Below are 127,573 nucleotides of genomic sequence, written 5' to 3' on the forward strand. Positions count from 1 at the left end.
TGTTTCTGATAGGAAGAAAAGGAAAATAAATAGACTGCTAAGTATTTGCTATTTACTTTGATGATATTCAGCCTTTTTTAAAATACTTTGTTATTATGTTTATACTAGATAAAGTAATCTCCAAGTTTCAGCATAGGATTTTGCTATTCATACTCTGTTGTGCTAGGACCTGCCCAGTACCTTTCTCAAAGTTCACAGTCTCAATTGTCAAAACAAATAGATTTTAAAGGATGCATTGAAATCTGTGGAAGAAGCAGACAAGAAAATGTTTCTTTTTCTTACTGAAAGGCAATTGTAATAATCTTCAGAGGAGATGAGCAAGGAAGACTTTGCTTTAATACTCTTCGCTGAATTTCCAATATTTGAAAGCATCTTAGTGTTGGAAATAAGAAATTGCACTAATGTTACAATTGATTTATTCCATATGTTACTATAAAATAAAATTAACTTCTCAACATAAAACTATGTGTTTCTATTGAATACCATTTTCCTCTGCAATGAAATATTTTCAATCACTGTAATTTACATGTTTCAAGAATACATACTGAACCTACACTGAACACCATAGTTAATGGGTGCTCATAAGTTTTCCTGTAAAGTGTGTTAAGCATTGTCATCAGCAATAAATAGCTCTCGATAAAAGTTTTAAATCCATTACATCGATCTTTATTGTTTTGTGCAATTACAATACTATGGCATATTCAGATATCATCAGATGACTTAAAAAAATAGCAAGAGATTTTTTCCAGCACCAGATGCCCTCCAAAGCTTATCTCCTGCTACTCAAATGTATCAGACAACCTTATGTTAATTCCTTATTGCTGTGGCTACCTATGTAATTGCTCACATGTGGTTACTAAAACCTCAGCTAGCTGTAGGTTCAGCCATCTAGCTGACCTAACCCTGATGGTGGACATCCACCCAAGCTGTGACTGTACCTTCTCGTGCAGTGGACATGCCCATGTAGATGCACGCTCAGCTGGGCAACAGAATCAAGGCTGAAATGAGGATGATGACAGTAACTTCTGCCTCCTTGCCTCCTTACACTAGCAATGGCCTAAGAACGACCCTGTACTCTGGAGCTGCCTGCTCTGATGGCACATCATGCACAGGGCTCAATGCTACATCCAGGTTTGGTACACTTTTCAATACAGATCTTATTGCAGACATTGCTTTTGAAATGTGTGGAAGGATAACATAGGCAATGACATTTGAGGTCCATTGTAGTTATGAAGTCATGATCTAGACCTCATAGTTTCATAAATAGATGAAATAAGATTGATGTTCACTTTCTTAGATGTTCTAATTTAGGGCAGTAGCATAGATGTTATATTTGTGTGCACATACACGCACACCCCTCTGCCATGATAAACAGCCTGCTTAATGAGCAGGTAAGCACCAGGTAAGACTATCTGGATGTTTCTATTAGATGAAAACAAAACATGATTATATAGCCTGTGGATTGTATCATGAATACTTCCTTTATAGGTAGCTTCTCTTTGTTAAATTCATTGATTTAACTGCACTTTAATAACACAATTTCAAAAATCTGTATGTTGGAAGGCAAGAAACAATAGAAAAACATTATATGTGACAATACAGTGCCTCACACCTGCATCATTTCAGATCAATTTGTAGTGTTGCTTTCAAAAATCTGTCATGATGATAAAGATGAGTGTGTATTAGCTTATAATTTCTTCCATATCCATATGGATATTTCTTCTATACCCATATGGATATAGAAGTTGTTCTCTTGGCTCCTTCTTCCCCTCTTTCTCCTGCTCCTCTTGGAAGGCAAGGGCTAGCATTTCAACACATGATAATACAGCTGCTTTGTAGGACATGGTGGAAATATTTGGAAAGGAATTTGTGATGAACCTGTAAGAAATTCTGTACTATTGCAATGTGGGAATAAACTTGACCACTAAGAGGTACTTGTTAAAGGACTACCTGGGCTTTCATCAGCATGCTAGCCCACTCAAAGTTGAGAGGTAAAACTGAAAGATGTACATTCAGTGCTGTTACTGCACCTTTCAGCAGTGATAACAATTAGTGCTGCACATTTGACCACCTTACACATTTTTTTACATGAATCAAAAAGAGCTGTGCCAGCTCCCCACAGGGTGCGAGTGGCTCCAAAAGAAGGCAGAGCAGAGTGTATTTCTGACAGGCTCTTTTTTGTGTCTCCAGTGTACAACAGGCCTGGGGAGAAACAGAAGAGGCAATGAAAAATGGTCTTTCTGCAACACTGTTTTTAAATGAGCAGAACTTGAAAATGAGAGGCAGGCAGATAACTAGCTTGTAGGCTGTTTTTGTTGTTGTTTTCCCAAAGAGGTAACAAAACAAATATAGCTGTTTCTTATCTTATTTTCCCCATTTTTCACAGTAGATCTGTGACTGAACTGAACTCAAAAAAAAATATCCTGCCTGGGGTGACTGCTTATACACAAAGACAGCTGCAAGTAAAGGAGTTTGGTATTATTAGGCTGTTATTATTTCTTTGACATGACACATTCAGGGAAAAATGATTTATTGTTACCATGTGCATAATAAGCAAGCAGTTGCACTTTGGACTTTGGTAACTGCAAACACAGACCCAACAGACAGAAGTTATCCAAACGCCCCCACTACTTCTACCTCACTCTGTTCCCCATTTGCAGATGCTGCAAGTGAGTGCACTTCACACCTATGACCCTTGAAGAAGCAGCTTACAATAACAGCAATTTAATTTAGTCTTGAGGTAGGATTCAACTGATAGGAAGTGGGTGGCTTGTTTTTATACTTGCAAAGGGAAAGATGTACTTTTAGGGTGAAATATGTGTTATTTTACAAGACGCCACCAACACAGGCCAGATGAATGCTGCTCCTGTGTCTGCTCTCCATTTTAAAAGAGGACCCAAAATGAGTAGCTCAGATACAGACATCAGCTGTGTGGCTAAGTTTAGGTGAGATAAATATCACCTTAAATTTCACTAAGTTTTTTTTTTTAATCTACTTAAATAAACCAAACAAGCCCACCCAGGGCTCTTCATATGCATGCTCCCTTGTTACCTGTTGCTCTCCTGTTGCTCACTCTGTGAGAAAGAACAAAACACCTTCTGCAGAGCCCAGCACGGTATCCTGCCTCTCACTGACCTGGTGAATGGGTCACGGCTTGATCACACACTCCTGTGACCAAGGTACACTCAAGTGACCATTTCAGAAACAACAGGAACTGGTAAAGATGCTGCCATGTCCTAGTACGTTGTTTCTTCAGCAGTAGGCTGATCTTTGCTGGCTTCCCAATCAGTTACGGAGGTAGTAACCTCAGATACACCTAGGAGTGAAAACTAGCCATCCTGCAGCTGTCCAAACCTGTCCAAACACTATTGTTTTCTGCTACAGTTGTCCAAGATCTGGTCCTGTACATAAGCCCTTATACATGAACTAGTATGCTTGTGAATATGGATCTGGTGTAGTCTGGAAAATATGCATTGCATCTTCATCACCACTTTTTATGAGAATATGTCCAAAATCTCTTTTATTGTTCACATTGTCTGAGAAACATAACCCCACAAACTATCAGAAAATGAACTCAATTTAAGTGTGCACCCAATCAGATAGGAAAACAAACAAACAAACAAACAAACAAACAAAACACTAACTAAGGTCAAGGTGATGAAAGAGAGAAAAATAAGGCTATTTAATCATAATTTATTGAAAAATAATATTAAAAGCAGATTAAAAAGTCTGTTGTTATATGCAGCAACAGTCAACTTGTTCTTTCAGCTGATCTCTCCTTCCCTGTATATTTGTTTGGTAAGTAATCTGTCAACTTTGATCAGAGAGGGGATTTGTTAGTGCTAAGGTAATGAGCAGCCATGCAGCTAACAGCCCCATGGGGAGAGCAGTGGCAAGCTGCCAGAGCCTAGTACTCTCTGGCCAGGCTCTTTCAGACAGCCCATGCAAGGTGGGCTTAATATTTTAATACCTAATTCGCTTACTTGAAGGTAATTGATGTTACATGGGATTGTGATGTAGCAAAGAGATTCAGCAATGTACTGAGATCACAACACAAGCACAATATAGCAATAGCAATATGGCTGAATGACAGTACAGATGTGAGTCTCTATATGCTTGCTGTCAGGATGCTGGGCATCCCTAATGCCAGGACAGAGTATGTGGCTTGAAGCCAGCACAAGCGCATTGCTCTCTTCCCTGTCAGTTTTGTTGATTGCTCAGTGTTTGCACTCAGTGTTGGGCTGAGCCACTTAGACACTTACCCCGTGCTGGCCTGGCTAGCTGAGGAAGACATTCATGCTCTTCTGGTGAACTCAAGTCAGACCATTTATGCAACCCATGACCCACTCAACTCACACAGATATTTATTTACTGAAAAAGCCCCCTTCCAGTTCCCCTGGTTTTGAGATAAGTTCTTCTGCCTTTACAACAGCTATGTTCACTCTATTCTTCCTTGGGCTTCAGGAACACATCGTCCTTGCTCATCTCCTCTGAAGATTATTACATTGTAGGGATATGTTGGCCAGTCAACATTTGCAGAAAAACATTTCAGGTGCAGATGTTCTGAGTTTTTCACTTGACAGATAACAATGTTAGGAAATCATGAAATACTCTTTATCTATCATCTGAAGTTAGCACTGAACATAGTTTATGGTACAAACACCGAGAACAGCCATGCAGTCCTATCAGGCTACATGAAAAAATAAGAAGGAAACAAGCAATCAAAAAAAAAAAATCTATAAAATAGTATGTCCTTAATAATAAATCATGTAATGTTCATAGAATCATAGAGTGGCTTGGGTTGGAAGGGACCTTCAAGATCATCTAATTCCAACCTCCCTGCCACAGTCAGCCCAGGTTGCATGTTGCTCAAAGCCCCATCCAGCCTGGCCTTGAACACTTCCAGGATGGGGCATCTACAGCTTCTCGGGGCAACCTGTGCCAGCGCCTCACCACTCTCACAGCAAAGAATTTCTTTCATGTAACTAATCTAAATCTACCCTAATATCTAACCCAAACCTACCATCTTTTAGTTTAAAGCCATTACCCCTTGTCCTATCGCTACACTCCCTGACACAGAGTCCCTCCCCAGCTTTCCTGTAGGCCCCCTTTAGGCACTGGAAGGCCGCTATAAGGTCTCCCCAGAGTCTTCTCTTCTCCAGGCTGAACAACCCCAGTTCCCTCAGCCTTTCTTCATAGGAGAGGTGCTCCAGCACTCTGATCACCTTTGTGGCCCTCCTCTGGACTTGTTCTAATAGGGTAATAGGCCACGCCCCAGCACCCTGAGCTGATCACAGTGCTCCTGATGGGGTCTCATTAAAGCAGAGGGGTAGAATCACCTCCCTCAACCTGCTGATCATACTCATTTTTATCGCATATTCTCACTTTTAGGGAGCAGCAAGTACCAATGAGGAGAGCTTCTGGTCATGTCTTTATTGACAGCAGTTCATCTTTAGTACTATGGCAGCAAATTGATAAGAAGCAACGTTTTTATAGGCATTTGCTTGCTCTTTTATACAGTGGGACACATTGAGGACTCTGTTCTTTTTACCAAGATGTATTTAACTGACAAACAGAAGCTGGGGTTAAGAAACCTGAAAGACTTAGCTGTCACAAGACCCAACACAACATCAACACAAAATACAAGCGTTACTTGACTTTGATGTTTGTTCCCCACCCCCACCATGGTGCTGTGCGGTTTTGTAGGAGAACATCGAAGGGGAGGAAACAAAACTTCGCGCAGGCCCTGTGCTGGTGGGTTTGGTGTGACCCCAAGGGGACTGCAGGGAATGCACAGGAGAGCAGGCCAACGCTCTGCTGCTGGCACCTGCACAGCCCTCGGGCAGCCAGCCTGGGGTGGTGGCTTCAGGACGTGCTGCTCACCTAATTTCTTCCTCCATGCCTTAGGTCTCTGGGAGCAAGGCACGGGGCTTTCTGAGACAGGCCTCCCTCAGCCACTGGAACCATACCTGGCCTTCCTCATTGCCTTTGGGACTCAGAGATGTGAATACAGGGACTGTCACTGCTGTGACAAGAAGGGACAAGTACTAGTCACACAACTTGCTGTGGCAACAGTGGAAGGCCCAGCTTTATCGAGATTCCTGCACACTTCCCAAATGCAGATTTTTCAGTATAACTACTGACAGAAGGATGTACTCACATTCACAAATTTTGAAGTTTCTCAACACAAGCGGAAGACACATTAGTATAACTTGAGAAACCTAGAAAGCTAAAAACTGAATGAGGTTCAGTTTGTAATAAATAAATAATAATAAAAATCTAATTTAGGCCATCCAAATCATAGAATCATAGATTCATTTAGGTTGGAAAAGTCCTCTAAGCCAATTAAGTCTCACCTCTAACCTGGCACTGCCAAGTCTGCCATTAAACCACGTTCCTAAGCACCACATCTACACATCTTTTAAATACCTTCAAGGATGATGACTGGAGGGTCATAAATAAGTGGGTAAGGATCTATTTCTGGCTGTAGTCTCAGATAACTAATGTGCATTATCGACATTGCATCTCTCTACTGATTTCAGGTTGAGAGGAAAACGTTCTTCTTTCTTCTCAAATTTCCCCCTCTTCCATGTGAGATAGTTTTTTTGTTTGTTTGTTTGTTTTAACGGCGAAGGAAAAGGCCAACCTCTGCTAATAGAAAGTAAAGCACAAAGTCCCTTTCTTAAAAAGAAAAAAAAAAAATCTTAGCAAGATATAATATTAAAGGCATGATTATGTCCAAATCCCAGGAGATCTGGGCACATCAGGATGTGTGAAGGCCTAGAGTGCCCTACATTGGCCCCTGCCACCCCTGCACCCTGCAGAACCCCCTCTGCCCAGCACTGCTTCATCCCTTGGTCTGAGAAGATCACCGATGAATTCAGACATCCACCTATCTACTCCCAGAGTTAGGGAAAACAGTGACAAAGAGATCATTCAAATTAACGTACATGAAGTGTTCAGCATGTTATTTCCTGTTACAATTGTAAAGCTGGGATTTTTCTTTTCATATTCCTTTAGAAGTACACACGCTGAAAATATTTTATTGTTTTGTATTGTCATATAAAACATTCCAGGTAAATTAGGGTGAGAAAACTTCCTCCCATTACTATTGAATGGAGACATGTAAAAAAATCCTCAATAAGCAGAGTATTAAGCACTTATCTTTTTTTCCTTGACCATTGCCTTCCAATAATAGCAACTGCTCAAATACAATTTTGATGTAAATAACTACACAAAGGAAACAAGATATACTCTTTCTCTTATATTCTAACTCTTCTCTGATGTTAATATGGAATATAGTGAATAAAAATAGCAGCTGGCTGTGGTTTCTCATGTTTTGTCACTAAAATCGATATGCCAAGACATGCTTACTAAAACAGGTGCAGGTAAAGGATTCTCTTTATTTGAGCTAGGATATACACACTTGGTTGTAGTGGGTCTAAAGTATTGTCTTCTAGTCAGGCATAGAACAAAAGGCAAAAGTCACCTGTAAAGTCTCTATCAGATGTTCAGATGTCTGTAATAGCAATATATTGCATTTGAGTGAGCAGTTTCCAAAGGGGTAGTTCGGATGGGCTGCTCTCCAGTCTGAGAGCTGATGAGGATGATGAGATAATTCGGTGCCCAAGGCAGTGCTGGAGACTCAGTCCCTAATAAAACAGCCACAGTAGTGACCACTTCCCAAAATAAATTAATATGATCATTAATCCTATCTAGATTACACATGTGCCTACTTTTGTCACACAGCAAAACTTCAGTGTGGGATCAGCACTCTGCAGGAGGCTGGTGAAATGGTCACTGGCACAGGCAGGTGAAAAATTAGATGTGATATACTTCTCAAGAGTGGCAGGACTTGATAAAGATTTGAATATCTGCAGGATTTAGAAAAATCTGGATAAGAAAATAATGTTATACAGGAGACAGTAAATTATTTCCTCTGGGTAAGGCATAGGTCTCCAAACTGTCAAGACAGAGAATTTCTTTCAAAGTGGTTTCTCTTGTAGAACAAATTTGATGTCAGCAGAATTTCTGAGTCAGAAAAAGAGCAGTGTGGTTATCTTTCACTTCCAGTTTTAAGGAACAGCTTTGAAAACTACAGGGAAACATTTACACACACTGCATTCATTGCTGTAATAAACCTGCTTTCATTTTCAGACCAGGCAATACCATTCGGAAATTTCACACACACACTGATTTTTATAGCTCATGAAAACATTTATATTTCCTTCCTTGTTGGAAAGATAACTCATGTAGCAATCAGAATATACTTTAGTAATTTAGCCATATTTAGTGTAACATCCTGCTATTACTCTGTTGTCATTGTTATTATGACTTTCCTCAGTTTTATATCCTACGCTCTCCTGAACTGCCGCATCTCCCGAAGTGCATTTCTATTGCCGTGCAATATCAGCAGTTCAGAGATGCCACATCCCGCAGCCTGATGGAGACAAGGCCACAGGAGGTCCATCACCCAGGTCTGACCAGCAGCAGGGCTGAACACATATTCACAGCACACATATGCCCACATGTGTGTGCAATGTGGGCATGTGTGCCCACATGTATGCATATGTATACATATGTATGCCCGTATGCATGCATATGTATAGACGAGCACACACATCCACAGAGATACACTCAGCATTTAAACACAACCAGCACCAGTGTTCTCTTTCCTTTTCCCTCTCCAGCTGTCTGGGATGAAGGCCTGTCACTGGGAGCACACATGCACACGTCCAACGTGGATCCCCCACAACCAGACTCAGACAGGAGATATCTCCAGGGGCTGCCCTGACCCCTCGCCCTGCCCAGCTGCTGGCACCTGGCCCACCACAGTAGCTGCATACCCTCATATTTTCAATCAATGTCTTCTCAGTCTCCTTGCTGGAGATATACTGTATCTGCCCTGCCTGATATTCCTGAAGGACTGACTGCATGAGGCTTGGGCCCTAATAAACTGATTCTCCCTAACCCAACTAGTGAGAACTAGCCTCTGACAGCCTTGTAAAGGCTGTACTATGGAATCTCTCGACCCTTTTGTTTGATTCACATCTCTTCTGCAGTGATTTAATTGTACCACACATTGCACCATACAGCATTAACAAGTTTTCTCTAGGCATGTAAGAAAAATTCCAGGGCAGCAGGTTCCTGGAGGGAGAAAGCTGATGCACTGGGCTTGGGTTTAACAGGTCTAAAATTTCCCAGTGTAGGCATGCAGGATACAACCATCCACCAAGATGTGCTTTTCTCTGACCTTCTTGCACGCAGGGTCTTTCATAGTCTGTGCTACCACAGGCATGACAGAGCCAGTTTGTGATGGGAGTGATGGTGCTACTGTGAAGTTGCATGAGAAAAATAATAAAGCACAAGACCACAACCACACACACACAAAAATAGTGGGAGTAGAGGAGCAGGAAGGAAAAATCCTATTCTGCAAGGCCCTTTTCTCAACTGGATCATACCCTATGCAATGGTGGGCACAGTATCAATGCAGTAAACCAATTCCCTTTGGCTCCCAGTGAGGGAAAATGCATTTTAAGAGTGCCCCCGGACATAGCCCTTCTGAGATTAGCAATCCAGGTGACTGCAGGATTCTGAGAATTGCTGTTGATCCAGGCAGATCAAAAAGACAAGCAGGGAAGAAGAAAGAAAAAAAAAAAAAAAAAAAAAAAAAAAAAAAAAAAAAAAAAAGGAAGAGCAAACTGAGGGATTTAGTAGCCACCTAGGAAAAAAACAGTCAAAAAAAGCAGCAATACAGCTAAGCCAATCTGCTTGTCTACAGGCTTTAATTGGGAGTGGGGAACCACACAGAAATTCTAGATGAACAGCAGCTAATGCACCAGGCTACAAGCTGCATCAGGCATTACCCCTGCTGAAATAATGTCTCAGCATAACATTTCCATGATGAAGAGCATTCTTCATGACAAGTCCTATACACATGCAGCTGTTAAGCACTCAAATGCAGAGTTAGCAGATAAAGGTCACAGAAGTTCATAGCAAATCTAGTCCGATTCTTTCACTTCTCAGCATGTGCTTCAATCATGCTGCTAGAGACAGTGACACTCACAAGGCGACCATGTGCACCAGGAAGTGTTATAGACTTCAAAGGTGAAATTTTGGAAAAATTTTTGCTATCCAAAAGCATATGAGATCAGTCAAGAAACAATCAAATACTTGGGGATGCTGCTTAGTCAAAGCAGGGTATGTTTTATCTTGGAGTAAAACTAGAATGTAACCAGGAAAACATGATGGGTCATTTCTGTGAAGATTGCATCATACTCAGTAAGTCTGATATTGCTACACTTTAAAACAAACATAAAAAAAGGATTTTGTTATTACTCCCTTGAAAAATCTGATTGATGTTTGTCTGTTTTAATACTGTAATTAACACATGCACTACTAAATGAGAATATTTTGCAGGCCTATTACATAGCATTCCATTTAATCACAATGCTAAAGCCATCACGTGTATTTAAACTGAACTCTCCCTTCCTCTAGGGTGGGGAGGTGGAAGGAAGTATTTGTTCCTGGTGTTTTCCCCAAAGGCCAATGATCTTTCCTGGCACAGTAGTATATGCCTGCCCACCATGAAGGTGCACAGCCCCACACTTTTCCCAAAACTTTTTCAAAAAGACATGAAGCTTTCAAAAATCTGTACTGTGTGTGTTTCATTCAAAGGGCTTTCATCTTTGTTTCTAAAAGCAGTAATATACTTTTTTTTGTTTATTTTGTTTTTAAACAAACCTTTCAACAGAACCTCTAACTTTGACAAGGTCTTTATGTTGTGGAAACAATGGATAACTACTCCGTCAAAATCTGAGCTGAACCTGTGAAATTATCAATTATGTTTTAAGTCCTCACTAACTGAAAATAAATTATCTGCAGAGTGGAGTTCTGATGCATCTCTTTTCTCTTCATTTTTTTTAATCAAAAACACTACAGTTTCCAAGAAAGAATGTTTTGTAAAATAAGTGTCACTGCTGCCAGAAGAGGCTTTTACTGGTCTGACCCAGTGTTTACTGTCAAACTAAAACAATCATAAAATCCTCAATCTAAAAATCATCATAGGCCCTTCTCTAACAACTTTGCAGGGTTTCTACAAAACTTCAGGTAACCTATTTAACAATTTGAGTCCAGCTATTAGATGAAATTGGTTATCTACATTTCCTCCTTCCAAAAAGTGTATTTGCAATCAGACAGCACACAATTAAGAAAATACAGTACTTACCCAGCACCATGGAGCCCCTTGAACAATTAGCAGTGTTTCATTCCTGGAATACTTACCAGCTCACAACAGAAATCTTCGTAAAGACCACAGGTTTAAGACACAATGCAATTAACCAAGCAATTTGTATGAGTAAAACAAATTGTGTAATATAATTATGTCACGCAGATCCTCTTTGGAATTCACAGGGGAATAGTGGCCACTTTCAAGTTGTTGTTAGATTTTTGTATTTTGGTTTTGCATGTTCTCCATTAGTATAGCATGTTTTAAAGCTACCTTAACATTTAAAAAAAACTTTTTTCCCCCTAAAAATAATAAATAAATCTTTCAATTTCAGTGATTTCTGAAGTAAAAGAATCAAATGCTTGATTAAAATATAAACCTGTTCTTTTTATAGAAAATAATTCAAATTTTGCAAAAGGAATGCAGAACTAAATTATTACGTTTGCTGACGAAAAGTCAAAACCAAAATTGCAGTAGGTTTGTTAGACCAGAATGTTTAATGACTGCAATTGTATATTAACAAAAAATACAGCTGTAATACACCTACAGAGCTTTCAAGTTTTTTCTTACAATGAACTGATAAAATTAAGACAATTAAGAAAACATATCCATAAAGAGAAATTGTCTGCATAATGATTTATGCTTTTCGAATTCTCCACCCTGGCCCAAAGTAGTGACTTTCTATAGAGGTTATAGCAGAAGACAGACTTTTGTAATCAGATACGCAGTATTGTCTAGAATAAGCAGGAACGACTGACTGCAATCACAAATACAAAAAGATGTTCATCTGCTATAGCATAAAGCTATTTCTTTAATAACAAATTTTCCATTCAAAAATAAGAAATTGTGATGAACTCTGCTTCTTCACACACCGAACATCCTATGTCCTGTTTCTACACTAGAAGATGCACAGAATACCTACCCATTATCGCAGTGGGACTCACACCCTGAGCACCTTCACAGGAACAAGATTTGGACCCCGTTTGAATACCCAGAAATTGCCTAATGAGACTTATGAGACTTATGTTGACCACCAAAAAAAAAAAAAAATAAATCCCCAAAGTCACTGAAATAAGTTTGCTATAGCAGTAGGCTCAAGTAGACTAGAAACAATCCGATTATGAAAGCAGAAGGGTTGTATTTTTAAATGTTTCCTACTACATACAAGAACAAATGCAGAATGTGATGTTTGCTTAGTTTTATTAATTTATTTTGCAGGAATCTGCAACTCGGAGTATGCACTTTCTGGAGGTACCATGCATGCATAGCCTCTGAATGCCTTTATACAATTTCATCTCTTAGTAGTAAGTTCATTCACAGCATACACAAATCTAGAATGTAGACACCATATATACAGGATTAAACAAGATCGTGTCTTCTTGTTTTAATGAAAAAAATTTAACAGGGTTTCACACAGCAGGAAATACGGATTAGATACATTGGTGCCACCATAAATAAATAAATTTCAAGAACACAGTTTTTTAAAATCTTTTTCAAAGGTACTGAAAATCCAGGATTATAATATTGCATTAACTCCATTGACTTCTGATTATTCAAAACCAAGAAAAATAGTCGCATTAATATTTATGGACATAAACAACAATGAAAGCCCCAAACTGAAGAAATCTGGCAAAACTCAGTCATGGCCAGCTTCAAAGTAATGCTGACATTTCAAAATGAAACAAACGTAGCAGCACATAGAGACAGTACTGACTATGGGATGTGTTATTGTGCATGTCTTCTTTCTTTACGGGATGGAGAGTCACTGTAGTATAGAGTACACAAGTTCTGTTGTGCCAAAGAAGCTGATGAATTGTTTATGTCCAACTGTCCACTTCTTGCCAGGATAGTCATTTTCACATTCTAGGGTATATCACTGAATTTTAAAATATAATCCTGATGACATGTTGGTTTTTAGCATATTTAATCTTCTCACATTCTTTTTAAAACATTCTTTTGTTTTCATTTTGACTTGTCCCCATTCCAACTCAAGTATTTTTATTTCAGTTTCAAGGGGGTTTACAATCAATATTAAATGTGAAAGTATTTAAAAATTGAAATGAGATGTATAACAGGGAGAGAGAAAGTAACTGAAAGAGAGGGTATTTTTAAAAATGTGATTTAGAAGCATATCATAATCAGAAAGTACTGAGACCAGCTCTTTTAAGAATTATAACACCTTTTCACCACACCTCCCAATTTTCAAGGGAAACACACATACCACAGACATACAGATACACAATTCAATCTGATCTAAGACTACATTTTACAAAGTAATTCCTTTTGCTTGATTTCCCATCCCTTTCCTCTTCACCCAAACAAGACTAATAATTACATCAAATTAAAAGGAGATTCAAAGTTCAGGATTTCTTTTGGTTTACTGTACTCTGAATCATCTTCCGCAAGCCCCACTCTAAATAAACTTTTGAAGAACTACAGAAGTATTCTATAATTAAAGGGAATTTATCTTAATAGCACAGCAGATATAAAATAAGCTTTATAAAATTTCAATGAACAGTGAAATAATTTTGAGTATTTGAATGTCCAAGTCAGTTACAAATTCTACCAATCTAGTAGCATGGTTGAGGGAGAGCTCAATCATTAAGGAAAAAAGAAAACACAAGTAGTGCATTGACTCAACACAATGGCATCAGCATCCCACCATTCACACATACACACACAAAAGTTTTATACAATACAGTGCATTTTTATATGCCAGCTGACATTAGGGTTTTATGTGCATTCAATAAATATTACAGAAACCAATTTTTTTTGGCATAATTACAATTCAGTTGGGGTGTGAACAGCATCACCTGCTTTCAGAAGGAAAATGAATCATCATTCAAAATACAATTTACATTCTAAGAAACTAAAAATATTCAAGCACCATGTAAAGTTTTTACTATTAATGTCTGTGCATAAGCATTTACAAATAAAGGAACAAAATGGAAGGTTTTTCTGTGGCATTGTTGTTGCTTTGTTTTTTGTACAAACAACAAATGAGAGTAAGTGAGAAACTGGGCTAAAATTATTGGTACAAATTAATTCATTTGCAATTTAATGGCACTCACTCGGTCTTTCAAAAAGTATCTTGGTGTCAAGGCAGCCTTCTTTTTCTTCCTCTGGTGAAGCTATAACTAAGACTAGCAGGTCTCCATAACCCCAGAAACCATATACTTGTGGTTATTACAGCTCAGGGAATGATTAGACTGCATGCATTTTTATTTTTATTCAAAAGGAGCATCTATTCTGTCAGAAAGTGACACAACAGTAATGACACACAACACACCTACTCTCATTTGCTGAGCGCCATGATCGTTTCTATCATTTTGGAATTCCAGCAAAAACAAATGCTTCTTTCCAGAAAGTCTATGGAAGTACAAATGAATAGAAAACTGAAATACTACAAAGGCAAAGGCATCATGATACAGAAGTCATCAAGTTACTTGTTTTGAGTAATTCATTATAGAGCCAGTAAAAGCCATGGTACTGCTTATCCTAGGTAGAATGCTTCTGCTTATCTGTTTTCTAGTTATCGCAGTTTTGTTGATGTGTCCACTTAAGCAAAATTATTATTTTATCTTATTCAGACAGTGATTTTTCCCCCCTCTCCATATGTGATGAGCTCTTCACATAGTGTGGAAGCGAGAAAAACTACCTCTGATGCCTTTGACTTTGTTTTGCTCATTTGTGGTATACACTGATTGCTGGAGATCTCTTAGCTTATTTAAAATTATGCTGAAGATTTAATTAGTGCAAGAACATATTGAAAAATGCCAGATCAAATACTGGTTCCTTATCTAAGATCACAGTTTATTTTTTTTTACTGTTATCTTTATAAACTGCAGGGAGAGAAGACACCAGATTCAGCAATGTAGTCAAGATAAGTTTTTCCTCCACCCAACCCTTAAAAATGCTGCTTGATTTTAAACAAGGATTCAGACACATGATTGTTCTACCACAGCTCAACAAGTTATCACACATCAAGTGAATTGTGGTAATTGACCATATGGAAGGGGTTGCCATGAGCTAAGAACAACTTACAATGAAATAGTTTGAATCTCTCCTGCTAAGGTTTAGGTAGCACGTTTTGCCTCACAGTTGTAAAGTCAATTACCACAACTCAGCTGACGTGCTTGGTTGCATCTGACTCCTGACAAAGTTGCACCATAAAAACTCAAATGCACTGTATCAGCTTCTGACCAGTACACAAAGTATCCTATTCAGTTGCAGTTTAGTAACACAATCATTCAGCTGCCCAAACCCAAGTTCAATTTCACAAATGAGTGCTTTATTACAGCAACCTGAAGCATTCAAATTGAACATCACCTTTATAATACAGTATATCATATGCATAAAAGTACCAGTATAATTTCAGTTGCAAGTCTTGTGTTCTTCAACCTACGGCAAATATTTCCTGACCAAAATAAAAAGAATGCAGTGTATATTTTTTCAAGATCTGCCATCTGCTATTTTATACAGGCTGGTTTATTAACAATGTGCAAATAAACCTTTACTGAAGAGCTAACTGATTAATTATTTTTCAGCTAACTTTGAACTGGGGCACAAAGTACCTTCTGTGCTGTAAACATCATGAATTCTCCACAAATTGGAAGCTGAAAAGGCCTAAGGAACTGGGTACAAACACTTCTCATATATAATCATGGCTGAACTCAAGTCTTCCAAACTGAATTTGTAGTAGTCTGCATTTGGCATGTCACTGTGCTGCTACAGCACAGTCTTAGAAAATTCTTGCATATAAAAGCATACTTTTAGCTTTAAAACACAATGGCCTAATGAAAGCATGCAGTAGTATTTTCATCCATAATATGGTAGAATTCATTCTTAGTTTATTACCAGTGTTGACACAGCCAGGTGAGCACTGTACAAGCAAAAGGGATTGTAAAAAATTACCTCTGATTAAACTCTCTGTAACACTCATACAGTATCTCGTTTAGTCACCTTAGGTCACTATTTCAAACAGCAATTTTTTGTAGACATAAATTACCCTGAAAAAAGCAGCAATTACAAATACCTTTTTTTTTTTTGTTTTGTACACTTTGCAAATTTATGGTTGCATTTACCTGTCTTCCTTTTCAGTAGCTTACAATCTAGAAGCACAGGGAGCCTTTGTTTTCCAGCTAGCTGTGGCCAGGTTAAATCAGCTCTGGCTCTTCAGTTTTCGGGTTAAGTGTAACATTTCACACCATTACTAAAAGTCCTATAACTTCAAAAAAAATTTTTTTTTTTTAAAGAGCCACTAAGCAGTAACTATAACCACAGGACTAAACACCAGTAGTTATTTGCTTTCCTGCATACATTCTTCCTGAAATTAATCCTTTTACATTTTCAGCTTTTGTTTTCTGCTTTGTTCACTGTAATAGGATAAGAAAGAATTTCACCCTTATTTCTTTTTACTGTGGTACAAGCAGAAACATCTTAACACATTTCTCCCACCCCTTGCGTTATGAAGATTGTAGACTGGCAAAGGCCGGGCAGATGGACTGAAAGGTTCCCCATGTTTCCTTCTCCTACAGCTGTCGGCTTGAGAGCCTGTTTTCAACCCAATGCAGCCCCTTCCTGATTTTCAGGTGTATCGTGGCATTTCACACTGCTCACAGCGATTTAGTGCTGGGTGATTTAGAAAGGTGCAGCTATCACAATTCCATGGAGCCCCTTCAAAGTCTTCATCTCTTGGCTGAGTCCGTGAAGCCTGCTTGGAATTGTTTGGATGCTCTAAAAAAAAAAAAAAAAAAAAAAAAGTTTCTTATATATAAAAGGTAGAAACATTTCTACATAGATAACACAAGTTGTTTTTTTTTCCTACAGCACTTCTAATTCAGTTTGTGAAATGTAATTATTTAAAGGATTTAAAGGGTTTCATTTCTGTAAAGAGTCACTTAACCATACTGCTTTCAAAACAAGGAGTCACCACTGTTAGGCCACTAATATTGCTAAAGGTTTAAATATCTTGAAACAAAGTTTGTTAAGAAACACTGCTGTTAAGAATGACCTGATAAATTTATATACAGCAGTCTCTTACCCTATTTTAAATTCCAATAACCCTACTTTCATCTGAAGTGAAAGACAACTTCTAAATCAGTTTCTTCAATATTTTCTCCATCTTTGCTACGCATCCAGGCAGAAGAAAATATCAAATCAAATGATAGGCCTGCTTCAAAACCAGGATGATTGTTTTTCTCCACAGTCACAACATGGTTGGAACTGGAAGGGACCTCTAGAGATCATCTGGTCCAACCCCCCTGCTCAAGTAGGGCTACCTACAGTGGGTTGCCCAGGATCATGTCCTGGTAGCTCTTGAAAATCTCCGAAGGGGGAAACTCCGCAACCCCTGTGCAATCTATGCCAGTTCCTGGTCACCCTCACAGTGTTTCCTAATGTTGAGACAAAACACTGCCTCTTGTCCTGGTACTGGGCACCACCGAACCTGGCTCCATCTTCTTTGCATCCTCCCTTCAGGTATTTATCAACATCTATAAGACATCCCTCTGAGCCTTGTTTTCCAGACCAACCAGTCTGAGCTCTCTCAATCTTTCCTCATAAGGGGAGATGCTCCAATCCCTTGATCATCTTGGTGACCCTATGCCAGACTCCTTCTAGCATGTCTAGATCTTTCTTGTACTGGAGAGCCCAGAACTGGACACAGCACTCTAGATGCAGCCTCTCCAATGCTGAGTAAAGAAGAATCACTTTTCCTGATCTGCTGGTGATACTTCGCCTAACACAATCAGAAGTACTGTTAGCTGTCTTATAGGCACAGGCACATTGCTGACTCATGTTCATCTTTGTGTCCCTACCAGGACTCCTAGGTCCTTTTATGCAAAGCTGCTTTCCTGCTGGATGGCCCCTAGCACGTACACCTGCATGGGATTGCTTCCTACCTGTCCTTGCTTCCACCCCTCTGTAGACTTCCTTTTTGTGTTCGAGCGTGACCATGAGCTCCTTGTTTCATGTCCATGTCCATGCAGGCCTCCTTGCAATTTTACATGACTTTGTTGGGAGGCATTGCTCTTGAGCATGGAAAGGTGGTCCTTGAATACAATTCAGCATTCTTGGGCTGCTCTTCCAGGGTCTTATCCCACTGGATTCTACCACGTGGGTCTTTGGAAAAGGCCAAATGATTTTCTCATGGCTTTGCAGCAGGGATGTGTTAAGTAGTACTTAAGTTTTAATTCATAAAATCAGTATGTATGTATGAATATACATTAGGTATTAACCCACATAAAGAACCAAAAAAGGTTTTCTGATGTCTCCAACACTTCAAGACCTCAGACTATCTATTAAAAGTGAAAAACAGACATCTTTAAAGCAGCTTAAAATAAAACTTATGTTGTAAAAAAAGACTGCAAATTGCAATTCAGAAGTTCACTTATTACTTTGCTGAGTATCATCTACTCAGAAATCTAACAGGAGGCTGATGACAAAGTTAGTACAAATAGTACCTACATTTGTCTTCAAAGACATATGTAAAGACTGGAAAAAAAATGGCCTCCTTGCTTAGATGTAAACCCTCTCCAGTGAAGATGCTGCATAATCACATTAGCAGTGTGTAGCCTGAACAGATTTTTGCTAAGCAAGCAAGCCTTGTGAGCACAAAGACCTCATTCATGTTCACTAGCCAGATTGAAGCAAAGAGCAGGTATGTCTGCCCATACCTGCCTTTCTGCCCACATCGTCAAAAACTGAATATTAAGGATCTTGAATATTAATAAATAAAATTGAATATTAATTTAATTTTCCAAGAAAAAATGAACTAGATGGATCCATGTTAAAAGCCAAGCTCAACATACAATATACCAATCCTAACACAGGTTGCTATTAAGTTGTCAGACGAAACCCAGAAGCTAGTCTTAAGTCATCCGAGTCCTCATAAGACACTTTCCTATTACCAGTAAAATCATTTATTTCATACATCTTGCACTCTATTTTGCTTTGAAATAATAAATTGACTTGTATAATCAAAAGAGTGTCTTAAAGAATCACTAAGTACCTTGAATCAACCAAATGACCACTGCAATTTAACATGAATCCAGGTAGCTGCTTTTGTGCCACTGCCCACCTGATGATACTGTCTTTACCACGCAGTAGCACTTGTGCAGGGAACACTTTTTTTTAAGCTGGTATATGGATGAGCAGTAGTTCTGGACCTTTACTTTTTAAATTTCCACATGCCTGGCATTTTAGAACACTGAAGGGAAAAAATTTGGTTCAGAAGAAGGTGGGAAAAGATTTCCTTATATAAATTCAAAATTAAACCGCAAAAGCCTTTGAGAAGTGCTTACTAACAAATAGATTTTATTTTTATTTTAAATAAAATTTGGATTTTCAAGCAAATTATATAGTTAATTTTCTGATACAGTAGCAATTTCAGTACATACTATTTACGGTGAGAGGAGACAGTATTATGCATCTTATCACATAAGATTTTCAGAGAAAAGATCACTGTTTTCTCTTATCGGAGCACAGGATCCCAGACTGACTATTTTAGAGGAAAGGTATTAAGCATTTAAGAACATTCACTGGCATTTGAAAGTGATTCTTCTAACAGATTTCTAGAGCTAATTGTTAAAAAAAATACTTGGGCAAAAAATACCCAAGACAAGAGGCAGGGTTCTACTCCAAAATGACCCCTGTGTGTACTGAAGTCTAGAGTGCTACTGAGCTATGCAACCACTAGGTGTCTACTTCGGGTGAGCAGGGATTCACTCTGGAATGTAGTGATTGAATCTCCGCTGAACAACAAGACTAAATACGTAGCTCCTGTGTGCACATATATCTTAAGTCCTAAGCTGGATAGGAATGCTAGATACTATACAATTAGCAGAGAAAATTTCAGAAATCAGGAATGAACTTCTAACAGGTGGGAACCTGGAATAACTGCAGTCCCCTGTGAGAAAACATACTCCATCACAGTCCTTCAGATGTCTGAGGCTCTTGCTACACTAGAACAAACTTCAGGGTTGCTACTGTGAAACTCCTATTCTGCACACAAAATGAAAGCATGACCAGGCAAGTTAAATTAAAAATATAAATGCAAATTTTAAAAAGCTGATCTTGACAATTAAATTTACATAAAAGATCTCAAACTATAAAATCCCAACAATGTATTAGAAGACAGCTAAAAAAAATCCTGATAAGAGTTAAAAATCCTTTTAACTCTTCGGTTAAAAGCATTTCAAAAAAAAAAAAACGTAATTAGGAAGCTTTAAAGTGTTAAGAGCTTGTATACTTTAAACTCTTCTTCTAATAGTGGGTAACAGTATTTGCAAATAAGACACTACCAGAACACTTGTTGGAAACAACCTGTCTGAGGAAAACAAGCTGCAGCCAGGATTACTGCAGTTACATAAGCATGTTATGGTTTGGCTTATACAAAGAAAAAAAAGAAAACATTCTCAGTACAGTTAAAGCAAGTTGAGGCTTGCTTTTTAACTTACCTTTTTTATATGGCTTTGGTGGCACAACAGGACCAGGCTCTATGTTATCGTAGAAGTTACATGTGGCTTTCGGATCAAAGTTCCCTGTCAAAAGAGAGAAATAAGAAAGCATAATTCAAATGTTATTTACAAGCCTATACCAGTGACATGAACATCTAGAAACTTCAGATTTTATACATGTTATTACTATTACACTCTATTTTAGCTTTTTCCTGACAGTCTTTTTAAAAGTATTTTCAGTTTTATATTGATTCTAGTAATTTTTAGCAGTCTAATCTCATACTGAACAATTAACTCCAGTTCAATGTTCTGTATTGCTTTGAAAATACAGGAAAATTCAAATCATTCTGTAGGACATGGTCTTGGTTAAAAAGAATGAAAAAAGAGAGACTATGAATTTTTACACCTGTTTGACTGTATTTATGTCAGGTTTCTGTCACAGAAAGGATTTTAAGTATCTAGACAAATTTATATTTGCCAACTTCTTGGCTGCAATCAGTCTTTCTGGTTTGTATCACTTTATCAGAGGTAAATTAAAAATTTGAGAACCTTCACTAGGAAGTACTATTTTTAGATTTACTTAAAGTTAGTTTTAAGTAACTATTTAGTCAATATTGTAATTTAACTTGGCCAAGTCAAATTTAACAAGTTGCTATTGAAAAATACATTTTTAGTTAAAAAAAAGAGATTGATAAAGTTCAATTTTTAATTAAAGAGTCCAAGAAGAATATGCACCCTTAAGCATACTCTATATTTAAATTACGTTTTTTTGTTTGTTTGTTTTGTTCGTTTTTTTTTCAAAACCAAAAAACAGTTCTATACCTCTAGACTGAAGGAGGTCAACTTCTTTCAGTGTACAGTCAACATTTATCTGGAGCTGTCTGTTGAGGCTTCTTAATTTGGTCATTTCCTCAGGCTAGGGAGAAACAACCCAAGATAGCAATTGTAGGAGAGACAGCATCTTATCCGACATATAAATAACATTGTTTATCTATGTTAACAGCTTTATTAGAAACTAAGTATAGCCAAGGCACTGAATAGAACATCCAAGATTTCACTGCCTCACCCTCCCTGCCACCCAATTTTTCCTCAAAAAACGTTTTTCTATTGTCATTTGAAGAGGTTTAAGGAAAAAAAAAAAAAAGAAAAATATTAGAATTCATTTGTAAAAGGGCATAGTTCTTCACAACCTTATAAAATCACACGCCTTATAAAAATCTGTATGAACTGACAACTTGATACATTAGTTTACATCATGATGATCAGAAAAGAAAATAGGAGCTGCAGTTCATATAAGCTTCTGATATTATTTGATTATAATCAAATAATAGTCAATTTACATCACCCAAAAGAGCTTCAGCATGCCAAACCTTCTAACCCAGTACATTTAAATAATTCAGTACTGCATAACAATAATTATTCATAATAGAAGAATGAATAGAGTCAAGTCTATATGCATACAATAAAGAAACCCCACTTAAGTTACAGAAATGCAAAGTGCTCCTAATGTTAGCAGCAACGATTAACAACACAGATGCAGAAGTAACCCTAGGCATCCTATCTTACGGTACACTTCAGCATTACAAAGTTGTTGAGGTTGGAACCTCTGGAGGTCATCTGCTCCAACCCCTGCTCAAGCAGGGACACCGAGAGCAGGTTGCCCAGGACCATGCCCAGGCAGCTTACAGAGATCTCCCAAGGAGAGAATCTCCACCTCTCTGGGCATCTTGTTCTCACCACCTGCAGAGTAACAGTGTGTTTCCCAATGTTCAGATAGAACTTATGGGCAACAGCATCGAAGGCCATACTGAAGTCTAGGGAGACAACATCCATGGCTCTCCCCTTGTCCACCAGGCTGGTCACTTCATTGTAGAAGCATATCAGGTTGGACAGGCATGACTTCCTCTCAGCGAAGCCATGCTGACTTTCACAGGCCTGAAAATGGTCTCTGACATTAGCTGTTCCACCATCTTCCCAGGGAATGAGGTAAGGCTGGACAGCTTGTGGTTCCCTGGGTCCTCCTTCTTGCCCTCCCTGAGGACAGCAGTGACATTTGCTTTCCTCCAGTCTTTAGGCACTTCTTCCAGTTGCCATGACTGACCAAAGATCATAGAGTAGCCTCCCAATCACATCTGCCAGCTCCCTCAGCACTCATGGGTACCTCCTGTCAGGGTCCACAGACTTATCAGTGTCCAGTTTGCTTAAGTATTCCCTGACCTGGTCCTCTTCCTCCAAGGGTAGGTATTCCTTGTTCTAGCCCTTCCCCCTGGTCTCTAGGGCCTGGGATCCTAGAAGGCTGCTCTTGCTGGTAAACACTGAGGCAAAGAAGGCATTCAGTACCTCAGCCTTGTCCCTTCCCTGTAGAGCCAAGTCCCTCACATGGTTCAGCAATGGGCCCATGTTTTCCATACTTTTCCTTCTGTCATCAATGTGCTTACAGAAGACCTTGCTGTGTTTGATATCTCTGGCCAGATTCAAATCCAGTTGGGTTTTGGCTTTCATAACCTCATCCCTGGATGCTCATACATGCCAAATACCTCAGACAGATAAGGCATACAGCAGATGTACTTACTACTTCAGCAGATAACAGCATATACATGTATGCTGTTACTAAAGCACAGTATGCTTTCCTGCCTACATCTGACTGTATTGTCTATGTAAGCATAGTGAACAAGACTGAACTGATTTGGCTAACAACTGCACAAACTGAAAGCTATTTTTCAGTCAGATGAGTTCTCTTATCAGAGCCATACAGATGTCTGGGCTAGAGTCACTAGTGGTTAGAAGTCAGAGATAGGAAGAAGTAACAGGGACACGAGGAGAGAGAGGTGCCAGCTATTTGAGCCAACACTGCCAGTGAAAAGTAACTTGGCACATTGTGCACATACCAAATGGGAAGTGGAATGTCTAAGAGATGCAATTACTCATTGTATCAAGGTATTTTGGTGTTTAAAATACCTTTTTAAAAAACTTGAAGCTGAGCTGTATCAACAACTGTGCTGGATATGGATCAGACACTACAGACAGACTTGGACACATGCTTCTACAGGTTGTTACGAAAGCAATTGTCTATTCAGTTCTGTGGCCCAGAGAAACACACATATGCAAGTCTCACTAGGTCTGTTGTGAATCCTAAGAAAACCAGACATACACACTCCTTAAATGTTAAGAACTGGCTTACTACAAGCCAAGAACTTAGAGAAAAATCATTTCCAAATACTGAAGATTTTAAAAAGTATAATATACCCCCAAATATTTTGCCTTATTTCATGAAAGCGTAAGAAATAAATTTGTATCTTGAATTAAAATACTAACAAATTGCTTACTGTTGGAATTGCAGTTGTACAGCTAACTCTTCGAAGCCGCCTCTGCATTAGATCGTGCTCCATGCCATTGACTTCAGCTTTCAGGCGTTCAAGTTCTTCTTTCTCAAGCTTCAGTTCCTTTGCTAATCTCTCCATCCTTGCTCGTTGATGTAAAAGCAAGGCTAATATTTCACATGGAAGAAATAGTTACTAACATAAAAAAAAAAGCTGGAAAACTGAATTCTTAGCTTATATGTAAGATTCATGAGTGACCTTTCTGGAAAAGAATGTGATCATAAACATGCAGCCAAATACCAGCGTGAAGATGCTATTTAGGACAAAGTTCTTCCAGAATAAATTAAAAAAAATAGTAACTTGAAGTTGATACTACCATTTTGGTCAGGTTTTTTTTTTTTTTTTTTTTGCATTTGGTCTTTCTCATCTCAAAAAATACAAAAGGCACCTGTACAAGCAGACAGCTTCTCAGGATAGAACAGCAACCTAATTATGTTAATACTGTACTGACAAAAAAGTAAATACCAGAGGTAAGATCAGAAGATAACACTTCATAGCTACTGTTCCAACAGTGTCTGACACGCTAGCCCTTAGACTGCTAAGTTGTTTATTCAGTGCTATTCCAGAGTATGCAGTATAGGAAGGAATATTTAAGTATTTAAGTATTCCTTGCTTTTCACAGAACCATAAAATGTCTCAGGATGGAAAGGACCTTCAGAATCATCCAGTTGTAACCACGTTGCCACGGGCAGAGATGACAGTCACTGGATCAGGTTGGCCAGGGCCTCATCCAGGCTGTCCTTGAGCACCTCCAGGGATGAGGGATCTTCAACTTCACTGGGCAACCTGTTCCAATGCCTCACCATGCTCACAGTGAAGAATTTCCTTCTGGTATCTAATCTAAGTCTCTCCTCTTTTAGTTTACAACCATTCCTCCTAGTCCTTTCAATGTCTGCCTGAGTAAAAAGTCACTCTCCATCTCTTTTATAACCCCCTTTAAGTACTAAAAAGCCACAATGAGGTCTCCCCGGAGCTCTCTGCCTTTCTTCATAGGTGAGAGTTGCTCCAGCCCTCTGATCATCTTCGTGGCCTCCTCTGATCTCCTCTAACAGTCCTACATCTGGATGCAGTACTCCAAGCAGAGAGGGGGACAACCATCTTTTCAGGGAGTACTTTAATTATCAATACTACAAATTCAGCATTGCTCAAAGGCAGAACTACAGAACTTCAATAAAATAGCCTAGACATGAGAATCCTGAGGGGGGGGGGGGGGGGGGAACGACAGAGCTGGCGGTGGAGAGGGAAGATCAGGTTTTTCATAGTCATTAATTCTACAATAGAACTAATTTGCTGCCCTCTCACCTCTCCCTGCTGTTAATCAATCGTTTTCTCATACTTCTGTCATGACAGTGAAACTTATGACTCCCAGTTGCAAGCTGATGTTGGGCTCTCTGAGCAGCCACTCAGCTATAGAAATTCGCCTAGCTACAAAATACTAGTTTTTGCAGGAAGAGAGTCCTGAGTATTTCATCATGATGCAAAATTGGCCAAGTTTGTTAGTGTGATGCTTAACACTTTCTGACCTAGCTGTTTTACCTGATTAAAGTCTACCAGGAAAGAGAAAAATAGGAGAAATTTGTTGCTAGTATTCAGACAAGCATGCTACCCATGTAACAATCTTTCAGCAAACTGAATACATGAAGATGCTGTAGAAAACTTAGAAAAAAAATGACATTTCATACAAAGCACCTGCCACCAACAACCCCTTTTCTTCATCTCTATCTAATATAGGCAAAGAGAAAAAATAAAGTCTCACACATACTTGCATTCTTGCTGGAAAAAAAAAGTTAGAAAAAGTAAGCAACAACGTGATGTAGCTTACCGGGGGAAGATAAAAATGCAGTGGCATAAAATGACTTTTTAACATGTGTCAGTATTCTGTGCAAAACAACAGCACTATACTTTGGTTTTTGCATGGAACCACCAATTCTTGGTCAAAGAATAAACACTAAATCCTATCCAAAGAATAACATGAGATGTTTTTACAATATAGGTTCCAATATTACTGATCAAAACCGTTCTCTACTTTTTGAGGTAAATGCAAGTCACTCGAGTACATTTGAGGGGATCACAGAATTAATTTAAAAAAAAGAAAGTACTGGTACTAGGGTGTATGATTTACCACCATTACAGTCAAATCCTGTCTTCACATGACTCCTCCAACTTAGCATGGGATATGGCTTCACTAAATAGCTTAGTATTATACCTCAGGTACAACTGATCAAATTTGACTTAAGCTACAAAACCTTAGAAGTACATACACCAGAATGGATTTTTGGTTAACAGTTTTCACAATGGTTCATATTCAGAAGAAAATTAAGCTGTTAAGTATACTCCTCTTCAGGCCTCCGCAGTGGTAGCAGAGTATAACATTTATTCTTCCACAATTTATTTCCGTTAAGAGTTCACAGTGCAGCAACACCAAAGGCTAACAAAGCCCCAGATGTGGTATTACCACAAAAGCAGACAGCCCAAACGGCACATACTAGCTGGTTTTATTGTTTTCCAAACATGGAAATCTAGACACAGATTCAGAAGTCAAAAACAGCTTTCTACATTTCAGAACATATGTGAAACATAAATGACTACCTTTTGTGAAGTTGGAAAACAAACATTACCAAAGAAATCATATGACCTGAGTTACAGATCTACTAGCATTCTCTCAAAATAACGTTTCTAATTGGGTTTACCAGGTACAAAACAGCTCTGTCGATGAGTTAAAATAGCTCAATAAACAGAAAGCAAAATAAATCAAGAACAGATTTATAACCATTATTTCAGCTGTCTCAAGTGAAAGGAAACCAATGCAGGAATTGCAATGCAGGAGCAATGCAGGAATAGAGACTCTTCTTTCCAAACACAAATTTAGAAACAAAGTACATTCTTTAAATATCTGCTGTTGATTATCATTCTGTCATTACCCCAACTGATTAGTTTGAATGCTTACAGAGTGATTCATTTATTCCATTTCAAACATTTCAAATCTAGAAAGCCGGTTACCCTCAGAAAAGCAGTCTTCATCTAAAGTTTAGTTTTCACCACTTTGTGTTTATCTTTCTTGAGTAAATTATTTAACTCTACACATGGCATTAAGACCAACTATAATCTGTCCCCATGCAGCAGAACACAAATCCTAAAATCTGTCTACCAAGTTTTTCCTCCTCTGTGAAAACTTTAAGTGCAACAAGTGAGCTTTTGATCAAGTTCTTCAAAATAATTATTTTAATACCCTTCAAAACAAAACAATTTATAGTGACATGAGAAGCAATTTTAGCTGCAATCCTCTCTCCTCTTTTACTTCATACTCTTCAAGCTAAAACAAATAATAAAATTCCTTGCAGAAGTTAGTGCTTCAAGTTCCATAAAGCACCTAGTACTGAACAACTAAATGTACTGCAAAGTTCTTCAAACAGAAAGTAATAAAGTCCACATGTAAATTTACGACATGGTTCACAATTTACAAACCAGATACATGGCATACACTCATTCATTTTAGTGTTCTCTTAAGAAATGCCCTTTCTTTTGTCAAAAGCACAGTAATTTTATGAGCCTCAGAAATTCTTAATGTATTCAACTAAACTTTGGTACAATTTTAAAAAACAGAACAAACTGATTAGATGATCTTTGGCATGATTTGTCTTCTTCTCTGTACAGGTTCGATATTTCCCACTTTAACAAGTAGCAAAATCAAGCTAAAAATGCCTTTTACAATAATATAATTTGCAAGGGTAAAGCATTTACCTTGAGTGTAAGCATAGTCATCTGATCCAGAACTAGAACTTCTCTGATATTTATGGCTTCCTTTTTCTCCTCCAGATCCTGGGATTACAGAAATAGGCTGAATAGGTTCTGGTGCTGCAGTACGCTCTTCTTGGTCCACTAAATTTAAAAGATTCTCAGTCGGTGCTCGACCTACTGTGATTTTAAAAATAGTTGGGTTTGGCTGAGATACCATTACCCGAGGAGACTGTGTTGGTGCACCTGTAGGTCCAGTTGGTTGAGTGTACGTAATATATACTGGATTAACACTAAATGGAGGTTTGGGTTGACCCGACATACCTCTTGATGGAGAGCTTGTAGGAGGAGTAGTGGCTGCATACAGCGGGTGCTGGTTTCGTTGAGATGGTTGATTACTTATTGGTGAAGGACTTCTGTTCATTGCAGTCCCAGGCCTTTGCGGTGGCTCAACTGTAATTTCTATTTTGTTCATGGAACCTTTGGATAAACTAGGTCCAGCAAAAGGAGGAAGATACGACACGGAGTGACCGCTTTGTTTTTGAAAAGTCTGGGATGCTTGCTGATATGGATGAGGTGGGACAGTTGAAGGACTAGGAGGCATGAAGACATGTGAACTCTGATGACCCAGCTGAGGAGGCTGAACTTGGTGCTGAGGAGAGCCAAAAGGAGAGGGACACTGGGATGCCGGTGGTGATCGAAAAGCTGTCTGAGGGATCTGGGGTTGTTTAGGAGAATACTGAGAAGGTTGGTAGTTCTGTTGATGTGGATACACAGGTAGAGGACGGGGAGTATAATGTGGAACTGGGCCCTGTGGTGACGAATGCCACTGTGTATTCTGAGGAGTCTGTCGTCCTGAAGAACTTTGAGATGTTTGTCTAATATAAATAGAGCCAGGAGTCCCATAAAGATTGCTTGGAATCTGTGGAAGAATTTGTAGAGCTCTGGGTACACTCTGTCCAGATGGGAGGTTTTGTGATACTGTAACAGTAATGGGATTTGTACTGTACCGAGGTATGTGCATATACGTGGGAGGGCCTTGCATAGCAGACGTGTTCATTCCTGGTTGTATGGAAGATGGCTGTGGAGGTGGCTGTGGAGGAGGAGTAGCTGCATTTCTATTCTGGTCATTCATGAAAAATGGATTGTAATTAGGAGAAGCTGCCACAACAGCGGGAGCAGAATGTGGTTCTTGAACTAAGCATATCAGTTGTTTACCTGCTGTGCGTTGTGGATCAATATGTCCATCACTTGAACTATGTACCAGTGTACGACCACCATTAAGTTGAGCTCCATCCCCTGCATGATAGCTGGTATGAGGATGAATACCCAGATTAATGTGCAAAAGGCTATTTCTATTCATTCTGGTGTCATCAGGACTATGGTACTCCATATATAAGTATTTGTTGCTCTCCTGTGCGAGGGCTCGACAACAGGCATCTAGATTGTTGTTGTTCTAGGAAGAAGAAGGGACACCTGTGTTCTTAAATGGCAAAAGAAAAAGCCACTGCTAAGAGTTCAACAAGCATTCAACTGAAGCTGCAATCAAGCCTCAATAGGCAGACCTCATAGCAGTTGACACAGATATGAATTTTGAAATAAAGATCTTACCTACCAGGTCATAGCAAGTAGTACATAGCTCACATTGCATCTAGCAAAATACAATGGTAATGCTAGCTACAGTATAAGAATCAAGTCTGGATTTGGTGAAATTAAAAGTTCTAACTCTATGCATCTTCTGCAAAGAACAGGAATGCACAATTAATTATTTCTAATAACATAAATAAAATTAAACTAGATCAAAATTGCACACTCTGAAGAGTCCAAGCAGAGATGCAGGTATCAATTTACTGTTTACCCATGTGTTTATTGTTTTACCTTTATTTTACAGTTTAGCTGAGTACTTTTCTACCTAAAGGCCCCTTATAATTATGACATAGTTTTAACTGTCTTAAAGATTTCCAGGCTCAAAGCTTAAAAAAAAAAAAAAAGGCTTATTCACACATCAGGGGAAAGACCAAATAACCCCTGTAAGAGCTTGATTTGTTCTGTGATGCCAGCAGTTGAATATACAAACATTAAATTATGAATCAATCAGTTTAAAATAGGGAACTCCCTTTTCCCTTCTTCATCCATTTTAGCTTCATATCTTAATACTAAAGTGAAGACTTAGTCAAAACTTCACCAAATTTCACTACCAGGCTAACACGGACATTCAGCATCCTTTCAGATGAAGACAATTGAACATGACAGAAAAAGAGAATAGTCCAGCACTTAACTTTATATGACTCTCACTCTGTGGATACTTCTACCTGCTTACTTCCCCCTCCTGTCAAGCTCCCCTGCTAGACTCCAATGGTCAGTGGGAATATCCAGATGTATCACACAAATCTAACAGAACACCTGGGAGACAGACCTTATAATAATAACCAGAACCACAGTCCCAAGACATCAGCCACTTGCCTTCATACGAAAAAACTTCATCAGGTCAGTCCTCAGCATCCATGCCACAAAGATTGAAAAACTTTAAGTTTTTAGGTAAAGCCAGTTCCTTATTTTGGAGGAAGGAGTTGTATTAAAACCTCCTCCAGCATACTTATGTTCTTGATGCTTCTTGATGAAGCCATCATTAATAACCACCCTGTTAGCCACTCTCCTTAATCCTGTGTCCATACAGTCACACATGCAAGGATGAATAACCAGCAAGAAAAACAAAAAACAACAATAAAACACAAATGCAAGTGGAGGAATGGTAACATTTTGTATGTACAAGACAGAATAAAAAAGCAAGTAACAGAGTCTTCTACTCCTTCAAAATAAAACCAGAAGAATGAGAATTTATGTTCCAAGTAGACTACTAAGAAGTTTTCATGCTACAACAACAGAAGTACATAGGCACCTTTAAACTCTTCACCATACCTGAAGCATGCACTGAGATACCACCCCTTCAGGTATCTCAGGGAAACGTTGTCGGAGATCATGGAGTACCTGCACATCGAGTTGTTGACTGCCCTGCGCCATGCCAGACTGATGATGTTCCAGATTATCAAAAAACAGAAGTCAACAGGCCTTCCAATGATTATGATCTTCTGAGGCTTCTGGCATTTTCTGTAATAAGAAGAAGCCAATTATTTTTAAGCTATCACAGCCATTCTTTTTCCTTTCCCCAACTGCAATGACAAGTACATTTTTAGATCCAGATATAAAGAGACGATGGCTTAAGCATGAGAGTGGGAATCATCATTTCTCAAATTCTAATCCAAAAACAGTTAACATAGCACAGGTGTATCTACACAATATTTTACTGGAATGTGCTAGCTCAGTTCTTTACTTAGTCCCATTGTGGTACCATATATGCATGGCTTTAATTAACCTGGCTTGTATAAAACAGAACTGTAATAGATTACTTACATAGTATTCCCAGCGAGAATCTGAATAGTTTGTGGAAACGTCTGAGGTCATGGAGCACACGTATCTTTATTATTCACATTGCACCAGAAATAATGGGCTAGAAGTAGCGCAAATATTTTAAAATAATTTTCTAGTAATGGGGCATAAACTCCTTACATTGCTGTAAATTCAAAGAGTTGGAAGGAATTTTTGTGAAACTAAACTATGTTTAAATCCTGTTGTGTAAGTCCTTTTTAGGCCTATGATAATAATCTATTTCAGATCATTGTAAAGCACCTATTAATTATCAGCATAATTAATTACAAAAAACATTTCAGGATTCTTGCATTCAACAGCAAAAATACAGGATTTGAACTACAATACCAAAGAAATGCTAGACAACAAATACAATCTGAGTCAATAAATGCTTTCCTCACTTGTTGCTCATGATCAGAGGAGTAATCATCCAAGAGCTAAGTCTCAGCAAAAATTCACGTGAACACTGCATGGAGATGGTACATGAAATAGCCTCTGTCTTTCCAACAGTAATATTCAGCTGAATTTTTAACTGGGGAGAATGTAAAGGCGTTTTCAAAAATGAAAATGAAAGATACCAGCAGAGTGGGTGTTCAAGTTAGGGTGTTCATCATTAGCTAGATTAAGGCCAAAGTTTTCTCTCCATTTAAAACATTCACATTTCTGCCTTGGTGGAATTTTTGAATGGTACATAATGTACATACTCCAGAGTTGTCTTTTCAGTAGTTAGCTCAGCTCGTAACAGAAAACTAGTAAAGTACAACAAATCAGCCTAGACATCCGCACACCTTCACACCTTCATGTGATAATCATCTCCTACAGCTTCCTGTATCTTTCCTAAGAAAGTCTCTTAGTTTGACTAAGTAAGAAAATAAAACATGTTTTCAAAGAAATAAAACATGTCAGGTTTAGGGTAAAAGAAAAAAAGGTTTGGTGGAGAATGGGGGAGGGATTTGTATTGTTTTAAATGTTCAATACTCAGGCCTTTGTTTTTATTACCTCTTCCTAAATATTACTTCCTTTCACTGAAAAGTGGCAGAACAGCAACAACACAAAACAGAAGTCTGCTTCACTATCTGGCTGCTACATATGTGGACAGCCCTCAAGTAACATTATCAATCATGAAATGACATGTGCTCGCAGGAAGGGTTGCTCTGTTTTATCTGATGCATTCTAGTATCCAATACTACACCTGTCACATCATACTCTTCCAAAATAAATGAGAAAAATTAAAAAAAATAAAAACAGCGAGATCTTAATTATCCTGCCATGATTTCAGATATACTGCAAGAAATATAACTTGTATAATCATAGTGCATCATTTCTCTCTTCAAACATCAATTCAAATGTAACACAAGAAAGCAGACTGGGAATTTGCATCATTTCATAGAATGCTTTTCTATGCTTTAATACTAGTCTAAATCCAACATTCCCTTTGACATTTTTTCCAACAACTCCTGAATACTTAGGGTGAGCAGATGTGTAACCCTCAGTTATTGGCAGCTATTAGCCAAATAGGAATTTAATCAGAGTTCTCTAACCACAAATAACGGATAAGAGAAACTTCCATTCTCATTTTAGAGTCAAATCCTCTAGTCTTGAAAAGTCTACAAGAAACCTGAAATAATTCTCGTGAGAACAAACACACAAACACTCAGAACTCCATGGGTTCTATGGCTGCACAACTGTGGATTTATTTACTTACACATTTATTTTACAGTCAACCCCACAAAGTCCTCTTCAGCCATATGTTGGAGCACACATCTGCCTACTCTATCTGACCTGCCTACACCTGAATCAGCATTTTCCAGGCTAAGTGGCCCAAACCAGTGGGAACAAAAGACTCACATCCCAGGTCACTGCATGGCACCAGGCAAGCAGAGCAGTGAGACAAGAGCAGACCTCACAGTGTAGACAAGGGAGCTGCAACAGACAGGAGCAGACAGGACAGGAGCTCCTGCTGAGGTGCAAGAGCCTAGGACAGCAACTATCTGAGGCTCCCTCTTTCATGGCATGCGTGTGCTGAGGGACACGCTGAGGTGCGCTACATTTAAGGTGCCTTATTATTACTGAAAGTTCACAGCACAGTTCACATCAAAAAATAACCCACAATTGCAATGAAAGCAAAAGTCACTTCATTTGCAACTTTCAAAAGCGCACAGAGGTTACCTAGATCCTAGCCGAAAAGTAATTCACAAGGATGAAATAAATTAACACTGCTATGTACATTGAAGTTGTAGTAACAAAAGCATTAAAGGATATTGTTGCAGAATTGGTCCTGCTGTGATAAGACACAGAAATGGCCTTGGCAGCCACTAGTGAAACTTGGACCTTATGCAAAGCATCACTCTGGTCCTAAACAATTCCACCAGTATTTTTTCCACACCTTTTACATGACTAAATTGTATGGGTGGGAAAACAGTACCTGTATCTTCTTCTCTAAAGTCACTTGTGAATTTTATAAGTTAATAAAATAAACCAGGGTCCACACTTCCACTAAACAACTAATTTCTCTCTTCAAGAAGGATGAATAAAAACCAGAATTACTATAATCTTGTTACTCCCCCACACTGTGTTCAGAAGAAAATCTATTTTATTACCGTTATTTTTAAACACTAAGTCACCTAAAATAAAGATAAATGAATCATCAAAAAGATCTAATTGAAAAACAAATGAGGTAAATACATACGATGTGAAAGTTTATAAATTATGTAACGGCGTGTGCTTACAATGCAATTGCACCATGCAATTACAACATATGCAACAACTGAAATGATTCCTAAGTGAGTTCCCAGAAAAAGGCTATCTGGGAGACAGCTTCTCACAAAGCCTCATCAACTTAAAATGAATTATGAGTTGTATAACCGTAGTTGTGCCTTGAAGGATAAGAGGAAAACCCCACCCAAACCACACCACACCAGTAAGCAAATCGGTTTATAGAAAAATCAACTCTTCAAAGACACCGTGCTATTGTACCTTTTAAGCAAATTCCTTCATCTTAAAAGATTGTTTAAATCTTTAGATTAGAAAGATGAGAAAACAGATGGATTAAGTACAGACAGGTAAAGAGCCTCAATTTTTCCTCAGCATACTACACAAACGTAGTTCTTACACTTTGGTGTCCTAACTTCTAATCTAATGCATGCTGACACTTATAGACAAGAAGCAGATTTACTGAATGGCGTTTAGATGAACTCAACCCAATCTTTGTAAATTAATGTTTTCTCTTTTGTTCACTTTTTCACCATTACTGTTCAAGGTGTTGAGGAAAAATTTCAGATTCATGCATGCAGCATGTGTGTGAGAGAGACTTTTTTTTTCCCCCTACTTCAGTGCTCACTAGGTGCTTCCTTCAAACACCTGCACCAGATTGTCTGTCTGAACACCTCTGGAACTTCAGTGTGGATGTACCATGAAATTTCGCCGGACAAAACAGTAAACTACCACCAACTTCTTACTTATAGAAACTTCAGAATAAAAACAAATATTAGATACACATCAGCGAATGAAGTGAGCATACATAACATCTTCACCAAGCAAAAGCGACTTGTATTGTAGTGACATTTAAACTCATTTCCAGTGAATGCAAAATAGCAAATCCAATAAACAGTTATACAATCCAAATTCTCGACAGAAATTCCTAATTGTGATCTACAATAAATATAATTTGCCATCAAAATATAATTTGCCAATACCAACAACTCATACCTCTTCATATTCGCTTCTGGCATTTAGGTATGAGACTTCTAAGTAACAGTGATGACAGCGTTTTATGACCTTTATTCCTGCTCTGGCCTACACAGAAGAGCAAAAACAGTCTGAGTACTCTTCCCCAAATAGGAATTTTACTTGTTCCTCATGTAGTGGATAGAGGGAGAACTGAGGAGCGAAGGCAGGAATGGATGTAGCAGAAAAATGTGAAATTCTAAAACACAATTTCATTAATCTGGGTAAGTACATAAATATATTTTCACCAAAAAATGGCAATGTAAATAAAAATGAGATCATGTTGAAAAGAAAAATATAGTTTGTTTGTTTGTTTTTTAAACAAAAGAACAAAAGTTTAACACTCAAGACCTCTGTGAGATGAATCCAGCAGTTGCCCCATGTCAGATAAGGACCAGTTTCAGCTGGCTCCAAAGGGACCCACTACTGCCCAGAGCTGAGCCAATGAGCAAAGTTTGTGCCTCTGTGAGAGCAGATTTAAGATGGGAAAAACTGCTGTGTGACAGTGGCTGGAAGAGAGGAGTAAGAAAATGTGAGAGAAGCAGCCCTGTAGACCCCAGGTCAGTGCAGCAGGAGGGCAGGAGGTGCTCCAGACAGGCAGCAGCAGTTCCCCTGAGGCCTGCGGAGAGGCCCCTGGTGGAGCAGGCTGTACCCCTGCAGCCCATGGGTCCCACATGGAGCAGATCTCCATGCTGCAGCCCATGGAGGAGCCCATGTGGTGCAGGTGGATGTGGCCTGGAAGAGGCTGCAGACCATGGAGTGCTACCACAGGAGCTGGCCCCGGGCCAGAGCTGCAGCCTGTGGAGAGTAGCCCATGCAGCAGCAGCTGCCGCCCACCCATGGGGGACCCATGCTGGAGCAGTTTGCTCCTGGGGGATGGATGGACCTCATGGGATGGAGTCATGTTTGAAGGGCTGCTGCCTGTGGGCAGCCCCCCGCAGGCTCAGTTCGGGAAGGACGGCATCCAGTGGGAGGGACCCCACATAGAGCAGGGGCAGAATGACTGAGAAGGAGTAGCCATTTGATGCCCACTTCATCTTAGCCCAAGATGAAGTGACAGGGACTGACCACAGCCCCCATTGCCCCTTCCCCTGCACTGCTTGGGGGGAGGACGTAGAAGCAGGTGACTGGGAGGGGAAGGGGTTTTCAGGTTTTTTTGTTTGTTTGTTTTGGTTTTAAGTTTGCACTGCTCACTATTGTTATTATGAAATAAGTAACTAAAATAAATTAATCTTCCCCAAGCCAAGTCTGTTTTGCCCATGCCAGTAATTGTTGAGTGACCTCCCTGTCCTTACCTCAACCTGTGAGTTGCTTCGTTGTATTTTCAGCCCCTCTCCAGCTGAGGAAAGGGAATGAGAACACAGCATGGTGGGCACCTGCCATCTTGGCAAACTCAAACCCCAAAATTTATTAAATGGAAAGAAGTTGATAATATGTGCTATGAATCATATTTTTTCTGAGAGATAATTACAAACTGTGTTTCTCTGGTCATGATACCTGAAGAAAAAGTTCTTCAAATTACCTTTGTTATTGCATTTCTCCTACTTACTTTTACTTATTTTGTTGAAGTTAAAGGGAGTAACTTATTTTTGAGATTAACTTTAAAAAAGACTTCTAATCTGAAAAGCTCTTTAGAAGAACACAGTACACGGAGTGCTTAGGAACTAAAAAACATTGTATAAAAGAAATGCCTTTATCTATATAATTGAAAACCATAGCTGCTTATTAAAAGCATCTACGTTCATGTTTCATGACTACTTCCTTCCAGATTTCTAAATTCAAGACATCAGATAGTATGGAAATAATCCTACAAAAAAAGTCATCCACATTCTGAACTGTGGTGTTCCCCTTCCACAGGGGAAGCACGTAACACATTTTCCAAAGTAATCTATTATCTTCCCAACAGCAGAAGCGATTTCATTGTGCTACGTTAGCATAAACAAAGGTATTTAAGGTGCATTAAAGAGATTAGCCTACTTAGTAGAAGTTTCTTTATTAAAAGCTATGGCAAAATAAAAGACAGAGAGAAACTACCCACTTCTCCCAATGGTAAAACATCACCTGTTCCATCTTCAGCACTCAAATACAACTCCAAAACATTTATTAATATTAGAGAACTAAAAGTTAGGCAAGTTAGGTCCCTGGAAACTATGTTACTGGTAAAGGACTGGGAACACATTCGTTACAGTTTCTTGAAACAAGTTACTCTCTCTGCAAGGAGTGCTTAGGGGTAATGCCAGGTGAGCTCCTAGAACAGCAGTGAGCAAACCAGCTACTCCCAAGTCCTCCAGAGTTTTGGCTACAGTCCCCCAGGGATGCTAAACTTCACTGCATATGAGGCAGCATAAAAAAAGCAGTGAGATGAGTTCCATCGTAGCGAGTTACAAGCCACCCACAACAGCTTTCTGTCCACAGCCTTGTGTGTCCAGCACAAAGCTGTGGCAATGTGAGACAGGTGATGGGCAGCTGAGCACAGGAGAGGCACCATCAGCAAGAGGCCAGAACTGAAGAAACTTCAAGCTCCACGTCATCTGCCCACAGTCCACACAATATTACTCTCTGAAAACCACAACAGAGCGACTGAATATCGGCATCCCCATCTGTACTACTGCCATGATTACACTCAGACTTTATTATCTGTTACCACACTAGTTACATACTTCCAAAGGCCAGAATACTCCTGATACACTGCATGCCAGTAGTAAAACAGGAGAAAACAAGAAAGGAATTAGCTCAGCCAACAGATTTAGAAAGCACTGACTTTGAAGTAGACAAGGTATTTGACTAACATTGTGGTATTAACAAATAAACGTGGTTTGGGCCAGGGAGGCCTGCAATGCTAATGTGATCACATCCCAGTTCCACTTCTGTATTTCAATACTCAAGATGTTGAGGTGTGTAATTACTGTGGTGCTTCCAACAATGGCTGCAAACAAACCACAGTTAAGGTGTCAAAAAGCACTTGCTTAAAGTAACATTTTGCATAAGTAAAGACCTTAAAATTTTAAGATGATTCAAACTGAGTTTCTCTGCACCAAGGATCAACTGAGCAAAAACTTATTTTTTTTACCATCCCATCCCACACATACCTACTGTTTAATAGGCATCTGCACCCAATTATAGCCTTGTAAACATGCCTGGCATGTGACCTGGCTGCAGATGCAATCACATAATCACACCTCTAATCCTTGAGTAGCCTCTGGAACCACTGTTGGCTTCAATTCAAAGATGCCTGCAGAAGAATATTCAACTGGCTGTAAATGGTTTAAAGTCACACTATAATGATACTAGGAACAATGAAATAAACAGTTTTGTACATTAAGCTTCCCTTGATTGAACCATTCAAATAAATAAAACCAAACAACCAATCCGTCCCATGGGTGTCAGAACACGCCCCAATCCAACTTTGGATTGCTCTTGTAGCAGAGGAAAGCAAACGCTTTTTACTGCCATGTAACAACTTTATAAAGATTTTTAGCTGGAACATCGTTAAAGAAATCAAATACAAGAAGCTAAGCTATTACAGCATTTCCAATACAATTTTCTCACACTTGTTTTTAGGCCCACAGTCATGCTATTTAAACATGTTCTATCACAAAAAAAAAAAAAAAAAAAAAAAAACAGGAATTATTTTTCTCTGCAATAGGTAATTTTTAAGATTATTTATAGCTAAAAACTTCTCCCACACCACATATATCACAATGATCATTTGTTACAGAAGCCTTTTTATTTACTGGGTGACACATCCCATAGCTTTTGGAGTACACTGCTTCACAGCCTGGAAACAGCTAGAAAGCAATATAACATTTAGCCACTGAGCTTATCTAGTCATTTCATACAGACATAGTAAGTTCCACAAAGAGAAAAAAGAAAAGCAGTCAATGTTTAAAGCTGAGCTCAGCTTGCTGTTGTCACTTGCTCTGAAGTAAATGACCGGCTAAGTCACTAAAAACCACAGCTGAGTGGTTTGGCAAGCTGTTTTATGATGAGCATTCATTCATTTGTATGAAAGAAGGCCAACAGCTTCAAAAAGCTCCTGGATGGCAGGAAGGCAAAGGGAAACATAGTAAAGAAGTATATGGCAACATAAAACTAAAAATAAAACTGACAAATTGCTGACCAATTGGTCTCTTAAATTAGGGTAAAGTTACACAATCTCACTTGCCAATTCTTGATTCAATTTCACTGTGCATATGGCATACAACAACTTCGCAGGTGTGTCACCTGATGGCCTAGAACAGCTCAGAGTACCGAAATGGAGCGTAACTCATCAAAGCGGGCACGACAATAATACCATTAGCTCACACTGATGAAACAGGAGTGTCAAACAATCAAGATATTCCTTCTCTTCTTTTTATTCATTTATGCAATGATCAATTTTGTCCATGTTTGAAAACTATTTTGACAAATTCAATAAATGAGGAATATGGAAATACAATGTGATTTGTCTTCATCACACAAAAGGCAACATACAATCCCAAGGCAAGAAAAACCTGGAAGAAGGAAATCCATTTTTCACACAACAGGGATACTGCCTGGGGATGGGACTAAAGCATAATTAGGTTTCTTCTGTGGTCTGTGGGCAAGCATTTCAGTGACAGCTGTTGCTAGGAAAAAAATCAGAAGTTATAATCAATCACTGTTCCCTCTTAGGAACCTATTTTGTGTTGCTTTGTGTGCTTTAGTATTTGCTTTGCTTTTCTCCCTTTCATTATGGTCTGTCACCCTTGTAAGCTGTCAGCATCTAAATGGACGAGTGTTATCTATCTACTATTCCTCCTCTTCCATCTATGATAAAAGACACCAAAAATGTCACAGTGTTGACACCAATTAAACAAAAACATCAGGCACTGAGACAGCATGTTACCAGGTGGAAAGGGATTTATTATGTAGAGTACAAAGATCTTGTTTCCCAAACAAGTCATACATTATTCTGTGGCCTTGGTCATGATTAGAAACAAAAGAAAAGGAGTCAAAATCATCTTAACCCTAAATACAAGTCAAATCTTCATAAAATACAGAGTACTTTTAATTACTTCACAGTAAGAACCAAAGGATAATGAGAAGACTACTTAACTGGAAAAATAATAATCTTTTTAGCAAGTGGCTAAGAAGTACTTGCCTAGTAATTCCACTACCAAGAAGATACTAGTAACCTTCCCGTGTTTATAATGAAATACTTCATTAGATATGTATGGTTCTCTCACTCCCCCAAGCAACTAGAAGCAGCTCTTGCTACACAACAGTTACAACCCTGTAGGTTTACAAGGCACTGAGACAGTTCTGGAATAATGCTACTAAACAGCAAATAATAGTTTCCACAACAGTTCTGCAGAGTACCAGGTCAAACAAAATTGTGAGAACAACTGAGTTTGTATGTCACAGAGATAATCATGAGATTTTATCACAAGTATCACGTTTGTACCAAAATTTATAAGGATGATGAATCGTCCTCCTTGCCAGGACGTACAACTACTGACTGAATAGCTGTGAACTACAGGCTGTGGCTGGAAAAAATCCTGCAGTAAATCAGCTCGCTGTCAGATTTCCCGATTCACAAACTCCAAATGTTGGCCCTACTAAATGCAGTGTAAAAATTATATGGGGGAGGAGTGGCTGCCACATCCTATTTTAGGAGTCAAAGTGAGCCAGAAAGGATATATATTCCCTTCCAAGAATATATAAAATTAAACATGTACTAACAGTATCAGAAAACGTCTACTTCAAATCCATGGTACAGCCCATCCGTATTTCCATGTTTAACAGTTACTAAAAGCCAATGTCCAACAAACTGCAAAGCCACTAGAACATTGTTTAATACGTAACTGCTTCAGAAAGTGAGCTTCCTTCTCAAAAGTGACATTAAATTTCCTCATAGAATACATGTCTTCGAGCTTTGCTATGGAGGCAGAGGTGTCTGCAGGTCACCAGCGTGAGTCCCTACCAGGAATTTAATGCTGTCCCGGACAAGGAGACGTCTGACAGCTCCTACACAAGGTAAATGATCCTCAGCATCAGCTCTTGCTCCCAGATCACAAATTAACTGCCACACTTAGCATTCACTTGTAAGATATTCAGAGCAGGCTTTGTCGTAAGATGCATTTACACTGGTCAAAATACAGTGAGTACTCCGACAAGAGACTTCTACAAATTGAAACACTGAACTCCTGCAGAAGTAAGTATGGACTCGTTACTATTTCCTCAAGCCAGAGGTTTCAGGAAGACTGAAGACAACAGTCATGATCTAAGAATAAGAATGTGTCACTTGGCTTGTCATATAAAAGTAATAAAATTTTAGAGTAAACTACACTCGCAAATCCACTGTTACACATGCATATTGCTACTCACATAATTAGCTTCAACATCTCCCTCACTTCTGTTCACCTTCACCCTTTGATTCAGGCTTCTCCCTGTTAAAATGTTTGCTCTAAATAAACGGGTTGCTAGCAATAAAACTGAAAGAAACTATTGTCCGTCTGCAGAGCAGAAGCAGCATAATCAGGTTAGTCATCTGAGACGGCTGATATTTCTGTACAGGCACACAGCTGCACTTCATGCATTCAGTGGTATACCATCCCAATTTTGAACCAGCTATTTGATTTACTTGGGTGGCTCAGGGCAAACAATTTCACTGTGAAATAAGAGTTTGGCCATCTCTCTGAGTCAGCTAAAGCTACAACAACTACAAGATGGAAATTCACTCTTCCGACTTAACCATGCTATGAGTAAGCAATAGGATGGGCAATTAATGGCAACAGAAACTTTCCAAAATAAAGTTTCATTGTTAAATAAGCCTGAATTAAAGTAGATAAAAAGAAGAGAAAGAGTTCTAAGCCAACCATTTCAAATAAATGATTGGGTTTCCTGCTTCTGAAATAGCCATCATAAAATTGTCAGAGGTAACAGCAATAATGTCATAAATGAAAATTAAAAATAACAAGACGAGTAGGATTCCTCTGACATGCATCCCGTGAGTTTTTATATGACAAACCTTGAAAATACTCTGTGTTAAGAACACTAGCTGAACCCAAAGATTTCTATTTTGTTGAAAACTGCATATGTAGAAGAGCACTACAGGATGAGATGCAGACAATTTCTGTAACAGCACTTGTCTCAAACTTTCAAATTTTGCTGCACCACAAAGAAAGCAATTGCAAAACATATTTCTACTTGTCAAGAAGCATTCCTTCTAATGCAGAGAGAAAAGAAGAAACTAACCAGAATTAGTTTCAATTTAAATGATTTATGTAAATTTATTAGCAGCCCATGTAACTGACAACGGTGCCAAAAGCAACATCTATTGTAAAGGCTGCCCCTGCACTGCATGCACTGGAACTCTTACACCCAAAACAACAAGCTGAGAGATTACAAAGCAGAAAGAATAATGGGGTCCTGGGAAGCACAGGCACCTACACAACTGTTTCTGGCCTGACCACTACCAGCCTACCCTCACTCTGGAGACCTTAAACTAGAAGAAATACACTAGACTAGAAACACAAGGAGCTGAGCGAGAAGACGAGAAAACCTGCTTTCAGGATCCACAGCAAACACACACTAATGGAGGATATGACTCTACACAGAGGAAACAGAGGAGGGAAGTGGAGAGGCACATAAACAGGAACAAAAAAATATGACAGAAATAGGGAGGGGGCCAACACAGAAAAAACACGGAAGAGACAGGAGTCAATACAGAGCAGCACAAAGATTACACTAACTGCCTACATTTCTCTGATGTGACTAAGTGCTATAAAATATGGTGGGCAAGTGACGCAGCACGCCCATCTTTTGTATCACGCCAGAAGAATTTATTACCAAACTGTAACATGGACTTTGCCTACTCTGTGATACATTCCAACAACTCTTTGCATGAATAACCATAAGACTGTCACAATGACAGACCACAAGAGGTGACATACAGCATTAATTGTATTATCTATATATGTTTACTTTCATACGATAATATTTTAAGATATATAAATAATGTGTATATATTATTTATACACATTATGTATGTATATATAGATAGATAGATAGATAGATAGATAGGAACATCGATGCTTAAGGGCATGTTGCATATGAGGAATTCCTGTACCCAATTTCCTAGTGAAACACAACAGATACTTTAAAATAAGGTTAATCTGCCACCATATATATGTCTATATAGATATAACCAGATATCATATACGTATGTGATATAAACTCTAGATCAAACTTTGTTTTGCTTTAGGCAAGGGGAGGAAGAATACCTTAAAATTAGATCTTTGTTTATGCAATGCAATTTTTGTTCTGCTAAGGCCACATTCATCTTCATTCTCTACAAAGAATACTAACAAGATACAAGTCTGTCTGGTGGGAGGAAAGCTTTGAGATTTCCTAAGCATCTTCCATAATCAAGTTCTATGCTACAGGTGTTGGAGAGAGAAACCTGGGTGGTGTAGGGTAATGGTTAAATAATCAATACTCAGATAAAGCTGTAGCTGCCCTGTCTGTTGCATTGCTTCAGTGGCAAATCTCCATGAGGAAGTCTAGATATTTCAGACCCACTTGTTCCATAACCTTAGGCCAGAAATAGGACAGCCAAAATAGATAATGGAAAGACCAGAATACGAATACAATTGTTCATCCTAAGATGCACTGATGCATTCCTGCCAAAATTCTTGTACAGCTTCAGAGGACTTGAACAGTAACCAGCAGCTTTACTTGATATAAGCTTCAGTGTCCTCTTCCTTACAGAGAATCTGGCACTAAGTCAGATATTTTAATACCAAAGCAAGCATGCTGAGAGACCACAGATAGCAGCAGTAAAAGTGCAGCTACCAACACTGAGCTTTTCCACAACAATATTGACTTCCACTTCACACTGCAAGTAACTTTTGTGCTTTTCCATGAGCCCTGGACAGATGACAGGACCAAAAACTGCTTTTTTTGACATTTTAATAATCTCTAAATTAGAAGCTTTATGCATTTCAATCACTTTGCTATATACCAGCATGAAATGATGCTACAGACCATGCTTTACCTGCCTTTAAAGACCTTTAAGTCATGACTTCAGTAGGTTAAGGAAAACTGTACTTACAGTCCTGACACCTTGATTACTCCCTAATATTGTATGTATGCAAAGGCAAGTTATCAGTAGTCAAGTCACATTTGTTTATTTTTGTTGGTCTGGTACCAGGCTAGAAAGTTTCAGAGCCAGATGATGAGATTAACACAATTTGTGGTAGAAGCGTGCATCACAAATCTTAGCAGGAACATGTTAAACAACTCTGTGGCTGCATAAAACTGGGCTTACAGTAGAAAAAAAAATAAAGGTAAAGAGACTCTTTGCTAATAGCTAGTCTTTCCACAGTTGACTTTGCTTGTAACTTCTTAGCGTCATACAGCCATGCAAGCTTCACTTCCATCAGGTCCAGTTATAGGGAAAAAAAAAAAAAAGGTATAAATCTGACCACATTGCAAATGAACAAAGCACATTTTCTGAAACTTCCAAGAATAGGTATGACTTTAAGGCATTTCATCCAAAACTGTCTAAAATCACAATGTTAGCTTTTAAAATGTTATTTTTATGCTGTATCAAGCATATCCTTGAAACGCAAGTTAAACATGCATGTTAAATGCTTAAAGCAATCAGTATCTCTCTAAAGCCAGATCATTTCCACACTGATCTGCCCTGGTGTACTCCATTAAGGCTGGTAGGATAAACTGCTCTGATTTCATTTCCCTTTTAGGAAGCTACCCACATAATCCTGCTTTAGAGGAAAAAAATAAAAAGGCTCAAAGACAGCCCAAACTTAAAATAGTTACAAACTCACTCTACTCTTCAAGACATTTGGATTATTTCACGTGCCTAAAACAAGATGCTGTCCACAAGCTCAAGGTAGATGCATCCCCCACAAGCGCAGCCCTTTTTAGCAGACTTCTCCATTGCCTTATGTGGGGTCCCGTGGATAACTTGGTAGAACAGTAGCAAACGAACTGCCCGAAATGTTCTTTACACTACTCTAAAATTACCCTTGTATTTGTGCTGTGCTCAACGCTATTCACCTTCACAAGAATGAAAGAGCATAACAGATATCCCATGATCTGAGTGGCTGCAGATGCAAGCTACAAGAGCTTTTGTCTTTCACCTAGTAAGAGTACCACTTTTTTTTTTTTTCTTAGATGCTGCAGCAAAGAAGCATAATACGCATAATAGTCTTTAGCTAGTTCTTTAATGAATCTCCAATTTCTTTACTGTTCAGCTTTGGCAGTATGCATATGGTTTGTAGAGCAAAACAATATGGAATACATCCAGCTCTCCACTTAGACACAACTAATTTGAATCTGAAACACAGGTCTCTTGGTCTAACTCCCAGGAGTCTTAGAAGAACATCATCTGCTGAGAACACAGAAGGAAAAAAACAAAGGTCATACCTTTCCACAAATCAAATGTAGTCCTGTATACAAGAGGTTACACAGCAGAAAAATCTAAGATTTAAAATGAATTGCAGTCACCCCCCACCAGCTGAACACACTGCCACCTGGGTATTCCCCTGCAGCCTATGACAGACAACATCTGCCCTACACACATGAAGGGCACGAAGCAGCATGAATCACCGAACAGTTTGGGTTGAAAGACTACCTGGTTTCAACCCCCCTGTCATGGGCAGGGATGCCACCCAATAAACCAGGTTGCCAAGGGCCTCGTCCAACCTGGCCTCGAACACCTCCAGGGATGGGGCATCTGCAGCTTCTCTGGGCAACCCATTCCAGTGCCTCACTGCCCTCACAGTAAAGAATGTCCTCCTAGCATCTCATCTTAAATCTCCCCTCTGTAAGTTCAGCCATTCATTACCCCTTGTCCTATCACTTACAGATTTGTAGATTTCAGAAGCCCAAGTACATTAAAATAACATTGTAACCTGATGCTTTGAATCTGCAGTCACAGTGTGAGTAGTCACACCCACTGCTTAGCCAAACAGCCCCAGTGACTTCTTCAGACTCTTTAGCAGACCTTGGGCACTCAGGGCCAACTAATTCTCCACTGCTGTGTGAACAGCTTAACCTATGGGGTTACTCGTAATTCATCTATCTTCTCACTACTGATTTTGTCTGATTTTCAAGTTAATTAAAAACAAAATTCACATAAATTTGAACACTTTTAAGTGTTCTTGTAAGAAAATGTATACTGAGCTCTTGATACACCTATGTTCCAATACCAATTACTTTGCTTGATAATTTGTCATGTTTCCACACCCAGCCATTCACTTTGATCAGAAGAGCAGCTTTCTACATACTTGAAAAGTGAGTTAACTGGAGACACAGATAAAATACCCTAATGAGTCACTGCCTTAATCAACAAATTTCCAAGTATGCAGAAGAATAAAGACATTCTTTATGTAGTTATACATGCTCAGATTAACTGAACAGGTTCCAGAAAACAGACTGCACATGAAGAAAAGCAGGCTGCAAGTTCAAACACTGTAGTATCGACTACACAGCAAAGTATTTAGTACATACATCGCAGCTGCCAATAACTGAACATCATCATGAAAGAACTGTAACATGCATGTTTAAACTGTATGCAGGGTGAGAATTTGTAATCATGTATTACAACAAACAGCTTATGAAGTTCACATGATTACCTTTTACTCTCAAATGAGAGCCAAAGAATTAAAGGAAATCTCACTACAAGAATTCTAAATGATGCATCCCAATCTATAGAATTGCTCAGATAGCCGCTCTTAGATTTGAAAATTCAATTTTATTACTTTATATTTTGAGTTATTTTATCAATTAGTGGTGTTAACAAATATGCCTCTATAGAGAAGGTTATATAACAGAATAGACATAACCTGGACTAATTTGGGAGTCATTAGAAAGACTTAACTTGCTAGCAGTACCTATAATATTAGAACTTACAACTACGAATGATATTTCCAGAAAGAAAGGGAAAAAAAAACTGCTCAAATGCCAGAAGTGCAAAATAATTAACAGCAGGGAAACAAAAAATATTAAACCTGACTATACTCAAATAGCAAGCTTCTGAGAAAACTTTCTTGAACAGGGAACTTAAGATCACCCCTGCTTATTTGAGGGCTGCAGTCTACTTCCCTTACATGAAGAGAGAGAGAAATAGGCAGTTATAAGGTAAAAGGAATACTGAACATCCAAATGCTATAATTTTCTCTGCAGCATAGGGTGTCAGTCACAGCTGAGAACACTGAAACAAACAATAAAAACCACAACAGAACAATCCCCAAAAAGGAGATGGGCTTTTCCTGTTGTTGAACTCTGAAAAACATTAAAAATTGAAACAAGTGAGCATTAGCTACAAAACAACCTCTAACTTGAGGAATTAAGTTTTGGAGGAACAAAAAAACCTTTGTCCTAGGACATATTTGTCAACATAAAATGATACAGCACAAACCATCAGCTGTACTGGGTGCTTCCACAAGAGCAAACTATCACATAGGCAGTCTGGTCTGACTGTTTCATAATCACTTTAATCCAGCAAAAATACAGCAATTTGCTTCTCCTTTCCCTAGTCTGTTTGCTCCTCCCAAGGGCACTTGAACAAATGCTTAGGGACCAAATAGCGAATGGATTATTAAAGCTGAACTCTTATTTACAACCACCAAACACTAGCTCAACCCTGATCACTTCTCTGATTTACCTCAAAACCACATGAAGCCTTGTGCCAGGACAAATGAAAGATGCTGGGGCAGAAGCAGTTAGCCAGGGGGGAGAGCAGTGTCAGACCAAAATGATCACAAGATCTCACTAGGAATATCTCTGGAGCAGACTTTTCCTTTAAGTAAAGGCAAAAAGTGCTACAAATCTGACTGTTCTGATATTAGGTCAGTCCAAGCCATACACCTGTGAGCTCTTTTTAGCATCTTTCTGCCTGTCTGGGTTAGTACAGCCACCTCATAGCTGCAGCCTTTCAAGAGACCAATGTATCTGGAAGTCTCAAATGCTCAGTATGACCACTGGAGAAAATGAGAAACTAGAAATCTTGTTTACATTGTTAAGTGAATCAGTACAGTACCCTGTAACATCCAAATGATCTACATTAAAGCAAGACAGGAACCCAAGCCTTGGAGAGGGGGGTGGCTGTTTCAGCATCCCTGAAATCCCTCCTGAGTCATCTTTTTTTGTTTGTTTGTTTGTTTGTTTGCAAGAATCAGGAAAACTTCTTAGCCAGGACCACAGGAAAAAAAAAAAAAAGGCTATCCTATACATCCAGATGAGCTGTGGAGGAATTTTAGCAAGCAAGAAACAGTGAAAACTTACACAGAGGGCAAGCTATGCATACCTGTATGATGCTGGAAAAAAAATGTCAGTATTTCAATGGGATACATGGCAGTGATATGATGTTAACCTGGTGTCATGAAAGAATTAAATCAAACACCTAAGCCCAAGTTTGCAAGCCTCACAGATCCTTCCTGAAAAGTTAATCACTAGAAAACTGTAAAGTTATATGGGTAGTTCCTGAATATTTTAATCATCTTGGGTTTGTACCTTATTTAATAAAACTAACAGACTTAATGTACTCTAATGTATCTTTAATAACAACTTATAATTCACTTTTGAGGTTTGTACCTTGGTAAACTCATGTAATGCTTAAACATTATTTTTTTCATAGCTAGCAATTTAAGTAACTGTTAATGGAACCCCAGCTAAATACTGTCTAATACAATTGCCATACAACTATTTTACTGCTTTTCAGGAAGACACTGCTGAAATCACCACCACCGCTCCAACAAATGTAATGTGGAGTGCCTGCCTACAGGGCAACCTTCTCATGGCATTGTGTTGTGCTGTACTCACCGCCGGGTAACCAGCAGCTATGATCTTCATGCTACACAACACAGGACCACTGCTACTTGTGAACAAATAAGCAAAACCATCATGTTTCTCTGACTGCTTTCAATTTCTTTAGTTTAATAAAAATTAAGATTATGTGAATTATGTAAACGTCATATAAATGTAAATATTCTACTGTACTCAGAAATAACTTGCCTTAAACATTTAAGCATACCCCATACTTGCTCGGAAAAAGAAAAAAATCAGTAAAAAAAAAAACAACAAAATGAACAGGAAAACAGACAAAAAAGGTCTTAGCAAGTCTAAGTGCATTCCCCCTAAGCATGTGGAGTTTTCATTTTCTGAACAGACTAAATAGCCTGTGCCATAAATAGTTTCAGTTAAAAATGAGTGCAGCTTATGTAAGCATGTGGCAGTCGTCATAAGCATTTTTTACTGACAGCAATACAACAAACGGTGGCAAATGAAGTATATAAACATGCTCTATTCAGAAAGTAGCATTTAGAAACTTTTCAAAATACCAGTAAGGTTTACTATAAACTACTACTACCAAATCTTAACACCAAATGTTCATTCTGTGAATGAGCAAGAGAATAGAGTGATCACCAAAGAATGTACCAATGTTTGGGCTCAAGCAAATTCATTCAGAGTAGCCCCAAAGAAATTTGTGACAGTCATGAGAGCACAGCCTTTACTATAAGACACGTCTGTACTCTCTCAAATCTGTATTCCATCACATAAGGAAAAAAACAAGAAAAAAAAATAAAATACTAATTTAATAACATTTTTCCCTTCTTAATCAAAGACCATCATAAAAGCTTAAGCCTTTTTCTTCCCCTTGCCCTTCTTCTAGCACTCTGTATGTTCTTAAAAAAGCTTTACCTTTCAGACCTTTCAAAAACCATGAGATATTAGGACAATTCTTCAGACTTCTCTACAGAAAGAGGGACTAAAAGTATCATGTAGATCTTAACAGAAATCAATAGAAGGGAAAAAAATAAGAGAACTTTGGTGGGGTTTTTTGTTTATTTCATTTTAAATTGAATTCATGCAAGAATAGCTACAACTTCTTTTGGTCCTTTTCTGCCAGTGCCTTAACACTACCTCTCCCCCCCCATCCAGTTCTTGCAATTCTTGCAAAGTCCATAGAGAGTAATTTCCACAGGGATTGGTTCAATGCATCCAAGACTGGCAATAAAAAGAAGGCTTTCTCCCTCTACCTTAAAAAGTATGCAGAATGTTCTCTTTGAGAATATATGGATTCCTTAAAATATGAGAGAAGCAGAAGCTCTTCTGTCGTCTTTTCCATTGTTTCCAAGAGGAGAATCCTCCACCAGATATCAGACACCTGCTCAATAAAGCTTTCCTTTGACCTGCAGGCAGACATACATGAGAACAAACTGCACAAGGGCTTCTGCAAATGAAAAGCCCAGGAGCTGTGTAGATACAAACGGAACAATGTAAGCTGCTGCCTCCCTGCCCCGATCACATCTTGGGTAACATATGCTCTTCGGAGACCCGTCATGCATTTTTGTTACAACTTTTACAGAAAGCTGTCTCAGTTAGGGAAAAGCAGCTTTCAAGTGACTGTGTGTTCCTCCAGAAATAGAAGTACTGCTTGTCACAGTACTAGCAGTGTCTGTGTTGTTGGTTCTGCTGCCTTGCTGCCTAACAACAGCAAAGATCAGTGAAGTTCCCTCAATGTCCGTGTCAGTACAGGGAGATGCCATCCACTTAAAACTAAAGACACCAAGGCTTGCTCTAAAGAGTTGCTGGAAGAGCAAGTTTCTTTCCTGTATTTGGAAAACTTGACCAAGTTGTTCTTTACAGAAGCTGCTCATTCATCTCCCTCTCACAGACCCCTTCCTCCTAGATGAGGAAACTGTTTCAACACTAAACTTTGCTGACCCTTTATTTTCTTTCCTCTCTCTTTAAAATACAATAGACGGTCTTTTCTAAAGACAGATAAAGAACCTGATCTGAGTCAGGTCTCTTAGGCCTAATGCTCCCTTCAGCCTTGTGTACCTCAGCTCCCAAGCCTTAAAAGGGCTAGCAGGTAGAACACTTAGTTGACTTGGAATTTCTCTGAAGCAGAAGTAGCATTTACTGTATCCAGCAAGGGCTTCAAAAGCAAAGAGGTAGACTGCAGTTAAGTCTGTATTCTGACATCTCAAACTTCATTGCACTGCAACAGATATGACAGAGACAGTTACACCCTATTCCTTTAAAATGGATATTCCAAGAAAAAAAAAAAAAAAAACAAACAGGTTTGTTACAAAAAAAAAAAACAACAACACTCAAACATAAAAGGAAGCTGGACATGAACAGAGACATCTCACCACTGCTACCTGCTAGTGGCACAGGCACACACTGAAGACTAATGTCTTCAACACAGAAGCAAGAAAAAGTACAAACCACGTACATCACCCTGACGAGTTACTCAGAAGCTCACAACACACGACCCATTTGCAGCCTGACAGTGAGATCTGTTTTGAAATACCTGCACAGAACACTGCTGCTCATACAGAAGGAATAGTAAGCAAACTTCTACAACTACATTTTTCACAATCCTGCTCTAGCAGCAGGAAACAAAACAGAGCTCCAGACTACAGTAACTGTTGCCCTACACTGTCCATTTGAAATTTACTAGTGAATTGCAATGCCGACCTACAACAGCATTAAAAGGTCCCGTTTTAAAAAACTATGTCTCATACAAGAGTTCTGAGTTCAGTTACAATACTTACTCAGCAATCTCAGGGTTAGTAAAGTCACATCTGTACACTATCAGACCACATAGGAGCAAAAACTTGATTTTGTACAATTGGCACTCTTGTAGAATTACCCAGAAAATGAAGTGGTTTTTTTTTTTTTTTTTCCTTTTTACCACCTTCAAGTCAGCAGGGGGAAGAGAAGGATAATATTTGACAGAGAAGTGCTCGTTAGTATAAATTCATCCTATTAATATACTGTTTTGAGCAAGTATGAAGGAATAGAGTAAAACTGTACCAAATGAACACTTTGCCTTATCTGGATATGTCACTTTTGACCTGATGTTAGCAGCGTTACAGCGAGAGTCACTACTCCATCAACACAATCTTAGCAGTTTCAGAAAAGTGAAGCAGGCACATTTCAACAGCAACGCTCCACAAGTGACCTAGCACGCAGCCCACTGATTCTGCAAGCTGATCTTCAAGGACATCAACAGGAAAGGCAAATTTTAAGTTCCCTTCAGAATTTGCACAAAGTCTGGGTAAATACAGAACCCCTTACACCTTTCCTAACTACTACTGATGGCATGCCCAACACGAAAACCCAAGGCAGAACATAAATCCCTGACTCCTTCAAGTGTTAGCAGTAAGTGTCCGTGGCTTGAGTTAAGCCACAGTGTACAAGCTCCCCACAAAACAGAAAGAATTATACTTGAGGATTTATACACTGTGTGACAAATGCAATCACATCCAAAGAATAAAAGAAGCCTTTCACCAGCTATTTTCAATAGTCTGTAACATTGTAAACCAGCAAAAATTTCTCGGACAGATGAGACTTTGGGCCAAAAAACTTTGAATACAGCCAAGGAAGGGAAAAAGGAAACCTTAAAGCCACAACCAGATTAAAATAGTAGCACTACCACGGATCTCATGATCAAACTTGAGCAGTCAACACTGAAAACATTTTAGAAAAGTATCCATACTTTTTTCTGCCACATCTGAGACAAATGTTGGTAGTATTTGACTTTTTTTCCTAAAAGCATCCCTAACTCTACCATGATTTCACAGAAACTGATCCACTTTTCCAATTAGCATACTTTACAGTGGACATACAATTTCATTGGAATGTGAGCATTCTATTAAAGCACATCAAGTGCGGAACGTGACTAACTGCACGCAACCTGCTGAAAAGTGCTTTTAAGAAAACATTCTTAACTATCCATCAGCAAGCCCACACATAAGGAGCAAAACATCTATCCTTAAGCTGTGATAGGCTACTGAACACTGCTATAGCACAACGACCTTTAACTCTAGTCTGTAGCTTCACTGTTTGCTTACAAAGCCATCCTGCTGTACACAACCTCTGAAAAGAGAAAAAGGAGAAGTAACTTTCCCTATGATAGAGATAGGTTAGGGCAGAACCCAGTAATGCATTGAAGATGTCTTTAGAACACCATAGCTTTAAATTCAGGCCCTGAGGAAAAACAAAAAGCCTACCCGGAATCCAAGAACTATGGCTTCTTAAGAACACAAAGTTGTATATAACCTTAACGGAGATGAAACTCTTCACTTTTGTACTATATTGCTGTGCTGGCTGTAACGAAGCAGCACTTGGAGGAGGACAGACATTTGTAGTAGTAATCAATGGGATGCACGGACACTGAAGTATTAAATCTGCTCTGACATGAAACTGAGCAACTACATCTGATCTATCCTGTATAATTCAGCTTTTAAAGGAGAAAAAGAACAAGAAAAAAAAGTGTCTTTCTATCTTGATCTATATGGTTTATTAGCAACACTGTAATTTGCCTCACCATCTTATTGCATGCTGGATTATGACAGATGTTTTCAGCTTCTCATGCCAATAAAAAGGCTTCAATGATTCCTTTCCTGGTGGATGTGCAGATGAGTCTCCCGGATACTAGTCCTACAGTGCCACCTTCAAAGCACCAACTGACATGGCACAGAAGTTGACAACAAGCCCTCCACCTCATACAGAGTAGGAGGCCATAAAATATACTCGGTACTATAGAACCTTCTGCAAGAACAGTATCAGGTCTAACATCTTTTGTCTTAAGCTGGAGACAAATTTGTGACATATTAACATATACAGTTTGAAAGCCTTTCACAAGGATAACCAAGGGATACTTTAAGGTTTGGCAGTCTACAGGAACCTATTCCAGAAATGTTTTGAACCAACACCTTTGATATCTGCATTGAAGAAACTAAACAAGTATTTCTGAACTCTTATCTTCCCATGTGGAAGAATGCTTACATGTGCAAACTGCCACCATGACATCACCACACGCTCAAACTCAACAATATGAGTCTTGGTCTTTCACAAGACAGCTAATGTCACCCTTCAGACAACATTTTATTCTATTATGCCTCTACAGAAATAAGTCTACAGAAAGTCTACATTATTATAGATAACTGAATGAAGCTTCACCTTGTGTAAAAAAAAAAAAAAAAAAGGCAAGTATTAGGGAATTACTTTCAAATCTCTGCCAAACTTTTCTGCTGATATCAGTTTACAATGCTAGGCAGCACTACCAGTTTCAACTTTAGAAGGGTGTCGTCCCTACACCCCCCTCCCCCCATTTGTGTAAAGACTATAATAAGGACAGGAAAACACATTGCAAGAACACAAGTCACAGATATTTCTACCTTGTAACTCAAAACATGTGAATTCAAAAGTAGTCCAAAAGATGCTTGTGAACAAGTTTGAGGCTTTATACAAACTCTAGTTTCACTCTCCATCTGTCACCTGTCTTTACACACACCAAGTAACAAAAGTCTGTCACTGTAGATACCTTTATTTACATTTATGCACGCACAGATACACCTGGTTCAGCTCACAGTAGTGGAAAGAGACACACAGAAAGCAAAACATGTCGTGCTATAGTCAAGTTGAATGACTAAGCAGGCATAATAGAAATATGCAACTCTGACCCCAACCAAGAATACTTTATACTTTTGCAGGCCATCCTTCGGGGCTACTTATGCTACTTAAAACTACATACAAAACAAATCAGCACAGGATCAAAATGAGGAGAAAGCATCTACAGACTAGTAGAACTGAAAACATTCTTTCCTTTAAGTGCTACCTGATTTCTGAGAGGGGACAGAGACAAGCTATTACCTGATAACACTGAGAATCGCGTTAATGTATTCTCTTGGAACAATTCAAAAGAATCATTTACCATTAGAAACTGCTATTCCTCTGCAATTCAGCGGATAAGTATCAACACAGGCATATCGCCAAAACCTGGTGGAAAAGGCAGCCCATTTTCACAACACCTATTCATTTTATCTACTTGAATATGATGACTAACAGAAAGAAAAAGGAGCCTCAATGAGACACACAAAACAACAAAAAAGAATGGACACAAATCTCACAATATCCTCTTTACGTATATCTGCAGTCATCTACAGCAAAAGTTACAACATGAACCAGAAGAAAATAGATCATAAAAGTATAATGTGCATCCATCACCCTTACCCATCTCACTGTACCTGAAACAAAAGGCCTACAACTAAAGGCAGACTTTGCTTATTTTAGATGCTGATTTTATTTCCTTTTAATAAGGTGTGTAAAAAATGATGCATTAACTGTCTTATGAGTGAACTGAGACATGTATTTACACTCAGATACAAGTTTTAGTTGCTACTCTCAACTGACACCATTCACAGGCCAGGACAATGGGCTGACTTTAACAAATGTTGTGAAATACTTTATTTTTTAAGATTCCTGTTCCTCTCTCATTGCTAAGAGGAAATGAATTTAACATATTTCATGTAAAAAGAATTGTTAACAGAAAATATACTTGAGAAGGGGCAGGGAAAAGCAGCGTTCTTCTCACAGGTCTGAAGACCAAACTAACACTACCAGAACAGTTATGGACCTTGGCCCATGCAGGCTTTACCTGCAAGTTTTAAGAATTCTTTTATGCTTTTCCTTCTGAAAACAGAACTGACCAACCATTCTGTGATTCTGAATGGCCCTCTGATGGAACGTGAGCCTACAAGCAATCAGTTCCCAACTTCAGTAACTGTGAACACTGTTCAAGCAGCACTCAAGATACCGGACACCTCTCAGTGCACCACCAGGAATGGTCAGCTTATTCACTCGCAGTATTTATTTGGAATGGACAAAGAGGGGAAGAGGATAACTGCTGTAGAACATCACACTGACAAACTGTAACGTTCGGTAACTATAAAAGCAATGGGAAAAGCATTAGAAATAGCCAACATCCTAGCTAATTTTCAAAGTCAGAATCAATACAATAAATATTAAAAGTTACTAATGACATCTTGAAATTAAGCCTTCAAAGCCGCCTATGTCCATGCACACCTATCGGAGCAGAGCGTCTTGCTTTACATTTTGCATCACCTTGCAGCGCAGCACACCTGGCCCACACTACTTTTTGGTTGACAGAGACTCTCCCTCAAGCTCCAAAGCGCAGTTGCTCCCAGACCATCTGAGAAGCCACCTTTCCTCGCCTTGCTGAAGCAGGGAAAAGAACTGCCAATGCCAGGTCACAAGCCCTGTCTGAACGGGGGGGGGGGGCGAAACACACTAACCACAGGGCTGGATGCCTGGGAGAGGTATAACACCAAGGCGTAGGGCAGCACCTGCCTAGCATACCCAGCTACAGCGATAAGGCACCCCTACACAAACCAGGCCTGCTCGTCCCCCCAGCAGCTCCCACAACCGGCAGGACCTGCCCTCAGGACAGGAGCTCGGGCAGAACACACCTACGGCCCTGCTACCCTTGGGGCCCTTTGGGGCCCTCCCACCCCCAGCAGCACCACGGCGGCTGCTCCCCCTTCCCCTCCCTTCCCTTCCCTTCGCGGACCAACCCCCCCAGGACCCCCATGGAGGTCTCCAAGCCCCGAGTTTCCCCCCCCCCCTTTCCCTCACAGGCCGCGTTTCCCCCCCCCCACCAGGCCGGGGACGATCCCCCCCTCACTCCCGGTGCGCCCCCCGGCCCCTCACCGTGCTGCGCTGGGGGCTCGGCTCCGCCGCCGCCGGCCGCATGCCCGGCCCCTGGGCGCCCCGCCGGGCCTCCGCCACGGCGGCCGTTGGAAAAAGAGGAGGGGGCGGCAGGCGCCGGCCGCTGGAGGCGGTTGCGGGGGGGGCGGGGGGCGCGCTCCGGGTCTACCGAGCGGGGAGGGGGGGGAGGGAGGGAAGGGAAGGGGGAAGGGGGGGGCCTGGAGCAGCGGCCGCGAAGCGCTTCCGGGCTGCGGGCGGCGCCGCACGCTCAGTGCGCGGCGCTGAGGCCGCGCGGCGAGGGGAGGGGCCCGGCCTGCGCCCGCCCGGCTCCGGCATGGCGCCCGGCATCGCGAGAGAGGGAGGGGAGGGAGGGGAGGAGCGGGGAGGCGCGCGCTTAAAAAAAATAATAATAATAATAAAAAAATACGGCCGTGGGGCTGGGGGAGCTCAGTGAAAATAAAGTGTTAAAGCGATAGAGCTCCAAGGTCGTCTGCTCCAACCAGCCCTTACCACCAGTGTCACCCACTACACCATGTCCCCAAGCACCGCGTCCAACCTCTCCTTGAACACCCCCAGGGACAGTGACTCCACCACCTCCCTGGGCAACCTGTCCCGGTGCCTGACTGCTCTTTTTGAGCAGAAATGTCTCTTCATTGCCAGTCTGAACCTCCCCTGGTGCAACTTGAGGCCGCTCCCTCTAGTCCTATCACCAGCTACCTGCGAGAAGAGGCTGACCCCCAGCACCCCACAGCTTCCTTTAAGGTAGCTGCAGAGGGCAATGAGGTCTCCCCTGAGCCTCCTCCAGACCAAGCACCCCCAGCTCCCTCAGCCGCTCCTCACAGGACTTGTGGTCCAGGCCCTTCACCAGCTTCCTAGCCCTTCTCTGTATATGCTCCAGGGCCTCAATGTCCTTCTTGCAGTGAGGGGCCCAAAGCTGAGCACAGTGCTCAAGGTGCAGCCTCACCAGAGCAGAGTGCAGGGAAATGGTTTTCTCCTCAAAAAGAGGTTTTGGGAACCCAGTGGTGGTCCCTCACGCGGCGGGAGGCTGCATGAAGGGTAGCCTCGGTGCCCTGAGCTTTCCATTCTCAGAAACTTCCTCATGAGCGTGGTTAAAGTCAGTGCCTGGTCCACGTGGTCACCAAAACATTGGGCATCGTTTTGTGAATACCACCAGCAACAAGCTGTGTGGATACAACAGCTGTATTACAATTCTTAATACATTTCTTAATATTTCTTCCATGTAACAGGGGATAAATGTTAGTATAAAAATGCCCATGCCCAGTGTTCCTGCCCGAAGCTCTTGTCAACCTCTGCCGTAGTGAACAGCGATTCTGCATCCCTCTGCTCCGAGGACAGGCTTCAGGCAGCTGTGACTGATGGATGGACTTTTCATTGACGTCAGTAGAGCCTGAAATCTCTGTTCGGGCAGAGCACTGCAGATGGTTTAGTGGGTGTACATTTAATTTTTCATCCGTAAACTGGGCCTTAGTTTGAGGTTATCTTCCGTTTGTGTGCCTGTGTAAGCTGGTCTAACATGCCTACTTCTGAATGATAAAGATCAATAAATATAAAAAAACATGATTTGAGCTTTTTTTTTTTTTTCTTCTCTCCTTCAAATGTTTTTATTTGTTTAGTCAGCATCTCTCTTTACAGAGTCCTTTCTCTTACTTATCACCATTTATCAGAGCCACAGAACACCACTGTGCTGAAATTGCTCAGAGCAGATGCAGAGCTCATGTACCCACCTTCCACCTGGCTGGTAAAAATCTGGGAAGTGCGGGGTGAGGCAGTGAAAGGAGGCGGCATGCATCTTGTATTGTCATTACCGACTGTTCACGTCATCTTCCTTAGGCTGAGGCCTTGGCTCCTGTGTCAGAGATTGTGTAAAGTTAATTAAGGAATTCCTGTATTCTAATCCCTACATTGGAAGCCAGCCAAGCCTGACTAGTGTTTTTGGAGAGGCAAGATGCAAAACCAGAAGGAAGCAAGATCTCAGTGCAACAGTGCTTTTACCTAACAGAGATCAGTTCTTGCCCTATGTTTGAAACTATTATCAAAATCCTAAAGTGCACATTCCTCAGCAAAAATGCATATTTTCTAAGTATAAGTGGGTGCTTTTGGACCTAATTAATAGCTCTAGAAGCTCTATCCGGTCTCTTTCATGATATGTAAGTAAAAACCCTGTGCATAGCTGTTGATCCTTGATGAGAGTTTCTGTGCCCCTGCACTGACCCTTCTTTGTTCAGCACTTCTTGTGTTATCCAGCTCCTGCCTTAATTCGTCCTCTCATTTGTTGCTTCCAGATCCTTCAGATCCACATCTGAGTCAAACATTTTTGCTACTGTTTCTTACTGTCTGTCTGTAAGTTCCCTGTACTACAGCTCCAGGGGATGGTGTTTTGCCTAGCCACTGTATAATCATAAGACTGATCTCCACAGCTCCCTTTCAGTTTAGCAGCCACCAGTCCTTTATAAGCGCTAGGAAATTATTATTTTCCTTTACAATGGACTGTAATGGAAGACCTCCATTAGCAAGTGCTTCATTTATGTTTACATGTGTCACTTTCAAAACATTTTTCCAACAGAATTGCAGAGACTTGGTATCATGTTTTTAATCTGCCTGTTCATAGATTTGATGGTGGAATTGTACTTCCAGGAAATAAATAAGCTTTGAAAGTTCACAATTAATCATAATAATAGCCATAAGGATTTTTTCTTAAATTCTTGAGCAAAGAGCTGGCTCTGCTTAAGGATTTAGGGAAAAATCCTTATGGCTATTAGGTACCTGATAACCCAAGAAATAAGAGATTGTATGTGTTTTAGCTTTGCTGAACACACCTCTCAAAGTAGTTATTTTATTGCTGATCCAGTTCTTCTGTTTCCTGTTATCCGTGTGACAAGTGATTATACGAAAAAGTAATATTAGGAAAGTATTTAATGTATTTTTAGCTACTTCTAATGGGATTTAGCAGCTGGAAACAAGGAGAGCTGGCACTGAGTAATCAGGGCAGTTCTTAGACAGCTGTGTGGGAACCAGTGCATCAGTGCCCTGAAATACATCACCATCCAAAAATGCAATATATGAGATGAAAAATTTGAAAAATAGTCCTTGATACTTGCTGTTAAAACAGTAACTCAAAGTAGAATTGAATTCATTGTTAAATCCAGTTCTATAACAACTTGTAGATGAAAATGCCCCTGGGCTTTACGGTGTTTTTTGTTTGTTTGTTTTGTTTTGTTTTTTAATTTAATGCTTGTGGCATTTATTACTATAATCTGTGAAAAGCCTTAGGCTGGGGTTTAAATTCTATGCTACATTCATTTTAAGCAGAACAAAAATATAGTTAGTCCTTCTCCTCTTTCCTTTTTATGAACAGAAATCTAAGAGATACCTTTTCCTATTTTGGAAGAAAGCAATTTTCTGCATGTTTGTGCCTAAGAATTGCAGCCAGAAAAATATCTTGATAAAATGTACCTCTAGTGTTCCATGTTTTTCTATCTGAATAGTTCCTATGCTGAATTAGTTCCATTTACAAATCAAAAGAGTAATTTTTTAATGTAAGCACTATAAAATGAATCTTGGTTCTAAGAAGTCAAAGCAAGTTCTTTCTCCCTGTTAAACTGTGGTCAGTAACATACATGTTGTCACTGAAATGTGCTGATATATAATAGTTTAATTTGTTGATACATAAACAGAATGATCCTTAAATACATTTCTCATAGTTTTAGTTACAGAAAGAAATAACATTTTCTGTCTTTGTAGGTGCAGAAGTAGACCTCAATATGAAAATGGGCAAGAAGGTGTGTAAGGAGTAAGGAGCTACTGTTTTTTTGTATCGTTGGCTTGGGATGAAGTCTAAGCAGAGTAATCTGTAGGCAAGTAATACCTTGCATACTAGAAGTAATCCTGCTGACCCCTGGGACAGTTTACTTGCATGCATGCAGTTACAGACTTAAGGGTCTAAACAGAATAATTTAGCTGGAAGCCTGTAGAAAGAGAGCTCAGAATGGAGGACATCCATTATATAATAATTCTAATTCTGCCTACAGAATTAAATAGAAAATTATCGTCCTGATATGACATTTTAAAGTTCACAAACCATCTAGCTATTCTGTAATAAATCTCACATCATAGGTTTGTAAGATCACCTCACTTTTTCATCTTTCCTTACGTTTTAAGAAATGTATCCTCATCTAAAGGTGAATTCTATTCCCTGAAAACACATATAGAACAAAATTCATCTGCTAGGTTTCAAATTAAATTAAAACTTTTTGGACCTATACATCATCCTTTGTACTTTCCCTTTTGCGATAACACTGTTTTGACTCTGCTAGGTACTCTGGTTGCTTTTCCATTTCAAATTTGTGTCAGCCATGTGATCCTGAAAGAACAATATAAAATGTTTATTGTTTTAACAGTGATAAGGGATCAAGAATTTCATTACAGACGAAGATATCATGGAGTTTGAGTAAACACAGCAACACTATAGTCGAGGAATCAAAATAAATCTGTGAGGAAGATGAGGAAGACTCAAAAATTGCATTAGTTTGTCTTAAGTTGGACTGTGGACTTTTTTTCTACCTTAAGAAGTGCAAATCCAAGCCACTGTTATTTGTTATACCCTCTGAAGGGCTGACTAACACTGCTGGGTGAAACTGTTGGTGCATAGGCAAATGGGTTTGTGTCCAATAGAGGATAAGGGGTTATGCCTCCTTACAATCTTTTCTGTCTCTGTTCTCCACTTTTGACGTACAACACTAGGTCACAATTGCATACATGCTGGAAAGTTTTCAAGGCATCTCAGTATTCTCAAGCACTGTGACTGATTCCCAGGACAGCTAGCAAGCTGGGACAGGGCACTGCCACTGTTTTTAGAATGGTCTTTTGTCACAGGGTACAGCAGCAACAGTGCAAAGAGCATTAGAGCTAGTGCCAGCACGCACCTTAGAGTTGGCTTGCATTCTTGTCTAAGAAAAGCTGCAGCACTGCTCCTATTTTTCTCTTTGCAATTTCCATAATGAGTTTGTGCTGGTTTACAAATTTCTAGCCCGTGGCTTGTGAGTAGATTCTACAGAAATACAGCTTCTCCAAAAGTGTGCTTAAACACACATGGAAGTTTCAAGGCTTCCTTTATACAGTCTTCTACAACAGCTGCAGTTCTGGCAAGGTCACTGTCATGAGAGCTGCTTGATGCTGAAACACTGAAGAACCAAGTCAATAAAATATATAAAGTCAGTGTTGTGGCATAGGTGTTTTCTGGGTGTTTGAACAGGATATAATGTGAAAAAAGTGAAGAGATGTTTTTGCATATATGCCTTCACAATCATTCATTTTTTTATATTAGACTTTAATAATGCAATTCCAAGAGGATTTGTGACATTTTTTTCTAAAGCTACAAAAAGATATACTTATCTTTTGGGTGACTCACATGATTAATTCCTTTAGGGGTATTTTTGATTGCAATTACCTTTGGTGCTCTGTTCAGTTCCAGTTTTGAAACACGTGGAGTTCCCACTGTAGTAGCAGGAATTTAAATTGATAACGTCATTTGCTCCTTCTGTGACAGTGCTTTTGTGTAGGACTAGAGTATTCTATAAATTTAGCTCTCCTTTCCTATCTTAGATGTGGTTGTGCTTTTGCAGTGGACGCAATGGCTGTTGAATACGTCCATGTTACCATTCACTATCTATTTGCATTGTATAGATACACCCTAGGTTGGTGAGTATGCAATATGTAAAAATTACCAGTAAAGGATTCTGAAATTCTTACAGATAAAAGATACATGATTAAACTACTATGATAGAAAATTGCATGTGCATTTCTTATCTTAGGATGATTTGGTGGATTGTAGGCCATTCAACCTGGGAGTAAGATTTTTGCTGTGATCTGGTTGTGTCAGAGAGGTATTTCCAGTTCCCGTGTTTTTCACTGAGGTGTGACATTTGAAACGCAGCTAGTACTTTTGAATTGCACTGACTGCTTGTCTAAACTCATCATCACATACCGTCAGTGGCCCAGTCATTGCTCAATGCCAGTTTATCCCGTGAACAAGAACATGGACAGATAGCAGATTACCACATCACATCAGATATGGTTGCTACTAAGTGCAGTCAGAGTGATTGGGTCAGAAAAACCCAACTGTAGAAATGAAATACTAGTCATAGAATCATAGAATTGTTCAGGTTGGAAAATACCTCTAAGATCATCTGGTCCAACCTTTAACCTTGTACTGAAATCCACCACTAAACCACCCTACTAACTTCTGCATCTACAAGTTTTTTGAAGACCCCCAGGGATGGTGACTCAACCACTTCCCAGGACAGCCTATGCCACACAACACTTTCAGTAAAGAAATTTCTCCTAATATCCAACCTAAACCTCCTCTGGCAAAACCTGAGGCCACTTCCCCTTGTCTTATCACCAGGTGCCTGGGAGAAGAGCTTGACCACCACCTTGCTATAGCCTCCTTTAAGGTAATTGTAGAGTACAACAAGGTCTCTGTGAGCCTCCTTTTCTCTAGGCTAAATAACCACAGTTCCCTCAGCCACTTGTCATAAGACTTGTTCTCTAGACCCTTCACCAGCTTTGTTGCCCTTCTCTGGACATGCTCCCGCACCTCACTGTCCTTTTTGTACTGAGGGGCCCAAAACAGAACATGGTATTCGAGTTGCAGCTTCACTAGAGCCAAGTACTGAGGACAATCACTTCCCTGGTCCTGCTGGCCACACTGTTTCTGATACAAGCCAGGATGCCGTTGGCCTTCTTGGCCACCTGAGCACACTGCTGGCTCATATTCAGCTCGCTATCAACAAATACCCCAGGTCCCTTTTGGATGAACAGCTTCCAGACACTATTCCTCAGCATGTAGCATGGGGTTGTTGTGCCCCAAGTGCAGGACCCAGAACTTAGCCTTGTTGAACGTCATACAGGTGGCCATGGCCCATCAGTCCAGCTTACGCAGATCTCTCTACTGAGCTCTCCTGCCTCGAACAGATCTACACTCATGCGTAACTTGGTGTTGTCTGCAAACTTACTGAGGGTGCACTCAATCCCCTGGTCCAGATCATTGATGAAGATACTGAAGAGAAAGAACTGGCCCTGCTACTGAGCCCCAGAGGACACCACCAGTGAGCAGCCTCCAGCTGGGTTTAACTCCATTCACCACAACTCCTGGGGCCCAACCACCCAGCCAGTTTTTAACCCAACAAAGCCTTCTCAAAGAGAATGCTGTGGGAAACAGTGTCAAAAGCCTTACTGAGGTCTAGGTAGACCACATCCACGGTCTTTCCCTCATCCACAGAGCACGTCACCTTGTGGTAGAAGATCAGGTTCATCAAGCAGGACCTGCCTTTCATAAACCCATGCTGACTGAGCCCAGTCACCTGGTTGTCCTGTAAGTGCTGTGTGATAGCACTCGACATAACCTGCTCCATGAGCTTCTCTGGCACTGAGGTCAGACTGATAGGCCTGTAGTTTCCCAGATCCTCCTTCTGGCTCTTTTCATAGATGGGCATCACATTTGCTGGTTGCCAGATGACTGGGGCCTCCCCGGTAGCCAGGACTACTGATAAATGATGAAGTCCTTATAGGAGTGCATAAGTGCAACTGCCTGACAGTCAAGTGTTTCTTATGTTCTTTCCTTCTTACTTTCCTATGTGTATCTATCAGGCAAGAGAGACCTAAGGAGTGTCAGAGCTGTGTGTTTTGTTCCGGAGGGGAGGAGCAGTGTGCTCAGGCCGTGATGCAAGTGCTTCCTTTTGATATCTGTTGTTATATTCCCGGAAAGATACACAGTTATAATAGAAAATTATTTTCGGACCATACTCGAAAATACTACAGAAAGTTGCAACCATGCTGCAGAATAAGAGTAAAAATGTAAGTATTTACATGAGGTTTGGGGGATTTCCTACTCATATATCGTATGTCTGGTTCTGTGATTGCTTTGATTGTGTTTTACAGTCTGCTGTGGAATGTGTTGGCTTCGTCTCTACTAAAATATTTTAGGGCAGCAGCAAGAATGCATTGGGAGGGCATTAGACATCCAGAAAACACTTTCAACATTCCATCTATTGAACTGGCACTTGCAGTAACTTTAAAAAACAAATTAAAATGATTGGGCACAACCAAACCAGCTTTAGTCTCTCTAGCATGCAATTTAACAGTCATAAAAACATTACTACAGGCTTCGGAGAGGGTTTACAAGCATCGTCTATATATGCATGCCGGATTTTCATCAGGTTTGCACAGCCCATGACAAAGTGCATGCTGCTGTGTCTGCATTACTCCCGTTGCTGATTCTGACTAGATTAAAGCTCACGTGAGTGTTGCCGACTGCAGTGCCACCAGCTGTGTGGTAGAGACATCCACACAGAGGTTGCAGAGGTGTCAGTGCATAGCCAGGGTTAGCAGCCAGAGATGAGTGTAATTTATGTCATGTGTGTGCTGCTGGGTAATATGGAGGATTTGTCTCAAGTCACTGGACAAAGCGTTTAACTTCTTGGAGCTTGCAAAGGACACTTCAAGGTAGATCCCTATAACTGAACAGTTAAAATTTCGTAAGTGTTGGTTTCAGTTCATGATCACCTTTCTAGTACGGAGTACCACCTTACAGCCAGAGTAGTTGTATAAGTTAGAAGGACTGCTTGTAGAGGAGGGCTGAGGTTCTTGAATACTGGTAGTTCAGGAAGAGTTGAGACATTTTTAAAGATCGGGGCTTGTGGTGTAACATTTTATTGAAACAGTTCTCTTGGTTTTGCATAAAATAACACTTAACTCTGAAGACATCTGTGACTGTGTTCGCTGTTCCAATCTCCCACCTCAGGAGAATAATCAGTAAAGCACTAAACTCCCAGCAGCCTGCGACATCTGTGAATGTTGTAAAAGTCTAATGATAATCTGAGGTAAGAGCAGGGCATGAGACAGCATTGGTGGTTCTTAAGAACTGCACACAACATGATCTCTGTGCTTATAACACTGTTTCCTTCTGCAGCCTTGGCATTGCAGACTGGTATGTGCCAGTGGGAGTTTGCAGAGTCATTTGCAACCTTGCCATGCAGAGCTGAAAGCACGTAGCTTCTATTTGTCGAAGTTATGCCAGGTCATACGTTGTGTTTGACTTGTTAGCAAACTTGCTTGCTGAGTTGTGTTCCTTTCCAAGTGGGACGTCTTTCACCTCCAGCTAGCGGAAAAGCATCGTCACTTTCTTCCTGATAATGGATCAGAAGCAGCAGATGTTTCCACCACTTCCAATATGGTTTACTCTAATTGAAGTGAAACGTGAAGACAGCCGATGCAAAAACCATCTTCATTTCTTACATCCATCTCTTGGCTGAGGTCCTTCTGCTAGCTGCTACACATTCCTCAGTCATAATCTCAAAGCCCTTAATGAATCAAGCATCTATGATACTGCTTTGATCCATGGACCACTGTTTATTTGGGAAAAGCTGGTTACAGGACCTGATATAAAGCACATAAAAGATGGAAACAAACACTGCTGTTACAGTTTTTTCACTGAGACACTCATAATGAAAAATAATCATTCCATTCCTCTCTCAAAAACCAAACGTTCCTCAAACTTAGTAGGCCATTTTTCCCCTTAATGAAAAGAAGTAAAATCTCTGAAGACAGGGAAGAATTTATTGCTACTGGTTTTGTATGGGAGGCTCAAATTTTGTAGAATCGGGGAACTATTATAAAATACATAGCTTAGATGCAAACATACTGTATTATTTAAGGTTGTTCAGCCTTGTGTAGTTTGCGCTACATGGGTTATCAGAGGGTAGAAACTGGTTCTGATTAACCTCTGTCAGGTATTCTAAGAATAAGAGCGAGCAAAAGAAAGGAAAGAAATCTATAACAATTCTGTTGAGTTGTATAACCAAGCAAAATTAAGGTGGATGATTTCCTTCAGTCCAGTGGTTTGAAAAACTAAGCAAAGTTCACAGGGGGAAAAGAAAGGATGAATGTTGAGTATCACAGAGACACAATTCAAGAAACTAATACCTTTTAAATAACCTTTTAATCTGACATGCAACTTTCCACTGGAGAAATGGAATGTCCTTTCCAAGCAATATATTTTCCCTTGTGTCAAAGTCTGTGCCAGCACAATACTAAACAGAGTGAATGCAAATTAAAAAGGTGAAAATGTTTATTGTTGCATTGCAATTAATAGAAAAGAGAAAATGAATTCTCCATATTTCAGATAAATAATATCAGGAGACTAAGTGAAACAGTAAACAAATTAGAGTAAATATTTCACTTGTTATTAATGATTGTGATGCTGCAAGGAATCACATTTTTCAACCCCTCCCTAGAATTGTTTTCTTCATATAATTTTGATTTTTTGTAAAATGAAGTGGTTATTCATTTCCAAACACAGAGAGCTTTGTATTGTTAACATTCATTGCCACAAGGGAGCCACACGATTCTTTATTGCAATAAAACACAAAAGGATGATCTTGACATAGGTTACATTTTTCATATTAGATGGTGGCTGATGGAACTGCCATTGAAGACTGTGATTTAAAAGGTCGTTGTGTATGGAAAGTCACTTTTCTGTCTCCCTTGTACCGAATAAAATGTTTTGTTTGTTTTTAGGCTACTTACCCCTTTGAAAATGCACCTCTGGTTATATAATAGCTGGAATTATGCTATTCACCCTTGTTAACAGGGACCCCACTCCAAAACTGTCACCCGAGTCATCAGGCTACACTGGGTCTGGTTTCAAGAGAAGGCCGTTCAGCTTTACAGTATTTAGAAAACACAGTGAAGTTTAAAGAAACTTATATATATTCTATAAGAAATGTATTCCAAGGGGAAAAAAATCCAAGGAGGATAAATAGGCAAAGGTTTAAAATTAAAAAATAAAAATAAAAAATCTGAAGGGAGAACAACCAAGCTGCAACCTATATACTTAGAGTGGGAAATTTTGAAAACTGACCATATTTATTAGATCTCATACAAAGGTTCCTAAATAGCTGCTTCTTAAAATTGCCTTTCAAACCTCACAGAGAGCCTGATATTTGTTAACATTCAAGTCAAGGCAAAATTATTTGCGCTTACTTTGGCCCAGAAGCTAATCCTCATGCATCATTTGCATGGGAAGGCAGCCAGCTTCAAAGTGCAGACAAAACTCCACTCGTATCCCCGGAGCGGAGGCTTTGCAGGACTCCTGGCCCTGTGCCTCTCTTAGCAACACCATAAATCTTCTGGGACCCATCAGCAGATGGGAGGCTGAGACTGATTTTTACCTCTTCTGTTTCCTATCTCGTCCCAGTCTTGTGGCCAGAAGATGCGCCTGCCAAGGTATACAGAGAGGGAGCTGGGACAGTTCCAGGAAAGAATTTGTCCTGTTGAATTCTGTCAGCCTGTGGCTTCACTCAGACTTTGCTACTGGAGTCAATAAGATTGCAATGACTTGGAAAAGCTGTGAGATTTGTTGTTCCATTCTGTCTAAGGGTGAGGCAGGTCTGGCGACAATAATCAAACCAGTGTTTGTTATTTTTATTTTTTAGGTAACTACAGAAAAAGTATGCAGTCTCCAGAGTTTAACTGTCACCTCCAGTTTTATTTTTAGATTTTTAAGGAGCACATTTATACAAAACATAGTTCGAAGATTTCCCACAGAGTTGGTGTACATAGGCTCTGACTCTTGGTATCTGAGAAGAGAATCAAAATCAAGACACACAGAGAATAAACACGCATACCTTTCTTCCTATTTTTTTTTCTTCTGGGCTTTCTCTTCCATGCATGATGACAATGTGCAAATTTACCACGTTTCTTCGTTGTCAATGACAGGATCATGATGCCTCACATTGGAAGGGGCCTTCAGGATCATCCAGTTCCACCCTCTCCCTGCCATGGCAGGGATACCTCCCACCAGACCAGGCTGCCCAAAGCTCCATCCAACCTGGCCTTGAGCACCTCCAGGGATGGGGCATTCACAGCTTCTCTGGGCAGCCTGTGCCAGTGCCTCACCACCCTCTGAGTGAAGAATTTCAGAAATGACTGTACTGACAACTGCCATTTCAGTTCTCTCAGGAACAGTTGTCATCAGGCTGAGAGTCTAGATTTTACTAGATAGCAGGCTCACTTTTACTAGATTTATCTAGATTTTACTATGGCAGGCAAATGCCCCTGAAACTGAGTGACCACACCAGACCTCTTATAAGAGCAATACACTCATTAAAGATTATTAATAGACCAAAACAGCAGAATCTTTCCAGGTGAATGTTACTAGAAACTGACTTATTTGAAGTTTGATTGCATGTAGCCTAAGAAAGCCTAAGAACCTAAGAACAGGAAAAGTTTCTATAACGAGGCCTGGTAGGTCAGTGGTCTTTCACTATCACATGTGCAGTACAGCAGCCTGGAGTCCTACCTGAAATGAAGGCTTTGTCAGCTCAGTTCAGGTGTGTGTTTGCTGGATGAGCTTTGTCATTAAAATTGTCTAGCACTTTATTTCCATATATGTATATATATATATTTCTCCAAACTCTTTTTTATTTTATTTATTTATTTATTTATTTATTTATTTACTTATTTTTGTTCTGAATCATGTCTTCGTCTGTCTCCTCTGTGGCCGTGCTACGCTGGGCACTCCCACGTGGCCCTGGCTGGTGTCAGTGAGCCTGAGCCTCTCACTAGGTTTGTTAGATCCCAGTTCTGTTTGTTCTGTAACTATTTCCAAGATAAATATAGCGATTTAATAATGTGATAGAATAATTCTGTGCCCTTAAACTGCCATGCATCTGCATGTAAACACTTTCTACCTTGAACCATACTGAATAATTTATAACCACAAAAAGAAGGGTTAAAGTGTGTGTAAAGCGCACACACACTCTGAACTGAAATTGTAGCATTTCATAGCCACTGCACACCGGCAAAAATAACTGCACGGGCTGATTTTCTTTGAGCAATGTGACAACTGCCTGCCTCAGTTACACCTCTGCAATTTCAGTGATACCAGAGAATTTGCATTATATGTCCCTGGTCCTGAATTTGGCCTATAAACTGTGAGGCAGTTCAAGTTTTCTCATACATGTGATTCTGTCAGTACAGCTAAATCGTAGCTGTATTGAGAGATTTTTCTATGAAGATGCAAAACACCTTTATTTTGCTCTCCAAGTGTTCATTTAAAACAGATAATTTAGCTCGTATACTGCAATTGCTTCCTGAACAATAAACAGCAGTAGAATAGTTCCTAACAGATCTCCTATTTGCTCATCCTCTCCTAAATATTTTAAGTAGATAATTAACACTGGGTAATTAGAAGCATCTTTGGTCTATGTAATTGTACAGCCTATAATTTTTCATAGTAATTTGATTAATTTTATCTAAAGTTGTTCAACACATATCTTTGTAACAATTTAATTTGCATGCCTAGTTGGTACCTCCTTCCCTCGGTTGCCTTCATTCTGTGAGATGCTCAATTAGTCACATAAGACTAAACAGATAGATTCAAGCAGATTCACAGCTTTATTTAAGTTCTATTTTCTCAATTAAATACTTTACAGGACTTAAAAAATGTGCTATCCTTGGGGCTCAACCTGCAGCACAGCAGCATGGCCCTCGGCTTACAGATAGCACACCAGAGAGGAGCAATTCTGTGGACAATACTTTGCATCGTGGGGAAGCAAGTGTCATGAGGAGGGAAAGATCTGCTAGCTGTATGCAGCTTTTTCCACAGCTTTACAGAAAACACAGGGTGCAGCTCTCTCGTGAGCTTCTGTATGTTCACTGAGAACTTGCTTCCACTGCAGGGCAGCAGTGGTGTTATTGCTGGGGTGCTGCATCAGTCTGAAACAGAGGGCAGGCTTGGCTTGGTAGTACTGACTTCAAAGGATCAAGCAGCCACTACACTCAAGTGTGCACATAAGTGTTAAGTGAAAAAAAAATGCAGTTTTGTCATTGCCATGAAACAAAGTTTTACATGTAAACTATTTAGAAATTAGCACTCATTTTCTCACACAATTGTAAGGTGAACACAGGCAAAAAGTTCTTATGTTAACATATTTATATTATTGCTGGCTTCATATTTTCTTTTTAACACGTACATGTATTCTTGGCAAGAATGATTTCCTAAGTGACTATCAGCTTGGTTAGCAATTCAAATTCAAGTCACATAGAACAATGGCCATATTCTGATTTCATCTTGCAGGAGGCTTCAGCAGAGGGTAAGGTGGACAAAAGTAATTTCATGCTGTCTCTGTGCTGTCTGAATTCTGGGCTTGATTGGGTCTGTATGCTTCAGGTCAAAAAGCTCATGGGTTTAAAGTCATAACTGTATAAAACTCAAGGTCCGTGTAAGAAGAAATAAAACTCAGCAAAGCTCGGCACTAATGTAAAATGCTTTTGTGATGGGGTCAAAATCACTTTGGGTTATATTTTTGATAACTCATTGAGGTGAACTGTGCTGCCCAGAAGGGGAGAAAAGGCCATTCATGCCTGGGAAAAGAAAACTGTTCCTGCCACAGCTCTCCGAAAATGTCTTATTCACCTCCTGGCACAGGAGATGATTCCCTGTGCCTTTGAAGCTGACTGATCATTGCAGCAAATCTTATTCTTCCTGTCTCCACTCAATTTTTCTGTCCTAGGTTAAAAGTTGTGCCATTTCTTTGACCTGTGGTCATTGCCTCTCTCTGCTTTGGGGAATCAGTGAATTTAGTTTTCTCTTCTGTCAAGTAGTGAAGTGTTTGGATCTTTCTTCAGCATCATAATTACATCTTTTTTGAGTTCATCTGTCACATTACTTCCTACACACACGTTTCTTTCTGTGTTCTTTCTAATCCACCATAGCTGAATGACCAAAAACTAGAAGTACCTGTCAAGAAGGTGTTGAAGAGGATTAGGAGGAACAGTAAGCCAATAAATAAGCCAGGTTTTCAGTGAATAGGAAAAGGCTGAAATGCCAGTCTGAATACATTGTCAGAAGGAGACATTGTCAGAGAGGTTATTTTAAAATCTTGTTTAAATGGAGGAAGGATTGGTTTTTGTTTGTCATCTCCAAGAGTCTCTTAGCAACTATATTCCCTTATTTTGACTTATAACAGCTTATAACTGTTCTGACAAAGAGAAAGATTGGAATAATAATAATAATAATAATAATAATAATAATAATAATAATAATAATAATAATAATAAATGTTAGGTTCTCTTTTATAGTGCATTTCATCCACACAAAAGAGGTCATCTGGCCACAAATTGTAAGCCCTAAGGCTACTTTTGACCAGTTTTGTAAGAAATTTGTGTCAAGGGCAAGAAGCAGGACCAGCACATAGTTTCTTTGTCTTTCTCTTTCCTTTGAGAAATTCTCAGATGGTAGAGATCCAACAAAAGGGGAGTAACATTTGCTAAAAGATAAATTCACATAGCTGAAATGTGTATTTCCCTAACCCAGGTTGTAGGGCTTTGCAAAATCAGAGGATGTGGGTTTGTATGAGGTCTACGATGTACAGAGAATTTAATGGAGCTTTTTTACTGTCAAATGCTGATAAAACATACAGATTCTGAAAACAAATTCAGAACATCTTTCAGTGCAACATCCCCCCAGCTGAAATAAACCTGGCTGCCAACACAACACATCTGAATGGCATTTTAACTTGCACATACCTGACTGTCAAAAAATTTGAGTCAGATTTTGTTCTCCATTACCCACATAAACTTAGATAGAGATTCATCCCCACTTTGGTATATGCATTTCCACCCTGTTTCCTTCCAGCAGCCTCTGCTAGTACCAGAAGTAGCATTAAGGTTGCCTTTGGCTGTAGGGAGACTGTAGGCTCTGTCTATCTAGTATTTTTTAGTAAGAGAGGCTGCAGTGGTCAGCTGGCTCCGTTCTGGTTCTTCCATTGATGTTACAGCCCGCTGCACATGGCCTCAAGCTCACATGACAGACCTGGAACAGGACGGGCTTTCCAGCTATCATTAACGTTCGTTCATCACCATGCTTCAGCAGACTGCCAAGCTCTCTAGTAGTAATGAGATAAATATAACTGACTGAAGTAACAACACGAGTGTAAGCAGCAACTTTATCTTCTCATTTCAACTTTGCACGTGGAAAAAGGAGTGACCGTTCTGAACAGCTATCACTGCAGTTGCTGATATTGGCCTGAACTATTGATGTTGAAAAGGTTTCCAAAGGAGACTTGCAGTGGATTCACATATTGTATACATCAACTTGTAGTACTTGGAATTTCCTTTTGGCATTACAAGGGATCAGCAGTAAAGAAGCTGCATAAGCCAAATTCTCCCGTGCTGTAATTGATGCAATTGACTTTTCAGAGGATCTGGACCAAAGTACACACTTAATCCTGTCAATGCTAGTTTTTTTTTAAATTATTTTTTATATTAGTGAAACAGCTTTCCCTGGTTTGTCCTGGGTTTACATTGATATAAATATACAAAGGATACAGAATTATGTTCCTAAAGTAACCATCCAAGTACTTAGTGCTGCAGAGGGTAAGCTAAATGCTTCTCTCATCTACACTTATGTAAATCCAAAGTGTCACTGACAAATCAAAATAATCTAGTTTGACAGAGAGGAAAATTCAATACCTAATACAGAATGCATATAGCCTTCAGCACACACAGTGGTAGATCTATGCTAGCAAACAGCCCACCTGTGTTGATGAGACACAACAGTAAAAAAAGATACAAAAATTATGCAATGCACTAGGGAAAAAAAAAAAATAGACAAAATGGTACTAACCCAGTAATATGGAAAACATGCCTGCTAAGCAAAGGCAAGTGACCTAGGGTGGATTCCAGTCTATCTTGTTACCATATGTGGTGACAGGCAACTCTACTCATTTCACTAGTATAACTGAGAAGAAAATATGTCCAGTATATCTTTAAAAGACACAGCAGCCTTAGGACAGCAAATTAGCCTTAATGTGTGTTCGTAATAAATTTGCAGCCTATATGTGAAATGAATCTGACTTGTTAACATACTGCTTACAAGAGTACAGCTGCAGATAACATCAATGTACCTGTGATTCTCGTTATTCATACCAGGATGACACCTTCTGTGTTATGCTTGATGACATTGTACATTAATCTACTTTGCAGTTTTATGTCAAATACCTTTTTGAAATCCAAGTAGATTATGTCCTTTAATCACTTTGCCCAGTCTGTGTTCCTTGTGATCTCATCTCTTATTAATATCTTTAGGATCTTGCCTACCACCAAGGTCAAACTGGTCTATAATTTCCCAGCTCCACCCCAAGCATTTTTTGAGAGGGTTATGTCTGTGCAACTGTGATCCTTCAGTAACCATCTCCTTTTCAGGAGGATAAGAGAGGTTTTTTACCTGTTTTGGATGTTTTTGTATTTGAAAGTTTTCTAGAAATCCCGAACATGCTGCGTTGAGTGTCCTGTGTAGTTTAAGTGTTTGTCTGGACTTGCTGCCAGAATTTTCCATGTCTAGCATCACCTCATATCTTCTTCCTTCACAGAAAATACCTCACTTCACTTTTCACTTACCTCCTGATAATGCAAGGTTTCTGACAAATACCTTTTCAACTTTGAATCAAATCCTTCATCATTTTTTTTTCACATTCGTGAATATAATGAATATTTTACCATCAAAGCGTGGGCAACATGAAGAGTTGTTTGGTTTATGCAAACATTCTTGATGTCATTGTACTTTCATGGGTTGGAATCCAAAGTAAATGCTAGAAAAGCAGTAATACTTCTACTAATCTGCTGAGAACAGAATCAATCCTATGATTTGTTCCCACTGTATCCTCTCTTCTCTATATACCTACCACATTAGAAGTAACTTAGTGGCAGGACCATTTAATTTTGTAACCTTAAATACTTGTAACCATAATAAAGAAACTTAATAAACAAAATTAGATAGAAACAACAGCACAATGAAGAATAATGTATAGATTAGAGGATAAAGACGGTCATGCAGAAGAGCAGCCATCAGACAGAAATAATGTTTTAGTAAATTCCGTGGGTATGTACTTAGTCCAGATTAAATTAATCACATTTACATGGATGAAAATCAGCTGTAGACAGTTAATTGAATAAATAACTTCCTTGACAGTGACTTCAACAGAAATGCAAATAGGCAAAAAGACCTACCAGCAGCGAAGACTCTACTTGTCACAATTAGAACTGATGCTTTGGTAAATCTTGACTACAACAATGAGTCACAGTGTGGAATTTTGACTTTGTGTTGTCAAGTCTATGTGTGATATGAGAATAAACAGGAGATTTCCCTGGAAATTCTTGTCTTTTAAAAGAACTGGAAACACATTAAAAGTAAAGTATGTTGATTTGTTTTACTCAGTTCAAAGGCAATCCTCTTGCCATTTTTAACTTTACAACCTTGATAATTTATGTCACAGTTATAACTAGATATATTTTTTACTCCTTTTTGGTTTGGATTATCTACCAGGGAGAGTTTGTCTGTTCATTCTGTATGCGAAGCAGTGCAGATAAGGGCATAGAACATGCCACTTACATGGTGTCAGCATTCTCAGCATGCAGCATAGCTTCAAAGGCATGTCACAAATTGAGATCATGTTTAACATAGTTTTGTCTTTGCTGATGCTTATGAAATTTGACACTGATGTTACAACTTTTTTTTTTTCCTTTTAGTACCTAATATCTTCATGGCAAAGCATGGGCTTATGCCTTGGTCAAGGGCACAGAATAACAGGCCCTTGAAAAAAAAAAAAAAAAGTTTTTTTTTTGTTTGTTTGCTTTTGTTGCTGTTTTTTGTTCTGTTTTGGTTTGTTTTCCACTAGTTATTAACAGCTGATACAGCATGGGATAGGGCACAGATGGTGTTCTCAGTCCTTCCAGTGAAAAGGAAGGGCCAGGGCAGGTTTGGGTACCTTCAGTAGATGAACACTTGATGCGTGGCTGGTGTCACAATCAGGAAATTGGCATCTGTACCCATGAAATCATTCTGGAGGAGCAAGGACTTCAAAGCAGGAACAGGATCCATCTGGATCATCCAACTGTGGCAAGAGCGTCTTTGCCAGGCTTCGAACCCAGTGAGAAGGGCTTGAAATTAGGTAAAATGGGAGATGCTTATCATGACCTATAGAGAAGGTAAGGCACAGGGAGCGAGGGGAAGTGACAGCGCAATGGGAAGTCTTGTACTTCCCAGTGAAAGCAGCGTGACTGCTTTCATTACATTTCATCCATTGCAAGTGCCTATACATAAATATGTATTGCAGGGGAAAAAAAAAAAAGAGAAGAAAAAAAAAAAGAAGAAAAAAAACAAAAAGATTATGCCCATTGGAGAGGTATGACCTCATTGGTGAGACAGCTGACATGGCTGGAGAGCTGCACCAGTGGGTATAGGAGGCCCTTCAGGAAGGACCAGACAGAAATGCAGTGAGGAAGGTTTGTGCTATGTGCAATGGGTGGCTGGGTGATGAGCTATGAGCAATGATTAAAGGACAGACCAGTATGAGGAGAGAGACTGAGGCAGACACCTGCAACATCTTTATCTGGTGATCAAGAACAGGATGTAACTCAAACCTCCTTTAGGCAACTGGTGTCAATCCTATCAGTGGTGGATAGTGGCATTCATAGGAGACACAAGCATTACAGGGAACTTCTGGACTGTATTGAAGGCAGCTTCTTGATGCAAGTGATCAAGGGGCTGAGTAAGAAGATACTCTGCTGGACCTGCTAGACACAAACCAGTAAGTGCTGGTTGAAGACATGGAAGGCAGCCTTGGCTGCAGTGACTGTGAGACTGTATAGTTTAAAATCCTGAGAGAAGCGTTCAGAGGCTTTGCTGAACATGGAGGGAGGGAAACAAGAAAATTAAATCTTGACTGGTGATGAGAATTGGAAGTGATGTGACTGGCAACAGGAGAAGCTTCTAAAAGTGCACTGACATCAAAAGCAAGTGTGAGTCCACTGCTCTGTGGGGTAGGAGAACTAGTGACATTAGACATGGAAAAGGCTGAAGTATTCAATGCCTTGCTTACCTTCGTTTTTACTGGTGAGGTCCACCCTCAGGCCTCCCGTATTCCCAGGCCTACTAGCAGTTTATGGAAGCGAAGCATTAGAAGAAAATCTGTAGAATAAAATCACATTAGGGAGTACTTAACCCAGCTCAATGTATACTGACCCACTGGACCAGATTGGATGCATCCAAGGCTATTAAGGATGCTTGATGGTGTCATTGCAAGGTTGTTTTCAATAAGTTGAAAGGTCATGGTGTAAAGAAGAGGTTTGGAAAAACTGAAAAATGGCAAATGTCATTCAAGAAGGGCACAAGGGGAATCCAGAGAACTACAGGCTCATCAGCCTGACCTCAATCCTTGGAAATATTATCAAGCAAATCCTCCTGAAGACCAACTCCAGCCACAAGAAGGGCAAGAGGGTGATTTAGATCAATGTCCATGGCAAATTGTGTCTGATTGACCTGACTGCCTTGTCTGAGAGACAACTGGAAGAGGAGAGAGACACCGATATGTCTACCTTGATGTAGTATCCTTACAGTCAAACTGATGAGTTATGGACTGGATAAGTGGCAGACAAGATGAGTGGAAAATAGTTTGGACTGTTTGGCTCAGTAGGTTTTCATCAAAGGTGTAATGCCCAAGTGATGACAGGTCACTGGCGGCATTACTCAGGGACCTTACTGTGACCAGTACTGCTTAATGTCCTTATTGAAGACCTGGATAAAGGGTTGAAGCATAATCTTAGCATGTTTATTGGCAGTAACAAATTGGAGGGGCTGGTTGATATACTCAGGGCCAGCTGCAGGTAAGTGGACAGTGAGGTGGATTAAAACTGCTGAACTGCTGAGCTCAGGGTGTTGCGATCAGTGGCATGAAGTGCAGCCCCTGTTACACCTCCATCTCAACATGGGGCCAATACTGTTTAGTATCTTCTTTAGTGACCTGGGCAATGGGCAGCGTGCATCCTCACCAAGTTTGCACAAATGGGCTGATGGGAATTTCAACAGATGGGATTGCCCAGTCCTTCATCTGGAGAGAAATAACCTCAGGCTCCAGCACAGGCTAGTGCCTGACTGGCTGGAAGAAAACTTGGTGGGAAAGGATCTGAGGGTTCTGATAGACACCAAGTTGAATGTGTCTGGGCTGTTTTATCAGGATTGCAGCCAGCAGATCCAGGAGAGGTTTTTTATTCAGCACTTGTCAGAACATACCTGAAGCACTGGCCAGTTTTCAGGTCTCCAGTACAAGAATGACATTGATATACTGGGTAGAGTCTAGTGGAGTACCTGATGGACAAGGAGGGGCTGAGAGAACTGAGATTGTCCAGCCTTAAACAGAAGGCCCAAGTGAAATCTCATTGCTCTCTTCAGCTACCTCGTGGGAGAGTATAGAGAAGATAAAACCAGAACTTTCTCAGAGATGCATGGTGGAAGCACATGAGGCACTGGAAACAAACTAGAACATGGGAAAATTCAGTTAGATACAAGAAAAACTTTTTGTGCTGTGGGGGTGGTCAAACACTGGAAGAGATGACCAGATGGGTGGTGGGATCTCCATTTCAGGAGGTACTCAAAACTCCATGGGACACGGCAAGATTTTGGACCTGCTTCAAGCAGGGACTTAGGCAAGATGACCTTCATAAACTATTCTATGATTAAGTGGGCAGAAAACATGAAATTTTTATCCTTGTGGTACTCTTATGCCTACATCAGAGAGATCACATGCTTCCTGAAACTGCAAAATGAGCAAGAAGTGTTTTAAAGCTGAAATCTAATCCCTCAAATCTAATTTTTCATGTTAAAGAGTAGCTATTCTTTTTTTATTTTATTTACACAAATATAAATGTTCAAAATAAAGAGAGTGCATAAATAGTAGTAGTCACTTGAGAAGCAGAAAGAGGAGGTTAAATTCCTCACATTTACCAAGCACAAACTATAAAGATAAATAATAAATTGGAGTTGTTGTAACATTGCATCCAGCAGAGGGCAGGAGAAGCTACGGAACAGGCTGCACTCACTGGTCTGCTACGTTGAATTTTATTCTAGGGAAAACCTACAAAAGAATAAAATTGACCTGGACTTTGTAAACGTTTCTAGATAGAACAGATACGATGGGAGATTAATGGTTAATTCTGGTAATCTTGAAGTGGTCTAGCACAACTCCAAGCACAAAAATTTTAAACAAAGCAAAGTAAGAAATATTTCTTAGTAGTGACAATAGGTATTCTGAATATGGTAGTCAAAGCATTAGTAGTGAGAATATGGGGCTGTGTTAATATAACGGCAAGAATATAAACATGCACTATAATGACTGAACAAATTATCATGGTGGGAAGTAAACCAGACTATTTAGGAAATTAATGTTTGGTAGCATGGAATTTTGGATGAACATTTTCAAATTATAAGGAGAAAAATATTTTGCAGTTTGCAACAGGGGAATAGTGGTTTCCAGTGACATTTTATTCAAATAACACCTCATTTCAAATACAAGGTTTATTTCTTAATGTACAGAAATACAGGCACAGCCAACACCAATGCATTTTCAGAGATTGCATCTGCAGTAATAAGTAAATGGCATTCAGAAACAATAAAAAGCTATAATTTACATGGTATGCAGAGAAGATTATCAGCATAAAGATCTCTGTAAATGTCTACTGCGTCATATAGAAGCACTGAAATCAGTGGCAACAGTTTTTATCTGTAGATGACACCTTGAATTAAGGTGGGAGTAGCAAGTGAATTCAAATAAATGATGCTTTTTCCTGCTCCTTGTCAGAGACATTAACAGTATTTTAAAGTGCCTGATATAATTGTTGTAAATTCATGTAAATTAACCCATTGGTGTTACTATGAAATAAACTCTAAAAGTGTATCTGTGAGTAAAATTTTGCTACTATGGCAAAGAAGGGTCCTTGCAGAGAGCTTTAAAGGGATCAAAAGGGGAATGGAATCCACCAGCTGCACCTCTGTGTATCTGCACAGTGCTTTGTACAGCTAGTTTATCCAGTCATAGGAAATTCACACAAATTCTCACCCAGATCTCATCTACTTTGCCACTAGAAGTGCTTACAGTTGGTATTAAATACTGGCAGGTTCCTGGTAATGACACAGGAAACATGGAAACCAGACAGTTGAAATCACTCTACCAGCTCCACCTCCCCTCTTCATCTTCCCTGGGGAAAACCACAAAGCATTGCACAAGAAGAAAAAAGCAACCGACCCTTCTTCTGAGATAGAAAAGGTCTGTTTGCAGAGGATTTCCAATCTAAACTGTTTCGGGAGTATAAAGCTTACTCATGACTTAGCTGACCTTGCCTTTTTTTGAATACCACATCAGTCATCACAGATCCTGAGCACTGTTTGTGCAGGATCAGGCAGGGGAATTCACCCTTCCATCAAAGGCGGTTCCACAATGATCTCCCGAGCTAAGAAAAACACTGAGTATTGTGACAAGAGGTAAAGATGCAATGAAAAACAAAAACAAAAACAAACGAACAAAATAAACCACTAAAGCTTCTCAACTGCAGTATTCTGAATGGTGCTTTTTCTCATCAATATAATGTTTAATATCTGGGGGGGAGGTAGAAGTGAAGTGCTTCCAAACCCAATTTGGCAGAAACTGGGTTTCCTGCAAGAAATGCTATTCACTCCTGGAGAGGCTGTCCAGATCCTCTGAATTTAGGAGGGGGGTTGCTGTGTGCAGGATTTTGCTTATGGTGAAAAGCAGGCGCTGATCCTTCACTGGTTCTTCTGATTGCTGAGCTCAGTGAAAACTACTTGATAGTTGACCTTGTTGCTCATAAAGGCATGATCCAGCTAGAAGATGCAGCCTATAAACAGTTAATTCAGATTATCTGAAGCCTTTTCCCCTCACACTGTGCTAGATCACACTGCTTTGAATATTCATTCCCTTCATTTTCAGCCCTGGGTAAATGAATACATCAGTTTTCACTCTTGGTAATTTATGTAATTACCTCTGTCATTTGCATAAGATTTAAACAGATAAAAAGATTGAAGAGAGGAGAGTGTTTTTTTTTTTTTTTCATAAATTTTTAACAACAAATGTAAAACTGTGATTTTGGTAAAGGAAAACAACAAACAGGCTTTGTCACACTTGAGGGCAGCTGTGACAGTACCTGTTACTGGGTGCTCATGAGCAGACCTAGCAAGCAGGGCATCTTCAGTTTTGTCACCAAGTGGCAGAAGTGGCAGATTTTTTTTTTTCCTTGGAGACAGAGAACACAAATTAGTTCTATTCGGATTATAATTTTTTTCTTCTTCTTCTTAAAGAGGGCCCTGAAAGATAAGTAGAAAGCAGACTTTGTGAGGAAGCATTTATTCCACAATTACAGATGATGAGATTCAAGAGGTAGATACTGGCAAAGCATCTACAATATGTTTTACATCAGACTGACAGCTTTTGTATCACATGCTGATTTGGGCTGCTTCTAGATCTAAAACAAGTTTTGTATCATTTTAAGTATAGTTATTGCTAGTAAAACGCAAACAGGTACACTATGTAGCCTCTAGTATGAATACTGTTATAAATGAATGATGGTGATTAGCTTAAACAACCCTTTCATGGAGGAATATAGGTAATTCAGCACAGATGAACTAATATGAGTTTTCTCTACTGAAAAAAAAAATTAAAAAAATATTTGAGAAAGTGCAAGAAGACTCCTGAGGCAGCAGCATCTTCACTCCCCTTTCCAGCCCTCTCAGGGAGCAGTATTTTACTGCCATCCCTCCTTACTCAGTATTTTACTCCCATTTCCTCAGCTTACCATGAGAACTGCTGCTTCACTGACTCAGGTACTGCTGGAAGAGAATCCAGTATGCAATTTGCCTTTTCAAGGTCTTGGTTATAATGAGGCTGGGTGTGAAACATTAAACATTTGTGTTCCTCCTCTCTTAACATTTTTAGGACTAGAAGGAATGGTCTCAAGTTGTGCGAGGGGAGGTTTAGGTTGGAAATTAGGAGACATTTCTTCTCAGAAAGAGCAGTCAGGCACTGGAACAGGTTGCCAACGGAAGCAGTCAAGTCACCATCCCTGGTGGTGTTCAAGGAAAAGGTTGGACTTAATGCTTAGGGACATGGTTTGGTGGGTGACATTTGCAGTAGAGGGATGGTTGGACCAGGTGATCTTGAAAGTCTTTTCCAGCCTTAGTGATTCTGTGATTCTATCTTTCATCAAAATCATCTGATTGCTCCATATTCAGACACAAGCAGAAAGCTAAACCTTAGGTCATCGATGATGCTAACACCAGCACCTTATGGCAAAGAAGAATGGGAAAAAGGGTAAAACAGAAAACTAAAGGAAAGAAGTAAAAATGAAAAAGCAACACAACTGTTGAAGTCTCTCTATCCACTTTGGTGAGTTAAGATGAGTACTTTTACCAAAAGCAATAAATCCATATATTATATCAGTGCTGGTGAATTTAACTTTCCTGCATAACCCTTAAAATTTAAAACTGAACACATCCTGAATCTAATATGTAACGAAGTCATATCACCACATTTTTACATTTTCATGTAGGTCCCAAAACCCTGTTTTTGGGGAAACTTACCAGTCACTTTAAAAAATGTTTTTAAAACTGAATTCTCCACAAAAGAAAAGTCAATAGGTGCTAGGAAAATATGTAGTGAGAACTTTAGTTTCTTCAGGATGAAATGAACAGTAGTTTTAGGACACTTTAGATCATTCAAAGGCTAAAAGAGAAAAATAGGAGGAGTCATCACTTCAGATGGCAGGGGTTTTAGTCATAGTTTAGTTTAGTTTTGCTGGCACAAACAATATACCAGTTGTTTGTCTCAGGCTCCTAGGTTTTTAAAAGTGAGTACTTCTCATGACACAAAAGGGGATGGGATGCTGCTCCTTTTCTGCATTACCTATTCTCCACTTCCTACACAGGCAAATATTCCCATTGACTCTGTAGCTCTGCATTCACTCAACAGTGCCTTATCAGTGAGTTCATGCATGAGACTCACCGGTACAAATTATGCAGCTTTTTGTAAACTGTCCATCTGAAAAATTTTCTGAAAGTGCTGATGCTTGAAATTACACTGTCTCCCTCTAGTGACTGCTACTGTGTCTCAGTTTTAACTTGCAGTTTTCAAGGGTAAAGCATCTCCTACTTTTTGTACTGCAGTCAAACCAAAGCCTTTGGATGGATATGATTGGCACATCATGGTCAATCACTTAGTCTGTGATTATCAGGATTTTATTATTATTATTATTGTGCAAGTTTAGTACACAGTTATATATATATGTACATGTATTAATATTTTAACAATGGGCAAGTCTGATGCTATAGAAGGTAAATACACCCATATATTTCAATGAGGATTGAACATTTCAAGCTAGGTAAAGGGATGCAAGTTAAATTTCTTCTGGCTGAGATCCACAGTTGAGAAAGATTTTCTTAGTAGTTCAAGGGTTAGAAAGTAGAATGGCAAAGAAAAATAATCTTTCACTCTGTTGCTGAGTTTGGCAACATCAAAGCCAATATAATATTGAGTGCAGGTCATATACAACCCTAAGAACATCACCACTAATGCATCACAATTTTTATTTTTGCAGATCTAATCACTTTCTTTCTGTAGGCTAAATGAGCATGCTGGTGATTGCAGGAATTGGAAGCAAGGAAGCAGCAGAGCACCTCTTTGACGGCAGCAGACCAGATGGAGGCTCATGCCAAAGAGCAGAAAGTATGCTCTGTGTTGGGGCTATGTTTAGACCTTGGAAATACCCAGGTTTGATGCATCTATACCTCCCAGCCTGGTGGTTGCTATGTAAATATCCATGAATAGTGAGTTAGTGGAAAGCGCACTGTCTGTACCCATTGGGGGCTTGACCTAATAGGGAATTAGTGTGCTGGGTGCCCTTAAAACTGTACAGACTGAAGACGGAATAACAACCCAGCATTTGTCTGGTGTACGTGGATGTAGCTGGATGAAGGTGAGGAACTGTGGATGAAAACAAGGACATAACACAGGAGCTTTAAGCACAGCCCTGTGTTAAAAAGGCTGCTCTGTGGATCCCATGGGCTCATAGTGGCAGCAGGGGACAAAAAGAAGTCTCCCAGCTGTAACTCCAGCATCACGCTGGGGGCTGTGCTGGTGACTCCCTGTACACTTCCCAGCTTTCAGCCCGTGCTCGCCACTTCACACCTGTGTAGCTTGGGTGAGAAGTGGCAGGCAGCATTCAGGAGCTGACCTTTCTGAGTCCAGGTGTCTGCAAAAACAAACCAGAGAGTGAAGGGCACGGCAGGAGGCACTGGGTTAGCCAGTCATGTATGGCTGTGGTCTCTGCTGAGGGATCACATCAGTGTATTTGAAAAGGAGAAAAGTAAATGTCAGACCTCAGGAAAGAGTACTTTAACCCTGCCTTTAGGAAGTTAGTTTTAGTAAATGGAGTCATGAACTAAAAATGCAATAAAATCAGTGGATGGTCCTGTTGTCTGAGGTCCCATGGACCAAAGCCTCCTCTGGCATGTCCTGGAGTGCTGGAGCCATGAGAGCAGGGCTCACAGCCCTTATAAAGCTTTAATAACACCTGCGTCTTTTATTACAAAGCCTCAAGAAATCTAGCAAAAATGAATTTGGCCTGTGTTACCTAATGCTGTCTTCATCTCACTCTGTTTTGGTTTTGTGTTTGTGTTTGGCTGTCTTGCACATGGTCTCACCTGAAAGCCACACTGGAAGGCAGCTTTACTTCCCCGTGTTAGAATGGTGTCTGTGCTACTCATTTTGCAACACATGTCAATAGAACAACACGTATGTACCAGCCTCATATGTCATCCTTCCTCGTTCTGCCACGTGAGTGTTTCTAATGGGATGTGTTCAAAACTGGTGGCATGCAATGACATTTTTCAGACCCTTCCAATAAGGATGTGCAAAACTGTTTCTCTCCTCTCTTTCATAAAAAGACAAAGAAAAAAAGAAGAAGAAAAAAATCTAACAGGGTTTGCATTTTTTTTTCTGCAAGTTTCTAGTTTGCTTACATTAGCAGTAGCCAGTAAACCCATCTTGCCTTCCTAGCACATATCCAAGTCTGATCATTTGGAGGCAGAGTAGTACTTTTTGAACCAATTTGTGATCTCGCTTGTGGAAATTCAGTTCTGAAAAATGCCTCACTAAATTAAAAGGGATTAAGACTGAGGCAGATTGCTACACAGACTCATCCCAAGCTGTAGGACAAGTGTGTTTTGCCTTGTTTGCTCACCCTCATATTGTGGGTGGAAGTCCAGGTGCGCTGCACTCATTTCCTCCCTGGTTGTGCGCCCCTGAGTTCTTTCCTCAGGCTCCCCAGTTCAGGTACGCCAACCATGAGTAACGAGAAAGAGCAATAATAACTTGCTCTCTCGCTACCATTTCCCAAGGAAGGTACTTTGCTAAAAGGCAACATTACTGCAATTTTACGGGTGAGAAAACAGGATTGCTGGCTGCAGGTAGGGCAGTGGGGGCAAGTGCAAGTACAGCCTCTCTCCTGTTTTCATTCCCCTTACATGTCCAAATAGTGCTTCTGACTCCATATAGCCCATAATTTCTCCCCAGTACAAGACAATCTGGTGGCTGCAGCACCAGCTTGAGGACACAGCCCAGGGCCTGGGATTGTGCTTCTGACAGAGCCACCTGATGTGCAGGGTGATCCCCTATGTGCTGCTGCCACTTCTCCTTTGGTGGGAAGAAGGGATGGTGAGACTGATCTCAGCCATAAAGCTCTTTGATCTAGCGATGTCAAATGCTATAAAAGAGTCAGACAATTAATTTAAGCAAGAACATGTTTTACCTTGGCGTATCAAGGTCTTAAGCCTCGTTGTGCCCTAGTTTGCAGCTGGCAACCTAAAAGGCTGATCCAGTCTCTTTGAAGCTCATAGTTAATTACAGGGCAGATTAGGGGTTCTGCTGAGGCAGGTTTGTTGTTTCCAATATAGAGAGACTTAATTCTGCATAAGCAAGCTTTGCTCTTCACTAGAACAGGAGTCCTCCTCATGTTCAGGGAAAAATGCAAATCCTTCAACTTTTCTCTGCAGCAGCCACACTATCAGATTAATGGTGGCTTTTTCCTAAAAGCACCTCCAGCAAAGATCAACACCTGATCTCCCAGTGCCCCCTTGTTCACCTAGAACTGCAGTCATGAAGAAAGTTTCCAGCATCCCCAAAAAATGCTTTCAGAGTACTGGCTATGAAAGTGCACCTAACACTTTTCAGCTCCCATATTTTTTTTTTTTTTTTCAGAGAACAGGTTATGTCATTTACCAGCAAGTTTCATTTAAAAAAATGCTTATCCAGAACTGACTCAATAGAGTGGCTTTGCCAGAAGTGGGATGAATATCCTATAGGCAGTGATAAGTAAGATTTCAAAGGTAGAGGTGATGGTGATGGCAATAAATGAAATTGCCCAGTAGATGCAAACACCTGTCCTTCAGGTGCCCCCTTTCTGTTGGGCTCCTTGTCCTTGCCTTTTCCCTGGCCATCTGTAAGTCTCACTCCTCATCACTCATGTCTCATCTGAGTGACCTTGGTTTTCTCCTTAACCCCTCCGTGTCAGCAGAGGCACCACAGGCACTGCTCAACAGCTGGGGGGAGAAAGCATTTTGGATGCATCCCTGCCTCCAGGCAGCCAAAGAAAGCAGCAGAGCTGTCAAATGGCTCCATCCCCATGGCTCTGTGAGAAGAACTGCCCAGATACGCAGGTGAAAAGCTATGTGGTGATGAGATTTGTTTGGAAAATTCAGTATGAGTCCCTAATGAGTCTTTACCAGCTATAAACAAACTAAATTTTTTAATGCTTGTTGCTTATGATGCTCGAGCAGATAGATGTCCCTGGTAGTGGTGAGGACACATTGCTGACACCAGCATGACCCTCCCTGTCATACTTTGTTTTTCCACTGCCAATGTTTTCCCTTAATTCCTTGAAACAGTTGGATCACTGTGCCTTAAACTTAAAATCAAAACCAAGAGACGAATGAAAGCAAGCCTTCAGCCTGGAAAAAAAATTGATGCAAATGTTAAAGCTTGCTAAATCACAAGCGCCTGAAAGCAAGACATTTAAGTCTGGCGGCGTTAGCTACAGGAAGGGCTACCAGGCATTGCTATGACATCGGATTTCAGTGCACAATTCATACTTAAAAATAGAAACTGAGATGAACTTGTACTAAAACCAGAAATCAATTGGCTTATTCATTACTGCACTTCAGAAAACAGCTGGGGCAGAATGAAATGGGCAAGTCCAAAGGAGGACAATAAACCTGACGGATAAGTACTGGTTCTCAGGTTTTGGATCCCCACTGGGTGATATTTTCACAGAGAAGGGTTTCCTTTGAAAAAGGTATTAAAAACAGAGGAGAAGTGGGGCTGGCCATTTTGATCAGAGACAGTGCACCTGGATGTGCAAGTTAACCCAGATGTAGAGAACTGATTAGAAAGATCTCTGGCCCAAACCACCGTTCTTCCATGGGCACGAGGGGAATAAATCAAGCTTCCTCAAGCAGTTCCAGTAAATATGAATTTATGTAAAGATTAATGTGTTAATGATTTATGCACCTGGCCTTTATCTGTAAGTCCTTTTCTCTGGGAATAACTCTGATTTCTGAGGACCTCAGCACACTGGAACAGTCTCTTTCCATTACTAATTTTACATTATTTATTTTTCTCTTTCATACCGGCCTCTTTCCCCCACATCTAAAAAGGCAATATTCAGTTTGTCACTATTCAAACACCCAAAACTCAGTGCTTTCCAAGGCACAGGGCTTGAAATACAGCTCAATACCACCAAACCAGGGATACTTTCATCTTCTCACTCTAATATATAGCATTTATTCCTAGCTCTAAAGATGTCAGCACAGTTCTTAAAGTCAGCACGTTCTCACACACACACACACACAAAAAAAAAAAAAAAGCTGTTTCTGTTTCCTTTTGGTTCCCAATAGCCCCATAAGGCTAGATTCAGGCAGTGCAGGGTGGTTTTGGTTGTGCGCCGGGTGTGCAGTGTCACCGGGGCTCTGCTGAGGGGACATGGGTGTCCGCTCCCTCCCTCACACGAGTTCTGTGCCCCGGGCCACACGTTGGGGTGGCAGGGCAGAGCTGGCAAAAGTTACCTCCTTTTTGCAGCTTCCAGAGCTGTAGCATCCAAAAGCCTTGAAACTCACACACAGCCATGGTGTAGCCGTGTTGTAGCAAGACATACCAATGCTACGTGTTGCCTGGTCAGCACTGAGATGAAAGCATCGTATAAACAACCAGAAAGACACATATAAACAGACGTAAAAGTTTTATCGGCACTAATTTGAGATGACTTGCACACTGTATTTCTTTTGGTGTGCCACTCTGAGTGAGCTCCTGTAAAATCTTTATCCCTTACCATCCCCTCAAGCCTTGGATACATATTTTTAGTTAAAGTAGAGGAACTAAGTGCCAGTAGTATAGAAAGAGCAAGGGTCACACTGTTCAGTATTCCTAAGATGCTGATTTATTCTCTACTTCTGCCCATGTTCCTTCTCTGCTTTTAGCCTGAACAATATTTACCCCACAGAGATTTTTCTCTGTAATATCACTGAGACTGTGGGCTTTGCATTTCTGACCTGCAATTCCTCAGCTGCACAATGGGTTATATTGGGTTTGTTCTTACTGTTTTTCCAACAGTAATGAGTAAAAAGCTTACATTTGAATAAGCATAGCTGTGTCAAAAGGCAAGACCATACATTTCAGCATCTCCAAGGACATATTTTGGGAAATGCAGATTCAGAAGGGCCCACCATCACCCCTGCAAAACTGTTCCATGGGCTGCTAATTGAGCAACGAGCACGGATTTTGCTGTAGGCTGCAGATACCTAGGTACTGAGGGACACAAGGTATTTGGCTGCACTTCTGATAGATTCAGAACAGAAATATAAGCAAAGCTGGTATGATATGGCTTAGAAAAAAAGCTGGGTGTCAACTTAGGTCTCTGCTGTAGCAAGAGGTGAGTTAGAGGACATTGGAGACTTGCAAAAGTAGACAGCTCTCCCTGCTACAAATAAGGAAACAAAACAAAACAAAACAAAACAAAAAACACATAAAAACTTTTCCAGACAATTTCTGGCAAGCAAACCTTTGCTGTTGCACCTACATCTAAGTTGACCTGTTATCTGCATTTGGGGGTATTTTATCCAACTCCTCCGGAAAGCTTTGGTCACTTGGTGGCTGGTCCTGTTGGTCACAGCCACCAGGGGACATCTCAGAGCTTGTCTAGAGCAACGGGGCCACCTCAGCAGCGCTGTAACACTGCTCAGGCAGGGTTATAAATGCTCCAAGCTCGTCACTTACTGCCTTGAGGTTTCCTGTATTTCAGTCAGTGTTTGAAGATTTCCTCCTTTTTTATGTTAGCTTTGATAAACTGTGATTCAATAGGAGTCACTTCTCATGACCTGAATTGATTAACATAAAGTTTATGCTATGTATAGTGCAAAATAATTATTTGGTTTCTATTTAAATACAAGGTTATGATAAAGAGTGATCAGGTCAGTAAAGAGGGTTTATAACACAAAGATTGTGAGGGATGCAAGATTTGCCTTATGACTTGGTTTATCCAATCCTACAGGCAAACATGAAAGTAGTATTTTCATGCCTTCAGAAAAGTCAAATGTTGGTGAAATAAAGCAGGCATATTTTTATGTCTTCACAGTGTATAAATGTGGAATAAAATAGTTGAGCTGAGAATACAGTTGTTTGCATTTATCTACAGGGAAAAAAAAATCAACAAACGACTATACTCATCTCACGTAAATAACAAATTAGAAACCTTTGATTTTCCTTCAGCTTTTCCATTGAAATGAGAAAAGAAGAAAGTTAAAAGTAAAAAAATAAAAAAATGTAAAAGTCACCTCTCTGGAATATAGGTTAACTCAAATTAGAAAGAGGACACATTTCTTAGACTGAGATTTTTTTTTTACTTGTTTTTATGCATATTTTGAAAGCTTGGAGGAGCTTTATGTTGCCTTGCAGCTAGGAACTAGGAAGAAAATGTTCAAAAGACAAGGTATGTGATGGAAATTCTAAGAAAGTACAATTTTAATCTCCTAAAAACTGTGGTTTCAAAGGCATTTGGCAGCATGGATAATTGCAGATGTTTAACTCCACTGTTGCTGAGTTTTCTTGGCAGATATGGCTCAGGAATCTTGTGTGCTGAGGACACTACCTGAGCACTGAATTCACTGTTGTGCCTCTGAAGTATGTGGCATGTTGATTTCAAATAAATTTACCCATGTAAATAATTCACAATGCATGTCTCTTCGTGTCTCTCTCTCTTTTTTTTTTTTTCTCCTTCAATGCCTAGCATGTGGGTTTATCATCAACCACGAGAACTTTCTAAAAGACTTCCAGTTCTTTCAGGCCAGTGCAAGAAATGGGTATCATTGGGCCTCACTGGTACAAATTTGCAGAATGAAACCTCTAAGATGGTGTAAAAGAGTTTAGAGGTTTTGCTCCTCTCCCTTGAACCAACCTCCAGACTGTTCTTCCATGGGATATACTCTGTTGCCTGACAAAAATGGTCTTGTTGGCCATATTTCCTCTGCACTCACAATTAAATTATCATTATGTGTGAATAAACCAAGGACCTGAGCTCCTGCCAGCTGAAGCTAGTGGGAATCCACTGACTAACCCCAGTGGTTTCTCATGAGTCTCTCATGGCTCTCCAGCATGACAACAGCAGTCAGACCCAGTAAAGGAAGGCCTTACCTTTACTCTTGTTTCACCAGTGAAGACAATAATCTTCCTATTTTTTCCTCATGTGTATTGTCCTCAAGTGTATTGTCCTCAGACAGCTAAATAAACATCAGTGTGGTCTCATGTTATCCCACATCTGTAGCATACACAGAAGTTGTAATTTAATTTATTATCCAGATGTATTCTGCTATTGAAAGCAAAGTAATTGGCACAACATAGGCCTTGGGGATTTTTCAACATTGCAAAGTCACAGTGTATTAGATGACAGAAGTAGCAGCATTTGGCATGCTATTCTGATCCAAAAGTTGATTAAGGTTTGGTTGGTCACAGCAAGCAATGGGAAGTCAGATAAACAGGACCTAAATCTGAAAAATTCAAAATTGCCAAGTGATTTTATTCACAGGTTACCCCACCAACAATTATTCTGCTGCTTGGAAATGGTGTCTGTCACAACTGAGTCACCCATGAGTTCAGCGCTGTGTCTCCTCGTAGCTATGATGGAAGGGATGCCAGTCCTGCAGCGCTTTTTGAGACACTGGGCAGCTGCCAGGGGAGCCTTCTGTTTCACTCAGCTGTGAGACTGGTGATGTACATACACACCTAGAAAGAGAAATTTTGGCATTTTGATTCACAACAAAGAGTCAAGACAACTTCTTACCTCTTAGTGAAGTCTGATGGGAGAATGGCTAACCAAGGCAGCTTTCCTAAATACTAGGGAAAAAAAAAAAAAATGTTGTCATGAAATTCTAGCACTGAACATTTCAAGAAAATGTTTTGGATGAGATCCTAGGAAGTGTAGTTCCTCAGCTCTCCTTCCACAGGTTTCTTGTTAGTCTCAAAACTGTGCTTCTGCAGGTAGGTCAGCTGCAGAGGTGCTGCATGCAAGGAGGTGGATGCCTCTGCCCTGCTTTCCTCCTCTACGACTGCAGCTGCACAGCAACAGGTCTTTGGTGACTCCTGGTGCTGAGCCACCAGTTCTGCTCACTGTGGTCACGTACAGGGGGACCCCTATCAGAAAACTCGTATCCAGTGAGATTGTACCAAGCATTATTAAAATCACTGTCATTTCCAAGCAACAGGATCTTTGGCCAATTTCTGCTAGTGCCCTCTCATGGAGATTACTCAGCTGGATGCAGAACAAATCAAATTGCTCTAAAAACTTTTAAAATGATAAATCTTGCACAGAAGAGCACTTAATGGCATTCAAATATTTGACGTATGATTGGTTTTCAGGTTAAAATGGTTTCTTTCCAAACAGGATTTTCTCAATGTATTAAGTTAATAAAGCTGGATTGTGTTCATATAAAGGCATGTGAACTTCTGCTATGGTTTCTGTTGTCAGTGTGATTACCCTGCCTATTTCTTTGAGGTAATGTCAAGTATTTTTAGCCTTAAACTTTGTTATAAATAGCCTAAAAAATGTTGGTAGGGAAGTGGACATAAGAACACAGACTCCTTTTTTTTTCTTAATCTTTTCCACATTATCTGCTTGTTCTTCATAAATACTGTTTTATTTAAATAAATGTCAAACATCTAATACCATACTTATATTCTTCCCTCAGTGCACATTTTTCAGCTCTCCATCACCTGTCCTTGTGTTGCTCAGTCATTTGCTCTTGTTTTCTCTCCCAGCTCAGCAAACTCTGTGCTTTCTTCATGCTCAGTCTCTGTGCAATTGAGCTGTCCACAAGCACAGGCTTCTGCAGGGTGAGGCTGAGGCTGGTCTCTGCTGGGACAGTAAGGAAACATTTGATTTCAGTGGAAACCAGTAAGGAACCATTTGATTTCACCTGATGTAGGGCAGCCCATACCTTAGAACTCCTTGTCCCAGGCAGCTCTGTCCTGCAGACTGCATGTGGATGATTTTTTAAAATTATTATTATTATTATTTATCTATTTATTTATTTCTGATAATTCCTGAATAGATGTTCTCTTTTGGTCACAGTTTCGCACTAAGCCCCATCACAGCAGTGTCTGAGCCTGGGGGACATCGATGAGGATAGTGGTTACGAAGCACGTCCTGATCCAGCCCCGGGCAGAGCTGATCTCCTGCCTGTTCCCATGCCACAGCCACTGGGTGAAGGAGATTTTGCTAGCAGTGTTGACAAGTTTCATCCAGGGCTCATTGATCTGGGTTTATCTGTGAATTAAGCATCTCCATTACGTATTCACTGTGGACACAGGGGTTACTGTGATATTTTAGACGAAGCCCTCTTTTGAGATTTACTGCTTAGCTTTCTGTTCTCCTGAGTGCCCTTTGATGCGGAGAGAAGAAATCAGAGGTTTTTAAACTTTAATGACAACAACAGCATTAGTTGGCTGCCGGTATGTGGACCTGTGGGCTGCCAATGGATCCACAGGCATGTGATGTCCACAGAGCTGGCAGCAAAGTTTAGCAGGACTAAAACATTTTTGCCTTGATTTTCAGTAAATACAAGGGAACCATAAGAACCATAAGAGAAGAGAAGAGAAGAGAAGAGAAGAGAAGAGAAGAGAAGAGAAGAGAAGAGAAGAGAAGAGAAGAGAAGAGAAGAGAAGAGAAGAGAAGAGAAGAGAAGAGAAGAGAAGAGAAGAGAAGAGAAGAGAAGAGAAGAGAAGAGAAGAGAAGAGAAGAGAAGAGAAGAGAAGAGAAGAGAAGAGAAGAGAAGAGAAGAGAAGAGAAGAGAAGAGAAGAGAAGAGAAGAGAAGAGAAGAGAAGAGAAGAGAAGAGAAGAGAAGAGAAGAGAAGAGAAGAGAAGAGAAGAGAAGAGAAGAGAAGAGAAGAGAAGAGAAGAGAAGAGAAGAGAAGAGAAGAGGGAAAGGAAAGGAAAGGAAAGGAAAGGAAAGGAAAGGAAAGGAAAGGAAAGGAAAGGAAAGGAAAGGAAAGGAAAGGAAAGGAAAGGAAAGGAAAGGAAAGGAAAGGAAAGGAAAGGAAAGGAAAGGAAAGGAAAGGAAAGGAAAGGAAAGGAAAGGAAAGGAAAGGAAAGGAAAGGAAGGAAAGGAAAGGAAAGGAAAGGAAAGGAAAGGAAAGGAAAGGAAAGGAAAGGAAAGGAAAGGAAAGGAAAGGAAAGAAAAGAAAAGAAAAGAAAAGAAAAGAAAAGAAAAGAAAAGAAAAGAAAAGAAAAGAAAAGAAAAGAAAAGAAAAGAAAAAGAAAGAAAAGAAAAGAAAAGAAAAGAATCTTGGAGAAATAGTTTGTGATTTGCAGAGATCAGGTGAAGTAATGATGACCCCTCCAAGGAGAGAGCAGTCTCATAATCAAGATGTGTGCAAAGCACTGCTGAGAACCTGAAGGTCTTGCATGGCTGCAAGTAGCAGCAGGGTCAGCAGGAGCAAAATGCAGCCCGTGCTCCTGTTTTTGCAGTGAACAGCTAGAATGGGAATTTAAAAACAAATAGTTTCTTTCTCCTAGAAAGCTTGGTGGAGTGTGCACTGACTTTTATTGCAGGGTAGGAGGGAGCAGAAGGGCAATTTTACTCAACGTGGCAAAAATTGGTAAAGCACGTGGATGTGTGTATGCTGATGAGCCTGCTGCAGGTGGGTCATTGGCATGATAATTGGTGATACCAGGCTGTGGGTTCGGGCTGGGATCATTGCCATGTCTGCAGGGCCAGTCTGCTGTCACCGAGTAATTGCTGTGCTAAGCCTTGGTGGTGTCATCTGTCCCAGTGCATCAGAAGCAGTGAACTCCTCACGGGAATTTGTTCACCTCGGGATTTAACGTGCACGTATCCAAAGATGGTGCGTAATGAGTTATTGATTCTCACCTCTGGACATGCTTTTTGCATGTGCGCAGGCAAAAAAAAACATTCGGCAGGCAGCCAGGGCAGGGAAAATAATTATACAGCCCCTTTTTAAGCCAAAGTTTACCTCTTTAGGGAAATACCAAGTGTAATACCTTGAAGAAATAAAATGTCATCAATAATGTGTGCTTTGGGGTGAATGTGTTATAACCCGTGACCACTGAATGGCATGAAAGGTGCATGGACCACCTCTCACTGCTCTAGTAATAAATGCGGCTGGGGTAGAAAAAATAATGTAAACTTACCTTCCCTAGATAAAATATTTTTATACATAAAATACATTAAAAAGTAAAGTGAAATAAAGTACACACAAAACCCCAAGAGATTAATTGGTTTTAGGCTCCACAAAAAGCGAACAAGAGCAAAATGTAGTAATTGCTATTGCAAGTTGATCTGGAGAAGTGGCTGCTCCCACAGAGGCTGCTACATCTCCCTAGGGCAAGAGTATCACTGATGCTCTCCCTGCCCAGAAGCCTGGCAGAGCCCTGGTGAAGGCAAAGAGATGCAAACACCGCCGAGAGTGATGGCAAAGCCCAGCGTCAGCGGGCGGCCCTGCAAGGTCTGGCCAGCAGGCCTGTGAAGCTCCATGTGAGCAGGAGCAGGAGCAGAGGGCAGGGGAGGCAAGGCCTATCACACAGAAGCAAGACCAGGAGCACTAATTATACCCCATGGGCAATTACAGCACATCTGCATCAGGCCAAAGCACAAACATGGCATAACTGTACACTAATACCTGTTAGGGGAAAAATACTTTTTCACCGTAGAAAACAATACTGCAGAAAAATGGCAACAATGCAGGCAACCACAATTTACCGCTTTGTTCCTCAGAAGCTGCAGCCACAGAGGATATATATTTTGGCTGTCATTACATATTCGAACACATCAGTGACCCAAAATGGCATACATATTGCACAGCAGTGGGTTTTTGCCCTTCTGAGGGATTTGCTACAGGTGCCACAGATGCCCAGGGACTGACTTTATCCTCTCTTTCATTGAATGTATGAAGCACAGCTAAATACTCGCCAGCAAGTCAGGGCAACATGACCTCCGAAACTGGTTCCTCGGAATTAGAGGGTTTGAATTAACCATGAGCTCTAAATGGAGTCTTGAAAAAAGGCCACATACAGCTACAGTAAGAGGGCAACCTGGTCATTTTGCCTTTTAAATGCATTTCAACATGGGGAGAGAGTGGGAAGGAGGAGGGAAAAGGAAAGATTATTTCTTTAGAAACAAGAGGGGGCATAAGGCCTCATCCAGATCTGAAGTGAGGAAAGCTCATCTGTTGGTGCATATCAAAACTGGCCAGCACTGAAATCATAAATATTAGAGTTCATTGCTTTATTTTTCTGTGGACAGCAGAAGTCCTCAGATCAAGAATATTTTTAAATGTATTAAAATAAAATATTTAAGGCCCTTTCCTCTTTTTACATTCATTTGATTCAGCTGCCCAGTGCTCCAGTGTATCCTCCTGCTGCACAGAAGAATCACACGTTTTCTCTGCAGATACCAAAATGTGCATGCAGTGTTGAAGAAGAGTGCACTGGTCCACCGTGGGTGCAGGTAACACTTCAAAAATGCCCAGAACAAGGCTCCTGCTGACTGCCAGAAGCAAAAGCTGGTAGCTGATAGCAAAGCATAACGGTAATACACTGTGATGTATAATAGGGTGTGTATAACAGTATCTGATCCTCTATGGATGAAGGAAAGAAGAGAAGGGATGCATATTACTCTGGTGACTGGGGACTATATATCCTTTTCACACAAAAAGAAAGCCATGAATATGACTTTGTTGCACCAGCCTAGCATATGCGTCCTCAGGTCATGAAGAAGGGTTTTTGGAAGTCAGCACAGTGTTGAAACGGAGAGAGGAGCCTTTCCTTTTAAAGGAGAAGAGAAGTCACGCTGAATGTGTTTGGACTTCCTTCTCTCAGAATTGTTGTCTACTGCCTAAAATACTTTTTTCTAAATCAGCTGGAGAGTTTCAATCTCTCTCTCTCTCTCTCTCTTTTTTTTTTTTTTTTTTTTTTAAACAAAATTTTAATGAAGATTCTGCTAATGAAAGCTCTGTCAAAAACTTTCAATTATTACCACAATATCCCTTGATGTTTGTGGAGCACCAACTATTAATTGAACTCACAATACTAAAGAGGACCCCTATAGCAGGATGAGAATTAAAATTGAGAAGCTCTTGGACTTCAGTATTACAGTAGGGAAGAAAGCTCTGAAGATCATCAGAGTGATCCAAAAAACTTTCCGGTGCAGGGAAGTGAAAATAGCTGGATTAGTGAAATACTTTAATTCCCAATGCTGAGTTTATCCAGAATTCAAAATGAGCTGTCCTCCAGCACAAGTATGTACGGAATTTGGATAAAGATGTTACTTCTTTCTCCCATACATGCCTCTGAGTGCCCTCAGTGTAGCTGAAGTCTGTAAACTGCTGTATGCCATATTGCCAAGAAATGTTTTTTTAGTGCTCTTTTTAGTCAGTTTTGTAGGTTTTTTTGTTTGTTTGTTTTAAAAAGGCAAACAAAACCAGGCAGAAGCTCGGAGAACCTGGTAGTTCTGAGAGCTTGGGGACATTGCTTCAGCACTGGCCGTCACTAATCATAACGACTGCCATTTCTTCCCTGGAAGGAATAAATTATCTGAGGAGGAGTAATATTTCTCATCTAGGAGATCAGGAGAAACACTCCACAGAAAGAATGAAAGCCTGAGAGGCTTAGTGGATGGAATTAGATGAAATACCTATGCCTAGAAAAGTATGTGACAGAGAGTCCATAAAAATGTACACCCAAGTTGCTGTTGACTTGCCTAATCTATAAATGTCAAGTTTAGGGCTGAACATACCCAGCAGTCTACATATAAATTTTAGGATAAATAGCAATTTATAACGAAGTTCTGCCCTACATTTCTACAGGTGTCAGGCAGAAATATGCAGTAGAGTTGCATTTGTCTCGTTGAAAGAAGGGAGACCCATAGTCACTGCATGGTTGTGCTGGTGGCACAAGTTACACTGGCTGCTGGCATTTTGACAGACATCTGTAAGAAAACATCGCTAAGTGGAGACCCTTTAATCTCATTTAACTGCGATGAACAGCCCTGTAGTCTTAACTTCTTTCACCAAAAAAAAAGGTAATTGCACTTTTTGTAGGGAAAGTATGAAGGAGAGTAAGAAGAGAGAAATTAAAGGCAAGAAGTGCAATGCATTCGGAGACATCCATTCAGTTGAGCATACCACCTCTCTAACGTGCACAAAAGATGAGGTAAGAATTTTGGTATATTTAGGCTCTTCACACCAGTTAATCACAGAATCACAGAATGGTTTGGGTTGGAAGGGACCCCTGGAGGTTATCTGGTCCAACCCCCTGCTCAAGTAGGGCCACCCAGAGCAGAATGCTCAGGACCATGTCCAGGCGGCTTTTGAAGATTTTTGCATCTCTGGGTAACCTGTGCCAGAGCCCAATCACCTGTACAGTAAAGAAGTGCTTCCCGGTGTTCAGATGGAACCTCTTATGTTCCAGTTTGTGCCCATTGTTTCTTGTCCTGGCACTGGGCACCACTGGAAAGACCCTGTTTCCACCTTCTTTGCACCCTCCCTTCAGGTACTTACAGGCATTGATAAGATCCCCCCTGAGCCTCCTCCAAGCTGAACAGTTCCAACTCACTCAGCCTCTCCTCTTAGGAGAAGTACCCCAGTCCTTTCATCATCTTGGTGACAATGAGACTCCACTCATTGCATATCCAAGTTTCCACGTGGCAGAGAGTCTACAAACACACTACGTGCCCTGAAGGAGTGAAGGAAGGAAAACTTCCATCATGTTGTGAATTAGACTCCCATCATAGCTTTCTCCCAAGGTGAGACTAGTCCAAGCATCAGAATTGCTTCAACACTGGTTATGACACATAGCCCCTCAAGGAGCTGCGTTTGAACCAACCTTGACTCAAGATCCATGGGCTGCACCAATCTAGTTTGTAGTATTTTGGGTGAAGAGTGTAAAGGTCAGATAGTCCAGTTCAGATAACCCTCTCCCACAAGCTTTCAGAAGTTTATGTAAGCCACTTGAGCTTCATGAATAGTACACTTGGACTAGTAATCCAATGGAAAAATAAAAAAAATAGTGTTTTTCCTTGTTGTTTTACTTGTCTGTAGCTTTTGTCCTGCAAGATCTGATTCACCTCCCATTTAAGCTGATGGGAATGATCTTTCCACACTCTGGCTGGAAAATAGTCTGCCTCATTCATTTCTGTGATTTGGCCTTCCAGGGAAAAGAGTTAGAAGTGTATATGTCAGTGACCTGTTTAAGTGGCCATCATTTCAGCAGGACTAGCTGGCTACATCTTAGTTAGTAAATTAAATGTACGTAGGACCATGCTCTGGCAATGAGGTCAATAAGCACAGATGGGTCTGAATCCACACTGTCCATCTTTATTAGCTGTGGCGTAGCCATACACAAAATGTGTCATGGGATGCTGTCTGACCTGTACTAACTCCTAGCCTGAGAACAGGGACTATTTTAGGAATACAAGTCACCCTGGGACAAAACTGTCTCAGGGTCTGCTGCAATAGTTTAAGTGTACACCTGACCAAGTCAAAATATCTGGCAACTCTTTATGGTGTTGAACAGTATGGACATAAACAGTCAGCTTAAAACAAGACCCAGACATAAGTATTGAGTACAGGCCTAACTGATGACTTTTCAACTTTATACTGATGGAAATTCTTACCCGATGCTTCATCTTTTCAATTCAAAATCCTATCTTGAAAAAGATCAGCCAGCATATACAGGATAAAGAGATGATCTGAGACAGCCAGCATGGCTTTCCAGAGGCAAATCATGTCTGACCAATCTGGTGGCCTTCTAAGATGGAGCAAGTGCATCAGTGGACAGGGAAAGACTGACTGATGTCATCTACCTGGACATCTGTAAGGCCTTTGAAACGGTCCCACATGACATCCTGATCTCGAAGTTGGAGAGAGAATGATTTGATGGGTGGACCATTCAGTGGATAAGGAATTGGCTTGAAGGCTGCACTCAGAGAGTGGTGGTCAATGGCAATATGTACAGGTGGAGGCCAGTGATGAGAGGTGACCTTCAGGGGTCTGTCCTGGGACCAGTACTGCTTAAAATCTTTATCAGTGACATACACGTTGGGATTGAGTGCACCCTCAGCAAGTCTGCAGGTGATCCCAAGCTGAGTGGTGCAGTTGATACAACAGAAGGAAGGAATGCCATCCAAAGGGACCTGGACAGGCTGGAGTTGTGGGCCCATGCCAGCCTAATGAAATTCAACAAGTCCAAGTGCAAGGTGCTGAACCTGGGCCAGCACAATCCCAGACATGAGTGCAGACTGGGGGAAGAACTCATTGGGAGCAGCCCTGCAGAGAGGGATATGGGAGTTCTGGTGGACAAAAAGCTTGACATGAGCCAGCAGTGCATGCTTGCAGCCCAGAAGGCCAACTGCATCCTGAGCTGCATCAACAGAGGATGGCCAGCAGGTAGAGGGAGGTGATTGCATCCCTCTGCTCTGCCCTTGTGAGGACCCAGCTGGAGTGCTGCATCCAGGTCTGGAGCCCCCAGCACAAGAGGGATGTGGGGCTCTTAGATCAGGTCCAGAGGAGGGCCATGAAGACGATCAAGGGGCAGGAGCACATCTCCTATGAGGAAAAGCTGAGAGATCTGGGACTGTTCAACCTGGATAAGGCTCTGAGGAGTCCTTATTACAGCTTTTCAGTACTTAAAGGGGGCTTATTAAAAAGATGGAGAAGGACTTTTTACGCAGACAGACAATGACAGGACAAGGAGGAATGGTTTTAAACTAAAAGAGAGGAGATTTAGGTTAAAGGCTAAGAGGAAATTCTTAACTGTGAAGGTGGTGAGGCACTGGCACAGGCTGCCCAGAGAAGCTGTGGATGCCCCATCCCTGGAGATGTTCAAGGTCTTGGTCAACCTGATCTAGTGGGTAGCATCCCTGACAATGTTGAGGGTTTGGAACTGGATGATCCTGAAGGTCCCTTCCAACCCCCGAGATGTTCTATGATTCTGTGATTCCACAATTAATCCCTATTTGCTCCCTATTTACTGTGTTTCATGGTAAACCAGTTTTCTTTGTTTAGAAGGAAGGAAGGAAGGAAGGAAGGAAGGAAGGAAGGAAGGAAGGAAGGAAGGAAGGAAGGAAGGAAGGAAGGAAGGAAGGAAGGAAGGAAGGAGAGAAAGCACCTGCTTTTTGCCATTTTTAACCTGGAATATTACACAAGATAGAAAACTGCTAATTTGTACATGATGAATAAATAGAAAGAGAAATACTGCAGCTGAGAAATTCAACTCTGTTAATTCATGCAAGGTGTTGCAGGAAAAAATTTGGTCCTGATATAGGTGTTTACAGTTCTGCTGTGGATGTAGGAGCCACAAAAGCCTGAAAAAAATACTTGGGAAAAAAAAAAAAAAAAAAGGCAAATTAGCCCCCCAGTTTGCTAGGAGAAAATTTCATAAATATCTTGTGAGTTCTTCTGCCAATACTCTTAAATAGCAAAGCAGAACTCATTTGGATTTTCTGGGTAGGATAAAATTTTGTCTTACACAGGAAATGACTGTAGCCAGCCATGATCTATTCTGCGTCACCTCTAGCTTAGTGATGTATTGGGTCATTGTTGAAACAGCAGATTATTAGAGAAGTTAGAAATACTACAAATGACAGTAGGTTAATGCCAGATTTCTTACCCCCAGCTATGTGACAGAATGAGTACAATTTTGAAAGCTTCAGTATCAACCAGAATAGAAGTGCAGCTTTTAGTACATTGGTAATAGTGTTATTAACAAACTATCTCTAACCCATACCAAAGTACTGTGTTCTATAATGACATCAATTAAAATACAATAATGGACTTAATAACATGTCCCATAATGGAAAAAAATTCGCATATTCATGTGGATTATCTCTTCATACCCAAGAGAAATATTCCAATGAAAGACATTCTAATGAACATAATGCTAAACATCCTTAATATAATATGAGTTAGAAATTTGTCAGGGTAGAAAATACCTTGTAAAAAGTCAAAGAGCTGTCCAAAACGTTCATCAGCTGCCTTGCTTGCTGCTTTGAATACATAAATCTTCAAACACGCTGTTAGCAAAAGCCAGTTATTGGCCCAAGTCAATCTGAGCTGCACTTCCAAGTTAAATAGCTCATCAAATTTGGTCTTGCCGAGGGCAGGTTATCTTGGTGGCTTCTTTAAGCCTCTCTTGTATTAATCAGTACTGGCATAACACTGACATCAGTAGCTCTTCTGGGCAGGCCAGGGACCCTGATCTGGCTTTGGCACTCCAAGAAGAGTTTGCTCACCTCTGGCTTCATGTGGTTGCTCAGGTTTGTCCATAAGCCTAGATCTTGGGACCAGGTTCATTTAAGCCTTAGGCATAAAGCTTGGCTGCACATCTTCAGAAAGGTCATAAAGAAAGTAGTGATAAAATAGTATGTTTAGGATGCAGAAGTTTCATGTCCTTCTTGACAGGTGAAGACTTTCTTCATATGTTAAACAAGAACAGGAGCTGTGTTGTTGCTTCAGCATGCGCTGTGTCCCTTTGAGTTCTGTATTTGGAAATATCCCAGTCTGTATGTCTGCAGTGTACAGTCCCAGAGTACTCTTGTGTAGATGCTTGTTAGTCCTTTGATGGACTGCAGATATGTTAATAATTACTCTATTATCTACTTAAACATTTGCAAACTGCCCACTTTTTCAACTGACATTTACAAGACTTCATATGTTGTTACTGCAATATTTCTTTTGCTTACTGGCTTTTGATAAGCATTTTTTAAAATCTAGCTACAACTGTATGTTGCCTCAGTGAACTACTCAATTCATTTTTTTACCAGGGTTCATCTTCACCCAGCAGGAACAGGCTCCCAGCCCCAGGAGCTGTGGCAGTGCACTTCAGTCACCAGCCACAATCAGCAACGTGAGCAAGGCTCAGCTCAGTGCCAGAGGTCAGATGAAAGCTTTCCCATCTGTGGGAATGCAGAAGACATCACACATTTGAGGTCCAGACAAAAATTCCCTACTATTACATCCAGGACAATTGAGTTAGGTCCAATGCAACATCTGAAGGTTTTGATCTGCAGTCAGTCCTTAGTGTCTACTGAAAGATAACAGGAATCTAAATCACTTCCAGAGACATTTGGAAATTCTGTTCACAAATGGAAAACACACTTAACACTACAGTTATTGTGAACTCAATTACAATATGAGTTCAGTTTACAGTTTTTGAGAGATGAATTTAGGGTGGCATTCAAAAATCCATCTCTAAGTTACAGTAAAAAATAGCAAAATCCAACATTATTCTCCTCAGTTCTCTTATTCTGACAGTGTAAATTGTTATTTGTAGCTTACCAAGACTAAATAACATCAGAAAGCATGAACACTAACAGCCAGATAAGTATTTAATCCAGAAAGTAATATGCAAATCTGCTAAAAGAAGTGTTTTCTTCTCAAAATCAAATCTCTTTGAAGAGGCACTCAACTCATTCAAAACCAGCAATGCAGAATGAAATATGCAATGTGCCAAGCAAGAAAATATATGACACAGAAAGCAAAGAAAGGGGATGATTATTAGAGTATGTTTGTTTAGCAGCTACACATTACTTCTCTTAAAATATACTACAACACTATAGTTACTATTCTGTTGTCTGTACTTGTCTCTGTTTACCTTTCCAATAGAGGGATCTAATCATTTATACGCTTACTTGCTGGCATTTTGTTGGTTTTATTTCTGATCATAATGTCAGATTTGTATAAACAAAGAAATGGATAGACTTTAATGTGTTTTTAAGAAAAAAAAAAATCTAGTCACAGATATATTTAACAAAGTGAAAGGGATTTTCAAATAGAAAGATATGACTAAGAAAAAGAACTCATACTTCAGAGTATGAGTAAACATTAGAGACTAAAACTTGCATGGAAAAATACACTAACAGGGAAAATCCAAATTTGCTCTCATACCAGTCCAGAAGCAGCTCAGTCTCTGATTATTCTGGCTCAGCCCGGACACATTAATATGAATGACTGCCTATGATATAATTAACACCCATTGCCAGGGGACCCAGGTTTCGTAAAACAAAGCTCTCCACTCTCCCCCTATTCTGTGCCCTGGCCACTCATGCACCAGGTGAGGGGCATGCAGGAATCTCACAGCTGATCTATGCCATCCTACTCCTGTCATTCAGCATTTTCCCTTTTTTAATGAATATCAAATGTATGTTGACCCCGAGATGATGATGGTGCAGAATATTTTCAGGTTCTTGAAGGTCATAATAAATTTTGGAAAGCATTATCAGCATAAAAGGGCTTTGGTGTTCTTTCATCTGAAGCTAGATAGAAACACATCGTGACCCTTATTGGACTCACATCAATACTTGCGAGCGATGTACAGCTCATGTGATGAAGAGGCCAGCACCAGCAACTTTTGTTCAGCTTGCTGCTGACTTACAGCTGATGCCTGTAAAGACGCTAGCAGGCAGAAAGCCTCTATAAACAGACTGTCAAGTTTAATTGGACTACTTGGTAATTATATTGTTATTAAATAAGGATGTGCTTTTGTGTGGCATTGACCTCTCTCCTTGGACTTACTGGGGACTGCAACAGCTCAGCACTTCTCAGGATGAAACCCAAGGTGCCTGCTGTTCCTTTCATCAAATACAATTGCAATTGCATCACTGACGTTACTGCCAGCAGGACTAAGCTTTAAAACTTGTAGAAGGGTTTTGAGCCCCGTTTGATCTACGCATGGCATAACAGCAAGGCTCTCCAATGCTATTAAGCACGTATTGTGGAAGCAAGATTGTAATCACCCAATCCAAACTGTGACAATGCAGCCAAATGAGCCCTGTTCCTGATTGTTTGTTTTCTCAAAGCCCTGGGGACAAGTAGTTATGGGGAAATCTTGAGTTCATTAAAATCAAATATGCTCCCGGTGTGCGTGATTGCCAAGGAAGGTGATGTGAGCGTTCCCTGGGCAGGGAACAAGCAATATGCGTGTGTCCGTGCGTTAATGTGCACACTGTGATTTTTAAGAAAATTTAATGAATTCCAGAGGCCTGACTCCATGATTTCTGTGTATCGTATAGCAGCAATAGGTGGTTGTTTGTTCATAGGTAAAGTATTTCACCGATGGCTGAAGCAGGAATTTTTAGGCGACATTTATTTAATGATAAAAAATGTGTCATCAAGTCAAATGTGCTGATGCTGCTTCTGTAAGCTAGCCTGTCTGCCGGGTCTGATAGTCTTACTGCACATACAGGAATGGTGCCGACCATAATAAACAGGAGTGTCAGCGTACCCACCTCGTAATGACAAATGTTATTCACTCCAAACAGGCTTTTTTTTTTTCTTTTTCTTTTTTTTTTTTTTTCTCAGAGAGGGAAAGGCATAATTTCAGGCTTACACAAGGCAGCAGGGGAGGGGAAATTCCTAATCCTGGCATCAGCCCCTCAGCCAGCACCAGCCCCACTGCCCTCCAGGCCAGACCAGCCTGAGGGTCCCATCTCACAGGACATTGCTCAGGTAAGCTGAGCAATAGGAAAAGCTTTTTTTGCCCTTAAAGATGTAATTTATGTTGCTTTTCTTCAAGCATTTATTCAGAAAACAATGTCTAAAAATTGTGGTCTGCTTTGTTTTACCACTAAACCTCTTCGGGACTGAAGACGTCATGAATCCAGTTAAAATTAACAAACATGTTTGGCTTTGTATCCCCAGAGGCAGCAAGCCCCCCTAACATGTTGTGGCCAGCTACCCAGGGCATGCAGATGTCCCTGGGGGTTCAGGGAACTGCTCAGAGGGGTCCAGGCTGGAAAACTTCTGTATTAGTGAATCTGACAAAGGGCCATGGAGGAATTAGGGTGAAAATGTTTCCTTTAGCAGGATAATATCCCTCCTCCAAAGGAACAGCTAGTGAGGGACATGCCACCGCTTCAGGCAAACTCCACATCTCACACTTGGCTTTGCGCACTTGAAGTACTTCTGTTTGGGTAGCTTGCTTGCAGAAGAAGTGCTGCCTTGTCTGTTTCCAGCATCCTGCAGAGAAAAAGTATCATTTGTAATGAAGCAAACAAATAAAGCCCACCTGATTTTACTATTCAAACACACCTAGAAATAATTACATTAATCTACTTAGCACTTGAGAAGGAAAAGGGCTTTCTGTTTCAACTAATGCAAGTTACTTCATAGCTCATTTGACTTGGTTTCCCAACAGGTAGTAAAATAAATGCTACCAAGTACTTTTAAGGAATGATTTTTTGCTAGTAAAAAGTAGCTTCTTAGGCTGGACCAGATCAGATTTAGCACCACCAATTTGTAACATTGCACATAAGCTTTCATGAGCTTACTTATAGACAGACAGTTTCTAGCTGTTGGCAACCATAAAGGTAAAGGAGACACTTGACAACTTTATGCCTTCTTCAGCCTCTCTCTGAATGCTGGAGTCACTTGCCTGTATCTTAGAAAACATCAAATATCTTTTCTCCAAATCTGGCAACAGGAGGTGAATCCAACCTGCTGAAAGGATCGCTGCTCTCTGGCCAAGAATGAACTCGTTTCATGAGAGCATTGTGTTCACAGCACACCAGGCCCCAAAATAAATTGCCTTTTTACATCTCCTGTTAGAGCCTGGGAAAAGACTAATTGCTTGATGAGCTAAACTAACACGATCAAATTACCATATAGCAACCAGGAAGAAATGAAAATAGCAGCAAGGTTCTGTCTGGCTCTACAGCTGGAACACAGACAGCTTGAAGGCTCCTTTCTGCTGATGCTCCCTTGCTGCAAGTGAAGTCTGGTACCCAAGGCACCTTAGAAAACTACCTGCAACAGGCTCCCAAGCCACAGATAGTACGGCAGCTAGTTACACGGAAAGGCTGGCCTTACATATATGTTAGAGCTCTAATGTTTTGGGAGATGTTTTTGCCATGAGTGAAAATGTATTTAATTAATCATACTTGATTGCCAGACATATTTTTAATAAGTAATACTTATCATTACTTGTGAAGAAACAGAGATACATTCTTTGTTGCATAAAACACAAAAGGAGACACTGTCTCCTCTGCTGCAGACTTCAAGAGGACCTGGATCTGCTGAACTCTTAACTGTTTTGGACAAGGAGATTCCTCATGCATGCAGCCATCTTCCATACATTTCAGTGGGGTCACTCTTCTCAGAAGTCTCCTTTTCCTGGAGGGCAGAGCTGATGCCACCTTCTCGCCCTGGGGCTCTGCTTTGCTCAGCCACCCCTTACAGAAGTTGGACCAGAATACAGGCACTTCTCGACCCTAATGAACTGCAGCGCTCACACTGCTGGAAAGATAAAGAAAAACAATGCAGAAAAACAAAACAAAACAAAAACAGCCCAAAAACCGAACTGTACTTTAAATGGTTATTAGCAGAACTAATTAGTTGTTTCTGATTTGCTGAATTAAATCCAATAAATTTGGCAAGTCAGTAAATCTATTCATTCACAGATCAAACAAGCATCCATCATCAAAACTAGGTGCAAGTGACAACTCATTATATCCAAGCAACCATTATTGATCAGCAAAACCCAGGCCCAGAGTTTGCAAAACTCCAAAATTCATCACCTGGCTTTCAGAGGCACCAGGTATTCAGCAATGCTAGCCTCAGGGGAGTCTGGCAGCGGCTTTGCATCAGGCCATTTCCTTAGCTGTGTAAGTGCAGATTTATAAACCTGTACTTCCATTTAAAATTGCAGGGTTTTATATGCTTGCTAAATCCATGCCATTTCATGAAAATAAGAGTTTGAAATCATAAGGTAGGCTAATGGACTTTAGAGAGCTGTGCTCAACACATTTTTTATGTTGCTGTTCTAATCCAAATCTCCCTGTGGTCCCCTTTACAAGGCGGAGCTGTCAACATTTGGCAGAAAGAGGAATCTGCACGGAGGAAGGTGGAGGCCAGCAAGGAAGGGGCTGCATCCACATCGGAGCTGGGAGGGCTGGCCCCAGGATGCTCCCCAAGCACCTTTCTCTTCCTCCTTGGAGAAGCCCCAAACCAGCCTCTCCACACTCCAACCTGCCTGAGTTAAAGAACAGCCCCAGGTGGGAAGGAACCTCAAAAGATCGCCAGGTCCAACCTTTAGTGGGAAAAGGAAGCCTAAAAGACATTGCCCGGCACCTCCTCCAGTCACTTCTTGAGACCTCCAATGATGAGGACTCTGCCACATCCCTGGGGAGCTTATTCCAGTGGTTGATGGTTCCCTCTGTAAAAAAAAATTCTTTCTTATAACAAGACAAAACCTCTCCCAGCGCAACTTGTACTCATTGTGCCTTGTCCGCTTCCTGAGGCTCCTTGTGAAGGGAGAGCCTCTGTCCTCCTGTAGCTGCCCTTTAAGCACTGGAGTACCGTGACAAAGTCCCCACCGAGCCTTCTCTTCTCCAGGGTGAAAAGACCAAACTGCTCCAGTCTTTCTGCATAGGGCAGGTCCTCCAGTCTTTTGTTCATTTTGTGGCCCTCCTTTGGACCTTCCCCAGTCAGACCAGACCTGGACACGGTACACCAGGATCAGCCTGACCAGCAGTGAGAAGAGCAGGATGATGGCACCTCTCTCTCTGCTAGTAATGGCCTGGTTAATGTCCGTGTAGCATTGGAGGTGGTCGTTTAGACTCAAACCCACCCCCTGAGCCCTCACGTAGATGCAGCAGGGAGTGGTGAGTGAAGATCAGCCAGCAGATTCATGTCAGGATGAGGTGCTGCTGGTGAAGCGATGACTCAATTCCTTCCATAAATTGCCCCCAGATCCCCTGATCCTCCAAGAAAAACAGCCAAACTACACATTTTATTCACAGGAGAACAGAGGAGAAAGAGAAGGAGGCTTCATCAGAATAACAAATATTTTTTACTAATAAGATCTGACAAAGGGTATGACTTGCTCTCCTGGGCAAATATTATCTCCTATTGACAGGAGAAAAAAAAATGTACTAACTCTAGTGGCACTAGCACTCATTTAGCTCTTCCTATTAGGAAGGTGATACTGAACCAGCATTGCCGTCTGCAGTTTCATCTTCTGCTTGTGAATTTCTCTGCTTTCAAAAAGCACTGCCAGAACTGATACTGTCAAAAACAACTCTGCATTACAGGGTTTTTCCCCTTTTCTGTGACCTTGGTGATAATTAAGTGTCTTGTTCTCACAGAGAAAAAAATGTGAAGCATGAATTGGACCGGCTGGCCTATCTGCTGATTTATGGGTCAGGTCTCCAGTTGTTACAGACAAAATTTTTACGTCTCTGATTAAGGAGCCCTGCTGATTTAAGGATCTCACAAGAAATGTGTGCATAATGAATTATCTACAGATTATAATTCAAATTGTTCCTGGATGATTCATATCACCTTCCTTTATTAAATTACCATTTTAGAAGTCTAACAAGGGCAATGTGAACCGACAAGTTGTGACATTTTGCCATATGTAGCAGGTCAGCAGAGCAGCTAGTTTGGGTAAGTGGTGTTTGGCCCCCATTTGAGATGCCAGTAGAAAGCAAAGGCTCAAGGAGATAGAAGAGAAAAACAGGTGTCATTACAGGATAAATGTTTCCCTTTACATTTCTACCTCTTGAGGTTCTGAGTCTGTTGATTTGTCTTCCTTGCCTGAGCAAAAGTTTCCAGTGAGCTGTCTGCAGTAAAGCCCCAGCTTCCAGTGTTACAAAATGGCACTGCCTGCTCTTGCTTAGGAAATGATGAGGGCTACCACGGATCACAAAAATATATATGGGGATGGGTGACAGGATGAAAATATATATATATGAAAGAAAGAAAGAAAGAAAGAAAGAAAGAAAGAAAGAAAGAAAGAAAGAAAGAAAGAAAGAAAGAAAGAAAGAAAGAAAGAAAGAAAGAAAGTTAGTTAGTTGTGGCACAGCAAATACTATTTTCCCATTCTGGCTTCATCTTCTATTAGCAGAGGCTTATCAGGTCTCCAAGTGGCGTGCTGAGGAACCTGGAGATGCCTGCTGTGTCCTGTGCCCGCTTGATGCAGCAAATCAGTACTGTAGACAGCACCAGTCTCTCATGGTCTGACAGCAGAAGGAAACACAGTGAGCCTAAGCAGTGGAAACTGGGAAATGAAAAGAAATAAGATAAAATAAAAATTAATGCAAATTACAGCATAGATTCTCACATTGGCTTAGTGTCACCTTGCATCTTTCGCCAAGCAGATGCACGATAGCAATCTCAGTCTGTACATGTGACATACATCAGGAGAGTATTTGAAAATGCAATTACCCACTCTTAGTCTTTACCTTAACACGTGTTCCTGTTCCTGTTTGTGCTTCATAAGCTGACATGAGCCAGGTCTCAAGAGGAGCCCCACACCTCCAGCCTTTTCCAGAAGTCTCATTTCCTTGCAGAAATACACAGAAAGTATGGAGCATGTGGCAGGTGGTGGCCTGACCCCCAGCACTCATGTCCCTGCAGCTCTGGTGGGGACAGAGTGGGGAAAGCAGCAGCTCTCTATAGAGAGGGGAGAGCAGGCCTGCATGGGAATCAAATAAACGTGCAGGGAAATCAGAATATGGTATCTGCATGTTGAAGGTGCAGTAAAGGCATCGTTTTACTAAATAAGCAGTAAAGGCAAAAGACATCTGCAGTAGTTTGACAAAGAAACTGATGCTCCTGTAAAATGTTAGCTCTGTAGTTGCTAAAATCCTGGGGTTTTGTATTACCTAGCCATTACTAATGCTATAAATGAACAAAACCATAAAAAAAAAAAAAAAAAAAAAAAAAAAGGAGACTTTCTGCAGGAGGCTTTCCATCTTTTCCACAGGGAAATCCTGGAAGACTTGTGTTTGCGTACATATGCAGAGCACGCACTGCAAATCCAGCGTGTTTGGGATGCCTAGGGCTTTAATGAGCTTATCGAAACACCGCTCACCACACGTAGCTCGGCCTGGCGCTGGACACAGAGGAGTCGGTGCACCTTCCTGCACAGCACACCTGCTCTGGCTCAGTGCCTCAGCCCTGGGGCCCTGAGGCTGCTGCCCCAGCTGAGCCCTCAGGTGTCCTGAGGGCCTGGACCATTGCCCTGTGCATCCATTTTGATGCTGGGATGAAGTGTCTGGCTCAAAAAGAGGCCCTGTTGGGGCAACAGATGTAGAGAAGACCTCCAGGAGCAGCAGGACTGAAGAATTTTTATGAGCCCGGGTGACGATGGCCAGAGCTGCTGGGAGACATGCAGTGCAAACAGCACAGGCAGCAAAAACAAGCCGCTCTTATGCCTGTCTTCAAAGGATGCTGAAAGGTGTTTCTGAATTGCTTTTTCTTAATTTCTGAGTTCTTAATTTAAAAGCCAATTGCTTTAGTAATCTTTCAGAAATCTTCTCCAGTAGAGGAAGCCCTAACCTTTCCTCAAGTATCATTTTCTTTGCAAAAGCCTCTCCAATTTAATTCCAAACCCCACTCAGCAACTGTATCCCTCCTGACCTCAGTGGCTTACCAGCTTTTCTGCCTTTGCTTTTCCTTTTTTTACCCTATTACCAGGAGCAGTTCTCTCTGTGTGTGGGCGTGTGTAGGTATGAATCTATTTACATGATCCTTCTCTAAATTTTACATTGATTTTGAGAAGCTCTGGACTCAGTTCTGGGATATTACTAAGACAATGTACACAAGCCATTAAAAAAACTCTCTAAGTATTTAAACACTTTTGCAGTTACTCCTCTAAATTTCTCGTATGTATCCTCTAGCATCTAATTCTCATCTTAATGCCTATCCTAAAAGTTGAGTATTCTTATAATCTGACTTTTAATATTTCCTTAACAGGTCTCTTAGATTCTCTCAGTATCATCTTCTAGTCAACTAGGCTTTTCTTTTTCCCTCTCAAAGTTTTGTTTGTCATGAAAATTATTCAGTTGCAAGCAGAGACTCTCCTTTTTCTGGTGAGATGTGGAGGAGAAGATGAGAGAAAATGATTTTGAAGAGTGGAGCTGGAAGAAGAATGAAAATAAAAGCTGAGCTAAAAAAATCATGTTATTTATCAAAATTGTTAAATGCGGTAATCCAGGTTAAGAAGTGAAAATAATAGGTATTTACCAGCCCTGCATTTTAATAGGTGCCAAAGATTAAAGCAGGTAACAAAATGAAATTCCAGAGCACACAGAGCAATTACAGGCTTCTCAGGAATGTATTTCTTCCTGGTATTTAAAAGGACCTTAGTGAGAGCTGGAGGTGTCTTGCTGACGGTGCTGTGAGCATCCGCTCCCTGTACCAGTCACACCAGACACTGGTCTGTAACGGGAGCAGAAATCAGGGGGCAAGTTTCCAGTGGTGTCTACGCTGGTGTGGGTATTTCTACAGGGCACCAAAACCTGTGCTGTGTATATGTTGTACCTCATGCCAAAAATCTTCCACATGAATGACTTACCAAAATAGGTTTCTTTTTACTTCACAGTCAGCAAACTAGAGTAACACTGTTTTTTACATAAGTGATGTCTTCTTGAGGTACAGGTCCATTTGTCTCTGAATTCTTGGAGAATTTACTTCAGCATAATGACATTGTTTAACATGGGTCTTTTCTGTTCTGCTCTATTTCCACATTTGAATCTGCTGCCTCATTTCATATGTATTTTTTTCCATTTTTTTCCCATTCTCCTTCACTATGTTTTTCCATTTCCATACATTTTCAGGTGAGAAATTAGCCCTGCAGACCGTGTTGTTCTCCACATCAGGAGATTTTGCTCTTGCCTGCTTCCCTGCCCTTTCTCTGCCCTTCCTTCATCCTCTGTCTCCTTTCTCCATGCAGCAGGTCGAGGCCAGCCTGCCTCTCCATCAACACCCTCCCAGCTCATCTCTGCTTGCTGCTTGTATTCCTTTTTATCTCTCACACCCTTCCTCTTCTGCTTCACTCGCCCTCATCCCAGGTGTGTGTATGTCTGTACAACACACTGGTAGCAGGTGACTGCAACTGCTGAAGTTCACTACGGTGGATCACCTCCCCTTCCACTATTTTACTTGTTGTTTATGAATTTTCCATAATCTCATATGGACTTTATAGTGACTGGGTAGTGTTGGGTTGTACAATGAAAGGCTGGTGTCCCCCTCACACAGAGGAGGACAGAGGCACACAGATGGTGGGACCCTGCCCTGGCCCTTTCCTGGGCTGCCACAGGAGGTGGCCAGCCCCACAAATGGGAGGAAATGCATTGCCATGGGGCTGGGGAGAGTCCCAGCTGGCCCCAAGCCATGCAGCCTTCCTGACAGCCCCTACAGGTGGCATCTGTGCTGAGGCTGAGTACTGACCTGGCTCTGCCCTCTCCGTCCATCGGCGTGATGGGAGCGGAGCAGGGCTGGTGCTGAGAGCTCTCAGAGCTCCGCATGCACCGTCTGAAGTGGAGGAAAGCTTAGATACAGGCTGTCAAACTGCAAATAAATCCTGCTTCAATTCACCTGGAAAACACAGTTCCACACGGTAAAGATGTAATCCCTGTTGAAACCTCTTCATGAGGGAGAAAAAAGAAGAGGAGCCGTAACATAAGTCAGCATGCTAGTGCTCAATACTGAGTATTGGCTTTCTTTGCAGAAAAAAAATGTTTGCGATCAATAGCTTTGAATTCTATTTTTGCCTACATCCTATTGCCCCTTCAAGTGACAAATAACTAAGGCCATATTTTTAGACCAAAGCCATGGGAAAAAGTCATTAATAGCTTGCAACACTCAATCTGTGTGCCCTTGGATTACAGTTTTAACACAGCGTGCCTTGGTGTTCAGAGTACTAACTCATGTGCAATCGGCCGTTTCACACACAGAGCGGAAGAGGGAGGTATTTCCCCTCGGGGGAGTTCCAAGAAAATAGACACTGCATGGCAGCCCCAGGGATTTGTCATGCAAAAAGGCGACTGGAGTTCTCACCTTTAATAAAGTGAGGAGAAAATAAAAACAAATCCACTTACTGCAGTAAAGGGCATGTTGGAAACAGATGGGATAGAAACCCGTAAGGCTTCCTAACCAAAAGGATTACCTTTGGTGAGGGGCGTGAACTATCCCAAGCCTCCAAGATCAGGGATGGGGAGGCTCTAATACAAAGCAAAAGCCTCACCTGTTTCTACTCAGACCCTGTCATGTGCAGGGAAAAGGAGGAAGGAACTCGGGGTGCTGCAGATCCATTTTCAGTAGCTCCTGGCCCTACACAGGCTCAGCTGGGGACAGCAAGCCTCCCCAGCCACTGCTGCAGTCTGCCTGTCCAGCAGCCGTGCCCAGCACCTGTTAGAGGTGCATGGTGAGCTGTCAGGACACGTTCTCTTCCCTTTCTCTTTCTGTGCTCATTTTGCTATTTTCTTCCCATTTCTTATTTCTCTTGATGTTTGTGTTGTGTTTCCCCATATTGCTTCATTCCATTCCCTGCTCCATTGTCTCCCTTGTCTCTCTACCCTCGACCATGCCCTTGTCCCCGTTAGTTCCCATTCTGTTCCCCACCTGACCTTATTGTCCCTTCCTCCTCCCTACCTGTCCTCTTGTGACAGCACAGACATAGAGCACAGACATTTTTTAGCACAGACTGGAAGTAGTGTTTCCCCAAGCGAGTATCTCTCCCTGTGCCCCGCTGTGTCCCTCTGTGGACTAGTGCATGAAGTTGAATATATATATATATATGAATATATATATGAATATATATATATATGAATATAGCATCAGAAACAGCTGATTTGCTCATATATCCTTTCTCTTTCCCTCCTTCTCCCTCCTCCTCTTTCTTTCCTTTGTATCCTGCATATTTTGTACATACTTGAGCAGTGTCACAGCCTCAATTCGATTACAAATTAGCATGGCTGTGCTGAAGCCAGCAGGCAGGGTTGAATTAAAGGCTCCCATCAGTGCCCCACACTTTATCGCAAAGTGAAAAAGAAAGACATTGGTTTTTAGCAGGAGAGAGACTTGATACAGAATGATGAGAAAGTAGATTAGATTAATAACAAGAACAAGGAAATGGTGGTAGGAGTGCACTTCAGAAGCCCACCACTCTTCCATAGCTTTTAAGCATTTCTGTAATATTTGCTAGAATAATAGAAAGGAGCAGCTGCAGACAAAGGCATAGACAAATTACAAACTGCTGGTAATATCTGTATTCAGGACAGCTCTCAAATATATTCAGATGCTGTCCCATGAGATATTAAATGATACTGTTATCGCATTAACCTACGGTTAGTTACTTGTCTGTTGCAAATGCACTGCACTGTCTTGGGCAATTTCTTTGCACAAAGCTTTCAAGGACAGGAGAGATCAGAGTAACTTCAGACACATCTATGTGTCTGGGTGTAGGGTGGAGCGCCGCACACTCTGGCCATGCTCACAGTAGCTTGGGCAGGGCCATACATCTTCATTAGCATGACACCACAGCAGAGGGAATATGCAAGCGGACAGTGCAAGTGAAGGAATATCTGACCACGAGCATGCAGCCATGCACTGAAATGCCTTAAAGAAGACTGTAGCAGCAATGAGCTTCCTGGTTCCTATGTGAGAGCATGTACTTATGCACTTGTATGCACGTGTATAACTACAATATATATACACATTTATAAATATATATGGTATGCAAAAATATGTATATATATTATATACATTGATATATATATACATATAAATCATAGTTCTGCATCAGAACATACCTTTTGGAGGCTGTGTTTTTATTTTTTTCTGAAGGAAAGCCTAGCCTAAGATAGTCCTTTCACACATCAGAATACTGCAGAAGTGCTCTCTTGCAAATGTGATTTTCTCTTTCAGATTTGGAGTGAAGATTGCCTCTCCCATTTTTTCTTCCCTGACTGTCCTGTGCACAAACCTTTTGACTGATGGAGGTCCTAGTGATGGCTTACCTCTTCCTTCCAGGATTTAGCAGCAGCTCTGCGGTGAGCTTAAACCATCAGACCTGGATTTACCCTCATGAGGGTAAGTCCAAGAAATTCCCAGGAGATCATAGTGAGAATTTGATTTTCAACCAGCCTGATGGCACTTAAATGTCTAAGTCCAATGTACTGTTTAGTCAGCACAGAGACTCTGACACACCAGGTACTTTTGAACATGTTGCCTTCAGTTTGCTCTGTGTCCCTGCCTCCTCTCTGGGAAGTGGAGAAGTGTTTCTGTCTTTCACAGGAGATGTTGCAAGGATTAAAGATCATAATAGATGATAAAAGTCCTTCACAGAGAGTGAGGGCACATATTCATTGACCTGAATGGGAAGGGAGTCCTGGACTGGAGGAAGGAGGAAAATGGAAGCAAGGTTTGTTTTGTTACCAAGGGTTTTGACTGGGAGGCAAATCTGTGGCCGTGCCAATTGTAAAGGCAGTAGGAGCAGCTATGATTGCCAAGAGAGAGGGTGTGGAGGCGGAGCACCCCAAGGCCCCAACCCTGCAGAATTTGTCCCTCTTCCCCCAAAGACCAGAGGGGAAGGCAGCTGCAACCAGAGACAGCAGGGAGCAGTCTGGGATGTGTCCTCTGCTGTCTGAGGTATAAACCCCGTTGACATCAATCAGAAATGCAGTGCAGCATTCAGAACACTCTCCTTTGGGAATTTTGAAATAAATCAAAATCGCATTATATTGCCAAGGTTGCTGCAAGCTTACACATGTTTGAAGTGCCTCCTTTTAGAATCAAAAGCTGAGTCCCCTTTTATTTTATTTTTTTTTCTCTTGCCACGCAGTGCTCATCTTCTCTCACTTTCGTTGCTTTCGTTTTTTTCCTTCACATACATTTTTATCCTTTCTTCTTCCCCCTGGCTGCCCTCTAAATGTAAAAAGCCAAGAGCATGGCAACATCAAGCACTGGTTTGTCTCTCTGTAAGGATGTTCTTTTATCACGGTTCACTTTTTTTCTTACCAGCCAGTAGGTGGAGCACATCCACTGTTTTAAGTACCACCGGACTTTTTATTTTGTTTTCCCGTTTTTTTAAACTCCTGTAAAACAATCTATCATTTCTGCTGCAGTGAATCAGTACTTGCAAGGTAGTACCACACTATACAAAACAGCTAATCTTGGCTGGACCTCACCATTATACCACCGTGACTCATGTCAAACCATGTGGGGCCAAACTGGATGATCTAGGTGGGAGATAGTCTAAAAAAAAAAAAAAAAAGCAGATGTTTAACAGTTTCCAGTTCTGTGCGCTGTTCTTTTTCATCCCCACCCCCCCAACCAAAAATCTACTACACAAGTGAGTGCAAGCCTCAGGACCAAAGCCCGGGCTCTGCTGCCTTTCCATGTCAGGGTTGCAGCCATGCTGATCCCTGCCTCTCAGTTTTTACACCTCTGTGGTTGCTGTGGCTGCTGCACTTCTGAAATGATGTCCGAGCACTCTGCATCAGCCCCTCAACCAGCACAGGGGCCCTCCCTTTCCCACTGACATTGGGCGTATGAGAAATCCTAGGATATCCATCATTTCTGTCTGAGGTTGCACTTTTTGTCTCTGTCACATTTTTCATGAGTCCAGGGGAAAAAAGCAACAGTAACAACAAAAAAGCACAGACCGGCTTTTAGGCAAACAAGCCCATCTTTAGCCTTCAGCTTTAGCCTTTTAAGCCTTTTCCCACAGCCCACTTTTACAGTTTCATGGCTTGCAAGGTCTCAGCTAGCCTGCCTGGCATCACCTGTGTCTTCCCAAAACAGCATCTCCATACCAGCAACATCCCACCTCCACCTCCTGGCCACGTTTACCTCTGGAGTGTGGTGGGCATTACAGTAGATATTAATCTCTCATTTCTCAGAGTATTTTTAATAGGCTGGTGAGTGTTTAGAAGGTGCCTTTGCAATCTGGTCGTGGGGCAGACTGATGCTTAGTACTTCCAGCAGCCCTCCCCCCTGCCCCCTTTGCCCCCTTGAATGTGCTGTATAAACATTCACCAATGATTCAGAAAGCCAGCAGAGAATGTGCAAAGTAGGAAAGTAGGACAAAGAGCCCTGGGTTGCCCTCACTCAGCAGGACTGAACCTGCCTTCTCCCACTGTGTTCAATGGAAGCTGATGGATTCACACTAGCAATAACCTGGCTGGTTTGTTTCCTATTTTGAACAGAGAGATTTTGTCACTGACCCTCTTGGTGCCACATCCATCCTTCTGACTCAGTGGGAGAGCCCCCAGCGTTTGTTTTAGACTGGGTACCCACAGGAGCAGACCCACTGAGCCCAGCCTGCAGCTAGGAAGTGCTGCACAGCCCCATCCTGTGCCGTTTCAGAAAGGCACCACCAGCAGCAGGCCACAACACAGCCCTTCCGCTGGTGGTTGTGCTATAAGCAGTGTGTGCCCTTAGAGATAAGACCACAACAGGCCTCCCTTCAGCGGCCATACAAAAGCAGTGCAAGCAGGGGGACAATTTTGTTCTCAGTCACACCAACGATCTCCTTGAGGTTTCTTGCTCTTTCCCCACTCCTTGCAGCCTTCTGTTTTGCTGTGCCCACGACTGCTGTACTGAAGTGCATCGGTCAGCTGCAGGCTTGAAGGTGAAGGCAGTAGTGTTTGGGAGGCCAGCAGTGGAGGTTCTCCCCACGCAAGACCAACGTTTCATCTCTGCGCTGTGACACAGCTGCTACCTGGGAAAAATAACAGAGAAACCTGAATGTAATGCACTGTGGCCAGCGGTCACTGCTGTGTGTATTTTCCAGAGTTCATTTTATTCCCTGCTGTAGCCTTCCAAATTAAAAGCAGTCTGGTTATTTACATTTGAAAATTGGATGATATGCTGGACTGCTATTTCTCTATTGACTCTGCGCTGCTAATACGTTTAGAAATTGCCTGTCTGCTGCAGATAGGCACTGCCTGCCTGGAAACGTTTGGATTTCCTCTATCAGCATCACAGAGGGAGATGCAGAAAATAGGCAAGGACATTTGATTGTTTGCTCTTACCTCCATCCAGCAATAACAGAGGAGCCTTTGTGTTGGACACATCTGCCTGATGCGCACTAACAGCCTCTGCTCCGCCTTTCCAAAGAGGGCAAAGCCTGGCCGAAGTTTCTGACAGATGCAAGTGAAAAATTCAATTTCCTTAACACTGCAGATGTTGTAATTAGCTCATCTAATGCCCTGTGTGCCAGTTCGAGTCACTTGCAAGGCAATGCAGGCAGCACAAGCACCAGGGCCTGCGAGCCAGCAGAACATGGCACTCCCCTGGGTGCACAAGATGGCTGCTGGGCATCACCACCCTGCTGGTGCACAACATCTGTAGCTCAGTGGTGCTGAGTTTGCAGGGTGAAGAACAGAATAGAAACTGGACTTCCACCAAGCTGGCAGCAATGTGTGTTGGGGAGAGAGCAGCCGAGAGCTGGAGAGGGGAAATGCTGTTTTGCAGGTGCAGCGCTTGCCTGTGAAATGTGCTTCAGGTGGGGTAACACTGGAGAAGATGGCAAAGATGCTGGTGGGCAGGGCAAAGCAGAGCTCCTGAAGCCTGTAGGACAGAGGCAGGTAAAGAAGAGGAGAAGAGCTGCTGGCAAAACAGATGGTGAGGGAGACAAGGCCACTGGAGAGTGCAGTAAAAGCTTTGCGAGGAAGCTTGCCAGAAGGAGCGTGCAGCAGAGGTGCCGCCAGGTGACAGAGACTTAAGGCGCAGGGCCGTGGCTAAAACCAGCTCTACAGCAGGGCTTTCTGAGCCTGCATCTGCCCATGCTCTTGGAGGCCTTAGGGGGTGACGGCACAGGGCAGCTTGTGTCTGTTAGAAGCTGAGTGATTGGGAAAGCTTCCCTGGCTGCCTCTGCACCTGGCCATTTTATCCACTGGAAATTCAGGGCTTATAGTGTGTGCTGGTGCTCGGAGGGAAAGCTGCTCCTTGCTGCTCACATGGCAGACACCTGTGCCTGAGGGGATCCCTGGAAGAAACTTCCATGTGGTTCTTCTGGGACTCCAGGTCTCCTCTCCTTCAGCCTCGTCTCCTTCTGCCTCTGCCCCGCTGCTCCCACCCATTGTGGCATGTACCATATTCATTGGCATGAAAACTGAAAGTCTCGGGAATTTTTGTACAGCTGGCTAATATTTGAGACACGGAGTTGCTTGTTATTTGCAGTTTGAGAATGAAAAGGCTTCTCTTTTTCTGTTTCCTCCACTGTGATCTATGTTTGAGCTATACAGCCTGGCAGCAGGAGCAACAAACCCTGATTTTGGAGAGTGCTGCGTACAGCAGGGTGGCAGGGGCTGTCTTCCCCATGGCTTGGACCCTCATTGTGCTGAAATGTAACACAAAGCCACACAAATGACCTAAATCAAGGATTTCTCAGGTGGAGCCTCCTCAGCCACCTCCTCCTCACACACCCCACATGGCCCACGGGCAGTAGTGTGGATCTTGCTCCTGTCCCCAGGCACCACCTGGGTAGCAAAGAGCAAATGGCTGCATGCCTGGCAAGTGTTACAGAGCTGCGCGAATGCCCTCAGCAAATGCTAACAAATCATGAAAACCCTTGCAGAAAGTCAGGAGTAGTTTGCAAATGATTTGCTACTCGTTCAGGAGGCTACAGTTGTTATAAATCATCACTGTTTTGCCCGTGTCCTTTTGAGCTGGAAGGGCATGGGTTAATAAAAGTTTGATTAGATATATATATTTCTATATAACCCCTGCTGCTTCCACACACATACGTGCCCCCAGCTGCTCCGCAGACTGCAATGCAATCACCAAGGTGTGGTAAAGGAGCTACACTGCCTACAGAACTCAGGAGCTTTATACTGCAACGGAGAGAAATATTTATTTTCTCAGCTGTGACTAAAGAGAATATTCCCTGTGTGCAGGGGTGTTTGATGATCATATATGGCTGCGATTAGCATGATCAGTCATGGATTCACACACTAGACCAGCACGACATTGTACCTATACATCATATTAAGTATTACCTGTGTGTGGGAGCAGACACGTGTTTCAGGGCTATTTTGTTAGCCCCTACAGTTTTAAAGCTTTTTTTCCCCTTTCATTCTTTTCTTTAGATTACAGGGAAATTTCAAATGCCAAATGATTTGTTCCTTGCGCTGCTGTTTCTTGCTTTTACTAGAGTACAGCACACAACCTGGGGTCTTGCATCCTGTAAGAACAACTCAAGTGAAACCCACGGCACTGACAAGCACTCCAAATTAAAATGCCGGTTTGTGCTTACAGAAACGATGCTCATCAGAGCTTAGCAGAGGGCCATGGAGTTCAGAGGAAGATCAGGAAATCACACGTTAATGGATGGCTGCCTTGCAAACAGCAGTAAGCTGGTGCTCCTGCCTTAGCCAGGAAAGCCCCACGTGAGCCGTTCATAAATTAAACTATTTCTGCCTTAAAGAAGCCTCTACTGTGAGCACGCTGCTAAACAAATTTCCCCACTGCCTGCTTGACCTTGAAATTGTCTTCTAAAATGCCTAGGCCCACATATAAATCTGACTTCCTCTGTCACCCACTCCACCCGTCACACGCACATACCAGGTCTCCTCCAGCACCCATTCCAGCACAAAGTATCCCCTGTTTTTTGTTTTCTATAATAATGTTCTCACCATGTGGGAGGAGTGAGTCTGTGGTGAGCAAATATGGGGCTGAGGAAAAAGCCCAGCCTGGGGAAAATTAGATGACTTTTTTTTGAGACTACCCACTGCCTTGCACTTCTATAAATTGCAATTTGATATATTAACCCTTTCCTCAAGCCCTTCATAAGCTCCGGAAACTGCATCAGTATCGCTGATAGCATCATGCACGTGTTCATCCTAAGTAGGTTATCCTTCACACTGTGCGGCTTCAAACTGTCTTGCTGCAATTTATCAGTGGGGAAGGATATTTTGGGGATGAGCCCATGTCTTTTCTCCACATCACAGGATAAAGTGCTACAGATAATGAATCCCACCTGTAAGATTTCTCAGTTTCCTGTGCAGTATCACACCGTAATACACATAAAAAAATATATGCAACTCTCTGTCTTTCAGGATCTTAGGGATTGTTAAATGACCAGCTAGTTCATGGCATCCTATACTTCCCTAAGGACTTGTTACACTGAGACAGTTCGTTGTAGTGCACAGCAGAACCATGTTCAATCACAGATTGGAGCTGCAGAAAATCAGGACACACACGGACACAGCTCCTCTGCACTGTGTTTGAAAGTATGGCTGTCTGCGTACTCTATTGCCATCTTTTGTGATCTGGCTGAGGCACAACTTTCTCACAGAGGCACTTTGTGCACACACAGCAAGTGCAATGAAGCTCAGCTAATTCAGTGTCACACACGTGTTTTGGCAGCACCAGTAATGCCCAGTACAGTGGGCAGGGGTGTGTGTGATGCTGCCAGTGAAGGAGCTCTGTTCCCACAGCTGCCAGAATGAAGTGCAGGGGGCCAAGGGGGAAGGAAAGGAAAAAGAAGAAGGAGTAAGACCCAGAGCCCTGACTTCAATAGTCTTTCTTTTGTAGGCAATACTGTTAGGTGTCCAGACTTAGCAAATTCCAAATTTAGGTAGCTTCATTAACTTAGGTTAAAAGGCATTCCCCATAATGAAGTGGCAAGGTTTCTTAATGCTATAAACTTCACCTTTTGCAGAAACTATAGGTCTCACCATCATCCTCTGTACAGATATACACAGTCTGTCCTTTCAGTTTTTGTAGCCCAGGGCAGAAGAGTCCAGGACAGGTGCAAAACCTTCACTCTGGGATATTGCATGAGGCATAATGAGGGAAGCAATTTTTTTTTTTTTTTCCTGAGCCTCTCCTTGCTCACTGTGACTTTTGGGGTGACTCACTTCTGTGCTATTCCTTTTTTGAATAACAACTCCAAGCAGTGGAAAAGGGGTGAGGAAGAAGAAGGTGGCTCTTGAACACCCTCGACCCAGCAGAAAAGAAGACTGTTCTGGTAAATAGGCTCCTGAGGGGTAAAGCAATTGCAGGGCCCTCCCTGTGTGAGTGGCACCTGCAGTCAGGTCACAGCTGTGACTCACTTGCAGAAAAGAAGCTATAGGAAATTACATGAAAGGTAAGATCTTGACTGACAACACCATTGTAGTGCATTTGTACACGGGGCAGCAGCAGAGCAATGGGTATCAAATGCTTTGTATAAATCAGATGGATCAGTCAGCAATGTTATTCTGCAGATGCTAGGCAAGGAACAAAGTGATCGAGTCATTCACAGAGCCCAACTGGAGAAAAATTCTGTGCACTGGAGCTGAGCAAATGTCCCCTTATCCGTGGAAATGGAAAATTTCCATTAGAGTTGGGGGGAGTGGGCAGGAGGGCCACCAGAGCACAACGGCTAACAGTGTGGAAAAAATAACACAAAGTAGTGCACGCTATAATGAAACAGCTGCCTTAGCAATAACTGATGGGAGTTGCTTAATGGCCATGATTTTTTTTTTCTTGTACAAAAGAAAAAAAAAATACCATTTTACTCTAGGCAAAATAAAGGGTGTCTCTTGCAGCCTGCTATTAAAGGGGTTTCCTTCTAAATGGTGGAATCATCACTATTATTTTTTTCACAGGTAATTACTCACCACAGTTAATTTGAAGCCGCATTTGAAGTGGAGATATCCTATTTTACCCTTTTCCCCTTAGCCTGTCTTAATATTATTATCATTTGCTGCTCGGGTGCCCATAGCAACAGCCTCTGCGTTAGCCGCTTTCCCCGAGCAAGGGAGCGCTGCTAATGCCTGACATTTAGCCAGCGGGCTAAGTCTCTTCGTGGGCTGCATCTGTCCAGGGCTAGTGACACTTCCAGCTGCCATAGTGCCCAGGGGTGGCCCTAAATCAGCAGCAGCTCCAGGGTGTGCTCAGGGCCCTGTTTCCCAAGTGCCACCCTGAAAGTTTGGCTGTGGAACTGCAGAAAGCCACTTAAATGCTGGCGGTCTAATTCTGCCAGGTACAAATTCCCACAGCTGCGTTAGATAAAATCTTTCAAGCATTTATCTTTTGAAAATAAGAGTCAGACATGTCATCGACCTGCCTTCACGAGCCATGAGCCACATGGTTGGTGGCTGCCCTTGGAGCTGAGCCCCTTGGGCTGCTCTGGTGGCCACGGCCTGCGGGGCCTTTGCGGTGCTGCTGGTCATGTGGGCCTGCCACTGGTCTTCACACAAAGTCCAGCCACACACTACCTGGCAACACTTTGTTGTTTTTAGAAAAAAAAAAAAAAAAAAAAAAAAACTTGTTTTTTAATTTAAACACCACCAAGGTCCACAGAGGGACAAAGCAAGAAGAAAAAAACGGAGCATACCTCCCTCCCTACAAGGATTTTAATCATCTTTTGCACCAGTGGATTAAAATAAAAAAAAAAAAAAAAAAGTGAGTCTTTCACTAAAGGCCTCATTCACAAAAGGGAAAACTTTGATTAACTCCGGATTAGAGAAGTCAGGAATGCTACGGCAAGGCAGACAGCCCTGCCCGGGGTGCTGAGGAACAAAGAGGAGCGTGTGCGTGACTGCAGAAAGTCACGGCTCCTGCCTTTCTGTGCCTCAGTGCATGAAGAGCAAGAGGAGAGCCCAGCAGGACGGAAAGGGGGCAGAGGGGCCAAGCCTGCTCTGTACCTGAAGCTGGATATTAGAGGGCCCTGGTGTGCTGCTCACGGTGTCTGACATGCAGAGGTCAGGACTACTGAGTCCTTGCGGCAAGAACATGGGGAAATCTTGGGCCTGGCATGGGTACCTGCAATTGTCAGGGACTCGACTTACAGATAAGACTGGTCTTTTTCTGTCTTATTTTCTCTCTGCTTGCTTAATGTAGAAGAGGAAGCCAAAAAAAAAAAAAAAAAAAAAAAAAAGGTAGAATGAAGTAAGTGCACAGTAATTTGCTGAAAGGCTCATCAGCATTTGTCTTGCTGCAAGATCTCTCTAAAGGAAGGCTTTGAACTTGCCAGTGAGCTCCACAAAAAAAAAAAATAATAAAAAAGATGAAAGAAGCAAAGTTACAGCCTTCATGTCTTTATCACCTTCTGCCAAGGCTGGAGGGCTGTGCCAGCTCTGCCAGGTGTGTCAGTAGAAGAACAGAAGAACAGCAGCAGACATTACACGGCGCCAATGTGCTCATGGCCACTTCCCTTAGGAATCAACATTCCTGAAGAAACTTCAGCAACTGCTGAATAAAATACTGCTCTGTTGCTGTAAGACACGTGGCTTGTTATAATCTACAATTAAATTGAATTAATGTACATGTTCAAGCTTTATCTATTTTGACAGAAATTATTCCTTTTTTTTTTTCTTTTTTTTTTTTTCTTTTGACTGAACAGTTAAGAGGCACAGTACAGCAAAGAGCCTTTGTATGCATGTGTGTGAGTGCATGTGCAAGCACGGATGTACACACACATGCACACCCACACAAGGAGGTTATTGGATGCCTCTGTGTGTACACATGCTTGTGCATGGATGTAGCATTTATTCTAACATACCTAATATTTTTTCAGGACTGTGAATTTCCAAGCTCATATTTGTGGTTGGTAGGTTGGTAAGAAAAAAAAAAAAAAAAGTAGTTTCATGTCTTATCACTTGCAGCTGACTGCAGGCTTTATCTAGATGTTCTCTGCTGGGTGCAGCTGGGAATTATATTGGCAACAGCCATTAATCTTCTGTGCAGAAGAAGTATCTCCTCTATCAGTGTTAGAATAAAACCATTTGTCTGGGGAATGAAGCACAATTAAAAATTATCCTACTGCAGAAGTAAAAATCTTCTCATAATGATATTTTTGATTATGTATTAGCACTGCCATGGATCATTGATAAGGCCATGTTTAAGTAGCGCAAGCTTAGCTGCAAGCCTTTAGGTGTCAGTTTTAATCGCGTTGTGGGACATACTGCTGCTGTTCTGACAGTGCTCTAACCTCACGCTATGTCCTAACACTGCCAGTGTACAAGCAGGTACCTGTGTAAAGCTCCCTACATCTGTGGCACTTGACTTCTGTTCCCATAAAATACTTCAGGGTCCTACCACTCCTTTCACGTACCCTGAATGACCAGCCTGCTGTAGTCCCTTGCCAGACAAGGAGCTTTGCTCCCCAGCTGGTCACACCACTTCACAGTTCAGCTGCTCATCAGTTTGCTGTCTGCTTCCAAGTCAGAGGAAAAAAAAGGGCTTATGTCCTGCTGAGGTGAGAGCACCACTGCAGCAATGAGCAAGACACTCAGTCCTCCCTTGTATGCGACAGAGTTTTTGCGACTTCATGTTGTTGGTTGAATCATCTTCAGATTCAAGTAACCAATATAGGAGTGCTGAAGGAATAATGCAATTTTCTAATTATTATTGTACTTCTTCTTATAGAAGTGCATCAGTACATTTTTTTTGGCCCTTCCCTTCCCTTCCCTTCCCTTCCCTTCCCTTCCCTTCCCTTCCCTTCCCTTCCCTTCCCTTCCCTTCCCTTCCCTTCCCTTCCCTTCCCTTCCCTTCCCTTCCCTTCCCTTCCCTTCCCTTCCCTTCCCTTCCCTTCCCTTCCCTTCCCTTCCCTTCCCTTCCCTTCCCTTCCCTTCCCTTCCCTTCCTCTGTGTTACAGTTTTGAACATGCTGATAGATTGCAGCGAGGATGCTGCTGTTTCCAGAGATGGTCATGTGGAGAAAAACCTCTTTCATTCTTTAAGAGAGAAAACAGAATATTATGGGGGTTATGAGAGAGAGAGGAGAACCTTTCACAGGTTGAATAGCTTAAGTCAGCATATAGAGATAATTTGCTTGGACACAGCTAGCAAAAGGCATGTGCCAGCATGTAAATAAATACTATATTCATTGTAATCCTCATATAATAACTGTAAAAATAAGTCCTTACACCTGTGAAACAATTGCCAAGTTGACTGATGAATATGAACCTTGGCAAGGCAAGAAGTAACGATTTAGGCAATAGGCTAAAGCTCCAGCTTGGTGCATTTGTGAATCCCCACAGTTCACTTCTGCAGCTAGATTTCCTTAAATGTCATCCCTGCCCTAACCACAAGTGCTTTTTCATCAAGTTTTCAGGACTGTGAGCCACTAAATATACGCTGTAATCATCGTGCTTAGCTGGTAAGCAGCACTACCAGCTTAGGGGGATTGCCGTACAGAAGCGCTGCGCCTCAGCTGTTGCAGGCAGCCCCATATTTCTTGCAGAGTCACGGCACTCTCTGGTGAGCTGATCCGCTTGCTCGGAGCTGAAACAAACTCCCAGGGACATCTCTGAGTGCAGTGTGAGCTGGAGGGGGAGGACTGACTGGGATTTTTCGTGCCAGCCAACAGTTGTGAAATGAAATTCACGTATTGGCATCGTTCAGCAGACGGCAGGCACAGGCTGCCTGCAGCCACACACACTCCTCAAGTGGCGAAGGCTGTGAGAGATAGGCACCCTCGGTGGGGATGGCCATGGGATCCTACCAGCCCCCGTGCCTCAACTCTGCTTCTCCTTGCCCAGGAGTGAGAGAGCACCCTCTGGGCTGCCTGGGGGATTTCCATACAGGTGACCCGTCAGACCGCTGAGCTGGCTGGGGTAGCCTCAGCCTGTCTGTCTTGCTATCCTCTGGATAGCAAGGAACAGGGAGGACTGTGAAGTTTACTGGTAAATGGCAGCACATTGAGCACAGCAGCCAAAATTAAAGAATAATCATCTTCCTCACTCCCTTGAAAGCGAAGGAAATACACTGAGTGGTTAACTTAAAATGAGCAAATAAGCCTAAAAGTGAACTAAATAATCCTAAAAATGAGCTAAACATGCCTAAAAACTAAGGAGAATGTTTGTAAGAGGCATTCAGAAATGCCTGATTTTATCGACGGGATGGGTGGGCTGCGGGGCTGTGGGAGCAGGGAAATCGGTGAAGGTGACGGGCAGCCTGCAGACGCTGCCCCAGGAGTGGCAGCAGCCGCTTGTTCATGCACATTGTGCCAGCCCATCCGCACTGATCAGTGCGAGGCCTGCAAGAAGTGGCTGACAGCACACACTGTACTCTCGGCAGGGCCAGGGTTTGCATTTCCCACAGCAGACATAGCTCCAGGGAAGGCGGATCAGGCTGTGCACATGTGGTTTTGCCTTTCCCTACTCCTCCTGGTGCAGCAAAGGGCTGAGGCAGTGTTCAATGCCTCTTCTTTCCTGCTCATGCACCCTTCTGTACTGTTCCAGTTCATTTAGGTATTTAATAAGGCCTTTCACAAACCTTACACCTCAGGCTCATGGCTGGGCTTAAAAGCCAGCAGCGTCTCCCAATGCACAACCAACTTCAGCACCAGTGACAAGAGAAAAACATCTTCCCTCTTCCCTAACCGAATTAATAGGAGATACCTCGTCACTGATGGCTGTTGTGCCTTGTGGATTGCTAACATTTGGGTGAGACTCCAGTACAGCAAAGCACTCGTAGACTGATGTATGTATGTATGTAGGAGTGAATCCAGAGTAACTGGAGTCTGGAAGAGCAGATGTGGGATGCATATTTATTTCCTCAAATTAACGAAATGAGGAAATTCCTACCTCCTCCTTCATGGTATTATCAAAAATGTGTACAAAGATATGCTTCTTCTTTTGGCTTTATATCTTATTGTTGTCAATTATATTATTTCTGCCACTGAAAGGTAGCTCAAAGGCAGAATCATGATACAACCGAGTGGAGTCTGGGTATGAAAACCTACGCGTATTTCTTAGATACAAGATGGGAAGTATGTGAGCAGCCTCTGATGGGAACACACACTTCCCAAAGCCCTAAAGATGGGGTTGTTAGTATTGTGCCTGGTGGCAGCAAAGCCACTTAGGCATTAGACTGATCAAATGGCCAAATTTGAGTCTCGCTTTTGCT

The 127,573-nt window shown here is 41.1% G+C and overlaps 1 protein-coding gene across 4 annotated transcripts; it reads right to left on the reverse strand.

Moving 5' to 3' along the window:
* Window positions 1-12,410: 12,410 nt before the first annotated feature.
* TAB3 (TGF-beta activated kinase 1 (MAP3K7) binding protein 3) lies at window positions 12,411-56,649 on the reverse strand. 4 transcript variants are annotated; one of them, XM_027449027.3, is made up of 8 exons: window positions 56,469-56,648; window positions 30,720-30,908; window positions 28,125-29,256; window positions 27,807-27,944; window positions 24,012-24,172; window positions 21,508-21,601; window positions 20,686-20,769; window positions 12,411-16,963 (listed from the first exon to the last, which is right to left on the reverse strand). In XM_027449027.3, the coding sequence occupies exons 2-8, from the start codon at window positions 30,819-30,821 to the stop codon at window positions 16,815-16,817; spliced, it is 1,860 nt and encodes a 619-aa protein (XP_027304828.1). In that variant the 5' UTR covers window positions 30,822-30,908; window positions 56,469-56,648; the 3' UTR covers window positions 12,411-16,814. The 4 variants fall into 4 exon arrangements, 3 of the variants coding, with proteins under 3 accessions (XP_027304828.1, XP_027304827.1, XP_027304826.1); XM_027449026.3 differs by having other exon boundaries at window positions 27,807-27,980; XM_027449025.3 differs by having other exon boundaries at window positions 27,807-29,256; window positions 56,469-56,647.
* Window positions 56,650-127,573: the final 70,924 nt, after the last annotated feature.

This window comes from Anas platyrhynchos, chromosome 1 (genome assembly GCF_047663525.1).
Source record: "Anas platyrhynchos isolate ZD024472 breed Pekin duck chromosome 1, IASCAAS_PekinDuck_T2T, whole genome shotgun sequence".
Taxonomy (NCBI): domain Eukaryota; kingdom Metazoa; phylum Chordata; class Aves; order Anseriformes; family Anatidae; genus Anas; species Anas platyrhynchos.

Excerpts from the sequence above, each read along its gene's own strand:
- TAB3 (XM_027449025.3), bottom strand. The coding sequence starts at position 30,821 with ATGGCGCAGGGCAGTCAACAACTCGATGTGCAGGTACTCCATGATCTC. Across the intron at positions 21,602-24,011 it reads GTACAACTGCAATTCCAACA|CCTGAGGAAATGACCAAATT; the intron begins GTAAGCAATTTG and ends GTTTCTCCCTAG. Across the intron at positions 16,964-20,685 it reads ACCAAAGCCATATAAAAAAG|AGCATCCAAACAATTCCAAG; the intron begins GTAAGTTAAAAA and ends TTTTTTTTTTAG.